Source organism: Gossypium raimondii, chromosome 5, assembly GCF_025698545.1.
Source record: "Gossypium raimondii isolate GPD5lz chromosome 5, ASM2569854v1, whole genome shotgun sequence".
Taxonomy (NCBI): domain Eukaryota; kingdom Viridiplantae; phylum Streptophyta; class Magnoliopsida; order Malvales; family Malvaceae; genus Gossypium; species Gossypium raimondii.
Genome location: NC_068569.1, coordinates 8,139,965 through 8,278,314, shown reverse-complemented (window position 1 = coordinate 8,278,314; position 138,350 = coordinate 8,139,965). Strand labels below are relative to the sequence as shown.

Here is a 138,350-nt window from a genome sequence, read left to right as displayed (position 1 = left end):
TTTTCCTTATTTTACATGCATCTTTTAAACGTTGTATCCAACTGAGTATAGTAAAATATTAGGTTTTAGGTTATTTTTTGAGTTTCTTATAATTTCTATCCTGCATTAATAATTAACAATTTATTCATAATACATTTGGTAATCCACTAATCCACAATGGAAATTAGTGGATAAAAATTTTTAAGACAATATTTCATACATTGCCAATACACCATCACGATTTATAAATAAATACTAATAACTTTATTTAAACATAATTAAATAACAATTAATTATAAATAAATATTAAAACCTTGAAACCTAAATCATAAACCCTTAAACTCAAGATCATAAATCTGAGACTTATTAATATTTCTTTATAATAGTTAGTATTAATGTTTAAATAAAATTACTAATATTTATCTATAAGTCCTCCACAAGAGCGGAAGGAGGGGGACTGGCAGTAGAGGTGATCATGGGTCGGGTTGGGTTCGGACCGGGCCCATAAAAATTTTTTAGCCCGGCCCGAAATATGGGCCTAAAATTTTGCCCAGGCCCGGCCCGGCCCATTTTTTAATAAATACCAAAAACTTATTTTAAAAATTAAAAAAAGTATTTTAAAAATATTTTAAAATTAAAAAATAATAATAAAATATTTTAAAAATATTTTAAAATTAAATAATTTAAAAAATAAATATATTTATTATATCGGGCCAGGCCCGGGCCAAAAAAGTGGTGCCTGGGGCCCGGCCCGTTTTCTAAACGGGCCTCGTTTTTTTGCCCAAGCCCATATTTCGGGCCTATATTTTTACCCAAACCCTCCCATAGTTCGGGCGGGCCGTTGGGCCGAGCCACCCGGCCCATGAGCACCTCTAACTGGCAGGGGTTCCGTCCCCCTAAAGTGTAAAATGTAATTTTTAGCTCCTTAAATTTTATATAATTTTAAGTTAATAAATAGTAAAATTACACTTTGACCCTCCAAAAATGATGAAATCTTAATTTAATCCTTTAAAAATTAGAAATGTATAAGGTCTTAAAATAGTAAAATTGTATTTTAGATCTCATAAAAAATACAATTTCATTTCGTCCCCTCCTCAATTTTTTTTGACTTTGCCCCTGGTCCTCCATAATTTTTGTTTAATTTAATAATGTATCATGTTATTATTCACTAATGGTGCATAAGATTTATACACTGACACTAAATAAAATATTATTCCGAAATTTTTTTTACAAAAAGTTTTGTTTTATTTATTTTATGATTATATTATCCTTGTAACACCCCTAACCCTTATCCGTCACCGAAATTGGGTTACGGAGCAATACTCAACTTTACAAATTAAATACGGGCATTTCCCAACCTTTGTTACACATATTAAGAATTAATCATATAACACTCATATTGCCCCCTAAAAGGACCCTCGAGGCCCAATATTCACCTTAAAAGTGAATCAGGACTAAATCAAGTACTTAGGAAATTTTTCCCAAAATCTCAAAAATTTTCTTAGAAGCAAGGGACACACGTCCGTGTGGCCGGCCGTGTGAGCCACACGGCCAAGAGAACGCCCGTGTCTTAGGCCGTGTGGGCATTTGATATGAGGCACGTGGCCGTGTCCTAGTCCATGTCCTTACCCGTGTAACTCTCTGACTTGGGTCACACGGCCAGCCACACCCCCGTGTGCTAGGCTGTGTGTAAAAACCTAGGTATTCTGTTTTGAAATTCAAGGTGCAGGGGACACACGGCCAGACTACACGCCCATGTGCCAGGCCGTGTGTCATACACGGCTGAGACACACGCCCGTGTCTCTGGCCGTGTGGACGAAAATAAGTCATTTTAAGGCCACTTTTCTCACTCATTTTGACATTAATCTACACTCAACATTCACATACACCAATATATCCCAACCAAGCAACCAATACAAGCTAAAACATGTTCTTAACATGACATAACATCACAAATATTTCATTTACTTATACCTACCTATTTAACTCATTTTATTGATTTATCAAATTCTACTACTAATTACATACATACAAACATTTAATATTCACAACCACAATTCAAACTATTTCATTGTCAAACCAACCCTATACATACCATATAAACCAAAATTTACATTGCAAAAACTACCGGAATAAACTGGATAGTGTAGCTTGATGTGTTGATCCGATCTTCCGACTACACGTTAATCTACAAAAACAGTAAACAAAACGAGTAAGCTTAATAAAGCTTAGTAAGTTCAATTGGTTAAACATTGATCTTACCGAACTTAATATAATATAATAAATTAAATTGTAAATAAATCATACATTTTTCCCTGTCAAATACAATATAATCAATAAACACACTTCCTACATATCAATATCAATAATAATCTATAAATCTTTCAATTCAATCACATAAGTCTCTTACTATTTCTTACTGAATCGAAGAACGGCTTACGGATATGAGTACACCGTTCTTTTTGTGCCATAGTCCAACTATGGTTTTACACATGCATTACCATGGCTCTGCCATTTGTAGTGTCATAACCCAGTTATGGTCTTATTATCATAATGCCATAGCCCAGCTATGGTCTTACACATGTATCTATACTGCTATGGTCCAACAATGGTCTTACGTTAAAGGTGTTATAACCCAATTATGGTCTTTTCATTAAAATGCCATAGCCCAACTATGGTCTTACATTTAAACATTGTCATGGTCCAACCATGGTCTTATCCGCCAATTCATTCTTTGCCATGGAATGATTGTACTCAATCCTGCGATCTACTCGTTTTAAACATTCAATTCAATTTTCATACTTTTACAATAATCTTTTTTCAACAACAAAATATGAATAAATATATTATATCATTCCTAAATTAACAAATAATCATGAAATTTTAACCATATGAACTTACCTGGGTTGGATTGTAAAATTGGTAGTAGTTCAGAGACTACTCGGCTAATTTCCTTTTTTCTCGTTGATCTACGAGCTCTTGATACGATGCAAAAATATGAAAAACCAGCTTAGAGGATCTTCAATGGCGTTTTTGGACTGAAAATTAGAAAAAGAGTAGCCTAGAAAAGTTTAGAATTCAATTTATTTAAGTTAATTTCATAAAATTTAAAATTCTGCCCTTTAATCACATGATTTTTGTTTTCTTTTCTGCTTATGCCGCTTCATGCCTTTATTTTAGGCATAATTTCTCCTTAAGTCCTCCTTTGTTCATTAATTAAGTCATTTAATCATTATTTCTTTAATTAGCAAGTTTTGCACCTTTTTTAATTTAGTCCTTTTAGTTAATTAACTATCAAAACGTTAAAATTTTCTAACTGAAACTTTAATACTACCTTAATGACACTCCATAAATATTTATAAAAATATTTACAGCTCGGTTTATGAAATTGAGGACTCGATACCTCGTTTTCAAAATTAATTAATCTAATAAATATTTCTAAAGCATAATTCACTAATTCATAAGCCTTCCTAAGTTCACAATCGACTCATAAACACTATATAATAAAATTTACGAGCTTACTTGTCAGATTTAGTGGTCTCGAACCACTATTTTCCGACACCACTAAAAATTAGGCTGTTACAATCCTTTATCAAACAATCTAATTGTACTCCATATTCAATTTTAAGTAATATACTAAACAACTTTTATAACCTAAAGTCAGCACTTGATTTTTTTACTATTTATTTTTCGACACATAATTTTTTAGTTTATCAAACGCCTTGGTACTCCCTTAACTAAAGGGCATAATATATCCCTTTTAGTTATGAAGTATTCAATTTAAGCTCTTTTAAACAAAAATTTAAACTTTGACCCCCCCAAATCTAAAATTTTATTTTGTCCCCCAGCAATAATGAATTGTTGGCTTTGTCCTGGCTTATTTGCTTCATAAATTCTTTGAATATTGATAGTTTCACAATTTAATCCCTCTTCCAAATATTATTGAAATCAATATACTTAATAACCTTTGTTAAGATTACAATAGTAGTCCTTATTAAATTGTAATTGTCACATTTAGTTTTGAAGTAACCGAATGAAAATGGTTTTTAAAATATTTAATAAATTAAATATTGTCTAATTACATTTTGAATAAAATTGATTGAATTTATCTCTAATCATATATATTGACAATGTAAATGTAATTTTAGTTTTTTATTTATTTTAAAATACTCAGTTATAGTTGGTTTAAACGTTTTTAAATGAATACAATTAATTATGGTAATACTAGTAGTCATATAAAGTATGTAAGATATAATGCGCATATTTTTATTTTATTTTTCTATATTGATTTATATATTATTTAAAATTCCACAATAGTTACGATAATTTTAACTTAAATATATACCTATTTAGTATTAATTTATATGGAATTACATTAAAATATTAAAATAAATACATACTTAAATATTATTATTTGTTAAATATATTATAATATCATAAATCAAGAGCTCAAATTTTAAAAATATTTTAATAGATATATACATCGGATGAGATAAAATTAGTATATATTGTGTATAACAAGATTCTCTTTATACATGGTAAGTTTCCTAACATTCTAAACTGTTTACATATGGCAAGGAAAGTAAATAAGCCGTTGTGGAGAGAAATATTGTAACACAAACTCTCTGTCTTTTATACCATTTTCATTAGTGTTTGCAAGTTATATTTTCATAATAATTTAATTTACAATTTTACATAATAAGTCATTATAAATTTTAAATCCGTTTAAAATAGGATTTTTTAAGTTTATTCCTATTTTTACTAATATAATTATTTTTCAATGTCTACATGCTAAATAATTATGCTATATTATAATTATTTTTTATATTTATATGAATGTTAAGAAATATATATTTTTATACAACTCACATTACTAGCGAAAGAGCAAATCACTACCACATTAACACAGTAGCATGCAATTTTTGCATCTCAATCCCACCACATGGGCGTAGAGACCAAATTTTTATTGTTTAATATATGTTTTAATTTTAAGGTTCTCTGTGATTTTATATGTTGACAAATGTTTAAGAATAGAAAAAGAGAGGTTTTTGTAGATTTTTTTGAGAAAAGAAATAAATTATTAACATGAAAATATGGTATGGCATTGTATTTTTTTATAAATTATATAATAACGATGTAACTTCAATTTTGATCTTTGTATTATGCTTAAATTTAAGATTTAATTTTTAACTTCAACTTTTTCAATGTCATTACGTAAGCCAAATACCTTTTTCATTTATTAAAATGCTAATATAATTTTTAAGAGTTGTTAACACAATTAATTTTATTTGTTAAATTCAAGTCTCTTGTAATGTCATTTTTGTTACATGATTACCAAGTAAATAAATTTTTTTATTTCAAAATGTCAAAAGAATTTAATGGTGACAAAAATGAACTTATTTTAAATTCAAAAAATATTAAAATGAAAATATAAAAATTAAATCCCAAAGAATACAAATCTTAAAAGTATATTATAACCTTCAAAATTTACCATATTGATTAGTTAAAAAAAGTAACCAACTCAAAGGCTGACAAGCAGAACGAAGGAGGGAATTGGGCGGGCAAGGGATTGCTTTAAATGACCTTTATTTTGGGCCTGAAAGCCCACAAAGGGAAAATATTGAAAAAGGATAATGAATTACAAAATGCATAAGGAAGTTTGACAGCATATTAAACAAAGAGCAACAAGGATTGTTGTATCGACGGCGAATATGGCCGGTCGTAACCACCTTACACCGCCGTCATCATTAACCCGCTCCATCACCGAACGCCACATCATTCATCAGCACCACCACCTCGAAGACCGAATCGCCATCCAACATCGCGAGATCCAAACCCTCCTCCTCGACAACCAACGCCTCGCCGCCGCCCATGTGGCTCTTAAGCAGGATCTTGCACTCGCCCAGCAAGAAACTCGTCATTTAACGGCAGCCTCTGCCAACGTAAAATCCGAGAGGGACGCGGAGGTGAGGGAGGTCTACGAGAGGTCATTGAAGATGGACGCCGAAGCGCGCGCCGTGGATGCTATGACCGCTGAGCTGGCTTGTGTACGGGCTGATGTGAAGAAGTTTATGGCGGATAACAAGGAGCTAACTGCGGAATTGGAGGCTGTTAATGATGAGCTAGCCAAGGCAAGAATGGAGGTGAAGCAAGTTCCCGTACGTATGGCGGATATGGAAGCTGTACGGAAAGAAATCCATAAAGGAAGGTAATGCTCTGCAAACTTTCTCCCTTTTGGACAAAAAGTTGATGGCTTTTCTCCGGATTTCGAATGGAAATTCGTGAATTATTGAATATAATTTCTTTTAAGCTCCTAATGGAAAGAATAGTGAGGAAATTGGTTTGGTAATTACAAGATTGGGAATGCAGGGGATTGGAAAGCAAGTCATCAATTTCACGTCTACTATAAATGCTATTGTAATTTGATACATGGGTCGAGAGGCTAAGTTCAAATAAAGTAAACGAACGAGTATGTTTGATCATGCACTAGTTCAAGATTGAAATCATTAGTATTAGATATACAATTGGCCCTAAAAAGTGTGTTGAGATTTGAGAATAAGGGAGTTCTAGCTCCATTTAACCCCTATCCTATGATTACGCATGGTAACGGATGAGGATGACTAGTATTACCTCAAAATGCAGTATTTGCCTTGGAGTGGATGCTCGTATACCCATTTCCTAATTTGAATTCAACCAACTGCTGACTCCCATTTATTTCAATGAAGGTGTTTAATCTGTGTCAATGAGAACCTCCATTTAAATTTAAGCACAAGATGGCAAATAAGAACTCACTGTTGAAAGATTATATCTTCCCTACATATTAAGTAGTGGTTTTTATATATGGATGTAGTTGATGCAAGAGATAATCAACTAGTAAGTTGGTAGTAACACGCCAATCGATGTTACCTTGTGAAACTATGTTTTTGTTTGTTTGTAATAGGACTGCTATTGAACTTGAAAAGAAGACACGTGCTAGTAACCTTGAACAACGTCAAATCTTGGAGAAAAATATGGTCCTTGTGGCTCGGGAATTAGAAAAACTTCAAGCACAACGTGAACTTGCTAATGCAGAGAAGAGAGCAAGGGAAGCAGCTGCACCAACAACAGCGACAGCAACAGCCAACTCAAGTAATGATCTGTTCTCGTCTTGTTCTCTCCCAAGTATAATCTTTTACTTCCTTAGATCAATCCTTGACCTTTAATATTGCTTTGCGTTTAGTCCCCACATACAATGGAAACTATGGAAATATTGATGCCAAGTATGGAGGAAGCTATTCCATGCCTCAGGTATGTTTCGTGTATACAAATACAAAAAGCCATTTCCTATTTCACATTAGACTTGCAATCGGGTACATAGGTGGAGTCGTGGAGATGGTAGACAAGATGGAATTTAAGAAAGCAACCGGACATGGATTTAATTTTATTAAAAATGTGGAAGGATGATTGATTGATTTGTACTTGTAATTTATTCGCGTTCAAGAGTCGGTAACTGAGAACTGCTTAATAATTGATTTCAGGCTGGTGTGGCATGCCCGCAATTTGCGCCTGGAGCTGGGGCGGGGACGGTGCCCCCTGTTACTTTAGAGGGTCAAGGGTCTCATACACCTAATGTCAATCAAACTGGTTTACAATCCGTGTCTAATGTTCCTTTTGAAAACCAGGTGGTTCAGCTATAGCCATTTTAAACTCGAATATAAAATTCTAGTCTTGAATTTGAAATTTTTTCCCACCCAAATGGGCTTATATTTTTTCTTTGCAACCGCAATAGGCCTGGAAAAACGCGCATTTGCCAGTGCTTTCACAACCGCAGATTGTATAATATATATAACTAGTCGTGAGATCAACTAATTCATATGTAGCATTTACAGTAATTTAAATCACCTTCTAAAATGTATGTAAATATATATAAATAATTAAGCAAAAATGAGAGGCAGATATCAAATGAAATCATTGGAACAAGGAATGGGCTTAAATGAATTATCGATCAAGAAACATTCAAGGTATTTCTTTCTTAGCATCTGCTATGGTGCTGCCTATACCATATTACCATGGGCGTTACAAATAATTATTAGCGCACCAGTCAGGATTGAATTTCAATTCACGTTTACTCCTTGGAAGAAAAACCGAAGGTGACGTTCAACTCCCAGCCACAATAAGATCATAAAGAAACAAAGCTCTTGAAACTCGCCACCCACTGTTCTGCAACTTTCTTCTCATACTTGAGGAAAGTGACAGCAGCCACGCCATGCATAAATTCATCATCATCAAATGCCGACAACTTACCGTGCCCAACCAACTATTTATTTAGTTAAAAAAAAAATAACACTACACACACCAACATACAATTGCATTCAGCATATAAAACTATTATCATTTTTACTACAATTCAAGGCCGAAACAGATACCTATTAGCCAACATTAAAGAATTGTGAACAGTATGGATATGGAGCCATACAAGGATCAGAATCAAAATTGAATTTTCTTAACTACTTGGAGACTCACTAATGGAATCTAGTTCTATGATGGGAGGCTAAATCCCATCGTCTTTAATAGCAAGCACATTTTTCAATCTAAACTCTAAAGGGTACCCATGCATGCATATAATTCACAAGATCGTTCCACCACATTAAACGATGAACAACAAAATTAAGTCCCCCGCCAAGGGGTTATTCCCAAATAAAAGGGTATAAGTTTGTGATTTGAAAGAGCAGCACCCACCTGAAATTATCAACCTACCTTGGTAGCAAGCAATTTGAAGTTGATCCACTTGCGTCTATAAAAAGATTCACATATCTAATCAATCCAACGCTTAGCATAACCCCCCCCCCCCAAGCTAATAGAAGATAAAGGAGGAAGGACAAAAGGGTATTGCCCAAATAAGTGAACAACCTACCTCTCAGTCTCCTGTTCAAGAATAACCCAGTGAATGGAACACAACTACATCCCTCAGTTCCTAATCCTTAGTACATAAAATAGTTGAAGCTGAATATCCCTCAGTATGGGCGTGAACGGTTTCCACCATAGTGATGTCTATCTGGCCCAGATCCTCCACCTCTGTAATTATCCCTGCGCCTGTCCCCATAGCCACCTTTCCTGCCTCTGATACATAACAACATTCAATAATGCAGTTTCAATCAAAACAATTTAGTTAAGCCAAGAACAATTTCACTATGAAAAAAAAAAAGTGAAGATAAGTTTGGTGATCTTTCTATTGTTTACTCCACAGTGACAAAGAAATAAGGGATCATTTGAGAACATATACTATCACATGCAAACCATACAGTAGTTGTTAAGGAAAGCTGTTAACAGTAGATAAAGGTGATCATTTGAGAATTTGGTTTCAAAAGTAAATTTAAAAAAGCAAAGCCGAAAAGAAGGAACTCAACATGGCAAAATACAATACAATAGAATGAGAAAAATGCTAGCTAAGCATCATAAGTTAATAAACTGCATGTTGAAACAAATCATCTAAATCAAATATATACATATGAACTGAAGAAAAGGCCAAGGGGACATCTGAATTACTTCCTGTCAGGAAAGTGCATCTAAATGGAACATGTTATAAGTAAGTTCATCTAAGGGTTAAAATGATACCCATGATCATATACTTTAGGTGCAGTCTTCTCTGCCATAGCCACATTAATTGTATAGCCTCTCATGACATGATCTGAGAGAAAAAATTCCACAAGGGTGAGGACAAACATTGAAGGTGAAAAACTAAATGAAGAGAAGTTCAGCTGCGTACTGTTAAAGGAACTGCCAGCAGAGTGTGCTGCTTGAGGATCTTCATATGTCAAAACTGCATCACCTTTCTGGTTTCCTTTCTCATCCTCGTATATTTTAATATTCCATGGCCACTGATCTTTATAGCCGCGCTTCTGTTTAATTCTTCCTACCTAAACAAGAAGAGACTCCATCAAAACATGGAACCAGAGAATAAAACAAATATCAAAAGAACAATTACATTAAACAAACATGATACCAGCTCCGGAAATTAAAAAAAGAAAAAAACAATACGAAGTAGATGACATAATACCCATCAGACAACACATTGATTTAAAATATAAGAAATGACCATTACTTGTCCAATGCCGCCAAAAAGGTCCCTTAATTCTTCAATAGTAATATCGGTCGGCAAATTTGATATGTAGATTCTTGTGTTGTCACAAGAATCCCCACAGGTGTCATCACACTGCTTGATCTTAAATGGTGCATCGGCAGAATGACCTCCATAACCACCTCCCTGATGACAAGGACCACCAGGCCCATACCCACTGTCATATCCACTAGCATGACCACCCCGGCCACCACTTCTCACATCACTCAAACCCTCGCCACCATAACCACCTGCAGGGCCACCATAAGACTGTGGGTATGATGTGGGTCCACCAGTATAGCTTGCAGGAGGAGGAACTGCATCCATTCCATAATTTGTATTCCCATCATATGCATTAGGAGCAGGTGGATAATTTCCACTAGCACTGCCACTATAAGCACTGGGTGATGGAGGAGGAACATGACCATACCCACCACTTCTATTATCATAATTTCCACCTCTGCCTGCATAGTTGTTATTCCTCCCACTATCATATCCACCTCTAGCCCCATCTCCTCTACCTCCACGGTTACCACCATATCCCCCAGTGCTACCTCTGTTATAACCACTACTACCACGATCACTAGAACCCACAGGAGAGGATGCACCGCATTTGTTACACTCAACTCTTCTTGTAAAGTTCAAATTCCCACAACTTCATAGACATACCAGTTTAAATTTCACAAATCCAGGCAACTAATAGTAACATTGAAATATCAACAAACTAAAATTTAGCTGTTTAAGACAAACCGTACAAGTACCCTGCCTCCTCAACTAAAAATCAAAAGCAGAGAACAGATAAATTTACCTGGGATTCGGGCAAAGCCAACCACCGTCTCTGCCTCCTCCACCACGGCCACCACCTCTTCCACTGTCTCCTCCTTGATAACCTCCAGCACCTCCTGTATAATCCGTGTACATTGTATTGAAAATAAGAACGGTGAAAACCGGATCGATCTTGTATGACCCGACAAGACAAGTGCTAGAAAATTAGGGTTAACAACACTAACCCATAAATCAACAGAATAAAATTAATAAGCACAAAGAAATTTACCGCGATTTTTAGAACTAGGACCGTATCCCCCACCTCCTCCTCGGCCGCCAACATAACCGCCATTTCCACCACCACCACCACCACCACCGTAAGGATGGGCAACTTGACCTCCGTCCTGACCGTACATAATATCCTTTAAAGATGTAAGTAGGCTTTTTGGTATTCTTAATCTTATCCCTCACGGAGCGAAACAGAACTACGGTGCAATGATATGTAGTGTGTGTGAAGTGAAAAATATATAAATAAAGGTCGTCTTCCATTTATTTCTTCCACTGCAGGCATATAAAATAGTACAATTGCATCAACTGTTTAGTTTGAAGCCCAAGGCATTGCTTTTGGGGCTTTAGGCTTGGGTATTTCTTGAAATAAAATACGGACCTCATGCTATTTGGGCTACCCCAGGCCAAGACCCAAGCCCAGGACATCCCACATGTATCCTCGATTCTCAAGTGCCTACATGCAGGGTAGCAAATCAAATAAGATGAATAGTGGGGTCTTAAGTTAATCCTTGACTAAACCTTAAAAATTTTAATGTCATAATACCTTTTAAATTCTCCCAATCATTGCCTTACTACAATAATTCTTACTAAGAAAAATATCCATATCGTCATAATTTCACCTAAAAAATAATGAGTTACCTCTACAGCACGGGTGGAATCCCATGTCAAAGGACTACGTCTACATTTGAAAGGAGATAATAAAAACAAAAAAAAAAAAGCGAGCAAAAGCTTATTATACCTACATACATTACATTACATTACATATATAGTGATGATGAATGCACCTTTGCGTTTGTTAGAGAAATCTACACCCAAGATATGCTGTCGGCAACCTTAACAACAAGTTTTTCAAAGCAGGAAAGGACCCACTCCACTCCCACCCCCACCCCCGTTTTCATCTCATTTCTACTTCCTTTTTCTTTAATTTTTTCAGTCTTTCTTGGACTTTCGCTTTATTGCTTGTCTCTCTCTCTCTCTCTCTCGCCAATTATTATGGGTCCAGTCATCATCATCCCTTCCCCTTTTCTTTTCTTTTAGAATTAATATATCTTTCTTATTTCTTATATGATTTTTTCATTTAAAAAATACAATATGATTTATCATTGTATCTAATATTTATTAATATTATACATTATGTTAAATGAATTTTTACAGTATCTAATATTTGCTTACCAAAAAAAAAGGCATTGACATGCATGCTGACAAATTTCTTTGGATCCTATCAATCATCTCTTTGATAGGCTTAAATTCTCTTCTTGTGTGTTATTAAATAGTCTTTTTGTATCGTAATTTTTACCGCTAAACGGTCATAATAGATAAAAGGTAAAAAGTCTGCCAACTCCTTATAGTATAATCAATGCAAGTAGATAATAAAAACTTTACAAGATTATGATGGTCAGGCGGAAAAAAAATTTAGATATCAAGATGAAAAATTAATATTAATTAAGTGTCAATAAATTATTATTTTTTACTATTTTCATGTAAAGTTAATACATTATATTTATCACAAGAGAAATCTATTTGGTACAAATTGTTTCAGTTAGTCCTCCCGTTGAGATTCAACTTCAAATTCATCGCCACATTTTGACAAAATTAGTGAAAAAAGGTTGATTTTGAAAAGATAAATTAAAAATAGACCAATTATTCGATTAATTAGAGAAATAGTTTGTTTTTGCTGAGTTAAAATCTATCGTGACAAAAGAACACCCTGTAAGTGTACGATTAAACTCGAAGATGTGGTGTTATAACTCGATTTTTCAATTGATGGATCAATCGTTACGAATGTGCTCAACAAGTTTAGTGGTGGTTGGATAAGAATCATATGGTTAGAAGAAAATTTCAAGCACTTCAATAAACATTCTATTGAGTTGGAAAGGCAGCAATTCGCATGAACATATATACCGAGGTTGATTAGGTTCTTCTAATGCTAAATAAATCTTGAACAAATGGCAATTTGATGTGGCTCCTACATTTAATTGACTTAAAAACAACTAACATCAACGCTCTTCTCATCAATATGCAAATTTTCTCCATAAAGTCTATTTAAACTCTGAAAAACTTTACTACCGGATATGGATTTATTCTATAACAAGCCTCTACTACCAGACATAAAACACATTTAGAAATGTTAGGAAAATAATTCAAACATTTTCTTTTGACAAATAAAATCGGACATAACTTCACAGATTTTAGAAATACTTCCTGTTGAAAATGTCTTACTGAAAAGTTATGCCCAAGATTCTAGAAATAATTGAAAAATACAACCTTTTAAAATCATCATATTCATCTAAAACTTATTCATGTGTCAATCCAACTATCCGAATTTAAAAAATTTTAAAAGTTAAATGTTTAAGATTAAAAAAAAAATGCTATAATGCACACTTTCAACTCCATAGTTATCTCATAAAAATGGGCCTACTCCATTAAATAATAACAGAAACCAGACTTAATCTTCAATTTTTCTTTTTCCAAAATCGGTATTACCACTAACTTTGTCCCACTTTTTAGTTTTGTGTAGCTAAATGGTTTAGTTTCTTCTGCTCAATCTAGTTTTTCCTGCTTTTTTCCCTTATAAATAAAAAATAAAGAAAAAGAAAGCAAGAGCGCTTTCCCACTAAAATAAAAAAAATTTATTTAGATTATTTTAAAATTTTAAATTAATAAAAGTAAAATTGTTCATTTAAACCCTTAAAAATAATAAAAAATTAATTTAACCCTTTAAAAATTATAAAGATATAGACTATTAAAATAATAAAATTATATTTTTATTATCGTAAAAATTATAATTTAATTTCAATCTCCTAAAATGAAATTTTAGCTTGGCCCTAAAAGAACATAAAAATCGCATGGGGCAGTTTCTTCATACTTAAAAACGAACTAAGTAGAGCATTATATGGTTTGTAATGGCTGCATCAGAGAGAGTGAGGTCCATGACATAAAAATAGTATGCAAGCAAGCCATTAATCCTGCAGGTGTATGCTGAAACTCAATATATATCTAATAGCTATAATAAAAATTAATTAAAGAGTAACATTATGTTTTTGAATATATTTGAAAAAAGCCTTTATATATAATATGTATTTACAAATTCCATGTGCTAGAATCTAAATGGTTTACTCCTTTCAAATGAACAAGCATGTGATTCTGATGTACTATAAGAGGTATAAAACAAATTTAAATTAACATATATTATTATACAAGACAGAAACAAAAATGACAAGAATTATTTAAATGACCACCTCGATTGGCAGCTGAAATTTCACCAGTATTCTATTTATTTTAATTTAACAACATGCCAGCATCATATATGTGTATTATTACTTAGTTAATGGATTATACCTTTTCTCAAGGTTGCTCCATCCATTTGGTGCCGACCAAGTGCCCAGTCAACTTTATCCGAGTGGCACTTGGATGTTTCACATGCATGCTTTTTCATGCCTTTATTACTCCATTACTTTGATTTCTTACATGCTTCGCTTCAAAGCATGTCAATTGCACCATATCTGGAACTCGACAAACTTATTTAACTGGAAGACAAATTCTCGCTGTCCCGAAACATTATCGTGTAACTTGTGTACAGAAATCCGGGCAAGGTTTTCAGGCTCTCTACTGTATCCCAATGCTACAGAGATGATCTGCGACGAACACACTCTCCTAGTTAGATCGCCAAACCAAAGACATGAATTGAAGAGCCGGTAACAGCAAACTGCAAAGCGCAGGAAGGGGTTCGTTGGGGCCCTCTCGAAATTTGGTCTGTCAGCTAAATCGTGATCAAGCCATTGGCATTAACCCCCCCCCCCCCATGTGTTAAGGTGTTGTCCGTTCAATTTTGTGCATATAAAACGGGGCATTCGGTTCCTTCTTTGGATGCAAATGGTGAGCCATAAAATAAATTAATTATGTATATTCCTTTCATTGATCCATTCCTCAATAATAACACTTGGCGGTGGCGGTGGCGGTAGACAAGACTAGTCGAGGCAGGTGCCTCTAGACAACCCCACGGCCCACCCACTTTCTCTCTTAAAATTAAATCAAGGACCCTAGGGCGTTGGCCCCAACCAAACTAACTATGAAAAACCCTTAGTAGCGGCAACTGAAATAAGTACTTTAGCAGAGCCATGAAGGGCTTTCCCTTTCAAACAATGAACTCGGTGACATTGCCCTTTTAGCACTTTAACTCAGAAAACTCCTATCCCACTTGGTACCCTAGTAACATGTAAGATACATAACCACAAAGGGATTTAATTGGACGTGTTTTCCAAATTCTTGGTTCAGTATATTATGTAAATCATAAGAATTTGAATTAGCTAGGAGGACGGAGCGGAGGCTAGGAGAAGAAGAAGAAAGAGGAGGCATTTAGATGATTAGATTTAAAGACAAAAGGGATCTACTAGCTTCCTTTTTGACTTCATATGTGGAACCAATAGGGTACTTAAAGTTAATACAGAAACTTATTTTGTTTTTTTTTAAAAAAAAAAAGAGATTTACTATATACAAAATAATACTACAAATAAATAGCGCTTAAGCCATGGAAAGAAAGAAATTAGAAAGTTCCCTTCAATTATTTGAAGAGGGAGGGATCAAAATGGTTGATGAAAAGAAGAAAAAGGAAAAGAGCCAAAAAGAAAAAGGATGAACAAGAACCAAAAACAAATCAACAATAGAATTCAATTTGAAATAAAGATATGATGATGAGAAAAGGGCAATAAATGTAGCAATAATCTAATTGGATAAGATGGAGTCCAGAAATGGGGTTTATGTTGGAGAGTGACTGGTGGGTCTGTCTAGGTTATTATAGCAAAGCAGAATATTATACAAATTGGGTGTGAAATCAGATATAATTAATAATAAGATGATATATGGTTAAGCAACGCAATAGGGTGGAAGAAAGAAAAAATGGTTGGCTAGAGGTCCTTTTCACACTGAGCCTGAGTGGTGGTTACCCAAATAAAATAATAAGGGCAGCAATCACTAGGATTATTTTAAATATTCATTGATGCTTTCAGCCATATATCTTTTTGTTGTTGTTATCACAGAAAGAAATGTTGTTTTCATAGGCATCAGAGAGAGAGAGAGAGAACCAGAATGTGAGAAATCGAGCTTGAGAGGACCCGAGAGAAAAACGGGTAAATCAAGAGAAAAAGAAAACAGAACTCAATGCCCACCCAAAATCTTAGATCAAGATATAAAGGCTCCAGCACCTGACACTGAAACTGAAAGTGCAAAGATGTAAATATTTCAGTGAGGAGCACGTGTGGTTTATATGTTACATTTACAACAGCACTGAAATAGGCCTTTGAGCTGGGGCTGGGCTAAGTAGAAATATTTTTGTAGCAAAAGCCTACAAGTGTTTCTGTTGTGAGTGTTACCTTCCTTCCCAACAACCCTCCTCTTCTTGCTTCCACTCTCCCGTCCCCGCACTTTGAAGTTTGCCTTTGCTACAATCCAATCTTAGCCCTACACTCGTGGTAAACCCAAACAATAAAAACATGCCCAATTATTATTTTTTTAGTTAAAAAAAAAGATACGCAATTGTTGAAGATTTAATGGTGGATTCCTTCTACATTGTGTAATGTATGGCCATAATGGGAAGGGAGAAGAATAAACCAATTCTTTTTCCTTTCAAAAATATAGATTTCTTCTATGTATTGAATTCCATACAAATGCATGCAAGTAATTGGAGCTTACTAGGAGGCATGGTAGGAATGCAAAGTTACCCATTTGCTTCATGTTGAGAGAGAAGATAGATAGATACACAGACAGAAATATAATAAAAAAGGCCTTTTCTTTTCTTTTCTTTTTCAAGGCTACTTGCAGTTCTTCCTAAATTCAACCCATCAAAACAGCTCAGACGAAACATACCAAATGGATTAGAACTTCATGTGTTGTATTTCACCTTTCATATGTATGCTTTTGTAACTAGTTGCAGAAGTAGCAAAGTTCATGCACAACAAGAAATTAAAGAAGATAAAAAGTCTTATCAAACAGGGAAATAAAATATGAGAGTATCGTTTGCAAGAGATTGAAAACTAGATTTTCAACTAAATTTGGTTCATGGGATATCAATCCAATATTCAGAGAGAACCGCCAGATATATACCTCATAATCATATATATAAAAGAGCTATTAAAAGAAGAAAAGGAAAAGAATAAAATCAGTAAAACGTAAATAAATAAAAAAACTATACGTTAGTTGTGGTAGCAGCAGCAGCAGCGGTGGTGGCAGTAGCAACATTAGCAGCAGTTCCACCGGCAATATAATCTCCGCCACCTCCGCTACCCCCACCACCATCAATAGATTGAGTGGCAGCCACCGAGAAATTGACCCCAACAGCAGTAGTGTTGACTGTAGACCTTTTTCGCTTCTTCTTCTCGTAAGGAATCCCTCTAGCTTTAGCCTGCCCTTCTCTCACCTCCCTCAAATAAATCCTCACAGCCCTCGCGGCAAAAGGATTTGATTCTGGACGTCCACCGTTTTCTTCATAAGCAGCTCTAAGCCGTCCGATCAGCGCGTCGAGGCTACCCCATGCTTGCTTGAGTGGGCAAGAGCAAGGAGCAGGTGGGTTTGGATGTCCGAAATAAGGACAACCCGTTATGTGAACCTTAGTTTTGCCAAACTGGTCAAGGTATTTCAAGAACTCAATGACGTGGGCACCACTGCAACGAGCTAGTGTTAATGGGGGCTTATGGTTCTTCAAGTACTGCAAGAAAGTGTTCCAGTCTCGACGCTTTTGTGACTCGTAGCGACTCGGTGGAGCTGGGGAAGAAGACGACTCACCAGCTCCACCTTGTTGTGGAACCGTGGGCGGCGTTGTTGAAGCTGTAACTACAGCAGATGATGGACCCTCGTTGACGCTATTCGGATCGGTTGCAGCACCCCCTACAGAAGCAGAATCCATTAACAAAACAAAAATGAAAACAAGGGTTGGTGTTTTGGTTATCTCTGTGGGATTTTCTTTTTTCAACTTGGACTTTGTTTTTGTCTGGATTTCAAGTGCCGGAGAGTAGAGACAAGGCCGAAGGGAGGGCTCTGCCTAAACTATCTAAATTCTAAGCTATCTAAATCTTTCATTGACAGATTACAATCTCTTTGTAGCCATGGCTTGTGTTTGATCAGGTAAACAGTAATAGTACTACGGTGGAAGGTGTTTAGGGTTCATCCCAAGAACTGCTGGCTCTCTTCCCCGTCCCCGGCCCTGTGAATCTTTTCACGGAAAAGATTTGCTTCTGTTTTCCTTTATTTGTGATCGTCAGAGTCGAGATAGAAGATTTTGAAGGAAGAAAAAGAACCAAAAAGACAAAGGAAAACCAAAATCAAATGGATGATGGGACGTCCAAATACAAGAAATTACACTAGGAAAAAAAGGGGGGGGGGAGTCTATTGTATTCTACTGTAGATAAAGAATTGGATTGAGAAATCTAATGTTGAGTAGAGTATTATTTGGTTTCATACAGAGAAAATGGGAATATATGATATATCACTGTGGTGGCCCGGCACTCAATGATTCACTATTCACAATTCACTTCCCGGGGCGGCCCCGCCACTCTCCTTTTTATTCATCATGGGAATGAGATTTATTTTAGACGTTCATACCATCATATGATACAAATAAATAATATATTATACGGAAAGTTGAATTTATCAACCTAAATATTATATAGTTAAAAATGTGTAACGTCGGTAATGGGGAAAAAGGGTTAATATGAATGCCAATTCCACGATACCTGACTCTACTCGTCCGTACAAACAAAACAAAAGGGGTAGCGTGTGAAGCACGAGGGGGGGGTTTGAGAGTGCGCGATGGTCGGGGTGCAGTTAATAGGTTCCCGCTGTGCGCTCACAGTTGCCGGTTTAAGGTGGCTGCTTGTTTTTTTCCACATGCTACTAGTGTAGTGCATCTGTTCTCCCTCAAAACTTTTATTTCTGAATTGCCACGTAGCTCACATATTTTACTCACAATCTGCATCTCTATCCCCTTAACTTTGTATTACACACATTTACCAGTGTATTAAAATATATTTATAAAATTACGAATATCAATGAGTTTGATTTCGGAGAAGGATCAAATAGTGAATTTGAGAAGTTAGTAATTCCGGTTCACAAACACAAGCACCATTAACATCCTTGTCTGAGCCTAGTTCCATTTTGCCCCGCCCCACTTACATATGAGTCTACAACTTTAACAACATCGAATTTCAACCGTGTAACAATGTTCAACTACTTACTGAAGATGCTTTACAATAATTTGACTTAAAACAATAGCATTTTCATATATATTAAAAGATTTGTCTGACTGACTTACGTCATTCATTTTTGTTACAAAATGTTCCAAATTCAAAATTTTAAAACCCTGAATGAATAATTGCACATCTAGTCTAGGCTGTCTCAGCTAGAGTAGAGGCATTAAAATAAACGTTGGCCGCAAGTATGAAAAACCCATTAAACAAAGGAGGTCTGGAGCATACCATATCAGGAAAGTTTGCATTGTATAATATTCCAATAAATGTCCTTTCTTTGATTGACAGATTTGACTTGATGAAATGATGACCGTAAAAAAGGTAATAGTTAATTACATGGGTGGGTTTTAAGGTAAGCGGTGCATCTATCTTATTTTTTATTTAATGTTATAAAATTATTACAATATCTAATTCTCTTGTCACTGTTTTTTCTATGCCAAATATAAATATATACATCATTTATTTAAATTCACCTTTAATTTAATTTTAATTGATTATTTATTTAAAAATTATTTCTCATATTCATCTGTTAAATAAGAAATTATGAAAACGTGAGTAAAGTAGGTATAAATTTTTGTCTGATTCTAGGTTGAATTTAAATTTAATTAAAAAAATTTCAATATTCTGAATAGAAAAACATTGAAGTGTCTCCTACTAATACTCGATTGTATTGACCAAGGTTAAATATAGAGACATTTAGTTTGCGACATAAATATAGCAAATCGGTAAATGTAAATATCAAGAGATATGTATTCGTGAAGGCCACGGCGACTGGGCTATAATATTCCCCTCCTAACGTTTGTACTTTTGGGAGCAGCAATGCTGAGAGAAACCCTTCATTGGAATGGGTGGGATATACACATTTCTTGTTTTTCCTTTTGGATTATTGGATTTCTACATTTTTAAGACAAGGTGGGTCCAATTAATAATGTTTCATTTTTTTACTGTTCTGGAGAAATGGTAGTTTTGTCTTGCTTCCCTTTGTGCAAGTTATGGACAAAATTGACCCACAATATAAACCTTGGGTCCAAAGGAAAGAGATAATTATAAAGGAATAAGACTATGAATGGCGGGTTTTTCATTCTGTGATGTGAATAAACTGTTTACAATACAGACATTTTACAACATTCTTTTGAAATAATTTGGGGGATGTGTGCACATTTCATTTCTGAAAATTACTGATGAGTTAAGGGGAAAAACATGATTCAGCAATATGAATTAATACAGGTTAGTCACAAATCAACTTCACAATAGTAATTTAAAACATGAGGTTATTTTTCTTGTCATGTATATATTTTTTAAAATTATATTTTAATTATCTTAGGAATTATATAACTTATTAATGTGTAATTTCTTCGTTCAACTAGGTGGTCATAATTAAACAAGGAGATGTGAAAATAAACTTATCAATTAATCCTAGAAAATCATATTTTAGTTCAAGTTCAACAAACAAAATTTAGTCCTCTCTTTTCTTGTAGAAGTAGGTCTTTGCCTATCTTATATAATTATTGATTATGTTAACATGTTTATTTAAATTATTCTTTAAAGTTAGTTAGTCTTTATTTATACCAATAACAATTCATTAAATATAATAATTAAAAACTTTATTCATCACATTTTTTGCTATGGTCTTTATTATTACTGATTCACAACCTGAATGGATCCAAGTCGAATTATATGCGGTTCGTATATCGAGCTCGCATAATATTGAGTGTTCAAAGGAGGGGTACTTACACCCTCCTGTGAGACCACACATGGGACCGCACAAATACGTGTTAAGCCTAAAGTAGGATACGCATATATTGAGTGTTCGTAGGAGGGGCACTTACACTCTTCTACGATATCATATGTGAGATCGCACATGGGACCGTATAAACATGTGTTAAAACTAGAGTAGGATACGTGTTGGCATACATGAAGCCTACCTATAAATATCATATCAATGAACAATATTTATATCATTTAAATGCACAACTCCACCCACCTAAAGAATACACAGAAATACTCAACATTTCTAATATATTAAGCAGAGATATAATAACAAAATCCATTATTTAATTTAATTAAAATTAATTAACTTTAACTAATTTATAATAACAAGTTGGGTGTACAAATTTATAAATAAACATATTATCATTACTACCAATTTTGATTAAGTAGCGATACTGTTTCATGACCTATAAGTTTTTTTTTAATATTTAAAAACAAGGAAAGATTGGGTTGGAGCTTGAGGAGTGAGGTGCTTAATTATTCCCGTGATTCCTTTTTTTTTTTATTTTCCCACAAAACAGAGACACAAAACACAAGTTACACAACATGAAAACCGAGAAAAGACAAAGAAACAAGTGAGCTGCTGCTTAAGTTTATCAAGTCTCGTGATACATACATAATTTACTCACGATATGGAAAACCCTACACCTCAACTAGACAAGATATAGTTGTTAATTCGTCCAAAATAAGGAAAAAATCAGCTTACGTACACTAGCTAATCCATTTGCATGTTTAAATCTTTCAAGTTAAAATCAACATTAATAATGGCTAGATAATGTAGAAGGGGTGTGATGAGGTGAAAAATGAAAGAGTGGGGGCCGGGGGTTCATTGATTGGCTGGGTAAGGGGTGGTTGCGAGGGTGGCAGTGGGATTCTAGATGTCCTGTCAGATTCAGTAGAAATAAAAATGTTATCAGAGGCAAGTTAATGTGGTGGGGAAGGCAAGGGACAAAGTCTTTTTCCCCGTTAATTTTACCGTCTTCTGTGCCTGGTCGCTTAGCTTCATTACAATTTTAAAAATTAACAAAACTTTCAGATTACTTTTTTTTATATATATCTTTATGAGAAAAATATGGTAATTCCACTGAAACACTATTGAAGGTTTCATATTCTGCGATGATGGTTTCAATGATGACATATTGGATTTTACTAATAGGATATGCTGAAGTATAACCCAATCATTAATTGTTGGTTAGCTAATCCAAAACAAAAAGAAAAAAAAATGGAAGACTTGGTTTGATGAGATCATTATGCGCTAAAAAGAGACATAAATAATAAAATATGTAAGCTTGAAATGTCATCAAGACAGTAAATAAGCAGTAGCACATGCAGCTATGAGCTATATATATCACAGAAATTTGACTCCCGAATTAACTTTGTACCGTCATGAATCGTGGCAGATATATAGTCGTCCTACACCACCACCAAGAACTCTTGTCACCATTCTCCAATCAAAAACACGTAAAAGAAAGAAAAAATTAAATGCTAATATTAAGAAAGTTACCTTATTTACCCATAAAGAAAAGAACGTATCATCTTTTCTTGCCTTTTCATTTATATATAAAATATAGAGAGAGAGCATATGTCAATTTTTTGCTTTTAATTTAATCTAAAAAATAAAAAAAGTTAATATTTAAAAGATGATGCATGAATATGAATTTTTAAATTATATGTCAACATTTGAATTTTGATTTTGATTTTTTTAAAAGAAAAAATATAAAAAAATCAATGGGAGGAAACTTTCATTCAAGTAAGCCACATTGGTTTGACACAAGAATCTGAGTATAAGCAAAGTTGAAGAAGCTACAATGCTGCTACACAGACCACATAACTCGAAAAAATAAGCTCACGTCTATAGAGGCCCTTGGCAGGCAACCCACATGGCATCCATGAATTCAAGTCTTAAAACAGGTGACAAGTAGTGAATCCCTGAAACAGGTTTTTGATTTTTTATTTGAATTTGCACTTTTTAAAAAAAATTAAAGTGTAGATGATATAAATAATAAATTTAAGGCTAAAGCAAACTACTTTCTAAAGCACTTTTTTCCCCTTCTTTTTAATGGTAAAGGGTGTTTTGGAAATTCAAGTGAAGATGATATATTATTTTATGCTAAAAAGGTAGTGGTATGTATGTGTAAATAATCAACCTTGTTTTGAAAATTTAGCTTTCCAATCATTGTAATTGTGGGGAGCTCTAGATTCTATTAATACGTAGATTGAGGCCATCAGCGCTTGTTTATAAAATTGCAATCACATTCCATCCTCAAGCAAGCTACTTAGCTACCTAATGATCTCAATCATATCCTTAAATATTAAATCCTATTCGCTACTCCTCTTGAATATATATTATCATAATTTCCACTTCTTTTATTGCCTATTCATTGCTGCTTGCGTGGTGTTGGTGCCACCTAGAATATATACCTTGTTTAAGATGCTCAGCCAATAACTGACACTAATTCATAAACTATTACTAGTTGATAATTGATATAGATTGTACATATTAGTATTTTCTTTAGTTGAACTTCTTCTGTTAGGAATTACTCCATTGTATATCAATATCCTACATAAAATTATTTCTTTGTTTCTTAGACCTACTTTCTACCCCTAAAATGCATTCTTATCTGATGAGTTTAGTTTTAATCACAACTTGGTTGCCTACGTTATCCATTTATTTTCCCTACGAAAAAAAGAAACCTGTATTATGCTTTAAACAGAATAAGAAAATAGGTATTCTAATAGTCATGCACTGAATGATGAGAAAAAAAATTATACTGCTCTACCACTCACATGGCAGACTGATTGACGCTACCAATTTTACAGGTAGTTATTATAGACCAAATCTTTTAAAGGAATCAGAATTAAATGGTATATTTTTACATTTTATAGTTTATATTTTTATAAATTTAAAAAATTAAATTAAATTATTATTATTTTTGGGAGTTAAAATGAAATTTTATTATAATTAATTTAAAATTTTATAAATTATAAAAATTTACATTTTAAGTCACCAGCTTCATCACTGGTTAATAGTAAAAGTGTTCATTAGTAAATACTGACTAGGTCCCGGTTTCATTTTTTTAGAAAAAAAAAAGAAAAGAAAATAGGTCCCCCGACCATTCAAATACCGAATTTCACTATTTAAAAAATAATGATATATTTATAATTAAATTTAAATATAGTTTCAATTCAAACTAGTGCAATAAAAAAACATTTGTTTAAATTCGATTAGAATAAGAGTGAGGCAGACAAACCTCCACTGTAGTGATCGAAAGCATTGATGGTTGAATAAATGTATGAATTTGTAATGAGAGAGAGAAGGGGGGCAAAGAGAGGCCTTGGTTTTATTTAGTATCCACCACCCACAATCATGCCTATCGTATTCCGATTCTGATGTAGGGTCTATTTTCTCCTGATGTTGACCCAAAAGTTTTTTTATTTATTTGTTTGTTTATCAAAATATTAATCCTTAAAAGGAGACAATAAAGTAAAGAAATTAATTCCAAGTTAATAAACTTGATCTTAACTTTTACCGATATAGTCCGAAATTAAAATATGGAGGATAAATAACAAATTTAGAGTAATTTATTTGAGATAAAATCACATTTATTAAAGAATGGATAATTTTATCAGTCTAATAAAAGAAAAAATTAAAATAAAATACTAAAGTAAATACAACCCAACCCCAAATCTTAAAAACTATGAGCTGAGAACAAAAACAACGATTACGAGGATCAAGAATAATATCACTCGCACGCCAAGGACAAAACCATGAAAGGGCCATAAAAAAGGGTTCAGAATACTTGACTATGACTTTTTTGGGATAAATCCTTTAGTGCATACAAAAGAAACTAACTATATTCAATCCTATCATTTATTTTTAATTATGAATCGAAAGAAACTCGGGAAGATTTTGATATGCATGACTCAAATCAAAATCTGTATATACATATGTTCTAATGACGAGAGATTGGTGAGATCATGGTTTTATCACTCTAACTCAATTTAAGTGTGTCAATCGTTATTAAAGCAATATGTTAGCACAAAAGGTAATTTTTACTATTGAATTGGTGTCGAGATGGTGGGCATTTTTTCAAGCACCAAATGACAAAACATAAGAAAATTATTTATACAGTTCGATTTTCTTATTTTTCTACATCTACAGAGCTTAGCTCAGTGAGAAATATTGCTCCCTTCAACAATTATAATAAGTGATTCTAATCTATCACACTCCGTCACAATTTTCCTCACCCTAATATATGATTCCTTGGTTCAAGGGATAAGATAAAGATAATCTTATTAAATCCAATTACCAACATATGATTCCCCAAATCATAATTTTTCATATCATCCATATAATTAGTTTAGCCCAAAAATCATTTTAATAAATTGCCAACACCTTAATATGAAAATTGTCTCCATACAAATTTGGTAGGTAAGGAGTGGATACTTCCTCTGACACTAATTTGTCAGTTTCATATTTTCATCACCATAATTCATTTATACTATGTAACCATTAAACCTAAATAAATAAAATAAAAATAAAAATTTGTTTATTAAACTTAATTATTTTTATTAAGAATGCGCTAAACAAAGCCTATTATTGCATAATCATCCATCATTGCCAAACAATTAATTCACTATATTCTTCTTCTTCTTTCTCAATAAAGTCGAAAAATTTACTTTCCTCAAGTAAGAGCTTCTACAATTAATACTCATTTCGTTGGAAAAAAAATTATTAATTACATTTGTATTACAATAATTAGATAAAAAAAAGAGAATAGTTAGATACTTGAACTTAAAAAGTGGAGTAAAATTTTTTTATAAAAAAAATCATATCTCTTCAAAATAAGCAAAAAAATTCTCTCTTTGCTAAAAATAAGTCATGGGTAGACCTATTTATGGGTCGCGCTATCCGTCCAATCCCAAAGGCTCGACCAAAATTTGATAGGGTTTCGACAAAAATATTAAGCCCCAAAAATCGGTTTGGGCAAAAAAATTAGACCTGTTTAAAATATAAGCCAAGCTTGGGCTTGAACATTTAAGGCCCGAACTCAGCTTGACCTGCTTTTAAGTTTGTCATGTTTTATATTATATTATATTATTTTTTATATATTATATAATTTATAACACATAAAAATTAAATATATAGTAACATATAATACTACTATAATGTAAAAATTAAAAAATGTTAACATAACTACATATAAATTTTTAATAAATAAACATAAAATCATTAAATATTAAATTAAAAATAATATAAATATATATTTAAAAATTTTAAAAATAATATTGGCGGGTCTAAAATTGGTTTGGGTTAGCTATTTACAAATAGGGTGAGCTTGGGCGAGATTTTAGGCTCATATATCAGATCGTGTCGGGCTTGGACAAGCATAAAGTATGTTAGTATCATGCTTAGGCCCGACTTGAACCCACAAACATTACTAGTCATGGGAATAACTAGATATTATCAATTGAATTAGTTTATTCCTAACTCGTATATTAAAACATGCATAAAAATAATTCTCCTACCATACATAACATTAAAGTATTGTTTTTGTGTGTGCTTTCGTTTCCTTGAATTTGTTTTTATTGATTTCCACATGCATCTATGTTGATTGGACCTTTTAAGTCGGTTATTTAGTATGTTTTAGTAAGTTAGAGTTTATTTAAATTTTTTAGTATTCTCTACGTTTTATGATTAATGTTTAGGATTTATAACTTTCATTCTCAATAATTTTGTCTCTAATGTTTCAAACCTATATCTCCTGTTAAAAAAACAATGTGGGCTTATCATTATACCCAACACTTGCTGATTAGGATTTATTTCATGGTTTCAAAGCTTTTTTCGTTTCTCTTCATCATGTTTATTTGTGAATGATGTGTGTTAAATAAATTTTCATGATTATCAAAGATGAGGATGAGTTGGATAAAAACATGTTGCCGAAGGGTAATAGAGAACTTGAACTTGAAATGTTGGACTTTGAGTGTAATACCCCGAAAATTTTTACAGTAAGATATTATCTTTGATATAGTAAGGAAATAAAGTGACAAAAAGGAGAATGTTGAGTTATGACAACATTGGGAAGTATATTATGACATATTAATTAAAGAAATGATTAAATTGCAAAAGTGAGAAAAGTTTTATTATCCAAGAGTAAATACTCAAAATTTGAGGGGTTAAAGTGTAAATATAAAAATTGAAGGACCAATAGTGTAAATATTTTAAGGGTGGAATAATCTAGAAACTAAGGAAAATGGATGAATTGGGACCAAATTGAATAGATGAAGAATTATGAGGGACTAAATCGTAATTTTACCAAATTAAGTGATGACTTAAGGATGAAATTTTAAAAGATCTAAAGGAAAAATGGTCAATTAGAAAAAGATAAATCTAGAAAATAATGAAGATGTTGGAGATATTTTAGATTAAATAAATAAATAAATATTAGTTTATTAATATTTTAATTTGATTTTTAAATGACATTTTATCATTTTATTATTATTTTATTTAGTATATATATATGTGGAAGAAAAGATGAAGAATCATCTTCCTTTCCCATGCATTTCACGTTAGAAGAGAAGAGAAGAAAGAAAGTTTTGCTTTCTTTACAATTTGGTCCTTCCACCAAAAATTTACCATTTTCACCTAGAAATCAAAAGAATTTCCATAGCTACCAAGAGAGAAAAATGTTAAGGAGACTATGTGGAGCTAGAATATCAAGTTAGATTCGAGAAATAGAAGCTGGGGGAGAGAGAAAATCAAGTTAAAGATTGAAATCAATAGAGCAAGGTAAAAACATCAAGGTTTCAATATATTTTTAAGTTTGATATTATTGAAAAAGTATGAAATTGATGTTAATGTCGGGTTTTATTATATAAGGTTCTATGTTCTTGATATGTTAGTGAAGGGAAACAAGAGGAATTGATAGAAAATATTGTAGAGAAAGGAAAGGAGGGTGTTATAAATTTGATTATCAATATCTTGCACTAAAACAGTTTTGGACAACAGCAGTAGGTTAACTTTGAAAAATCACCATAAATCTTGGAAATTGAATTAGAGGATGGAAAAAAATATTGAATTAAATCTTATTGAGTCTAGTTTCTCATAGAAGAAACGATGTAATTAATGGAATTGTAAATCATGAGATATAATGAATTTTGTTAGATAATGTCAGAATGAATTTGGGTTCCCCTGTTCGACTTGGAAAAATCATTAAAAATTGTATAAAAATAATTATGGGTTATAATTTATATATTTAAAATTCTTAATGAGTCTATTTTCAATAGAAATAAACGGAGACATCATCTGAATTCTATAGAAAGAGATAATTAATTTTGTAGTGAAAAGGGGTCGGAAGTATCGAATAGTGAAATATGAGAAACTTTAAAGAATAAAATATACTTATTGGCTGAACCAAAAATTCTGAAAATTTTATGGTAAGAAGATATGTGAGTCTAGTTTCAGGGAAAATTAACGGATCTTAATTTGGAGCTCTGTAGCTCGAGATATAAATAAATTAGTGACTCTGACTCAGACAGACAACTTGAATTAACATACAGGAAAATAATGATAGTATGAATAATGTTGTTTAAATGTGTTATTTGGAGCTCTGTAGCTCGAGATATAAATAAATTAGTGACTTTGACTCAGACAGTTTGAATTGACATAGAGGAAAATAGTGATAGTATGGATAATGTTGTTTAAATGTGTTATACACATTTAGGATGTGGAATGGAGAGGAGGAGGAGGAAAATTGGGAAATATATGAATGATTTGTGTATAATTGGTCATTTGCTTAATTATAATTGATAAACGATGAAATAGAAATGATGCTTATATTTGTGCATTATTGGTCATGGTCTAAGCTCATGTGTGAAAATAAAGTTTCATAGAATGTGTGTATCGTATATTCGGTTTATGATTTGGCATGAAGTAATGTCATGAATGGTTTATGAATTAACATATGTTCGTAAGTGTGATACATGAATAAATGTTGTGCTCATCCATGCTTATAATGTTTATGCTATATGTGTATTTGGCGTACATGCGTAGGCTTTGGCCAAGTAGTGGTTGAAATGGTAACATATTTAGTTGTGATCATGTAATCTCTAGTGAAATGGTTTATCATGTGGTTAGTTCCAAAAAGAGTTATGTTTAAATACACTAGCTTGCGACTATGGTTGAATGATATGTTTATATCTTGTGTGATGTGCATAGGAAACGAGTGTGGAAAGATAATGAAATAGTAAGTTCATATGGCTGAAATTTAAAGATTACATGTTAATTTCATGAATTATATAATGTATGATGACATATATTTGTTAATGAATTGAGAATAAAATAACAATACGAAAACCGAATAAATGATCAAATTGAGCAGAACGTCGGATTTGAGTACTTCTGATCAGTGACAAGTGATAAGTGGTAGCTTTAGCTGCACTTATCTGATCAGTGACAAGTAACAAGTGATAAGTGGTAGCTTTAGCTACACTTAACTGATCGGTGACAAGTGACAAGTGATAAATGTGATCCGTGTAAGACCATGGCAGGACTATGGGTTCAAAAAGTGCTAAGTGATCATACGCAAAACCATAGTTATACTATGGCAAAATGGAAGTGAAGTACTCAATTTTTCGTAACCTTTCCCTAATTTTATTAAGGATGGTAAGTGACAAATGGGCCCAAAAGAATTATAGTAAATGGATAAGTGGTAGTGAATTTATACCAGGATGATGAGTTGAATTGATGTTATTATATAAGCTAAAGTGATATTTTCATTGCAAAAATTGAGAATTTCATAAATGTGCTAATGAATGGTATAATCAATAAACGTTGAGTTAAATGATAAATACGTATTAGTATTGAACTTAATGATTTGAATTGTGAACATTAGAAATTTGTGAATTGAATGAAATGGAAATGAAGCATTGAATTGTTAAGATTTGTGAATTGCATGAATATGTATTGGGTCTCGTAGGTCCTATTTATTATGAATATAATATTTTGAGGATATATTATGAAAAATTATAAAATCATGTTAATAATTTGAAAGTTTTAATTTAGATGAAGTTTTATAACTCGGTTAAATACGTTTACAAGTGTATGTGTTCTAGTAATGCCTCGTACCCTATTCCGGTGTCGAATACGGGTAAGGGGTGTTACAATGTGACATCGCTAGATTCGGTCATAACGTTTAGACCGGGTTTGGGGTGTTACATTGAGACTTATGTTGTTATCAATGAAAGATTATGTGAATTTTCCTTAACGGGGAATGTTACTTTCGTTAAGGTAATTTATTTCAGCCTTCTTTATGCCATTGTTAAAAGAGCATAGCCAATTGAAAAAGAGCTCGAAAGTGCACAATTTTCACGGATGAGAAGTATAAGATAGATGTCCTTAGCAACTCTTCATGGTCAATAGTGATTTGTCACCTTATGTTAAAAAACAATCACTTAATGGGAATTCAGAGGACATCGATTTTATTATATAAATTTTGGGTCCAAGTCTATAACATGTTAATCTATCAAAGAACAAATGAGAATATGTTGAAAATTGCTAAAAAGCCCATCATTATTGATTCAGTAGGGAAAAAAATGACAATATAAGCTGGGGTGGGGGCGGGGAGTTATCAGACTTAAAGTCATTGTGAGAGTGGAGAATCCTTCGCCATGAGGGTTGAAACTCAAAGGGTTTGGCTCCCATCCACATCCACTATTTTTTTTTATGTACGATTATATTTAATCACCATTCAAAAATTGAGATCCTAGACATTTGTATTTTGATTATTTATGTATTAAATCATGATATAAACTTAAAAAACATGAGAAAAGGCCAATTATTGTGGTGTTGAAGGATGAACAGTTGCCAGATTTATGTTATGCGATCACGGAAGCTTAGGGCAGACTATGGCGAACTATTGGGCCATAAGGGAGAAAAATCAACATCCGATCTGTGACAATTGGATATACGCTACACCGTTTAATAGAAGCTAAAAGCAAGAGAGCGGACAAATACTAATAGAAAAAAGGAACGAATCCCAAATATGGTTGAGGAAAACATTAATGAAGAATAAAAGGATGGAAATGATGATTGATGTAAGGGTTGTCAGTGAAGAAAAAGGTAAACTTAGAAATTTATATTTAATTACAACTTAAATTTGGAAATAGTTAAAGAAATCGTCAAAATCACTAAACTTGAAAATGGTTATACATAATTAGCAATGTAAAAGTTAAGGATGTTAACCTACTTATTAAAAATACCAACATGTGAAATTAAACTAAAATCACTATTTTCTTAAAAGAAAAACCCTTCTTCCTAATGACAAAGCAGGAGAAGATAAATAGAATCTACAGTGCTATACCCTAGATAGAAGAAAATTCCATCTTAATAAAAAAAATTCTTGGATGGGAGACTAGGCTTTTTTGACAAAAATACGAATAAACAAATAAAACGATTGTGTAACTCGCATGCTTTGCAGGGTAAAGGAAAAGAGACATGACAAGCTATCCAATCCATTCCAAATGTTTGCCATCGTTACTGCATTTTCAAGCTGTTTCATCAACCAATGAATCCTAGGCACCCAACCCAAACCTGAAATCCTGACCATTCCAGTAAAAACTATCCTCAAACCAATCTGGGTTATTTTATCCCAACAGTTTTTAAAAATTATCAAACTAATATATATTTTTCAATAATTACCAAATTAATACCAATTTTGTTGGAGGAATTTTTTTAATTCAATAAAAAAATAGATTTTTTGATGAATGTGATAGATGGACTAACTGATGGATATGTCCAATTTTTTTTTCCCTTTTTCACCCAATAGCTTTTTAATATTTTTATAAATAACTTATAATTTATAACATTATGTATTTAAGACAATATAATTTAATTCAATAATATTATAAAATTTAAAATTATAAATTTAGAATATTAAATTTACTTAAGTAAGTTATAAATGCTACAACAATATTATGAACAAAGATATCGTTATAAATAAAAATCTTAAATATTTTGAATAACTAAAACATGATAAGAAAATACGAACTTACATGAATTAATTGCTCGTAAATCGTAGCCACGGTTGTTATATGTTTTTTTTGTTTAAATTAAGATACTATAAACAAAATATAGACGTTTAATATTATAATTTTATAAATTGAAGTATGCTTTTTTTGTTTAAAATGACATCCTTTTATAATATTATTTCATGTTAGTTTATATTTACTTATCATGTTTTAGTTATTTTAAAATATTTAAAATATTGATTTATAATGATATTTTCGTTCATAATATTATTGAAGTATGTTTTATTTTTAATTATTTAAGTAAATTTAATATTCTAAATTTATAATTTTAAATTTTGTAATATTATTGAATTAAATTATATTGTCTTAAATACATAACGTTATAAATTATAAGTTATTTATAGATAATATTATAATATTAGAAATAATAGTTTTATAAAAATATTAAAAAGCTTTTGTAAAAAAGAAAAAATTGGACACATCCATCAATCAGTCTATCTATCACATTCATAAAAGATCTATTTTTATTGAATTAAAAAGGTCAAAATCGGTTTGACCAAACCGATTTCTCTCTCCTCCAACAAAATTTATACTAATTTGGTAAGTATTGTAAAACATATATTAGTTTGGTAAATATTTTTGTATTATTGGGATAAAATAACCACCAATTTGCCATAAAAAAATATAAAGGAAAAATCATGTAGACCATATGCACAAGTGTATACAGTTGGCAAAGCTAAAGAATAGTCCTGACCTGACATCCTCAAATGGACTTTTCCAAGGAATAGTCCAAGGCTTTGGTTCATAAATACCCAGAGGAAAAGGGGTTGAATGCTTACAGAATGAATCATGGAAGTTGAGCGAATGGACTAGATTTACCCGCAAGTGCCAATGGCTGGCTGAATTGCCTCCAAACCAAAATCATCATGACTTGTGATGTTGGAAATTACTTCAAGTGTGTTAAGAAAGCCCATTTCGTATCTGCTTAAAATTTGGGTCAGGCCTTCCATCGTCTTGGTCTTTTGCTAATTATTTATGCTTGCCTATTAGGAAACTGTAAAAAATTGTCATCACAAATTCAATTTCACGTGAAACAGGAAGGGTCAGAGCTTGAAAGGTAGTTGGGTATTCTTTTGGTCCAGGGTCTCTTTTAGAAGGTAAACAAAAAGGATGATGCCTCCGACTCTACTCATAAGCCAACACCTAGGACTAGAAGCAGCATTCAAGTTTAAGTAATTAATGTTATTATGGTCCACCATTCAGACCATGCTACAAGCCCTTTGCAAATGTATGCTACTCCCTCAGCACCTCCTCCCTAACATAAACAAAAACATCATTCTTAGTTTTTGTACGGTGGAATGTCAGTTTCTTGCCTCGTTTAAGTGTCCTCCACAGTGGGTGGTGCACCAAATGCTTCTTAAAGGGTATTTTGCCTTTAAATTTCCAAATTACATCTCATAAAGTAACCATTTTAAAACCTCTTTTTAGTACTAACCAGAGTATTAAAGAAACATTCCAAATCTTAGAACAAACAAAGCTAAAAAACCTAACAAAAAAAATCAATTTCCTGATTTGGTTTTCTTACTGCATTTAGCATTTATCATAGTCGAACTCGAAACTAAACTGCTGTTTAGTGGTAAAATGATTTTTAAAGCTCAAATACTAAGTTGACGTTCTGGTTCAAACTTGACCGTATAGAAAGAAACAAAATTGCTACAGCCCAAGTAGCTGCTTTTTTTTTTTTTTCAAATTCCAAACAAAATGTAGAGACGAAGGGTAAGAAGCATGCTTGTGATCTATGATCTCCTCATCATTATCAAACAAATTAAAAGTTACAATCATCATCAGAAGAAAAGCACGTTAATGACAATCGCAAAAGTAAAACTTAGCCTCAGAAAAATCAAATTTCATCTTCATAGAAGCTTAAACATCATTTTCTGTCTCTCATCTTTCATACTAGGAAGACAATACCCCTTCACGCCCCTTGGAACTTGGCTTCAAAGTCATGTTCTCCACACTCCAATCACTACTCCTATCATGGTGCATTAAATTAGTGTTTCACATGTGCATATCTAACTGTTTACTACTCTTTTTCATCTAATATCTTGGGAGTTGACTACTTTATTTGATCTATCTGGCAATATATATACAAGTGGGGTATAAATATATTGTATACATAAATATTATATGGTGACACACCACCTTGCAATACTTGAGGAACTTTTGGTTGAATTATTGATTTTTATATTATGTTCGAACGGTTTGTGCTGTGCAGGCCGGATATTGAAATTTGAAATGGTGTTACGCTTGTAATGAAAATGACCATGTCAACAGCTGACAGACACGATGAAAACTGATCCATTAAGGTTGGCCCTTTTTGTACCACCAGTCCTAAGATCAGGGTGAATGAAGTTGGTTCAGATTTCAGACAGCAGCGCAGACAGAGGAGGAGATCATGGTTTCTAACCTTTCCTGAATTTTATGGCTGTCAATTCTTTTCTTGTCTCAGTATCAATATCTTTCAGAGACTTGTAAGTTATAAAACAAACCACAAGAAGGTTTAGGTGTAGGAGTAAGAAAAGGAAAAAAGAAGAATATTGAGCATGTGTGAAGCACATGGCACATGGGAAGATTAAGGTTTCGTAGGACGGCGTTATAAATATAGAACGCATGGAGAGTCAATCCACCAACAAGACGACAATTCAGTGAATTCCAAACTTCCATTTTCTTTCTTCTTTTTTTCTCTCTCGCTGTTAGAACCGTGACTTTGATCTCCATAAATTGTTCTTCTCTTCTTTCTTTTCATGTACGTGGGGGAAAATTAACAAAAATTGATGTCGGTTTTAACTTACAAAAACTACTTGCCCGGCTTTAATAAAATTTATTAATTGATCACCGCTATGTATGTATACGCGCTTTCTTCTGTTCTTGTCCAAATTTGCTAGCAGCCAGCAGACTCCAAGAAGCCCTCTTATCTTATGTCTTATATTCCTTTTTCCCTGTCAAAGATTGATAGAAAAAGCTCGAAGAATCTTTTGGACATGGACGGACAGTGGGGGTTTAAGAGGCTCAAGTTCAGGATGATGTTCATGCTGGTTTTATCACTGTTTGATCAGAATATGAGCGTTTCCTCGTCTTTGAACGGTGAAGGTATATATTTATATATAGAGAATATATCCCATGGCTAGAGCTTTGCCTGTAAGCACAGTTTCTTAAAGCCTTAAACAGAGTTTCATCTGTATACTAATTTGTAGGCCTGGCTCTGCTGAGGTTGAGAGAGAGAGTGGTGAGCGACCCTTTTGGCGCTTTATCAAACTGGAAGGAAAATGATGGAGAAATTGATCCGTGTTCTTGGTTCGGGGTGAAGTGCTCCCATGGAAAAGTAGTTATTTTGTGAGTTAATCAGTTATTCTCTTCTCTCTCACATTTCCTCACTCTTTGTTTTCGTTTGTTCGAAGTGTTGTGCTCTGCAAATCCAGAAAGCAATAGGTTCACATTTGTCATATAATCACAAATGAGAGGGCTCTTTCTTTGTCTCCCTTGTTAATGTTCTGGATAATTGTCACCACTGAAATTTGTAAACTATGAATGATTTCTGTCCTGAACTCGGATATATGCTTCTTGCAGAAATTTGAAAGATCTTTGCCTTGTTGGGAGCCTGGGACCCGAAGTTGGGAAGCTTGTGTACTTAAAATCTATGTAAGCCTCCCTCGTTGATCAATATATAGTTGGATAAATCACCTGTATCACGCTCATTTTCTTAGTTCTACTTTCTATTGCAGTATATTGCGCAACAATTCTTTCTCTGGAAGCATTCCTAAAGAAGTTGGGGAATTGAAGGAGCTGGAGGTGTTGGATTTAGGATGCAATAACTTCAGTGGACCATTTCCACGTGATTTTTGCAATAACCTTTCCTTGGGAACACTGTAAGATCCTCTTTTCGGATTGTTTCCATTCAGATTTTATTTATTGGAGCTTTTATTTACTCCTCATTTCTCCAATTTCTTGCAGCTTACTCGACAACAATGAGTTTCTTGGCAGCCTGGCAGCTGAGGTTAAGATGCTTTCTAAATTTGAAGTAGATGAGAACCAGCTAATTAATAATGCAGCTGCTAGACCGTCTTGTGAAAGCAGAGATTTTCCTCATCGGTGAGCAATTAAACATTGACATGAAATTTTCCATTTCCTTTAAGCGTGTGATGCATCACCATCCATCTTAAAACTTTGTAAGAGAAACAAGTTATTAGTGTTCTAAATAAGTGCAACTATTCAGAAGCTTAGAGATCTAACTCAAGAAAATTATTTTCAAACGACATTGCATCTTTAATAACCTTTGGAAGAAAATTACCTTGGGTCTTGTCTAGACTTGTCTCATTCTTTTTACAAGGTAAAAAACAACAGGTATCCAGGCAAAGAATGCTTTCCTGAAAAATTGCGTATTTATAAAAATATCCCTTCATCCGTGGAACTATTCAAAGCTAACCATAATTCATTTTACATGGTACATGAAAACAATCAATCTCCATTAAGATTCTCTAGTTTTGAAGAACTATATGCAGAGAAAGAAGTCTAAGAGTTTTTGAGGCTTATAGGATCTGTCTCTTTGTATTTCTTTATATCTTTCATGGCTCCAATTCTCAAGTTTAAGCAAACTCTCATTTCCTTATTTATTATTACCCATTTGCTTCATGATATCTTCTCATTCTTTGTATTTCTTTATATCTTTCATGGCTCCAATTCTCAAGTTTAAGCAAACTCTCATTTCCTTATTTATTATTACCCATTTGCTTCATGATATCTTCTCATTCTTAGGAACATCGCCCAGCCAAGACATGTAGCTCTCTGGAGGCGGCTGCAGCAGTTGCTAGATCCCTCCAAGGCACACAAGGCCAACAAAAGAGGTTCCCAGCCGTCTGTGCCACCTTCACTTGCACATAATCACGTCTCTTTGCCTTCAACGTCCCCTTCACCATTACCATTGTCTCCATTTCTATCTCCTTTGGGGGCACCATTTTTACCTCCATCAGCATCACCCTCCAGTGACTTTATTACTCCACCTTCACCTTCACCTTCACCATCAGTCTCACCTGCAGTAGCACCGGCTCCAGCTTTACCACTTCCAGCAGAACCACCAGTATTTATCTCAGAACCACCACAATCACACAGTGCCCCAGCCAATTCCCCTGCTTCAACTCCAAGCCAAATAGAAGATGAGAGGTCTGATTCAGAACATCATATGGTTATAATGTTGATTGCAAGCATTGGGGGATCCTTGTTTGTTTTGGTTTTGTTCCTTGGCATATTCCTCTTCCGAAGCAGTAAGGTGGTTACTGTCAAACCTTGGGCCACAGGATTGAGTGGTCAGCTGCGGAAGGCATTTGTCACAGGTATCTTTCCTTTTTAGCAGACTACTCTCCATGCATTTCTTTTTTCTTTCTTCTATAATCTCTCTCCATGCTTTCTAAGTGTCTGAGGACCTAGTAAAAATTGCTGAAACTTTCTGTAGATCAACATAGCATTCTTGTAAGCAATTTATATTGAAATCTTATGCAAAAAGAAACTACTATTTTCACCTTTTGGTACAAAATTTTGGATTGGACTTCTCCTTTGGTGAAACAAGGTTGGAGTTTTCCAACATCTCTCTATCAGCATAGTCTATAGATCTGCATTTCTCTTGTATTAACGTCTGTATTTCAGGTGTGCCGAAACTGAAGCGATCAGAACTTGAAGCAGCTTGTGAGGATTTTAGCAATATAATTGGTACCTTTTCTGACGGTACAGTCTACAAGGGGACTTTATCAAGTGGGGTTGAAGTAGCCGTAACATCGACAGCAGTTGCATCTCGTGAAGATTGGTCAAAGAATTTAGAAACAGACTTTAGAAACAAGGTACTGCAGTATTGTTAGTCACTCTAGTGTTGAACATCTTTTAGATCATTTCGGAATGTCAAATTCATTTTCATTCTTTCAGATAGACGCTTTGTCTAAAGTGAACCACAAGAATTTTGTGAACCTCATAGGCTATTGCGAAGAAAATGTGCCTTTCACAAGGATGATGGTTTTTGAATATGCTCCTAGTGGAACACTCTTTGAGCATCTACACAGTAAGTACTTTTAACTTAAATCTATATCATAAGACGAGTATGCTCCAAATGAGGTATGGCCAGGATGATGCTGAATTTTGGATTTCATGCAGTACAAGAAGCCGAGCACTTGGACTGGGGAATGCGACTAAGAATAGCCATGGGAATAGCATACTGCCTCGAGCACATGCATCAGCTAACTCCTCCTATTGCCCATAGAAACCTGCAGTCTGGCTCTGTGTATCTGACTGAAGACTATGCTGCCAAAATATCTGATTTCAGCTTCTTGAGTAATGCTACCGCAGCCAAGGCGGGATTGACTACCATGGAGCTCTTAGAATCCCAATCAGCAGATGCAGAAAGCAACATTTACAGCTTTGGGGTAATATTGTTTGAAATGATAACCGGTAGGATCCCATATTCAGTAGACAATGGCTGTGTTGCAGATTGGGCCTCAGACTACTTGAAAAGGGATAAACCCTTGAAAGAAATGGTGGATCTAACTCTTAAATATTTCCAGGAAGATGAGGTGGAGAAATTGTTTGAAGTGATTAAAACTTGTGTTAATCCTGATCCAAAAGAGAGACCAACAATGAGAGAAATCGCAGCTAATTTAAAAGAGATAACAGCAGTGGGACCTGAGGGAGCAACGCCAAAACTATCTCCCCTTTGGTGGGCTGAGCTTGAAATCCTGTCGACAGAAGCAAGTTGAAACCTGAATAAAGTTAATTTTTCCCCTTCCCTTTTAGTTGTTGGGCTTCGAAGCAGTGGAGTTTCGGGTAGGTTCGAGTTTCGGGTAGGTTCAAGTTTCTCTAACCCAATGCCTGGTAAGAGAGATGATTTTTTTTTTCCTTGTATATAATTGAGAGAGATGAAGACTTGCGAGTGAGCCTTGGCTTGTTGCTACTTCCCCATTCTTTTTGTTCTTTCGTTTTCCTCATTGGTTCATTCATATGCTAAAGTGGGTTGTATAATTTCCAGTAGCAACTTGGGAGATGAATAAAGGTTGATTCTCTACCTCTCTACCCTCTGTCTCCTGTATTCCCAATCTGAGATATCTGCATCAATCCTGAACTGTTAAATTAAGATGTTATAGGAACCTTGGCATAGAACTTGTTAAGTTCTGTAGAGGAAAGCCTGAAACCAAACCTCCCCTCTTAGCAACATGGTTGATAAATTCCAAAGTGAAGCCACACGATGATGTTACCAGTTCAATGTTTTACTGTAATTTCAGTCATCGCTGTCTCTGGCTAACACCCGCCAACCAGTTGTCTGGTTGATTCAGTCTAATCTTCCGAAGACAAAAATTAGTAAATCCACAACTCTAGATTCCAGAACTGCTCGTACGGTAAAAAAAAAGGATCTCATAGGCCAAAGATAGAAAGAGTAACATATTCATGTAGGTGAGCCACACTGTCAATAATCCTGAACAACCCCACTTATTGCATCGCTTAAGTTGGAGCTTAGCTGACGGCAAATTTCACGCCACAGCAGTAATCTCTACTAGAAGAACATTTAATAACCAAACAAAGCATTATTAAGTAAATAACGAGAAGCTCCCGAGGGCGTGGTTGTGGTAAAATAGTTCCATTAGAATGCTATGGACGTAGCTGTTTTAACGTGAAACACAGCTTGTTCTAGCAAGAGCTGTAACAACTACCAAAGAATTAAGGTAAAGATAAAATGGTTAGACTACAACAGAACAGATCATAAGCTGATGATAAATAACATGTAGGGTAATGTAATAGCGAATATGTACGTGTACATTCAAGGGATAAAAGGAAGAAGCTTAATACAAGAACATACTTGTAGCACTAGGCGGTCTCATTACTTACATTAAGAGGAAATAATTCATTACGCATACAGTAGGCACAATCTATACAAGTATTTAAATGACCCAAAGAACAAAATGCTCACCATGTATTTCTAGTGTTCAAAGTTGGTCTGCATATCTGAGCACCCTTATACTGCTATCTAAAATTCAGGTTCATAAAACTCCTATGCTTTTCCAGTAAATACATGACACTCAAAAGTATAATAAAAATTCCATTCCTCAGCTTTCAAAGCATTCTTATGACCCAAAGCTTATATTTCTTTATATACAGATATAGAAGGCAAGGTCCAATCAAACTCGCATCATATAGTCGTTTGCTGAGATTAATATAAGTTACAATGTTTCCAGGCAGGTGGATCCTTTTCCTCAGTTCCTGCAGAACAGCTACCCTGTCTAAATACTCTGGATATAAACCCAAATCAAGCATTTTAACCAATGTTTCTGCAGCATCGCCAATGTGCCCTCCTTTAATATAACCTCTTAATAACCAGGATAAAATTTTCCTCCTACGTGGAGAGCTTGAAACTTCCATTCTAGTAAGCAACCGCGATATCGCGCTAGTCTCCTTTTGGGAAGCGCAGATAGCTAAAACAATGTCATAAAGGTCCCCATCAGCTTCTTTACCAACAAGCTTCATTTCCCACAGCTGTCTTTCGGCTTCAAGTCCACGACCGGCGCAAATATACATAGCAAGAAGCCTCTCATGAATCAACCCATTAATTGAAGAACTTCCTTCTTGAATTGCCCAATTAGACAATTTTATTCCATCAGCAAGAAGATCAGATTGATACTTTTCTATAAGCTCTATATTTTCCACATCAAGTTCAGCAACCAAGCCAGACCTTGCAAAACCCTTCAACTTCCGCAGGGCTTTTGCGAATTCATTAAGCTCTTTGACTATTGCTGTCATTGCAATGAGGTAGCTGTAAACCTCAGGCTTTAACCCAGATTCTCTAAGGTTGATCACCAATTTGATGGCATCCACGTAGTTACCCTCAACCTGGCAGAACAGAGGTAAATTGATTATTGACATAGAATCCAAAAAAAATCCTACAGTAAGAGATACATATGGAATAGCAAAAAACTGTGAGAAATTAAGAATTTTCTTTCAGTGCAGGGTAAAATGAAGAACGATGGTGCCCAATTAAGAAACCACAACATTCAGCTGTATGGTTTCAGCACACAAAAAGAATAATGCCCCGACCAAAGAACATGGTGGTTAAAGTATAGTTTTGCTTTCCAACCCGATTGTAAACCATACATACAGGCAACCAACAAGAACTAGAAATACTAACAAATGGTTAAGCATAAACAGCCGTGACCATTATTTACAAGAATAAGAAGGGAAAATAAACAAGCTAACAACAATAGTAGCAACGAAGAAAAACAATTCAATCAGCAAATAACAAGCAAATTTGATTCAATCATTTGCCTATTACACTAAAGGAACAGCAAATTCAATCTCTAACTTACAAACTAGTATAACTATATACTAATAATCAAAGCTTAAGATAGCATACCATCATCTTCCAAGCAAGATAACCAGCCGGCCCTCCCTTCTGTCCTTCACCATCATCATCTTCATATGAAATTCCCCGTTTCAAAACTTCCTCCACAAACACAACAGCCCCCTCCCTTTTATCCATCTCCCAGTACATCGAAATCACCTTCTCAATCATACTAAAACCCGGTTTCAACCCCACGCAGTCCATGTCCACAAGGAGATCAACCACATCATCCACATCACCCTCTCCTTCAATCAGCTTCTTGACCCAACTGCACATAATTGAAACCATGAGTTCCATTGTTTCATTATCAACCTTATTCTCCTTTTTGAGCCACTCAAATACTTCAAGTGCACACCAAGAATCTCTCCCTTCTTGAGAAAAGTAAACTAGAACTAACTGCAACTCTCTCGACGACAACTTATCATTCATTTCTTCAAGAATATCAGAGGGCTCCCTTGTCATCCTCTCTAATTCTTCAATTGCCTCAAAGAAGCCTTCACTCATTTCATCTTCATCATCACTCGTTACATATTGGTCCAACTCCACCGACGTGAAATTCCTAAATTTTGGTTTTCTTTTTCTAAGAACAAAGTTCGGGTTTTGGTGGTTACAGATCCTAGTTGAAATTCTTCCAAGACTATGTTTAGAAAAGAAAGTTTGATAAAACTGAGGAGGCAGAAAACGGTGCCGATGAAAAGGTAGAGATAATTCAGTCAACGAGGTGAACCCACGAGCAAAAGCCATCGGTGGGGTATGCGAAGCGTCAGGTTGCGTAGATAATTGAATTGAAGAAAGTGGTAGAGACACAAAACTTTTCAAACTGCCGGAGCCAAAAGATTCCTCTTTTCTTATATTTTCCTACGCTTTCTCGGCATCCATGCAGAAACCCAGGGTAGTTACAGACGGAGAAGCTGAAGGGAAAACGAAAACCAAAGAGGAATCCATGAAAGGGGAAAAGACGGTGTGGAGCTCAATTGAAGGGGGAAATAAATTGCGATGAAGAGAAGAGGTGTGGGGATTGGGTGGTGTTGGTGTATGAAAAGGGCAATAGTGTTTTTCTTTTTCAAGGCCGCAACTCGACTCACCAACTCCAGCAGAGAAGGGCAGAACGCTACAAAGGAAGTGACTTTGGTCGAATTTTTTAGTGTTTACAGCGGGAGACGTGTCCCAACTCCGAACATCGACTTATCAGCGAATTTTGTAATCATCACTTCAATTTTCAATTTTTATGGATTTGCCTCTAGGTTTGGATTAGAGGCCAATAGTCCTTTTCGCTTTTTTATCTCTTCTAGCCTGATTTTTTTGGGTCACTTGTTAGGCTGATTTTGACTCCCCCCTCACATAAATGGATTTTGGGTCTTTGCATGCTACCCGTTGGACAGGATTTACAAAGCAAAAAAACTTGAGCTGGGTATTTAAAGCATTTTAGGCTGGGTCCAGCAAATAATTTGTGCATTAATCATGGTCATGGTTGCATGCATGGGAAGGTGATGGGTAGAGAAAAGACAAACACACTCATCCCATGAAATTGGTTTGATCCACATAAAAAGAGTTATGTATTCCCATGTAGTATATTATGTGTACTGTAGCTGACATCCTGCCTGCCATGCCCCATGGATTAAAATAAGGGGAGAGATCAGTAGGAGCTGACCGTTGCTTACTACAGTTCCGCTGATCTAAGCTTCTCAATCTCAATAAGCACATCAAACTATGATTTCTGGCTTGTCCTTTTTTGATCTTCACATGCAGGTCTGGAGACCTCCATTTGTCTCCCCACCCCCTAAAAACAGACCCTCTCAACTTTGAACGTTTTCTGGAATTTTTTTTTAATCCAAGCAAAATATCTTTCATTTCTTATCTATGGATATATATATATATATATATATATATATGCATCATTTGCAATAATATTTTTTTGCATAACTTTATGCAATTTCATTTATATATATATATATTTTTAGTATAGTTGCTCATCGAATCATAGTCAGCTTCCAGTTGGTTATCTTGTCTCCTCCGGTATCTGTTGGCCATTATGCCATGTGAAAACTTTTGAAGAAGAATCTCCTCAAAAATCAGAATTCTTCATGGAAGAAGTTAAAAAGAAAAAAGAGAAACAGAATCGTCACATAAAAACCATCAAAAGTTTCGTGGTGGTCATAGAAGAGCGATCATGGAAGCTGTGATGTCCTCCAATACAATTGATAAGAACATTGAAAAGCATTGAGTCCAATGTAGAGCGAAAACCATCATATATCATATACTACAAATTATTATCTTCTAGGAAAGACTAAAGAATCTCTGGAGAAGACAAAAATATAAAAAAATACAAACTTAATTTGTTCTTATTAGGAGCGGTCATTGGTAAGGGACAAACACAGATCCGTGACCACCGACAGCAAGAATCGACAGCACAGTCTTCCTTAACACCCTTACCATTTCTAGTCTCTGTACAGGGTTCTTTTAGCTTGGGTAAAGAGGTTTTATTAAAGATAAAAGAGGGCTGTTACTACAAAGCTAAGAAACACCAAATTACAGTGCCTAAATCTGTCACAAAAACAAAGCTTTACCTTTCATCAAGGAATTGTAAAAATAAAGCAAAAATATATGTAGCTTATCTTGCATTTACTAGTTACTATATAATTACTTCATGAATATTTTTCTTCTTGTTTGCCTGATTTTAAAAACTTTTTCTTTACCCCCATATAATTTCATCTAGCTAGTAGCCTAGTACTACTCTCGGTCATGACCGCATCCATGGATATGCATGACATGACATGCATATATGGGTCATAATCATCCAGAGAATAAGATATGGGTCCACTGTGTATATAGAAAAATACATTTCCACCAAGGCTGAGTGTTAGGGTTTGTACTTTCTATTTGGATGAGTTTGGAAAACCAGCTCTACACTCTTCAACGCTATGGAACCTTCTTTTTCAGAATACGGCCGTTTGGAGACGAAACAAGTGGAGGAATTACTAAAACCTGTTTGATCACTTGTACTTGAATTGTCTTAGTATTTCTTTCACAAGGCATCCATCTTGAAAGATCAATCATGCACAAGATTAATCCACTAAACTTGGATGAAGATGAGGAAGCTGATGATGGAATAAGTAAGACTATAAATAGTACTGCAAGCCCAAGCAACAGCAGTGAGAAGAAGGCAAGTGCTTCAAGTGGGGTGCGGCCATATGTAAGATCAAAGACGCCTAGGCTGCGATGGACCCCTGAACTTCATCTTTGTTTTGTTCGAGCCGTGGAGAGACTTGGCGGTCAAGAGAGTAAGATCATTGAATTTCTCTGTTTATCTTTTCCGGGGGGGGGGAGTTGGGGGAGATTGATTTCATACCTTTAGTTAAGATCCTACTTACCCATTAATTATTTTGATATGATCTTTGGTGTAGGAGCAACTCCAAAACTGGTCTTGCAACTAATGAACATCGAGGGTCTTAGTATTGCTCATGTCAAGAGTCATTTGCAGGTATGTGTTAAAACATAAAACATTAAATTCATTAACAGAAGATAGTAAATAATTCTAACTGTTCTACAATTTTGGTGACTGAGCATATAGATGTATCGGAGCAAGAAGATTGATGATAAGGGTCAAGGTACAAGTCTTGGTCATACAAAATGCAAAATTTATATTTTGGGTTAATTTCTTCAATTTCTAATACTTGACCTATCTTCCATTGTATGTATGAGTATGACAGTTGTAAACAACAGGCATCTTTTGGGAAGTGTAAATTACTGTTCTCAAAATCTTCGGTACCAGTCCATGCTTCAAGATCAAAGAGTGATCAGGTATAGAATGTATTAAATTACCTGACTAGTGTTGCTTCGAGAGATTGAGCTTTTAGCTCTTTTTTAAGCCTAATGGCTAACATCTCTGTCATTAATATCTATATATAGTGATATTTCATGGAGTGCATTTGCTGGAAATCGCATAAATTGTAGAAGGAGAGCCGGTTTCTGCCGTTCAGACATGACTAAAGAAGTTGGTTCAAAAGCAAGGAATGAGGTTTTCTACATGAATAATAACCCCATCTTCAGTCAGCAACCTGTTAGGGAAATAGAAGGGTTTCAAGATATAATTGATGATTGTGCAGAAGTGCAGCCAATACTGATTCTTCCCTCTTTTCCAAACAAATGGCCCGGAAGAGGAGCAGAAAGACAAGTTAGGGTAGCCAAAAGAAAAGCAGTCGATGATGAGGACCTTGATTTGAGCCTGTCACTGAGCACAAAGATGGGGCAAGAAGTTAGGAGAAAGACTTGCAATGAGGAAGAAGCTGCAAATAGCAATTTGTCTTTGTCTTTATCTTCTCCTTCAAAGACTGAAATGTATTCTTTGAATGTAAACATGGTCTCAAAGAGGAGCAACTTGAAGGAAGGTCATGATTCTACAAGGTATCTTAAACTGGCGAGTACCCTTGATCTGACTATATGAACTCCAGAGAATTCTAGTCAGATCTTGTTGGTACTTGTACAGGAAAATATTTTATCTTCTTCTTAGCTCCCTTTTATCAACAATTAATATGTGTGAATGTTTTTAGTGGAGTTTTTGAGTGTTTGGACTTCTTATTACCGATTAGTAATTCAATTGAGTCTAGGTTGAATTTTACACCGTTCACATTTTAAGTTTGTGCAGTGCTATGAGTTCACGTACTCGCATCCTTTTATGAGACTATATGATATGGATAGACGAACTCACATTGTATAAATACGTATTAAATCTAAAATAAAGTACTTGTCAACATACATAAAGCTTACTTACGATATCACATCTATGAGCAATAACCATATCATATATATATATATAGTTTCATCCATCTAAACGACACAAAAACACTCAACAAGGCACGTTCGGCAACTCCAATTTTCTACTGGAATGAAAAAGAAACTACCCCAGTCAAAACTGTTTTTATTTTTATTTTACCAATTTTAATCTTTTATTTTGTGTTGATGATATATACACATGTAAGACATGGATTGTTCTTTATTATTATTATAAAGTAGGAGTTATATATATTTTATGATTATAAAATCAATATTGATTAATTAAAAATAAATATTTTAATAAACATGGTAAATAATTTTAATATTTTATTAAATAAATTTATACATAATTTCGTAAAAATAAATTAATTTTAAAAATTTCTATTTATTTTTTGTTCTGACCGAAAAAAAAACACACTGCATATCTAAATTAAGGCTTAGATTGGTGTCTGACAGTAAGAGTAAGAAGTAAGGCGAAAGGTTAATATAATATTCATGATTTATGCAGTCTATTTTCCACGCTCATTAAAATTTTGCAATAAAATTTGAATTGCCTTTACTCGGAGGCCAAGTTTTGTCTAAGTATTTTATTGTTCTCTGTTTTCCATGATACTCTTCAGCACCATCAGTCTTTGTTTTTTCCCAGCTATATTGGGAGGAAAAAACCAACACATTTACTCGTCTAGCTAGTAACCTTTTGGTTATTTAGTAAATTATGGCTTGAATCAGATATATAAAAGTAAACCCAGAATGGTCGTATAATACAGATTGGAAGGAACACAATTATAGGAAGGAAATAACATCAATAAAATAATCATTAATTTTTAAAACTTATACAATTAGTCATATTTAACGGACAATATTTAATATATTTCTCTAATTCAATTTAATTTTATTAAAACAAGTAATCCAAATTATTTTAAAAATTTGAATGTATTGAAGAAAAAGGCATTAGCAGTACTTCTTTTCACTTTTGGTTTCTTGATAAATTTCTTCTCCCAACCTATCAAAACATTGATTCCTTTTTTGGAAAAAACTAAAACGAATCTATTAAAATTGAAAAGAAGAAACTAGTGGTAAAATGGCTACTAAGAGCTTCAGTTTCTTCTTTTCAATTTCGATAGGTTAGGTTTTTTTTAATTTTAAATTTGGGAAAAAATTATAAAATAGATCAAGAAACTTAAAATAAAACACATACAACATTATTTTTAATAATTTGAATTATTTGTTTTAACTAAAATTAAATTGGATTGGAGAATATATTAAATATAGGTGAGTGAATAATACTAATTTTATATCTTTGAAAAATTAATGAGGTATCATTATTTATTGATATCTAAAAGTTAAAATTTTTAAAATCATCTTAATATAAGTTATTCTCTAGAGTAAATATTAAATAAATAAATAAACCCTAGACTCTAAAATTTTAACCCCAAACTCCAAATTTAGAGTTTAGGATTCGAGTTCAAGGTTCAAAATTTAAGGGTTTAGGTTTAGAATTTGAGGTTTAAAGGAAAAAATTATCGAAATTTTATGTCAATGACATGAAAAAAATTACTGAAATGTCAATAAATAATTGGAAAGGAATCATAAATGATGTGATAAGAAAAGTTTACAAAATATATACATCCTACATTCACATTCAAGATTAATACTTATGGCATCCATAGAAGCAAAATTTAAAGGAAATCAACGATGATATAGGTATTCACTATTAAAATCATATAAAAGTTCATGAGATTCTTTTTCCTAACAAAACAAAAATTGAAATAAAGAAAAACAGACAGACATGCAACAGGAAATTAACGAAAGGATTGAGGAGAAAAGGGCTGGCATGCAATTGAAAGAAGCATGAGTTCACAAGAGGCCATTGCGAGGATCGAAGTTGAGGATCTGCTCTATCTCTTCTATGTCCGAGTCATAGCTTCCATCCTGCTGTGGGTTTGGTTCACAGAGGGATGGATTTTGCAGCTCTCCCACTCCATATTGGTCCAACCCCACATTTGGGAGCTGTCCTCCGCTGGTTTGCCGATCAGGCATCATAACATCCCCAGGATTTTTCTGATGCAAGCTAAGTTGGTTCAGCCTGTTGATCTCCATCCCCATGTAGTCTCCGTCTCCACCACCACCTGCACAACAAATATATATACATACATACATACATATTTGTTCATGTTAAAATATAGCCCTCCATTTGCATGTATATATTTTCCTTCTCATTACAAAAATGAACAGGTTAACTTATTTTCATATTAGATAAATTATATTAAATAGGTATGATTATTTGTGTATGTCAAAATGATGATATATAAAAATTATGTTAATAATTCATGAAAATTAAATTAAATTAAAACGTTGTATATAAAATTATATAAGATCATTTGGAATGAATCCTAAAACTATAATCAAAAGTTAAGTATGATTATACAATTAAATATGAAAATGTGTTGATAAAGTGGAGAGAAAACAATTATTGATTCTACATGAAATTTAGGGATGAAAAATTGATATAAAGTATGAAAGTAAAATTATAATTGACAGAGATAATTATTTAGATGGTATATATGATAAAAATAATTTGTGAAAATGACTGATTCAAGATAAATAAACGATCTTAATATCTTAAATTTTATGTGAATTAGGCAGATAGGAATTGAGATGAAATGTAAATTAAAAATTAAAGGGAAAAAAGAGCAGGAATAATTTGCAGAGAAACAAACAAAACGGAGGTAACTGCATGGAAAGATATATCAATCATTTCCTCTGACAAATACCTCCAAGCATGCGTGACACTTTGACTCCTCAAATGTTTACGATGCTAATATATTGGCCAGCGATGCTTTTAAGGTTTTCATTTCGCCTTCGGTTTTTTTTTTTGTGATTTTTTTATTAACCATTTTAAATTTTATTTTTTTTAATATATTGATGGTGAAAATAATACGTGGGTTTATATTATCAGCCGAATTCTTTTTTACCTTGATTTGAATTAGCATACACGGCTTGTCCGAATCCGGAGTTATTCGGACAAGGATTCATCTTCTGCTCAGTCGGCAGTCCTTGTTCCCAAACAGGCCTTGTCTGCACCTGCATTTGTTGTTGTTGTGGAGTGAACTGCGGTTGCCTCAGGCTTTCTACTTCCGCTCTTCTCTTTTCGATTCGAGCTGCATTCCCCCCCAAAAAAAAAAAACCAATACTTATATCAGATGCATATAAGAGTGATTTTTATATGTAGGAAGACAGATCCAATTACACCAACATAAAATCAATTTAGCTTCATATTATACAATTGTATACGATTTATATTTATTTAATTTAATCATTGTCGTCAATTATTATTTCTTTAACAATTGATGTTGTTCCATCTTTTTTAGTTGAAGACAAAAGTTTTGACAGTGAAATGAGGAGACTTGAAATGCTTTACCATCCACCATAGTTTCGCGGTTAGCGAAAGCTTCAATTCGTTCCCGCAATTCTCGTTGCTCGATTCGCAGCAAGAAATGCTTGTCTTTTTCTCGTTGAACTTTAGAGGAGAGCACAGCAACTAGTGTCTGAAAATGTTTAAGATGTTGATGGATGGAAGAAAATAATTAGATATGGAGGGAAGGTAGAGAGAGATGAAGTTTACCTCTAAAGACTGCACCTTCTTTTCCATGTCACAGAGACGCTGAATCTTCCTGATTCTTGATCTCTGAGCAGAGAGACGATTTGAAATGACCCTATACAACAAAACAAAAGAGTAGTAGTAAATGCTTGTTCGACAAAAATTAGAGTAAAAGGAAGTATATAGGTAGGTTAAAGAAAAGAACTGACCGTTTAAGCTTTTTGGGGTCCATGTTTTGTTCCGGGTGATGACCCCCACGAACCTGAGCAACATCCACATTGGCCGCCTCAGTTCTGGCAGAGTTCTCCACTGGAGGCATTGGGGGTTTATCTGTGTTGGTTTTTTCACCTCCCACGGCAAAGGAATGGCACCCTTGGATGAAACTGGTCTTAGTTGCACTGCTACTTGCCCCAGCACTGGAACCGGCACCACCAACCTGATTCATGGAATAGGGTTTTGGGTTCACACCGTTAAATGAAGTAGGGCAGATAGGAAGATTTGCTGGCTTCATGAAGCTGAAACGGGTAGGAATAGCACTGGCACCGATGGAATATTTTGGCCATGCTGAGGCTGAGCTTGAGCCAGAGCCAGACCCAGCAGCAGGTTTTTGCTGTTCAATCATTTTGTTCTTTCCGTTCATGCTTTCAACACACTAAGGTTACTATCCACCTGCAAAACAAAAAACCATCAGTTTATTAGTGGGGAATTGAAACCTTACAGGAAGACTTGCACTAATACCTACTCAAACTAACCCTGTAATGATTTAACTTGTGTGTGATTAAGAGGCTTCCTTAGCTGTCTATTTATACTGAAAAACCATGTTAATTACCATATATGGAGTTCTCATTGATGTTCCTGCCGTTACTGGCTTTTTGGTAGTTTTAAGCAAAACTCAAGTTTAATATGCCCTTTGCCGAACCTTAACCCACTGAAAACACCAAATTACCCTCATAAAACCAGTCGACTATTGGATAATTTGGTAATTCTAAAAAACTTTCAATTCATGAAGTTGAGTCATTCATATCTCTAAAAAAGGTAAATAATACCTTTCTAATTTAATGTAATAAAGGCACAGTCCATAAATGGAAAAACAATGTTCTGTCACTTGAAACTCCTCAAACCCTAATAATTAAAGCAATTAGTTACCTAAATCATGCCACGGATACTTCCATATAAGCTATACTTAATTTTTTATTGAATAATTTGAAGTTATATTGTTGTTTGGATTTAGAAATGTATCAAAATATATATTTTTATTTTTAAATATTAAAAATACTTAGAAAATGCGGGTTTTAAATATGGATAATAATAATAGCTGTGCATAGTTGAAAAAAATAACTGAATATCATTGTGAATTTATTTAAACAATCGGTCGATAAAAATATATGTTAGTTTTAGTGATCAATGATAATTACGGTTTTAACGGTCAATTAAAATATTATTATAGATTTTGTTGTAAATAGTTATGGATAAAAATTTTTTATTGAAAATAATAATGATTTTAATGTTCATTAAAATATCATAATGCATTTTCAATTAAAATATAATTGTGAACTTATTTAAACAATTTATCGATAAAAATATGTGTTTATTTTAGTGATAGATAGTAATAACGGTTTTAACGGTCAACTAAAATATTCTTATATATTTTGTTGTAGATATATATTATTTTTAGTGATAGATAATAATAATGATTTTAATGATTGTTAAAATGTCATTATGCATTTATCTTATAAATCTAATTTGTTTTAACGGTTAATTAAAATATAATTGTGAATTTATTTAAACAATTTATCGATCAAAATATGTGTTTATTTTAGTGAGTGAGAGTAATAAAGGTTTTAACGGCCAACTAAAATATCCTTACTATATTTTGTTATAGATGATTTTAATTATTGTGGCCAAATATATATTATTTTTAGTGATAGATAATAATGATGATTTTAATGGTTGTTAAAATATCGTTATGCATTTATATTGTAAATCTAATTTATTTTAATGATCAATTAAAATATAATTGTGAATTTATTCAAACAATTTATCGATCAAGATATGCGTTTATTATAGTGAGTGAGAGTGATAACGGTTTTAACGGCCAACTAAAATATCCTTATATATTTTGTTGTAGATAATTTTAATTACCATGGTCAAATATATATATTTTTAGTGATCGATAATAATAATAATAATAATGATTGTAATGATTATTAAAATATGCTTATGCATTTATATCATAAATCTAATTTTATTTAGGCATTTCTCGGTTTACAGTTTTTTAATTATATTTTTTGGTATTTTATGTTGAGAATATTTTATTATTCCTCCCAAAATTGTGATCTTCAAAGTAATCTATTACCAAAATACTGCATGAATATTATGGAATTATAGGAAATGATTTTTTTTTTGAAAATGGGAAATGAATTTTATTAAGTTGCTACGCCATGAAATTCATTTGTTTATAAGCTTGAGATGATTTTTTTTTCTCAGCCTAGTTCAAATTTATTAAACCAAAAAGAAAACCTAACCAGAAGGTCAGTCAAACAAAAAGGAAATGCACAACGTCGCCTAAAAACGACTTCTACTAACAAACCCAACAATACAAAACACCAAAACAAGAGTTTTGCATTCCTTTATACAGAATAGAAGGAGCTCCTTCTAAATACCAACAATGAAGAAGCATCAATTCCCTTCTTCACCACTGAACCAAAGCACCAACAGAGTAGTGAAGGGACATTAACACTAGGAATGGAATCACACGTGCACCTGCAGGTGACAGCCCAAACTTTTAGCCACAAGCAGGATTTCAATTTTTCTTATACAACTTTAATATTATTATAATTATTTATTAAAATTTTAATACATTTTTTGAAGTAATTATAATAGACATTTTTTATTGATTAAAAATCCAGTTAAAAACAACAGGAAATCATCAATTTTTATTAAATAAAATAATAAAATTTTATCTATGTTTAAATTTAAAATTTAGTATCCTTTCTTTAATGTAATATAAATATAATTCACCGACTTTTATAAGATCATTATTTATTCAAAATGGTCAAACTCTTAGTAACTCTAGTTAAAATGTAGAGGCGGAATTTTTCTTCATATATCCGTGCCAACTTAGTATGTTAAAATAGATTTTCTTTAATGCATTAGAAAGGTGTATTTAAGAAAATTCACATTTATATTTTGATCGAAATAGTTAAGAATATCAACTTTTTTATTCTAAGCGAGACCAATTTTGTTAAAAAATATATTAATCTATTGAATTAAATATACATATTAAATCCCAGATGTAAGCATAGCAAGGGATCAAAGTATGAAATTAAAATATAGTATCATTAGTTGATGCTAGTGAAGTACATGGCAGTTAAAGTCTGTTCTTTAGGGGAAGCAAAGGTTGAAAATGAGGTGTCTGCTAACGATACCTGGTTACTGACATAATGGAGGATGACCAATCAGCATAATGATTCTTTATCTATTTTTTTATCCATGTATATGTTTTTGTTTTGAAATTGCCAAGGAGAGATTAGTCCTAAACTTGGGAGAATTTTGAAGAATCTTTTGTTGTCTAATAAGCCCATTGCGGGTACTTTGTTGGAAAGCTTTGACAATTCATTTAGAGTAGAGACTTAAGAATTCCAGTGAAATTTAGGTATTATGGAATATTGACGTAGAAATTAAGATACTCGATGTTGCAAGTTAATATGTGCATATGTTCATTATAGAATCACAAGAAATATTATGATTGTTCTCGATAAACCAAATGCTGTCAAATTAAACAATTCTGGGATCAACTCAATAATTGAGCTATGTGACTGTAAGGGGGTGCTCGAAATACAAATGGAGTAAGTCCCCCACCCTTTTAGGTTTACTGCTGCTTGGCAAAATCACCCAATGTTTGTTGAGTTACTTAAATCTATTTGAGAGGCAGATAGGGATGTTGCTACCAAAAGGTTTCAAACAAAGATGTTTTCGATCATATAAGGAAAAAGAAAAGGGTATTTGACATGTGGTCATTGAAACGCCAAACAATATGAGATGCATGCTTCATTTTCTCAAAGAAATTGGAATTTGATGTGTTAAAGCGAATGAAATTGTGCTTGTGAAATCATGAAGGGTGGTGAACTTTATGGCACTACTGATCCTTTATGGAAAACATTGATGAATATTTTGAAGTTATATTTTGGATTCAAAAATGGATCAAAATATATATATTTTTATTTTTAAAATATTAAAAATACTTGAAAATGCTGGTTTTAATTACGGATAATAATAGTACTTGTTAACTATTGTTATTTAAAGATGTACATTTTGTTATTGAAAAAAAAACTATTTTAACGGTCAAGTAGAATATCATTGTGAATCTATTTAAACAATCGATTAATCAAAATATATATTAGTTTTAGTGATCGACGATAATAACAGTTTTAATGGTTAATTAATTTATCACAGTACATTTTGTTGTAAATAACTTTAGTTATTGATAAAAAACATTTTTTAAATATGATTATACATTTATATTATTAATTTAATTTGATTTAACGGTCAATTAAAATATCATTGTAAATTTATTTAAACAATTGGTTAATCTAAATATATAAGTTTCAATGATCGATAATAATAACGATTTTAACAACCAACATCCTAAGAATAAATGGTAAAATAGAATGTATATGCTATTAACAAATGAGTTGACATTCAATATCATATATTTAAAAAAGGTAAAAACATTGATTTATCAAGTAAAATAATATTTTAAAAAATTTTAATTCATTAATAAACAAGTATCTAACAAATCCTTAAATTTAAGAAATTATCATCAATATTACATTTATAAATAATTTACTACTACACTATTTTTAAAATTCAAATCTAAACTCTAAAAAACAAGTTTCCAAATAAGGTCCTGTTATCCGACCGTCTGAAAAGGGAATTTGTGTACCATTCTAGACAACATAAGATAGGCGGTTTTGGAACAAGGCAGGGCAGGGGTAGAATTATATTGTAATGAAGTGTTTTTGGATTTTATCATTTTCTTTTCTGGTTGTCTGAAATTAAAGGTGCTGGAGACGAACATTCCAGTTACTTGTTGTAAACAGGGGCATGGGCATGGGAGAGGCGAGTTTCAGGAGAATTGTTTATTTAAGGGGCAGCCAAAGTTACCATAAACAAATGTTATAATTCAGTGTAACACGATATGCTTGGGATGCAGGCAATGATGAAACTGATTTAAAGTGGTGTTTATAATGGCAACAGCGTTACATCCTTGGGTGTCATTCTTATCCACTAATGTTTTGGCTTGCCTTTTGCGGTAAACTGTCGTTCTCGAGGTCGTAATTGCTTAGAAATCAGTGGTTGCAGTGAAGACTTTTGTCTTTTGTGTCATACGGTCGTCCGGAAACATATTTGAAAGTAATAAGTCAACATGAATGGCCTCAATTGGTGGACAGGGTGCTTCATGTTTTTGCCTTACATGGTGACACACTCTACCTTCCATTCCGTATGAGATCGGTTAGGTTGTGTGCAGACTCTACTTTCACAATATTGTTGCAAAAATTCTAATTTCTTATCTCATAGGCACTTCCACTTATTTCATTATCAAGTTCTAAATATCTCATAGCCACTCCTACTTAGGCATAAAAGTGTTTTTAAGCTTATTTTTAACTTGGGAAAATTACTTTTTTCCTAAAAAGAATTTTGTTTAGAAATATTTTTTTTATTTTAAAAGTGTTTCGTAAAAACAATACTAAACAAAGCTTTATTTCACAATGCGTAACATTAAAAAAAAATTTGTTAAATTCTAGACACTCAAATCCTACCTTTTTCTCCTCCACATTGACATTCATTTGGTAGGTTAGAACTGGTACTGATTCACCAGTTCAATTGGTTCAATTATATCATTAAAAACTTTATAAAAATAAAAAATATATATTCAAAATCTGATTAACCTCCAATTTAACCATTTTTTATCAACTTCAATTCAATACGCTAATCAATTCCCAATCCAATCCTCTGCGATTGACCAAGTAGAATCACATATCTATTAATAATCTTCTACTAATAAGTTCTAAATTCTTACCTCAGAGAATATTAAAAAATGTGTTAAATTTCTTAATTATAGTAAGCGAGACTATATGTTAGTATTAGATAGAGTATATTTTACATGGGGAAAATACCAGAAGAAATTGATTAATAGGACAAAGAAAGAAAGCAAGGAGGAACTCACATCACAGCCACAAGTTAGCAATCCTCTTCAAAACTCGTCAACAGCGAACACGTTGGTTACAACGGAAATTTGTGGTTGATTCGATTCGAGTATTGTTGCTCTTGATCTGCTTCATCGTCATCGAATCTCCTCGGCTTCCTGGAAGACGTCAAAGGACAGTTCCTCCTCCGTGTAATGTTATCATCAGAATCTGAAGCTTGTGACTCCGAGCTTCTTCGACCCAATCTAAAGCGAGGAAGAAAAACGACGAACGCAAAGAAGAGAGCAAAAATAAGAACGACCGTGACTAACCATATTTCGCCATGCAAAGCAAAGTGGGTGTCGTGCAAGAAATTAAGCTCAGCTGGTGGTGGTAAGCTTGAAGGCTCCATTGATGGTGAAATCGACTCCATCTGGCTCCATGATTTTACATCTTCCTTCATCGTATCAAACAGATGCCTTTAATTGCATAATGTGAACCAAAAACTCTTAAACTCTACACTGCTATTCCTTTTGTGTTCTTTTTTTACTGCCAAATTTTTTAGCAAGCCTAGAAAACAATTCTTCCATGGGCCTGACTTTACCATTTGTTAGAAGACTTGTTCCTTTTGTATTTGACCAACAACTTTCGAGAAATAATATTATGTCTGCCATCAGTCTTAAAAGTAAAATGAAAAAGTAGGCCTTCAATGGCCTACTAAACAGACAATCTCTTTCTTCATACAGCCCACTCCCTTTGGGCTGTGATTGTAAATATTCGGGTATCAAAAACTGATTTCCTCCACGCGGATGCGCACAAAAGTAAAAAGTTGCACTGGTCACTGGATTCTAACCTCTTCACTAAGGGGCTCTCGATTCCCATGAAAAAAATAACCTCTCTTCCGAGTAGAATCGATTTCCATCAGGTAAGCGCTCTCTCTCTCTCTCTCTCTCAAATATTAAGCGGAGAATTTTCATTCATGATTAAGCGCAAATACTTTAATCTGCGAATTAATGTGATTTTGTACTGTGGATTGGTCGAAGTAATTATTTAGTAAAATTAATCTGAATATGCTTGAATAGTTTCGAATTCAATCTGCATTTATCAAGCTTGGAGAGATTATATTTGTGATAAATAATCGGCGGATGAACTTTGATGAATGATTGCCGATGATTTATTAAGTTTAACTATCAATGTCGCTTGATGATTCTCTTTTTATGATTTTGTGTTTATGTCGATTCATTTTAATTATAGCAATTGATATAGTATATTTGATATTCCTTTATTTATGAAATTTGTCATTAATTTTATCACTTCATTTTTCACTAATTCATGTATGATATCTGTTTGCAGTGTGACCAACTGGTCAAGCTAGAACTGGAAGCTATTATTGAGCTGAAGTTATCTTTTATAAGTGATTCATGTCTGGACCAAATGAAGAGAGTACTCAGGTGCCTCCGTTCACTCAGTTAACTCTTTTCCTCTTTTAAACGAAGAACTGAAGAACCTATCCGTAAAAAGTCGTTAATTCATGATTTTATTTATCACAATTAACAGGAGATGAACAAGACTTATGGAATGTATTTTTTTCTATTCCCTGAGTTCAATTAGAAGATTGAGGATGCTTGATTATAGTCCAACTTAGTTTGGATGAATCGTGTTTGCAGCTTTCATTGCTTATTTTTGGGGATCTCCTGGATTCTATAATTGTTGATGTTGCATCTGAGTCTCACCGGATAGCAAAGTTGGGCCTTGATCCTAAATTGGAGGAAGAGGAGGAAGAAGTCAATTTGTCAGCACAAGCATGAGTGAGTTTAGCCGATCCTAGTAACAGTGGAGAAACAAATAACAAGTATGTTGTGGACATATTTGGATAGAGTCACCCTTCTGTAGCCAGTGTGATATTTGACTGCATGAACTGTGGGAGATCAATTGCTGCTGGCAGGTTTGCTCCTCACTCAGAGAAATGCATGGGAAAGGTGATTGTTATCCTAAATATCCTGCCCTATGGATCTTTCTTTAATATAATCTGATTTTCTGGCCTTATCCATGAGGATAAGTTCTGATGGCGATTAGTGCAGGGATCTTTTATGTACCATTCCATTAACCTCGTTAATGTTCCTTATATATATTCTGCAACAGGGTAGAAAGGCTCGTTGACAGGTTACTAGGAGTAGCACAGCTATGCCAAACCGGTATTCATGAGGCAGCCCTGTTTCCACGTATTCTTCATTTTTGAATTCTACCAGCATGAATCAGTTACCAAATGGTACAGGTGGTGTAGGAGGTGAGGAATATTCAAATGGAACAAAGGAGGAGCCATGTAACAAACTTGAGCAAAGGCAGTAAACATGTCATGGACCTCAGCATGAGCAACCTGTATTTTTCGCTTGGTTAAAATAGGTTTCTAGCTTTCTCCACATCAGTTTCAGAATGGGATGGGAATATTTTAACATTGTCTAGGTGAACTGGGTCGTTAAATTGGGATACGGATAGTCCATACTTGAGTGGAAATCAGAGGCCAGAATGTAAGAAGAAATAGTTACGAGACGGGGGAAGTGAGGCCTGAATGTAAGAAGAAATAACGACGGGAGGCTGAAGGAAAAAAATAGCTTTTAATTTCGGGGGAGAGCCGAATATCCTAACCATCTAGACTACAACAAAATTGACATTGTTGATGAAAATTACCATTTATGACAGATTTTAAAAATTAAAACTTAGTCCTATATTTTAAAATTTTAAATTCAGAATATGAAAATTAGTCTGTTTTAAAGATTTTAGTCCAATCATAGTTTTTATCAAAATTTGATAATATAATATGTTTATTTTCTGTTAATTATATGTAACTTTATATGATGGAGCTGACAAATTTTGATGGACAATATTTATAATTTTAATTACTAGATTGAGATTTTTAAATAATAAAATAAATTTTAATTTTTATCTTAAATTTCAAATTTTGTCAAAATATAAAATATAAAAACAATATATTTTAACAAATTACATTTTATATTCTAACTTAATTTAAATTTTGGAAAATCGAAGAGTGTTGGATTATGTATGGATTTGGTTGCCCCAAGCTTTTGAATGAGCTAAGATCTTAATTTTAGTTTGATGTCATACTTAGTACATCCAAATACCAAGTGTTGATGATAAATAACAAAAGTAAATTTTAATTTTTATGTTTTTAAGTATAATGATTAAATCTCAAGTTTTATCAAAATATAAAACTAACAACATATTTTAACAAATTACCTTTCATATTCTAACTTTGTTTAAATATTAAAAAGTCAGAGTGTTGGATTATATATGGAATTTTGTTGCCCCATGCTTTTGAAGGAGCTAGGAACTTAATTTTAGTTTTGTATCATACCTAGCACATCTAAATACCAAGTGCTAATGATATGTTATGTAGAGGTTGTCATTGAGAGTTCTGAGGATAATGTGGCGAGTCTTGAAGTTGAAATGTATGCAGAGGTTGTCATTGAGAGTTCTTAGGACAATATGGCGAGCCTTGAAGCTGTCATCCACCCATTCATCATGATGGACAACATCATCTGAGTTGTTGTGATTTAGTGTTACTTGACTTCGTTTTTTCTAGAAAATATTTATATTAATCTTTCAGATGTGGAAATTGGTGCTTGAGTTATTTAACTTGAAAACAGTTTTGAGTTTTTGACAAATGGGTTGAGAGTAAATTGTTGATTGTTTATCTTTTTACCATCATAGAAAACTAGTATGTATGTATGCATGCATACTTCTAAAACATAGTAAAATTAGGTTTCTTCCACTTCCACGGTTATCATTAGATAGTTTTACTGCTTATATCTTACGATAATTTATATATATTCATGTACATACGATTGCTTTTTTTCAAAAAAAAAATTAAGGGGAAAAGGTTGTAGTTAATGGAGTTGTGCATTTCCTTGTGGTAGAAGGTTCCAAAATGTTAACAATAACAAAGAAAAAAGACACTTGCAAAGTTCTGATCGTGTATGCATATCTTGCTTCACCTAACGCTTTGATTACAGATGCCAGCCAACAATGAAGCAAAATGAAGTAAGATTCCATTTGACTGCAACTCAGAACCAGCAAAATGAACGGTTCCCTATTAGAAGTTTCAATCCGACAACAGCAGAGCAGACAGGCTTTGTTGTAAACTACTAGTCTAGTACATTACCTAGCGATAGATGTGAAGTTGAGCTTAATCAAATACCTCCCAATCTTGAGTTATTCTTGTAGATGATAACTCAAATGCCTCCCATTTGGTACTCGTTGGCACTGCATTGCAACTACTGCTGAAGGGATTGGAGTTTCTAGCCTTCAAGTGGTCTAGGGTGTCCACTAGACCTTGAACTCGACGAACCTGTGCACCATACCCATATTTCAAAATCCAATCTTTTTTATTATCATTCTAGTAACCACATTATACTCCTAACATAAAACACATCTGAGATCTCTCCTGTAATTCAAGCAGAAGAATGGTTGAAAGCAACCAGATGGATCAATGATAAGTTCCACCTGTTTTTTCGCTACTTTAATTACTTACTTTGCCCCTTCTTTTCTTGTTACTATCAGGTCGGGTCTAATACAAGGAGGTGCGCATGTGACATAATTAACCAACTGTTTCCATTTCCAAGAAAAATGGGTTCTCTTTTTTCATCTCAAGCACCTCCAGAATTAACACCACCATGCTGAGGACAGCGCACTCCACTTCTTTTCTTAAGCAGAAAGCCACCAAATATGTAATCAACAGGACCAAGCACAATTATTTGTACCAAAAGAGAAAGGGTATATAATTAGAGCATAGAAGGATCAAGAATCCATCTTTGCGCACAACTCACTGAAAATTTCCAGGTCACCGATGGCTGGTGTGGGCTCCAACTCATATATGCATGTCATTGATGTCAAGTTCTCAATCATTTCAAACAAAAAGGATCTCACTTTCCAGCAACATTTTGTTGGTATGCAACTTAAAACGTACAGTAGCTAAGTTGAACTTTTGCAACACGTAGAAAGCAAACAATCTCCTCTAAGCCAACAGAAACTTCCTAACTTAGTAAGTAGAAAAATCATAGAAAAGAATTTGAGCATACTCATGTCCAACACACAGTAATATATTTACAAAAGTCTAGTAAGAAAGCAAGCATAACCAAATAATCACTAACCTCAACCCGCCTCTGGACTTTGGCTTCACCATCAGCCTCAATTGTATCTAATTGGAGCAATTGCACCATAAGTAACTCCGTCAAGACAAGGAATTCGTTTTCTGCAACCTTGGTACCTGCTCGAACATTTGCCTCCACAGCAATAACCTACAAAATTTTTGTAGGTTGAAAATTGTTCACGTGGTCACATGAAAAATGAATTTTAAATTCTGTTTTGAGTGGATGCTAACCTTCTCAGAGAGTTTATCAACCTCTGACCTGACCTTAGCAACCTCTTCACAGGCTTTTAGCACACTTTGGTTGCTATTCATCTCCACAAGCTTCCTCTCTTTGCTAGCTGGGTCCTCTAAAAGTACCACCTTTGACAAGTCTTTTACTCCTACCATATGCAAACATTCTTCATCATCCTTCTCTTTCCCTTGGAACAATAGTCTCTGCTCCTTTGGCTCCAAACCGGTTTCTTGTGCAAGAACCCTTTTCAAATCCCCTTCAATTTGAACCAAACTCGGTCACTTATTACCGATTGCATATCGGACAACAATGTAACCATATCAGACTTTGTAAATTCCAGTTGCCACCAAAACAGTTACCTATGTACAATAATCCAGGGAAGAACCAAAGCATACACGAGATAGAAAGAGGAAATATAGAAACACAGACACATAATGACAGAGCAGTAACTGTGCTTCAACACTAAATATGACATCCAGTGAATCATATGATGAACTGCGAATGTCAAGGCCAAAAAGTATATGTACGGGAACAAAGATGAAAACTTATCCTCAAATTAATATACCACTTTATAACGAAGGAATTAAATTTCAGAAACCGACGCAATGGAGTGGAGATGACAATAATCCACTTTAATGAAATACTGAAAATGGAAATCAAATGTTGCTAAAAACAGAAAAGTAACATGCAAACTGCTGATATTTAACCCTTCGCAAAACAAAAACCAATTACTAATCTTCCACAAAATTTCAACTAAGATAGGCATCAGGCAGGAAAAATATATTGAAATGGTTACCAAAAGTGGATTGAGCAGGCACAGCTATATCACGGTGATAAGAACCATGAGAAACTTTGATCTTAATCATAGGAGCAGAAGCAGCATCCGCCATGTTCCTTTTCTGAACAAGCATTCCACCAGGCCTAAGCTCCCACTCTATGTCCCCTTTAACCTCATTGCTCACGACCCTTTTTGAAGATGATAATCTTTTCATAGTCAGAAAATGAACTCACTACACACACAAAAAAAAAAAAAGAAAAGAAAAGGAAAAGGTGAAGTTGGTTGAGAGAGAGGTATAAGTTTGAGCTAACTGTTATGGCTAAGGCTAAACTAAAGAGGATTGAGTAAGCAAACAAAAAATGCTTTGAGACAAAGACCCTCCAACATAACTTTTTTCTTTAAGAGTTACCGGTTGGCCAACTTCAAGCTCGTGTGCGTGTCCTGCGTACTGTGTTTTTTTGTTTGTTTACATGTAAAAATCATGATTTTTACCAAAGAAACTAAGATCATAACAGAATCGTGATGTTGGCAAAAATCCCAAAGCAGATGGAGCCTATATGTGGCAGCTGGGGGTCCACCGGATGAGAATAATATTTTAGGATCCAACGGCCCATATTGGTAGCAAAAAAGCATATCACATGATGTAACTGATGAGAGTGGAGGGTCCAATGCTTTTAACTTCAGAGTTCAGGGCATTGGTACTAGTTGAACCCTTCTTCTTGCAGTTGAGGATATTTCTTCAGAGAGTTTAAAGGCATTGGAAACTGAATGTGGTGACTGTTGTGACTCCCAAATCTATCTAAAGTGAAAGATAACATACATATATTGTGTACAAGACATGTTCTAAATTTCACTCACTCCTTGGATTTGATGGACAAAAATGGTAAATCAGTGAATTTTGAATGTGTTTAGATTCTAATAATGAAGTATTGTGCCTTTATATTACCATGTCATATCACTAATTATTAATCAAAATGACATTTACACAAAAGAATAGAATTAACATATAATTAAAGTATTGTATGGTTAAATATTTTTTAAAAATAAAAAAAACCACCAATTTCGGTGCGTAATTTAGTTCTGCCTGTAAACAATTTTAACCAAATCATTTAATACTGCCTTGAACCATTGATGCGAGGAAAAAGGATAAAACTATATTATGCCTTAATCATACCATAGTTTAAGAGAATGGTACATTTAAGACTTATTTTTAAAGACCTCTCGTAATTGGCTTAATAATTAAGGGCTGTTCAATCATAAAATTCATCCGAGTTCGAGCCTTCAAAGAAAGTGAAAAACTTTTATTTAGATAGTTCCCCTTGGACGTGGCACAAATATACCCTACCATGTGTAAGTAAAAAAAGGCTTGTTTCTAAAGAATAGTTTATTATATTATTCTTCAATTATTTTTTAATCTATAGTGGGGAATTAAGATAGCAAAGAAAAATAAATACTAGGGATATATTCTGGTCAAATAGTATGGAACAAGAACTAACACAAGTCTTGGGTCCAAACTGATGAACGATGACATACACATTTACGCATTTAGATTATTATCTATGTATACAACAGAAATAAATGGAGAATCAAGCCGAAATTTCTGTATGAAAAAATAGACATCATTTGGTAAAACATGTTTAGCAGTCCCAACAATTTCCGGAAACAACAGGAAAATACATATCCCTGTAGATGCTAAGTGATGGTGGATGGAATACTACACCAATGAAAATTAACTCTCTCACCACTCTATATATATATTATTCAATTAATTATTTTGACTCAGCACATAATACGAGCAGCAGTATACAACAACAAAGTGAAACTTAAGCCAACACATACCATTCAAACTCGACAGTAGGGGGCGCATAAACAAGACAAGGTAGCACACTCACGTCAACAGAATTACAGACAAACAGGATGAAACTGAGACCAAGGACTACCAAGACTAACCGACTTATTCCTCTTCAACCATTCATCAACGAAACCACAGGGGTATAAGTTTGAGCATGGCAAGCGAGGAGCAGATTGATTGACCGGGAAGTCTCAAAGCATATTGGACAACCAAATGTTAAAATGCAAAACTGTCATATTCTCTGTCTAAAATGCACCTGGATCCCAACATTCCAAGCGCATCATCTTGGCGCTAGTATTTGTGAGCAAAACTATCATATTCTGTCTAAAATGCAACTTCTGTTTTCTGTATTCTCATTAAACAAGCAGGAGATGACAAAGCCACCTGCAGGGACTACTGAGATAATATGGGGACTCAACACAAAATATCCAAGCAACCAAGTAAAAGGAGACATTATGTAGCATCGCATATTCATGTAGTCAAAACTGGAACTCTCTTTTGCCCCATAAATGCTTGCCGAAGCCAATGATACCCATCTCGGTAATGATCCAGGGAGAAGCAAAGCTGCCTTATAGCTTCTCGTTTCTCTTCTGCTCCCTCCAGTATCATGATTCTTTGCCTCTCAATCACATCCTCTAGCTCCTTAGCTTTTGATTGGAGTTCATCCACCGATTTATGAGCTTCTTCAGCACTAGCAATTAGCTTCACATGCTCCATATGTAAGTCCTGGAGATGCTTGTCCATTTGAACAATCTGATTATCCCTACAACTAATATCTGCTTTGAGTGAATTGATTTTGATCTTATGCTCATCCCTTTCCGATTTTAATGTCTCAAGGTTCTCATTTAAAACTTTAATGCAATCACTTCTCTCAGCAATCTCCAACCTCAAATGCTCAATTTCACTATGAAGCCTCTCCTCTGATTCTCTTTTTTCATTCACAGCTTTTCTGATCTCCTCCTCCAAGGACCGGCCACGTGCTTCCCAGTCCCTGAGCTGTTGTTCCAAAAAAATTCGTCCTTCCAACAATTTTGATATTTCAGCTTTGATATGAGCTTTTTCAGGAAAAATCTTCTGCTCAGCATCAGATACAGCTATCTTTAAATCCCGGATCTCATGATCCCTGTCTGATAAACTATTCTTCAACATTGCAATTCTTTCCTGCAGCTTGGAGACCTCTCTTCTCTCTGTATTCAGTTTGGATTTCCATGTGATTATCTCTCTTTGAGCCGTATCAAGCTGACCCTGCAACTTTTGAATTTTTTCAGAAGATTGCTTCTTCTCAAACTTCAAACTAGCAATTTCTTTCTCAGAAGCCTGGAGCATTTCTTTGGTAATACTTAATTCTTCCACCAGTGCCTGCATCTTGCCATCTGCATGTTCATTTTCTTTCTCCATTATACCAATCTTGTTTTGAAGATCCAATGCCTGATTTACCTCAATCTGCTCAGTCTTGTGCATTTTGACACTTTCTTCTTCAGAAGATTCCAGGTCAGCTGCCTCTAGTGGTTTATATTTTTGGAGCTCGGTCCTCAACCAGGTGATTTTTTCTTCAGAGAGCTGTATTCTTCTGTTGGAAAATTCGAGTTTTTCCTCATACTCCCTAATTCTAGCAAGAAGTTCGGAATTATTACTTTTTGCTCCTCTTACTGAACCATCTGTATTTTCTTCCTCCAGCATCCGTAGCTTCTGTTTCATTTCATGAAGTTCAAGCTCCAACTCAACCATTTTCCTGCTAACCCCTTGATCACTCCCATTCCCTGACAAAACTGAGTAATTATTGACTGAAGAATCATCAGATTCTGATTCATAATCTGTTCGAGTAGATGACTCATCCTCTTCTTTCTGGTACATATCAGAGCCACTCCCACCAGAACCAAGGAAGACACTGAAGCCAGCAGCTCGGGGGCCAGATTTACGACGACTCAGCCTTTGGTCTGAGGATGGCCAAATAGGGGGTAGATCAGAGGCAATGTCAGAGACGTCGGAACCCTGAGATTGGAGGTCTGATGGAATATTCTTCCTCAATTCTCCTGTCAGGTGATCATAACGCTCTGCCAAAGAACGATACACACGGTAGAACTCCTCAACATGAGATACAAGTTCTGGCCTCTTCTGATAATACATCTCAGCCTTTTTCATAAATGACTCTCCATCTTCTTCAATGAGCTTCAGCATGTGCTTGACGCTACGATCCATTTCTGCAGTCAACAATCTTAATGTTATTTTCTTGTTTGACATTTTAAGAATTTAAATGATTTCAGAAACAAAATTCTTGATTCAGTAAAGATGCAATAGAGAAGAAGTCGAGTCCCCTCTTAGAAGCTAGACAGGTAGGGTTCGGTAATATCTATGGCACCAGAAGTGTGATAAGAGGAACGGCAGCAGAAGCAGCTAATAGTATACTACCCTGCTTTCTCATGCATTACTTTTGCTTCTTCTAGAATGTAAGCATGCCACTTCAATCAAAAGAGAGATCAAGTCCCAAAACCTTGTAACAAGCCATTCAGCTCGACAAGACGTATACTGTTAGGACATATAGCTTTTATGTGCATACAAGAAAGGAAAGGAAACACCACTTGGCAAACACAGGAGAAAAATAAGATTTGAACCACCTATAGCATCACATCTGATTTCATATGCAACAAACTAAACAAGAAAAGGCATGTTGAAAGTATGTTCTTTGATCAAAATCCTTTGTAAGTGGAGAGAGAGAGAAAGCTTACCCTCGAGATTTTCTGCTAGCCATCTTGAATTCTTGGGACTGATGTGGCTATCCCACCACCATGAATGTGACTTTCTGGATTCTAGTCTCTTCACACTTTTAGTTAATTGACCCTAAAATGAGAAGAAAGCAAAATTAAGAAATATAGATCTTCACTGCACAACTGATAATGCTATAACATAAGCTGGTAGAATGAAGTCGGTAGTTCATCAATATAAATATATTTGGTTGAATGAGTGTTAACCATGAAAGTAGTTTTGTTCACTGTGCTCTATTTCAATAGTTATTCAAACAAAAAAACTCCAGAAAAATCTCTCTACTGCTTCAGATATAGACTGTAGTCCATCTTTGATAAACAAAAATGAATTCATTGGTCACTTCAGAATGCAATGCAAGCACATTTTGTATTATTGATTCCTACAACAATGCTTGACTAGATACATAACATGAATTAAGTAGATACTTAAATTGATTTTGGGTTATTAGCCTAAAAGCACAGGAAAGTATACACAGTGTAACTAGAAATTTCAGTAGTGGAAAAAGCTTGAAATCAAACAAAGGGTAAAAGAACGTAGACATATATAGTTGTGAATATAGTAGTGTAAGCTAATGAAAGAAGTATGTTTAGATAAAGGAACGGGCTAATTTCTTACTGAAGAATTTGCCATCTTGGAAGCTTGTTGAAGAAAGTTGATCAGGATCAGGTATAAAAAGCTGGGTTCAGAGAAACAGTGCAAATCAGTAGCATAACCTCAGCATATTCAACCTACATAACAATATAACTGTACTTGTACATATGCATATATAGCAGGTAAAATGAAAGGTTCAATCGATTTGTTCCATTACACTCTAGCAATAGCCCATACTATATGAGAAGGTGAGGCAACTGGAATTATTAGCATGACCTAAGCTGTACCCGGACTTCAAAGACAAAACTAACACTGTTACTATTAATAATTCCATTATTAATACAACTTGCAGAACCAGACATCCAGCTATTCTGACGCGTTTCGTCATTCTAAGACTAACTTACTCGCAAAAAACCAAAAAAACTTTACACGCAAAGAAAGACAATTTTTTGGAACAGAAATGGGTAACCAGAAGAAACCCAAAATCAAATAGAAATAGTTCCATCCAAAACGTATTGATTTTATACCTTTAATCAAAGAAGTCGATAGAAATAATAGAATAGAAGAAAATCTGATAGATTTCTAAATCATAATATAATGAAGGAGCACAAATCTCTAAATCATTAGACCAAAAATGCGGGTAGAAATTTAATAATAATAATAATAATAATAAAAAAGAGGCCGACCTCAAATCCCAAAACCCAGAAAATTATTCCAAATCGGTAATCGAATCTTTGAGGAACAAAAATACTAGTAGCAGAAGTTAAAAGAAGAAGATTTGCAGGAAAAAGAAAGGATACAACTTACAGAGAAAAAGGGCAGAGAGCTTTGGACAACTCCCTGAATCTCTTTTATGTGTTTGTCGCTTAATTTTCCATGAAAGAGAATGAGAGAGAGAGAGACTGCGGAGCTGTCGAGAGACCTGGGAATGGAATGGGCAAAGCAGGTGTTTTTAATATCCATCAATGTTCACATGGTCATGCAACAAAGTCAAAACTCACATCCTTCTTCTTACCTCATTATTAATGTATTATTCTTAATTAATTATTATTGAATTTACGATCACCATTTTTTAATCAAAATTAAAAAAAAGAATAATATTTTTAAATAAAAAATTGACCCCAATTAATGGGAAGCCTATATATAATAGGGGACATTTTCAAACTGTATTATATTGCATGATAAATTGAGATTAAAATTGAACAAATGAGTTAAAAATAATAATCAAGGAGGCGTTGAATTATGTGCCGGATGACTATGGCAGTGCCATCTAACCAGACAAATGGCATGTATTAGCCAAAAACTAATGCCGTCGAGAAACTGCAATGAAAAAGAGTCAAAACATGAGAAACAGCAGAAACATAAGGTTTGTAGTAGCTTTCTAACTTACCATGGCGGTGCGGCTTGAATTAGTTGATGGATGATGGTTTTTTAAATAAATTATTATGATTCACAATTTGGAAAAACATAAATATCGACAACCCTCATTTTTTATTCGTACTGGGATTTGCTAAGCTCAACGACCACCCTTTTGCTTCTCCCTTCCCCCATTTTATGCATTGCAAACCATTAGAGAAATTACTTGTATGTTTATGATTCAGCCCGTGCCAACTAGATATCATTTTAATTAATTAGACTACTCACCCAACAAGTCACCGTATATATATATTCTGTGGCCCGAAATTCTATCTATTATATTTAGAGTTTGAATTATAAAAAAAAAAAGTAGCTTTAAGTTGTGATCAATATTGTATACCTTTATGAAATAGCTTTTATCATTTCTGTCGCCACATCTTTGGGTTGAAAAAGATATTTCCAACTATTGCCTTCCCCTGGCCACGCGACTAACATGATCACAGCAAACTTGTGCCGTATATAGTGAAGTCACTTCCCATGCCCAACAAATAAGTGAGATGCGGTGGAAGCTGATCAATTCAAAAATAACCCTTTCCATTTCACCTTCTTCCACCATTCTCTGTAACTTCAACCCTTCACCCTTCTTCATTTTGCTTTTTAATCGGTCCCATCATTTACTTGCCCAGTTTTTGGCCATTGTTTCTAATTGGTTTCTCTACCACTGTATTTCCAGTTTTTCCCAAAAGGTCCTCTAGTGTTGGGATATGTTTCGACAGAAGCATGTGTCATATTTTATTTAATAAAAATATCAATTATTAGTTGAAGGCAGATTTTTGGTTTATTAGCGTACATATAGTCAAGGACAAACTCAAGAAATTTGTTTAGGGCCAAAAGGAATACTGTAAACCAAAGTGTAATTTTAATATTATATTAACTTCTGACTTCTTCAAAACTAAAAAAATTATTTAAACAATCTTTTTTTCAAGGGTCAAGGGCACTCCTTGCCCCCTGCATATAGTTTTATCCTTGCTATGAATACGTATTAGAATCAATATCTTTTATGGATTGCTTATATAAGACACAAACTTTTAAACCTAATCATATACGGAATAAACTTTTTGAGAGAGCTTAAATCTAAGATTTTCCAAAATTTTATGTTTTATTTTTAAAAATAGTATCGTATTTACTATGTATTTTATTTCAAAACTTAAACATCCATGTGATTTTATACTACGAAATAAAATAAAATGCATCAACACATTAAAAAAGTTGCTTTTATATAAGCAATATTGAAATTTTTACTTTAATTTAGACATTTAGACAAGCGCATACAAGAAAAATTAAATAGAAAAGATGGGTATTTTTTTTTTTTGTAGCATAAATATTCAAAATCAGATATATTTTTAACTTTTCGTTTTCTTCCTCTCCTTTTCAACCATGTCAAGGAGTGAATGAGAAAACAAATAAAAATTTCATTCAATCTTTTCATCTTTCCTGACAACACACCAAACGAGAACTCATTTTTTACTTTCTAATTTCTTACGCCTTCAATTTTTTTTCCGACCTCTTTCCATCTAACCAAGCTTAATGTGAGTGTGATGTGGCAGATTTCGCAGATTCTTAAGGAATCATGTGTACAAAATCATCATACTCAAAAATTAAAATCAATTTGATAATGAAGTCGAAGCAATTCTCATTTGGAAATTGGAAACAGCCTCAATGAACTATCTAAAAGGAGTAAATACCAAATGCATGAAATAATCAACCGGATGGATTCTTTTATCAATCTCGGGGTAAAATGGAACAAAAGAAGATACATATTTAAAGACCGTGGAATAAAGTCGCGATGAGAAGGTTTTCACAAGAATATGTCCATCTATTACTTGTTATTGAAACTAAAATTTGCACAAAATCTGTAAATCTCGGGGTTTATGTTATTTTCTTAGTTTACCTGTCATTCCCTCCCTTCACCCGAATATTTAAATTGCAATCTCTCACCTTGTTTCCAAATGCACGGGCATTTGCTCCCAGAAATGCGCCATGCTTTCCCTGCTTTTCCCTCGCCTTGCCTTTATGATGTTGCCACGTCTACACATGGCATGCGATTTTCTAACAACGTATAAGCCAAGTCCCTTACCGACATCGCTTTTACAAGCATCAACGATCATACCACATAAAACAGATAATTGCTTTCATTAAAAATTTTGCCTTTATGGAATCATTTCTTACTACCATAGAAATAGAATGGGCGCTCAGTTAAAACTAGCATATCTGAATTATATAGCCAAATCTGGCAAAACCAACTTCCTTTTCACCCAAACCTTCTTCCCTTGAAACATAAAGATACCAAATACAAAAAAATTTAAACCCCAAGTAAAAAAAAAAAAAAAGCTTGTCTATAACAAGAACTCTTTCAATGCATGGGCTGAGCAGCAAGATAACTTCAACACAGTGGTTACTGCCAGGAAAAACGCAATCAAATGAACCATGTCTGACACTACTCAAATCCCAAACGCAACTCTAACCATGCAAACATAACTGACATGACTCGGGGTAGACCAACCCTTGACAAACACCCAAACCTAAGGGCACAAACGACCTCGACCATTCCAACCCATAGACTACCCATCTAATTTCACCCGTAGAAATATCCTAGACATGGGTGAGGAGGTTGATCAGCTGACTAATCTCACCATATTCGCCAAAAGCCAATGGCATGAAGAACAGAGCCAAACTCTTTTCAAGTGGAGGAAGCTGGCTCCCCATCTTTCTTCTCTGTATCTGCTTTTTCTGTATCCACTTTTGTTTCCTTCTCTTCCTGCTTAGCAACAGCCTTCTCCTCTCCAGCTTTCTCTTGAAAGCTCAACTTCTCAAGTTGTCCAGCAGCATCAGATGCATCCTTGTTTTCCTCTTTTGGTTTTTGTGATTCAGCAACTTCTTGGAACATTTGCATAAAGGTTTTGCAATCTATTTTTTTTAAATGTAAAATCAGTAAAAACCAGAAAACTTTATTCCCTCATAAAACAAAAAAGAAGCCAGATTAAAAAACCATCGCAAGTCATATATATATAACCACAATCTAAACCCATCTCTTTTAACTGTAACTGATATTCTCTGAACACTTTCCACACAAAAGAACCAATAAAAGACAATTCTAACATTTCCAACCAAACATTTTTCATGGCATATCACAAACTCTCAAGCCTAGTTATTACATTAAAGAAACAAATAATACATAAAACTAATTTTAACATGACTAAAAGACTTATATATTCGGCTCAAGCATTCAATCATGCAGAATTACAGCAAGAGTTCAAGAGTTCAAAAAAATCATCCAAAGCATATCACTCATACACAAGCAACAGTTAAATTTTAAATTTATTCAATTGGACATCCTAGAGAATATATCTTATTCAAATGACAATTGTCAGCAATATGAATTTATATTTAACCTCATAACATCTTATTTGTTCTCCAAGAATGGAAATATCGAACCCAAGAAAAACACTGAAGTTAACATGTTTCCTTCAAAGTCAACATGGGCTACCCAAGCAGGGTGAAAAGAAAAAAACTGAAGTCAACTGCAAATTTTAGGGCGTGCTTGGTTGGGTGAAAAAGTGGAAAGAAAATAAATTTTGAGTGTGCTTGGTTGGGAAGAAAAGTGAGAGGAAAGAAGATAGAGGGTGATCATTTTCCATCCTAATGGATAAAAACCAATCCTTCCAAATTGGAATGAGAGGAGAGAAAATGGGAAATAAGTGTATGTTAGTTCAAATTATATATTTTTCAATTGTTTTCTTTTCTTTCCTTTCACTTTTCAACTCTACTAAGCAATGGAGGGAATGAAAATTGCTTTTTCTTCTATTTTCCCATCTTTCCTACCAAGCACACCTATGGAAAGAAATTTTATATTTTCCATCCTTCTAGTTTTCCACCCCTCAATTGCAAAGCCTTAAGGAAAGAGGACTATAGCCATACTCAACATTTAAGTGCGGAAGTTGTTTGCCACTTCATGCTATAATTTAGTAAATATAATCATTTTTAACCTAACACTTATTTGAAACTGATAGTAGCTCGTACAGAATGACAAAAATTGAAATTTCAGTTCAAACAGTTCCTAGCAGAAGAAAATTTAAGTAAAATGTCAGAACTAGAAAATGAAATGCTAGTCCCTAACTACTTAAAGAAAATACCAATGCTCGACTAGTCCACTCTATGAAATTCTGTTTAGATACTAAGCCCTAATGTGCCGGTCCAGATCGCAGTTTAAATAAAGAATTGAAATAACATTGATTCAATTTCATATAGAGAAGTAGCAAAGTTATCGAGAGTAAAATATACTTACTTTCCACTGATGCAAAACGAATGCAGAAAAGTTCATCTTTCAATTCACCATCTGCATAATCAGAGGCGTGCCATAAGCAAGATTTATCATTCCCAGCGTGCTCTTGCACCGTCATTGTCGGCAACACTGCAGAAACATATATATAATTTACAGATTATGAAATCAGAAATTAAAATAAGTAAGCATAAATGGAACTGAGGAGAAAAAGAAAGAATGGAATATACCTAGATGATTGGCGCAGATCTTGAGAGTCTTAGATTGCCTCATAACAAGGCGAACTTTTCCAGTCTCTTTGTGCTTCAACAGCTTCACAGTACCAGCACCTCTCTCTTTCCATTGATTCCCTTCTTTATCAAATCGATACAGCTTCGACTTCCTAGTAAATAAAATTATACATATTCGTATCATTCGGATATCTAGATAAAACAACGAATATTTGAATCGGAAATAATAGAAAAAAATAGAATACTTACAGATCAAGGATCGGATCTTCGTTTTCCTCGCCTGTACTGACAGCGACTTCCTCTAACTTGACAATAGGGGCGACTTGAGCTCCAGTGTCTTCATCCTCGGCGGCAGGAGCTTCTTGATCTTCTCTGTGCTCGTGTTCGGGTTCTTTGCTTGCCATAACTGTTTTTTTCTTAAGAGTGAGGCGTTTGGGGTTTTTCGTTGTAAGAGATAAATATCAGGCGGTTTAGGGTTTTTATAAAACGAGGAGTACGGAAGAGCGAGTGTGAGGGAAGTAGTGCTTGTTTTATCTGTTGGAGGCGTGAGGTTTACGCAGAATGTATATTAGTCAGGGTTTTTACGACTACTTAATTTATAAATTTACATGATTAAATAATAATTAATTTAATTTGAAAATAGTTGAAAGAAAAAATAGCATTTTAAAATTATTGAAAGAAATCGAGAAACAACATAAATAAATTATAAATAAATGATTCAATTGAATTCATCAATAAAAATTAAAAAAACCGAGGAAAAATATATTTTTAAAAATTTATATTTGTTTTGTTATACTCATTGTCACCTTCTTTTCAAATCATACACAAATTATTATGACAGCATACATATAAATATGGTAAATGTATATAATTTTAATAATTAATACAAACTTTACTAGCTTTCGTAAGTTATTTTGAGTCCATGGATATATCAAAACATGTATTTCAATGGTTGATATAGGAAAGAATAGTTTTAGCTAACCTAATGAAAATAAACTATAGATTTTATATTGGAATTTAATTTGGTTCAAATATTTAAAATATATATTATTAATAAATATTTTAATTAAGTTGGTGTCACGAGTTAATCAAGTATTCATTTGGTTAGAAAAATTATAAAATATCTTTCGTAATTAGAATAAATTACATTATTCGAGGGTATTTTAGTTTTATTTCTTTTACTTTTAAAAATATTATTAAAAACATGCCTAAAGTGAAATTTGAACACACTCTAATTATTATATTGACGATATCTTAATTTTAGTACTCAACGAAAAATTCATTTTAATTTGTTTTCTATATTATTTCATGTGTTGTTATGATTAATTAGTTTTAAACTATACGTTTTATTATTTTTTGTATGTTATTTTTAGAATAATATTATATGTTATTTTAAACACACATTTGATTTCTAAATCCGTAATTTTTACGAGCACACAAATGTGATAAGAATTTCTGGTATTCATAATTTTCCCAAATATATGAATACTTAATATACTATTTAAACAAATCAGTTCCCAATTTAAATGAGGAGGAAATTTTTGGGGCTACTTGCAAGAGTGAAATTTACAAATGCGGACATATATATTAGTTTTATTAGGAATAATAATATTAGATTATTATTTAATATTATATTTTTCTCCTTTCCCCTTCCATCTTCCATCCTTTCATGTTCACTTCTCTCTTTATTCGCATAAGTAAAAATAGAAGTGGAGGGGATTTAGAGTAAATGTAAAAATAGAAAAAAAAATAACAAAATAAAATTTGTTGCTGAAGGAGAATGTGAAAAACCTTGAATTTGATGAAAAAGAAAAGAAGAATATGAAAATTTGGGGGAAGAGGGTAGAAATGAAAAAAGACATGTGCGTTTGAAGAAGAGTGATGGAGAGAGAGAACGAAAATAAAAAATAATTTAATTTTAATATATATTTCTAATTTCATGTAAATGATTATATCGAAAAAAATTACACGTGGGGAGTTCTGATTGAAGTGTTTTTTTAACAAAGATAACAGTAGGGTCATATTGGTTACAAAATTATAGATTAAGTATATGGTTTGACAAAAATAAATCTAAATACTTAATTAGAAAAATTGTATAGTTTGAGGGTTGGTTATTAAATTAAGCCAAATAATAACAACATATAGTCCCCACAGTTTGATTGCCTTGATGAAAATAAGTTAATCGGACTTACAGAACAATATGGACCGAATTGGGCTTTTGTAAAATAGGCTTCCCTAACAGTATTAGATGGCTCTCTAGATTTTGTGTAATCTGCCTCGTATTTAATGGATCTTATTCCATTGTGAATTTAAAGAATTAGGTCTCATTAAATATTTTGGATAATTTTTTAGGTTAAAAGATGTTTTAAATTTTGAAATTTAGCTTCATTATTTTTATTCTAAGGATTTAGTCTTCAAATTTTAGCACCATTAAAATTAATTATTCTGTTAAATTCAGATTTATTATAATGTTATTTTTTGTTACATAATTACTAAGTGAGGATTTTCTTTTTATTTTTAAAATGTCACATCAATAAATTTAAGTATCTAGCAAAAAATCTTAATGATATCAACAATTGAACATGAATTTGAAATCTTAAAATAGATAGACTAAATTATTAAAAATAAAAGAAAAGAACTAAATCTCAACTGTACAAAGAATACAAAAACTTGAAGCATATTTTATCCTCTTTGTATCATAATAGACGAAAGCTCTTACCACTGCTCTAATCAAATTTTAGCATAATAGTGTGACTAATTTTAACTAGATTAATTATTAATGAGTTACATTAGATTTAGGGTATGATATTAACAAATTTTATGATTATGGTTGAAGTTTTTCTTCAAATGTTTTGACCATTAAACTCTTTGATCGATGGATTATACTCGGTCATCCCTAAAAATATTATTCTAAGAATGAAAACGAAATATATATTAGGAAAATTTCATGTCAATAATAAATAATAAAAAAGCATGTTTCACATTAATGATGATTAAACTTATAACATTTCTTTTAATGTGAATGCGATAGTATACTTGTTATAAAATAAACAAATAATCCAAAATTTCATGCTTAAAGAACCTTCTTTATCTTTTATCAACATAAAGAATTTTATTTGGGTCTTACGCTCATGCACTAACACCTTCTTCAATTCTGCGCGTTCCTTTTCCTTTTTAACCGCTTAAAATATGTGTAATTATATTCATGATTTTAATACAGAGTTTATCCTATTTAATTTAGTCACTTTAAATAAAATAATTATGTGAATTAATTATGGATATCAAAATTTTCATTTATTTTAACGAATTATTGATATAGCATATATTAGCATATTTACATGATATTTTTATTGACTTTTGACTAAAGTTTAGAACCTCTTTATAATTACTCAAAACTTTCAATCCCTAAACTTTAGTCAATAGTCAACAAAAAATGTCACATACTAATCAGTGAATGGGCTTTGATTCATTTACTTTAAAATTTAAAAATTAAATACTTTTACATTTTTTCGATTTAAAATCTTAGTTTAATCATTATTTTCATTGATAATTTCTGTAAAATTTATCAATTTAGCATGTTCATTCTTTGTCAAGTCAACAAATTTTAACCTTTTAATTATTATATTTTAATTCATAACTTTGACCCTTGTTGCAGAAACACTAATATTTTTTTTATGAGGGTAAATTTGGTGATATATATATAATTGAAATATCGATTTCTCAGGAATATCAATTATTAAACTGATTATTTTCAAAATAATACTTTAATGAAAAAGTTTAACAATATTATTTAATTCAACTAACATTTTTAATTTTCATAAAATATTAAAAAAAATGTTGGATGCCAACAAAACATCAGAACAAGAAAGGAAAAGAATCAAACATGGTACGATAATAAACTAGTTGCCATTTCATATCTGGAAGTTCCCTTGTTGTTTGTTGACAAAGTATAATATTGGAGTCCGAAAACTACCCAAAGACTTGACAGGTACTATGAACCCAGATTCATGATCGAGAAGACAAATTTGTTTTTTGGAAGAATAAAAGATAAATTATTATTTAAAAAAAATCAAAATGTAAATATCATTGTAAGTCTAAAATTTTATAACTTTTAATTTATAAATAATTGAATTTTAAAGGAGGAGTTAAAACATAAAATTTTCATTTTACCGGGAAGAGCAGGGAATCAGGCTCTTTCATTTCTTAATCGACTAATAGGTCTTAATTATATATGGTTTCTATAAATCTCTGTTTCCCGTCATCTAAGCATATATAACTTAAAAGGATAAGAAGTGTAGATTGAGGTTAAATAGAAAGTTTATCCATTCCCACACTCACACAGCAACTTGTGCGTTGAACCGACCCAATCTTGTGGTGTGCCTTTTCCCTACGGCCAATGGTCAACAAATCAGCACCATAATAGTTAATACTAGGAGACAAGTAGAAGAGGGAGAGGACTTGGATGCCCCTTTCGGTGCAAAAAAGATAATAGTCTCCAACAATATCCTCAAATTGCTACCGTATTATACTTATCCTTTCCAAAAGCAAAATAGTACTAGTATATTTCTATTTCTTGATAAACAAAGTCCCAATGAAAGTAGAAATTGAGACTAAAATTTCAAGCTTCCAACACCCTTAATGTTGTTCAAAGAATGTGTGGCATCAATGATATTAGTGGCCTATGACAAAGCTTTTCCATTTTGTGCAATGCCTTTCTTTGTGATGACTGACCGAGAAATTTTAGAATAACTTTTTACTTTCAAACAAGGTTTGATGTGAGGGTGAAAAAGAAACGATGGGGATCGCATGACCAAAAAAAATTTGAGGCTGAGAATGAAATGTAAAGAATATAGTAGCGAAGGAGTAATTAGAAAACATCCTTATGCTGTATCTGAATATTCTTAAAATACACAAGAATAGTTGTAATAATAAATTACAAAATCTGTGGACTCTCAACTTTTCCTTCTCCGCCGTTAACTCCACCTTTTCTGACGTATCCCGACAGCACGAACCAGCCAAAGAATCGCAACATGGTGCACTACTTGACGACCATTTTAGCCCTTTCACACTCTCGTAATTACTACTTTGCCACACAACGGTGTTATCAAAACAATCGAACAATACCAAACCCGTGCTTCCAATTCCTTGAGTAATCCCCATCGAACCCGAATATACCGAACTAGTCTCTTCCGTTTCCTTCTCTGTTCTCATCGAGTCCGGATATTCCGTGATTGTCCCTTCATCACAGATTGCACCTGATTCAGGAGGGTAACCCCTTATCGCCACCCATCGATCTGATTCCCAAATTGCCCCTCCTTCCGTCGCTAATTCACCAATCCTTTCCCTCGCCGAAGCTTCAAAACTCTCCGTATCTTCGGCCTTTTCGAAATGGGTGCTGGTGAAATCGAGCACACAGCGGGGAGATGATTCCCCGATCATAATAGGCGCTGAAGCTGATGCTACAAATGGATGCTGCAGCAGCTGATCGCAACTCCACCTTTGATTCTGATCCCTTCTCAAACACTTCTCCACGAAATCCTTACCTAGTTCAGATAGCTGAGCTGGAAATTCTGGCAATTCCTCTGAATTAGCAATTCGATTTAGTGAATCGAAGCCTTGATCCTTCCAAGCTGGCTTCCCGGTGACCATCTCGATGATGGTGCAGCCTAAAGACCAAACATCACTCTCCTGTCCTTGATACTCACCGCGAATCACCTCCGGAGCCATCCAGAGAGGGCTTCCACGTGGCCATATCTCGGACCTACACCTGTCACCCGAGCTTTCATTTTTAATCTCAACCATTGCTGAGCCGAAATCCGCGAGCTTTACGGATGTTAAATCATGGCCCACCAGAACATTTTTCCCTTTTACATCGCAGTGAACAATGCCTTCACTGTGTACGTACTTCAAAGCCGAAACTAAGCACCGCGTGTGCCACCGCAAAATCTTCTCCTCCACGTCAGCCAACCGGGACTTAACAATCGCTTCGTCCGCAACGGTACCACCTGCCATGTACTCCATGTGAAGATTCCGGTAAGACGTCGTCGGGGACTCATTCCTGGTCACATCATCGCCGAGATACTCAACGACATATGGAGAGGAAAGCGAACGGAGGATCCTAATTTCGTTCTCCAAAGACTCCAACTGGCTAGGAAGACACGTTGCCAAATCGACGGACTTAACCGCGAAAACGGCACCGTTGGATTCATTGGTTGCCAATGTTGCAGTTCCAAAAGAGCCTTTGCCTAAACACTTCCCTCTAGTCCAAGAAACTTTCTGGTTATTTCTCTTTCTCTCCATCTCTGAAACTCAAAGCTCTCTCTCTTTTTCTTTATTTTTTCTTTCTTCCGTTTATGTTCCTTTTTGGCTTGTGTTTCTTGAGGGTCCAAATGGGTATTTATATACGTCTTATATTTAGTCTTACGTGGATATTGTCAATGGATAATTCGGAAAACGGTTTGATAATGGCACGATTTATTTTTTAGAGCTAGAAACAAGAAAGGCATGCCATTTGACGTAAAAGAAAAAGAGGGAAGAATGGAGGCGTGGAGGAAGATCCTGGGTTTTATGCTTAACCTCGGCCACGTGGAGTTGATGAAAACCGTTGATCTGATTGGGAATGGGTTTTTTACTTGCAAGATTGGTTCTTGCCAATGCCATTTGATTGGTCGTGCTGTCGGGGTTTGGTGTTTTTTGACATGTGGTTGTCATGGTTATAGCTTACACGGTTCATGGAGAGCAAAATTGTAGGTGAGCAATAGAATATTTCCAAACCCAAAATCACTCACTTAAAACGTGTCCCTAGTATTTATGTCCAAGTATTTTGTATTTGAAAGTGTTGGTTAACAAAATCCACAAACATCAACGTAATGGATTTACAAATTGTAATAAGAAACTTCAGCATACCATTCAATTTGCCTAAAACAGGGGACTATTGCCACTACATTATCTCTACCTAAGAAATCGAGTAGCTAAGCTAAAAAAGATGGAAGATTATGGACCAAGTTAGACGTGGTTGAGAAGTAAGGGAGTAGAATTTAGAAGGGTAAAAAACCATGGAATTATTTTTTAGAGAGGTGCCAACTGCCAAGTTGGTGGCCAGAAGGTACACGTCACAGTCAGAAAGAACTTTGAGGCTGTTGTGTTGCAGGGAGAGTTTGAGTAGAATTATGTTGACTTGACGTGCGTGCGTAAACCAGCAGCCTCCAATAAATGAATCAATTGGATAAATAAAGGATCAAGTGGGATAGGATAAGATTTTATGACCATATCATTATCATTATTACAATAAAAGGGATAACCTTTATGTCTAGGCAATGAAGCTCAACTCTTTCTTTCTACTAATACTGATTCGGGTCATTTTAGTAGACAATCACGCTCAAAATTGCGGATACGCGTTGTCTTCCCACTAATTAGATGGTTTAGTAAAGTCTTAGCTTTCAGACTATTTTTCATGGTAGTGAGAAGCGATCTCATCGGTAGATCATGCTTGTGCCCTGCAGTGTTGATTTCATGTTTCCAAGTGTATGTAAATGAATAGCATCTGCCAGCCATCAAGGGAGGTGCCTCTTCCTTTTTCTTTTTGATTCTCTTGACTTAATTGTCAAAGTCAGTGGGCCTGAGGATATGCCATGTCTTCTGATGCTTGTTAGTAAATTAACAGTTTATATCTGTCATCAATCATCGCATACAAAAAGGCTGCACAGTAATATTGCACTATAATCCGGCTATAAACGAGGGCATCGAATTTTGGATAAGCTAGAACAATTTCCTTACTTGAAGGGAAAAAGCCAGCAATTGTTGTCCACGTAAATCTGAATCTACAAAAAAACTCAAGGAATGGAAGAAAGAAAGGGTTGCCCACCATTATCCCCCTAAAAAAAAAAGAACAATATTTACAACAGGGCCTTTAATTTTGTGGTTCAATGGTGTATTGGGAGAACTAGATAGCATCCTGTATCTTCATCATTCATGTTCATAATATTACCAAAACTTCTTTTAAATTTGCAACATTTTGGGTAAACTTTTATTTCTACTTACTGACTCTAATCCTAAGTTAGACACCCCTTATTAATCAATCAAAGTCGTGAGAACCTGTACTCCAATTAATACAACGTCACTGTTTACCAGGTAGCAATGAAATATCTAATGTTAAATTCAATTGATGAAAAGTTGAATGTCTGCAGCACTACTTATGAAACAAATAGCCGACTAAGTTTGTTGTCTAGTCAGAAAAGGCGCGGGGTTTGTTGCAAGGCTGTTAATATTTGTCGTGACAAAGCAAGACAAAAAAAGAAAAAAAGGGCAAAACTTATATCGGGTGGTCGACAGTCTCGACGTGAATGAACACCTAACTCTTCCATTCTGTGCGACCAACTTGCAAATCTCATTTCCCCCCAATTTGATGTCGCCTCGCCTCTCTTTTTCCTTGAGATTCATGCATAACCAAATACAAATTCCAATCGCCAGTTGTTACACATCACATAAACAGATACTTTCCTTCATGTTCATATTCATTGTTAAGCTTCTCATGCGATTGGGGGAGTTTGGTTAATTTGTGGTGCTCACTGTTGTAATGCGAGCTTGTTTCTAGTTCTACCAAAGTCAAAGCAGTAATGGATTTTGTTATCCTTTGATCCTTAGGATTTAGCTACTTTGGTCGACCATGAGCAGAGATTAAGAATCCTCGAGGACAAGGAGAAAAATGTAGCAGAACTGGTCAAACACATTGCATGTGATTTGGCGTAGAAACACATCAATATGTTTTGAAGGCTCAAAACAAAGAACATGGATACATGATGCAAGCCAACAAACAAACAACCCAAGTTGCGCGAAAGACTGCGAACATGCGTGGTGTATGAAAATTGAAAAAGTAACAAAAGCAATTGTACATATGGTCTTTTTCTCATGTGCTCTTTGTGGGTCAGATTTAGGGAAAGGTGGTCCTATTTAGACAGCTGATTGCAAAACATGAAAATATGATTCTTTCTCCAACGCCAACCAACTAAAGTGGGGGAAATAATTAGTAAATTTCTGTATGGCATCAGGACATTTGCTTTCCGTTTTGTGATGAAGATTTGGTCATCGTGTAGTGGGGTTTTTTGGCATGTTAAATTTTCTGATGCTTCATGATTGCGGTTCTGAATATGAATTCAACGCGTAAAAGCATAATAGAATACAGTTGGTTGACAAATGATTTAGTTTTTGACTTTCTACCCTTAACTCCCCAACCAACCTTCATTATTACTACTTCATCAGCAACAGTACGTTATACTCGAATCTATAACCCGTAAGAAATTGGCTATCAAGCATGCCATCCAAGCTAATATCCCCCACTAGGCAAGTTTTGAGTTAGCTCAATCTCCAACTTTATCTACTATTGCTTCACTAATATAAAAATAGATGATGCTCTTCTTCGAAATGCTTAGTATTTTCACCTTCGGTGTCAGATCTTCAAAACAGGCCAGGAAGAAGGCAATGTAGATTATAAGTTAATCTCAGAATCAAGCTTGGCAACAACTAATTACCCAGAATCATTCCAACTAATGAACTAGTTCTTACTCAATAGATACAAACAAGTTCAAATAACATTAGAAGGAACAATTATCAGAGAATTGTTTATAAAGTATATCCTGAATTTACAACTCAAGGTCAACAAATATCACACATATAAACAAGTTACAACACAGTCACTGCCGTGGGTACAAAAATCCCCACAAAGAATGGTCAGTAAAGTCTAAATCATACCAAAAAATATCCCAACTTCCACCTTGACTGCATCTGGTATCGCTTTTGAGTCTCAAAACACCTCCAATAACTAGCTCTAAACGAATAGCTCTTGTATTGAGAAACCGTCTTCTCCTCCCATCCTAAAACGATCAGTAAACTAGGAGGCAGAGTCAATTCTATGAGTTAATTTAATTGGTTGCCCACCATTTAGATACTAGCAAAATCAAAACTGCCCCAGCTGAACCAGCATCACACTAATATCATCAGATGAGCCTCGTGAAACAGAAAGGTTGACAAGCTTTTTACATGCAGACAATGGATTTTGCTTATTGATGCCAACACATGAAGGACGAGCAATGTCAACTGCTTCTTGATTACTAACCTGGAAAAGGAAAAGGAAAAGGAAGAAGCTGTTTAAATTAACATGAATAACCATCCAGCTTAAAGACAGTAAAGATATGAAGTATATTAAAGAAAGATGCATAAAGTAAAATTCAATAGCTACCTTATCCCACAAGCCGTCAGAGGCTAATATTAAGAACTCGTATTCAGGTTTGATAGTAATGATCTTTGTCTCTGGCTCAGCTATTACCCACTGTTTAAGGTGATGGTCTCCAATCCCTCTGGAGACGGCTAGGCAACTCTGAATCCTCCAAACACCGCGGCATAAGTCCACATAGCCACCCTGAAAAAACACACATCACATAATACATCAGTCACAGTCCCAATATACACCAAGAAAAGATCAAGAGTGATTTATTTGAGAAACCACTCACCAAAGTCTCAATTCTGTTTCTTTCATCCTCCCTTGAAGGTCGGTGATCAGAGGTGAGAGCTTCAGCAGCACCATCCCTGCTCAAAACAGCGCGACAATCACCAGCATTTGATACAACAAGGCTTCCATTTTGGATCAAAGCTGTCACACAGCATGCTCCACCGGTGACATCTTCCTTTAGAAACTCAGCATCTGTCTTCAAATAACCTGCTTTGACAGCTTCCTCTACCATGGTTTCGTCTTTTCTCCCAACAACTTCATCTAAAATGTTCTTCTCCAATTTCAGGGCTGCAAATTCAGCAGCTTTAGCACCTCCATGTCCATCAAAAACACCAAAAAATGCCTGCAATTATCATATAAAACCAAATAAATCAATTACACTATCCATCTTCCTTCTTTTTCATTATTTAAAACCTTATTATACTAAGGGAACATTCGTACCAATCAAGTAGAATAAACAAACATGAGGATTTTTTCCTTCGAACTATTCTCAGCCCTCCCCCTCTCTAAAAAGAGAACCGCTTTTCTTTTTATTCTAATAAATTCTCCCCAAGCTTAAGTTTCTTCGCAAAATTTCGAATTCTCAAACTGTGCTATATATCGTTTCTTTCATCCAAACATAAAACAACTCTAACGTCCTAAAATTTAAATATGAACCGAATCAAGAACCATAAGATTACCTGTTTGCAATCTCCTTGAAGTTTAACAGAAGCTGAAAACCTATCTTCCATAACCTCTCTCCTTCCCCTTTTACAATAAACAGAATATCCACATCCCTCTCTCTCCACCTCTCTCATCACTGCACACGGCGTCGCCGGAACCCCAAAATGCAACGCCGTCGTGGCCATTGGTATATCCAGCCTCGTTGGCCTCTTCCTCTTCAATATTGCCGACGCCGGTCGTGGACCAAGACCCGCAGTTGAACCCGAATCCGATGAAGACGCTGACGTTGAAACAGAAGAAGATAATAGAGACCCGGACGGAGGCTTTTGAAGGCGAAGCCTAAAAGGCGAACAAGGGGAAGAAGGAGACGACGAAGGTTTGAGGTGAGTCAACGATAAATTCAAAGCTTCGGGCGACGGAGAGATGATCGGAGAATTGTCACGGAAAAGAGACATGGGCGGAGAAAGCGCCGGAGAGTTGGCAAGGGCAAGGGAGCAGGACATGGCGTTTATGTCTTGCAGCTTATATTTCCTACTTTCTTTGTACAACGCTGGGATCGAATTTCTTTGTTTTTCTTCTTTTTTTGCTAAGGTTTGGCTGTGCCTGCGAGAGAGGAGGAGGGAATATAAAGGGCTTCTGGTATTAACTTTAGAAATTTTGACCGCAGACTTTGACTCATTGTGGCAGTCCTTTAATGTGTTGAAAGTCAAGGTTACCCCCATTCTCCCGCAGCTACATTTGGAGATTTTGGTTTTGTTTAGAATATTCTGTTAAATTAGACTAAATATAATTATTTTACGTCCAAGAATAAATTCATCTTAAAAAAAGAAGCTTGTTGAATAGTAAGAATAAAAATGGAACGCTATATTTGACTACTTAATGAATTATTGGATGAATAAACAATATAATTAATGACCTTATATGAGATGAAATACTCTCATCCCCCATTTTTGACATCTGAATGCTAAATAATATGTTTGAATAAGAGCCAGAAGGGCAAAAAAGGAGTTGGAGTGACCAAAAAGCCATACAAAGAAGAAACACGTAAACAGATATACATTACGTATTACATGCCATACAGTGTTTAAAGAGTGTTTGGGTTTCACTTGTCCACTCTACACGGACTCATCAGTTTAGAAGCTCAGCTGCAACTGCTGTTCCTTGTTGTTATTGTTAAAATAAAGAGGGGCGTATCTCTCCGATTACCACGTTTTGTTGGTGAAGGAGAAGATGAGATTCCAGAGCATGCGATGCGAGCTTCATCACCTCGTCTGAGCGGGTGAAGAACAAATAAGTTGTCCCATAAAGCCACTCACATCATTTATGAACACAACCCGGGTAGTATATGGGTGAGCCGGTGTACCTCTGACTGTACGTATATTGGGGAAAAAATTAAACCAAGAGAAGCAAATTATTGGCATGGTGGTGGCGATGATTGAGGAATTCTGGTTATGGGTGTGAGTACTTTTCCTTGGTGAATAACATTAATGCCAAATGTGAAGAGGACTGATGTCTAACTCAGTCGGATGGCCTCATTTGTGCGTCAATTTCTCAACTAAAAAGCTGACAAATGATTCGTGCAAATTGCTTGCTGCCTGCCTATACCATTGAAAATCAGGAAAGGAATTGATGCTTTAAATTGTTTATTAAGTTTGCTTTTGATTTTTGTTTTTCAGGGAAGGGAAGCAGTGCACTAATTTCTTCAGCAGCTGAAAATTGTGTACTGGATGTGGAATCATTGCGTACTAATTATCAAATTTCTGGGGCACGAGTCTTGACCCAAAATTGACACGCAACAGAAAATCTAGAGACTTGTACTACTTATTCTTGGGCTGTGAATGTGATAACCTTTTATAGCCTCTACCCTACAACTGTGTGGTAGTCCATATATAGAAGTAGAACAGGAAGCAAAGAATCTGAGTCAAAGCAAAGTGCGACTCATTGAAGGTGGGAAGAAGGTCTTTGGTCAAGTAAAACTGCTAGCTTTGTTCAGTTCCTAGCCAGTACTGCCGTGTGGACTGCAACACCTTCCTCACTGCCGCCTGGTCGCAGGAATATATTGCCCTAAAAAATCATGGCTTCTCCTGTTTGTTCTGCTCTCACGGATTTAACAACTGAAATGTATCGTTATCTGCCTCTGTTTTAGGCCTCGTCAGTAGTGATTGTAACACATAAAAAACCAATCTGCTTCTAGTAGTTTGCTTTGCTAAGTTCAGTGTTGATGATTTCTCTGAAGTTATCCATCCAGAATTTGAGCTGCTTTAATTTACCTGTTGATTTGTCAAGCTAGATTAGGAACAATTCCATTGCTTATGCGGGGGCTTAATCGATTAAATCCACCCATCCAGCTTCTAGAAACCATTTTTTTAATATTTTTATAATTACAATTTAAAAATAGTAAATACATTATTATGACCAATTTCTTGTTTTAATTATGCCAACCCCAGTGGACTTGACTTCACTCATGTGAACATGACATTTTCAACTAATCACGAGTTGATGGACCTGAGCAGAGTTTTGAATTTTATAATTGGGCTTTGAGGCCCGCTAAAATGATTTCTGGTGAATTTGCCATTTAATTTAGAGCAGAAGGGTCATTCAGGTTGCTTTTTTAACAAGTGATAGCGAATGGAAAATGTTTCCCAGATCCTTGCAATGTGGAGGGGCTTGGAAAGGGACAAAACCATCATTAGTTTTGCTTTTAGATGAAATAGCAATAAACAAGTTTAAGTGGGAGCAGATAGATAAATAAAAGAAGCTTTAATGAATATATTAGCAATTGGAATAGAAATATATATATCGAGAGAGAGAGAGAGAGAGAGAAACGAAACATAAGATGTAAACAATAATAATGATGATGCTTCCCTCAACCAAAAAAGAAAAAAAGAGTAATATAAATATGATCACACATCATTACACAAGTAGCAGATCCTGATTCTGATTTCGTGGGATCCACTCATCCGACAAGCAAGCCCCTTAAACCTTCTTGGTTGTTGGCCATACCCATCTTCCCCATTTCAACAACTCCACACACCCAATCCCTTGTGCTTAAAAATCCTTCTATTTTTTAATCTAATCTCTTCCTTTCTCAAACACTCCACACTAAACAAACCAGCACAGCACACTTCTTAGTTAAGACTATATTATAGAAGCTAAAGTTATAACACTAGTACTGAATTTTCACATGCCACAACAATTGCTATTTTGGACAAATCAATTTCAAAGCTCCCTTTCACATCATGGAGCAAAAACCACATGTGAAGAAATCAAGGAAAATAATAAAGGGAGGGAAACAGGAGAGAAACAAAATTCTTCACCCTAAAAACATTGGCAAAAAGCCAAGAAACAAAGCTTTTCTTTTTGCTCTCTCCAAAGAGTTAAACTAGAAGTTGGATGATTGCTTCTGTGAAGCAAACCACTGTACAAAAATGCTGATATCAGTCATCTTTCCCTGATAGGCTGATTTTCTTCACCCTCACTAACCCTATAATTAAGAAGCTTAAAAATGGTAAATTTTATGGAATTAGTAGGCACCATTCAGACTATCTTGTTTGTAGTCGCAGTCAATCGAGAACTAATCGTTGGTACTTGGTTTCTGCAGGAGAATCAGGGCCATCATAGAGACCCCTTTTCCTGTTTACTTTACCACAGGTGTTTAGAGAGTTGCAAGCGTTAATGCTGGGGAAGGAGTCTTGGTGGAGGAGTTGTGGGGGTGGTGGTGGTGAAGGAATGGTCACAGGTGGGATCTCAAATGACTCCAGTGGTGGTGGTGGGTGTCGCCATTGAGGCAGTGGTCCAGCTAAAAGAAGGGTTTGCAAGAGCGGGCCAGCTTTCATCACTGCCTGTAAAAGCTTTCCCTTTTCGGGCAATGGCTTATCAGGCACGAGCTCCATGGTTGTTTGTGGCATGGATTGAGGTGGTGGTCCTTGTGGTGGCAGTTGGGGTGGTTGAGTTGGGTCAAGAACAGGGGATGAAACGATGCTTCCCTCACAGTCAGATGATGAGAAGCCATTGTTAGAGTCTATTCCTTTTATGCGTTCATCCTCAACGCCAGAAACTCCAGAGAGAGGAGAAACTTGCTGTTTTTGTTGTTGTTGCTGCTGCAGTTGATGAAGCAGGAGTTTCTCAAGAAAAAGTCTTTGGCATTTCTCCTGTGCTTCATCCCTCTCTCTTATTGCCTTGCTTAGCAACTCCTTGAGTTGAATTAATTGATCATCTCTCTTTCTTAGCTCTTCCTGAACTGCCATCCTTGTCTGTTCCAGCTCCATAGTCGTATAGAAAAGAGAATACCTAAGCTCTTCCATTGTCTGCGTAGTTAGAACACCCAATTTAGCCCAAAAGTCCCTTTTTTTTTCTTGAAAATAAAAGAGAGAGCCCATTTTGTATAATCAAGTGGAAGAAAATTTCAAACAAAACCAAATGAAGCTGATGGAAAGAAACAAGAAATGTGTGTGTTACCTACCTTTCCTTGACAGAAGTAAGCCCAGCTAAGAAGAGGACCTCTCTGACTCTCCATGTCCTCAGAGATGGAAACCTCAGTAGAACTGAACTGAAAGTGAAAGTGATTTCTTTTGCTGTTCAAGTGTAAGAATTGAGAATAACAAGAGAATAAGAGAGGATAAACAAAGGTGGGGTTTATGAGTGGTTTCTCCCAGTCTTATAAGAAGGGGCAGCAACAGCAACTGCTGTTTTCTTTTTCTTGCTGCCCCTTTTGCGGTTGCTTTTTATTTATTTATTAATTTTAATAACTAGGGGTTGGACAAAAGCAGAAAAGGCCAAAAGCCTACCAATTACCCAATTCTAATATCCTCTCCCATTGTTGGTCAGTTCTTTTGAAGTCACTCCAGTCCAGTTAAACCATGGCATGCACCCAACGCCAAGTAGCGTGAACAATCATATATCCCCATCATATACGAGAAAAGCCAGTCCCCTCTTCCTCTCTATGCTTTTTACTGACAACTTGCCATTTTTAACTTTAACCAATAACACTTCAGATATCTTTTGGTTCTATCACCATTTCCATTTCGCTTTTACTCTTTTAGCAACCTTACCTAGATGAATTTACCTTGGGGGGGGGGGGGAATCCACCGAATTTGTTACCTTAAAAATTGTATGAACGAAAGATTTGTTAATTTATCTTTACTTTTGAACCTTGATTTGACAAATCAGATTGAGAGCATGGGAGATTCTCTGTTTGGGGCTTCTGCCTTCCTTGATAAATTAAAAAAGGTTTGAGATAATACACACACTCTTGTACTAGACTAGTACATGGTCATGGAAAAATGCAATTTTGAATGTAGAGATTAAATGTAAAATATTGTTCCCTTAATTTGGGTGATAAAGTTGAGTTTTTTGAAATGATGAAGTAAATTATATGTTTTCTTGATTAGATTTTGAAAACCAAGAGTAAAGTCAATAAAAATCATTCTTTTTACCATGAGGGTAATTGTTTGACACGTGTAGAGGTTATAAAATCTACCAAAGGTCAGAAGCAGTTGAATATAGTTAGAATAAGATGTAATGGCCCTTTGTTTAACATTACTCTTTTTGGTGTTTTGTTTTCAATTATATGTTTATAAATTCATTTATTTTATTAGTAAGTCATGGTAAATTAAATTTAGGAAATTGGAATGGATTTTTGTTCTGAGTTGAGTTGGTAGCCAAGAAACTTTTTTTATTTTTGTAAATTCTAATCATATAGGCGAGTTATAGAAAGAAAAAAGAAACAAAAATCAGTGTGGCTTTATTAACAAACAAAGGAAAATGTTACAACTCCATGGAACTCGTTTTTGACTTAAACAATATTTGCATGTGCATATTTTCTTTTGGGGGGGAATAGATTACAATTTTTGGAAGACTATAAATGTAGACAATTCCTATCTTAAAATTTCTCTTTCTTCCTGTGTCTTTGTCCCTCAATCATGTTCATATACTTGGAGTCAATGGTTCATTGTTTCAATGGTCTATAAAAGGAGCTGGTAACCAAACTTTCTCACCAATATTTTCCCGAGAAAGCTAATGGACCCAATTTTGAACGATAAAAGTCGTCATTGTTGTAAAGTGGAAAGCCTTCCATTTGACTAATTCATGACCCTTTTGCCAGGAAACAAATTTAATTTTTTTTTACAAAAAAAAAAAAAAGAAAGGAAGTTGTAAGCTAGGGATAAGATAAGTTGTAGGTATTAGCATTTGAATTTCTTATAAACATGCCACTTGATAATGAGTTATTAATTGCAAAAACCAGTCGTAATCGGAGACACATGTTGGGTACAAAGTCTTAAAAGAGGATGCAACGTAAAGTAGTAAAAACAAGCCTTAAAATGGTTTTGCATTAAGTAAATAATTGAAGGAGGAGAAAAAAGAATGGTGAAAGAGAAAATCCAAGGGAGTAAAATCCAAATGAGAAGGGGTTAGGGAATAAAACGAGCGCCGCGGCTGCCTTTATGTCCCATCTAATGATCTAAAGGTGAGTGATTCTCTTTATGAATGGGCATTATTGGATGGTTTTTAACTTTATGAAAATCAACCTGCATATGTGGGCTTGCCCTAGGAAACGGCAAACTCAAGCATCAGACACAACAACACAATTCACGTACCACCTTTGCCTCCTTTGACACACAAATACTGTGTTTTTTGTGTGTGAATCATTACCCTTATTTCTTTTATTTCTCACTGATTCTGTCTTCCATTTTCTTAATTTTGGCCCTTAAGATTTACTTATTAATTATACGCTGATCAACTTGTATAGGATAGTAATTGATGATTTTTATTTTTTATTTTAAGAAAGAGAACTGGACTTATATAGTTATCTCTCTCTCTCTCTATGTATGTATACATTTTTAATTATTACAATATACTGTGTGTTACATTGGCTCAATACTCGATACATATACCTTAACTTTCAATCATGCATTGGCAAATATATAATTAATAAGTTGACTCCATATGCATGTAAAGTAGCTGGAAATTGATTATTTAATGCTCCAACAGTTTTAACTTCTAACTGTACCCTTTTGGATGTGTCTAACAAAGGCTGATTCCAGAAAATGTCTTAGTTGCGTATTTGATTTGTATAGATTTAACACTAGACTTGATTGTAACTTCATTTAAAAAAAAATTGGATCAATAAAGTCAGCTAGCCCATTATTATTTTAACCTTTTTGTAAGGTAAACAACAATCACTGGGTTAAACTGGTATAGCTAGCCTTTGAGGTTTTCTTTAATATAGGAATCTATGATTTGCATTATTCTGATTTCATTTCAGCATTCAAGCGAACAATGTTTAGTGGGGTTTAGATAGAAATCAAGTGGAGTTGAAAATGGAGCTTGTTTCTTGTGATGATTCATTATGCAAAAGGGAATCCCCTAAACACACACCAATTGCATAAATGTCTTCCCAAGTATCATTTTGCTTATGGCATGTGCTTTGTTATGAGATACCAATAATCATGATTGTCATAATTATTGTTTTAATAAACCGAATAAATTTGAAAGATATGGTTATATATCCTTAAATAAACCCTACCCCTTTAGTTGCTCCTAGGATATGTAAAAAAAGAGGTCTTACTCAAATACACAAAGAGGAGACCAGATTTATCATTATAGGATCACCTTTACCAACAGAATATGATGCTTTATACCATTATTAATTTTCATACACAATACTTACCATGTAATCTAATCCGGGGGACCCATTTTTTTACACCATATATATGCCATTCGCCCCCACAATATCGTCTTTGTTGTAGTGCCTAAACCAAAGCAGAAACATTTGGTCTGCCAAATTAGGGTTTCATTATCGATAATAATAAACTAAACCCGTATCATTGTATATAATAGCAAAACAAAGAAGCGTGCATTTCACACAACCAAGGTGAGTATAAAGCTATAATGAACTCATCAAGGCCAGTTTGAAAAATGAATAACGAATTCCTTTTGGGACAGTTGAAGGAATCAATTATACGGAAAGTTAAGTTGTTAAAATATACGCTATTCCTTTGACCATCACTTTGTTAATCATCTTGTAAGTAACAAAAGGTTACTCATGTTTCTTTGACTGTCACTTTTTCAGGCATGTTTTTTGTACAACAAAATAGAACCTTCATCTTGGATTGTTCCAAGAGTGTGCAATAAGTTCCATCCCTTGTCATGCTGTGTTTTTTCATTTCAATTACTATTTACGTATGCTGGAGTTTCCAAGTATATTTGCAGATGCCCTGATTTATTGTTTTGGAAGTGTGACAACCAAAGTTCTGTTTACGTATGAAGCTGTTCGGCCTCAACCACCAAATCCAGTTGCTATATCTATCTTCCTACTAAAGCTCTGTATATTTGCATGTGACACTAGATTTTCTTCCATGCCAAAATATATGGAGAATTTCTAATGAGTGCCATGGATAACTATGATTTAACATATTACCTACATTTTATTTTCATATCGAATCAATTTGATAGTATTTCACTGTAGCAACACCAACAAAAGAAAACTTGGAAATTTATATTTTAGAACCAAGATATTCGTCAACTCTTTTTTTCGATAATTTTATTTTTAAGTTTTAATTTTAAAAAAATGTAATCTACATGACTTATTACTTTAAAGTATATATTACTAACACAAAATAAAGAGAGGAGAGTTTGATTACATCAAAAGGTGTGGAATATTAATGTATAGTCATAAATTGATACTCTTATTAATTTTTAATTTTTAAATATCTTTGGTTTTTTAATGTGAGTTATGAAATTAAAAAAATTCCACCTATCAATGTATAAAAGAACCATCCTTCCTGTGAATAGTCTGAAATGGATGATGGTGGTATACCGAAGTGGGGTCTCAACGGCTACTACCTGTCGGGTGGGAGCCACAGGGGACATCATGGTTGCCAACCCTTTTGATTAAAACGTGTGGGGTCCCATTAGCCAAACAGGAAGATTGTAAATGAAACATGAATATAATAATATATAGGGGGATTGCATTTGCGATTTGCCCCTTTAATCTTTAGGTGGGTCGTCAATTCCATCTCAAATCATATCATTGCTCTGCATATTTGGAATCCCAAGTGGTCGTTATGCAAAAGCTATAAAGTAAAACCACCTCTCTAACCCAAGTTTATGTTGTTGTAATTATTATGCCTATTTTACTCTCCTTTTACTTTTACTGTCAGTATAATTGCATTTTAACCAATTTTATTCAATCAAGTTGTTAAACAAATTTGAAATATAACACCTATTTCTTTTAGTAGAATTAAACAACTCTTTGGGCCTAATTTACGGTTTGAATTTTTATTTTTTTTAAACTTATTTTCTTAATAAAATTACCGTTAAAATTTGAACTTGAATTTTTTTTTTAATTTATGACTACTTGAACTCCGCGTGTTGGCTTGATGATCAAGGTATTCATCGCTTTAAATGTGATCTGAGTTCGAGTCGAGCTAAATCACGTTACTATTAGGGCTTTGCCCATCTGTTATAATTTACAAAAACAAAAAAATATGACTATTTCTCTCAATAATATTATCTCTAAAATTTAAACTTTAATTTTTTTATTTAGACATAAAATGTGAATTGCCACCCCATCAAAGGTAATAACTCATATTTTAATACGCTACCTGAATTATTGAGTAAACTTACTATATTTTCCTACATAAATATTAAGAATTTTCCAAAAGTTATCTAGCTTCTGTTTTGTGTCAAGAAACATGTCTCCTTTTTCGTTTTGTGTTATATTTTATGGAACATGCTTAATTTCATTATTTCATATTTTGACTCTTGAGGAACATTTTCTTTAAAAGAAGGAGAAATTTGCTAGCAATACATTATTTTAATCATAATAAAGAAACCTTAAAATATTTAACTTTTTATTTCAAATTTGATATCAACTTCCTTCACTTATATCTTAATTTGTTAGTTGTTGACTTGCTTGGCTTGAGGTGAAAAAATTGTATGTTTGTAAATTTCATTGTGTAAGTCACATCGCTTTTATTTTGATTATTTTAAATTTTTGTTAATTTAGTTTTTTAATTAATATAATTTTTAAATTAGTCACTATCGTTAAACACATGCTATAAACCCTTTTCACCTTTGAAAACCGAAAGTAAAATAAAATAAAATTTATCCTTAACATAGTTGATTGAAAATTTTTGCTTGAAAATCGAAAATTTTATAATCACTAACCATAAGTACAAAGTTGAATATGATAACTTAAAACCGGATTCGTGCATCATTGAAAATTAATAATACATAGTTGTGATTGATGAGGAGTTTAGCGTTGACATGATATTTAAAGATTAATTTGAGATTTTTCAGAAGATGTGATTTTAAATTTAAAACTCAGTAAAGATTGTCATGTTAATTTATGAATCAATTAAATATATTCATTTTATTCGCACAGAGAGGATCTTCAAAAAGAACAAGAGATGGTGTTTTGGGAATTATCTAGGGTATTGTCAATTGTGAGATTTCTATAAAATTGTAAAATCAATCTATGTCTATTTAACACCTATCCGACCATGGTGTACTTGGGGGTTAGGCTGGGAGGATTGTATTCAGAAAAAAAAATTGCAACCATTCTTCAAAAATAAAAAAAAACTACAAAATAAAAAAAAATAACAACTTATTAGAAAAACAAACTTAAATCAAAGTTTTGATATTTCACAAACTTATAAGGCTAGAATATCGGTGGTTTTATATTATAAATAAAAAAATATTTTGGATTAATTATAGAAAAGTCTTAGCCTTAATCAAAAGTAAAAAAAAAAAATCACATTAGCAATCTATTAGTGGATTAACATAATTTTTAACTATAATGATTAATTTGAGCAATTATATTAATAAGAGTGACTAAATTGATAAAAAAAGTTAGAGGGCCAAAAAAATAACGCTATTTTAGAGTGATCTGTGATGTAAATTTGTAACATTCCACAGTAGGGTCTAGAAGTTTAGGCTTGGCGAACCTAGTTTTGGCGAGCTAGTGTACACCTGTAAGGTTGGCGAGTTGAAGTTCCCCACGAGACATGGTGAGTTGGTGTTTGGTAGAAGGCTGGACGAGCTGGTATTCGTCAGAAGACTAAGCAAACTGTAATCACCAGTAGACCTGACGAGCTGGGGGTTCGCCAGTGCGCCTGGTGAGCGGTAGCCACTGTGTTGGGCTGAAAGTCAAAAGTAAGAGTAGCCTAGTAGAGTTATACCAGAATTAGGAAGTCAACTCATATTACAACACCATTCATGCACGTAACTATATCCTACTTCATATATTTGTTATTCTCTTGAATTCTTCATCGAAATCAATTGAAACCAAATTAGAGATTTAAACCTAAATGATTGAGTTTTAGCTCGATTGGCATTGATATTGTTGCCAGTGTAGGACGTGGGTTTAAGTGCATTGAAACACATTATCCTCCTATTTAAGGTTTAGGGAGGGGCTATTAGTAGTTCGTTCTACTTCTAGTATAAAAAATAATAAATATAATAACAATCTATAATGAGATTAATATTTAAAAAAATTAAATCTAAATAACCTCCTCCCTTGTATAAAAAAAAAAGATAGAGAATTATTTAAAATTCCACTTATACTAGTTGATTCGTATTATCAAACAATGACAAGTGAAAATTAAGTCACGTAAGGTATTAAATATATCAATTTCCAAAACAAGAGAAGTTGCACAAATAACTTTTTGAGGATTTATTTAAATTGATAGTATAATTTTTAATTTCACAAGTAAATTTTAAAAATTATTATGTGTTTTATATATTTATTTTCAGTGTTAATATTTGATACATTAATCACGTATTTTATTTTATTCTTAAGTAGTTTTAAAAGAGTTGATGCATTTTTTATTTTTATATTTTACTATAACTTGTCAATCTCTACCCTATTTGTGAACTCTAAAAACTTTAGAAGTAAGCTTATAAAATTATCATGCATCTGTTTAAAAAAAAGTATTTTAATAAAATCTAAAAACTACGTATCCATGTTTTATTGGACACTTTCTCAAAATTCTATTCACAACATATTAAATATTTTTTGATATTTTATTTCAATGTTATTGAAATATTAAAAACAAGTCCGAACGGTCGGGTGAGGTGACGCGGTTTGGGTCTCAAAAGTCTAATTAAAACGACGGCCCATTTTGTCCCCTTACCTGAATGTCATTTCAAAGTAGCCTTAATTAAGTAATATAATCATGAGGGTATGCTACTTTTATTTATTTTTTCAATTAATCTATGTTTAATTTCCACGGTTATATTGAATGGTAACATGGGGTTGCGTTCCATCGACAAAATTGGGATCCATCATACCTTTAAATACAATAGAAAAATGTTTAAAAAAAGAGGGAGAAAGGTGTGGGTCCCACACGGTTTTGTTATTATTCTATAATATCGTATCAAGTATTAGTTACGAATTTGGTAAATACCCACTTATAAATGATATGGTCACGAATTTAATATAAAGTAGAACAACAAACATATACAAATATTTAATATTTTATATGGTGTCTGTCCCATGTATAAACATATGGATTAGTTAATTTTATAAAGCATCATCCCTATTTTAGTATTTTATATAATTTATAAAGAAGCTAAACCATTTTATTCTAAAATTTCACTAATTTTAAAACAATTACACACTCCCACCTTATAAATAACTAAAATAATCATTCCTTATATTTTTTTTATTCCACAATCACCTTTAAAATATTGTTATATATCTTTTCTCTAAAATATTTATTTTTTTAATATTTTATTATACCTAATTATTACTTGCTAAAAAAAATTCTAACATATTAAAGAATAAAGATTGAAGTAAAACCAAATCTCATTTGAACTGGATCTGATATAGAAAATGAAATAGATTGGAGCCAGAAGCATTTGAACAGAAGCCCAATGGAGAATGGGGAATGCAAAGGCCTAGGTTTCGAACTGGGCCAATCAAATCCAAAAATGGAAAAACACAAACAAATCCCAAATGGAGTGAAAAAGGATTGTCGGATCCTTGGAGAAATTGATTACAAAAACTTGCTTCAAAATGCCACATTTTGTTTCTTTTACAATCCTGCAGTCAACTAGATGTTTGGAATCAACAACAGCTTGTAGGGATAGATACATAGGTTACAAGTATTAAATCAGATGGATGAAGCGGTTGGTTGTTGATGTTCACTCATTTCTCCGCATTTTGATATTAAGTGGAACTTCCTTGTATGACTGCACTTTCTCGACTGCTTTGCGTAATGGTAATGGCCTTGCAGCGATCGAACTTCTGTTTTCAGCTCTTGGGTTACTACAAGCTTCTTCCATGCTGAGAGATGAAGCTGCTAATTCATGCATCGGAGTATCAGGTTGAGCGCCCACATAGTCGAGGTCATCAATCTCAAATAGATTCTCTGCCTCTTGGGATTTAAACCTAGCAGTTCGACGTCTCAAACAACGCCTACATCGTATGAAGTAGAAAATGAGATTGATTAAGCAAAACTTGGTTTTCTATGTTTGAAGTAGGAACCTAATCCATCATGTGAATACTATTAGCTGACCTTTTATTTTCAGCCTTCTCTTTATCTCCACTTCTTCTGCTTGTGGTTAAAGGGCCCATAGCTACAATCCGACAGATTTTAGATTAAAATTAAAAATGCAAGTATTGGGAAATTTCAAGCCGATCGATCATCTAAGAATGCTAAAAGATTACATTGACTTCTAGCATTGCGCCTTCTGTTGCGGGTACAAGCCTTGTCATCGTCCTCAGCTGCGTGGTCAGTATTTTGACCGTTGATATCCGCTTTCCCCTGCTCTCACAAAAGGGTAAATTTCGTTAGAGCCTAAAATGGCTCAAATTCTAACAAATAATAGCAAGATTAAATTTCACCTTTCTTTCCAGGTTCTTAGCTTTAAGTAAAGCATCCTTGCATACAAGCTCATGTTGTAGCGCTTTCACCTGAAAAAGATTGAAACCCAATTATCCAGATTGAAATGAATAGGTTCAATACAGGAGCAAGTCATAAAGCAGTTTTTTTTCCCAACAAATGTACCCGATCTCTCCCTAAATTAAGCTCCTGAAAAACCAGAAAAAGGAAATCAATACTAATAATATAGCAAGTAAACACTTGATAAATGAAATCATACTTGGAAAAATCAAGAGAGGCAACAGACCGCTAATATTTGACTATTGGATTGAGCAAGGTTCCAATTCTGTAGCTGTAATTTTTGCAAACTAGTTCTCAGATTCTGCAACTCAGTTCCACTTAGCTCAATAATCTTACTGTTAAATTAAAATGAAGGAAAACAAATGTTTTCTACCAATCATTTAATGTCAGAAGACTGGGGAAAAAAACTTTAGGACTTGGTGGAACATAAAAAAGGATACTTTCTCTCCTCAACGAGTTCAATCAATGTCATCTTTTCCTGGTTCAAATGTAAACAACTCCATTAAAGAAAAAATAAAAGAGTAACCCAAAGTTAAACGAACGTTACACAATGAGTAAAAAGAAGATAAAAAAGTAAACAAGACCCGGATAAGAAAATACCTTAATTAACTGATTAATGTAGTCTTCAGCAGCAGGAGGAATTTGTTGAGGCTTTTCCTCTTGGTTTGAAGGCTTTGGCTGTGACTGTGTATTGGTGATATCAGACAATCTCTTCCTCATTAAGCTCCCTAAAGATGATCTTTTCGCCATTCTTTCGCCCCCCATCCTGCAACCCAGAAACCCCTAAAACTCGCTATGTTAAACAAGACCAATTTAACGAAAAAAGGGGGTTTTAACCAGGAAGCGGGCCAACTTTATTCTCTAGAATGAAGAATAAAGAAGCAAAATTTGAAGTCTAGTTTGAATGTGAGACAAAAGATTGGATTCCCAGAGAATAAGGGAAAGATTAAATGAAACGAACGGAGAGGGAAATAAAGAGAAAAAACAAAAGAAAAAGCAAAGAAGTAAAGGCAAAGTGGTTAAGTAAAAGAAGATAAGATAGGCGGCATGAGAAATCTAACGGCTTCCCAAAGCAAAGCGCCAAAAAGCCTAGAAAGGCTGTTTAGTGGCTCCCCATTCCTCCGAACCTAATTTTAAATTTCCGAACCTTATTCTCTTGCCTACTTTTCCACGAACAAAGACTTGAATCGAATGGCAATCAGGAGCACTGATGTTCTAAGTTTCTACGAGGTTAAATCAGAAGTTAATTATTTAATTTAATATTTATAATAATTAATTTTGGTTGTAGTTTAAGATTTGAAACATGGGTTAGTAGTTAAAAAATTGTCATTTTTTTATAAATTTATTTTACTCTAATCCACATTTGTTATCATCCTAATTGTTGTGTATGTGGGGATCTAAATTTACTCTGTATTCCGTATTTTTCATTTTCATAATTAATCTATATTCAAGATTGATGGTCACTAAACTAAATATAATTACGACAAAAGCAATCGCACCTATCGAACAATAGTATAGCTATGGTGAGTAAGGAATATCGTATCCACGAGGACTAAAAGTACTAGTAATTACTATTTTTCTATTATTTAGCCGATAAATTGATATGATTTTTTTAATCTAAATTTACTAATCTAAATTAACTAAGAACGCGACAGAAAATGAAATAGGAAATAATCGAAGATACCAAAGAAAAAGACAATACCAAGGAAAGAATCCACCTAGACTTCATTTATTATTCTGAATCTGAATTAAACGATTTATTCACTTGTGTCTTAATCCGTAGAAATTCCTAAATTATGTTAATATCTCTTTCGAGAGTAAGAACAACTGACACTAGGTTGGTTAATTGAAATCTCTTTCTAATTAAAAACCCCTATTGTCGCATTAACTCGATCTATGGATTCCCCTATTAGATTTGACTCTAATCCGGTAGATTTATTTCATCCTATATTTCTAAGATTGCATGCAACTCCACTCAATTATCCAAGCTCATTAGAGTAATTGTCATTGCAGGGGATTTAGTCTGGACTGGTAATCCAGCTGTAAAGATGAGATTCGTGGGAGTGTGCTCTCTGAAATGGAAATGTGCTCACATGAATATGAATTAACGGACCAGGACTTGTACACAAAAGTGTACCTCTGAAAATCCATCGAAATTTATGAGAAATTCAACGGGATAAATATGAAAAATAATAAGGGTAGTAGAAAACATGGAATTGAATTATTATTGGAAATATATTATCGAATTTAATACCCAGTTTGGATTGAACACGGGATTGAGTACAATCGTTCTGTGCCAAAGGATGAATTGACGGATAAGACCATAACTGGGTTATGGCATTACAAATGTAAAGGATGAATTGACGGCAAATTACCCAAGTAAACCGAGGTTCAGAATTTATTGCTGACTTTCGTGTTTACTATCTGTTTAGCTCTTATGAGCTTAAGTTCAGCCTTCGGGCTTCTGAAAATGATGTACTCATATCCGTAAGTTGTTCTTCGAAAGGTAAAATACCGGGAGTTGTCTTGAATGGTAATATAATTATTTATATGATGCATTGAATTTGTAAGTATTTAAGTGAAAATATGCTACTGCTCATGAAAAAGTATTAAGGTTTAAATTAAGTAATTTTCTTATGAAATGACTTATCATGTGATCAGTTCGGGAAAGGCTTTGGGTAAATGCACTAGCTTGTGACCATGGTTGAATGATATGTTTATGACTTGTGTGACATGCATATGGAACAAGCGTGGAAAGTAAAGAAATGCAAATGAAAATAAAGAAATTATCAAGAGTTAAAGTTATATAAAATCCTACTAAGCTTGGGATAATATGTTTAAGTGATACTGTGGATTTATTTACCTTGTAAGTTGATGAATATAGCTTCATGGGTATTGTGGTATCAATATTGGGTTATCCTTGATTTGTATAGATTTCATATTTTAAAAGAACTAATATGATTAAAGACTACACGAGCTTACTAAGTATTCATTGCTTACGTATTTTTTTTTTTTATTTACCTTACAGATTATCGGAAGCTCAATTGGGTTGGAAACTTGTCGGAGATATATCACACTATCCATTGGTTTTATCGGTAATTTTGGATGATTTGATTCTAGTTATAATGGCATGTATAAGTTAATTTAGCCAACGTTGGGTCATTAATATTTTGATTTTGGTTGGTTTCAAATATGAATGCTAGATGAAATGAAATGTCTGGAAATAAATTTGTAAATTTCGGTAATGCTTCGTAACCCTGTTCTGGCGACGGATTCAGGTTAGGGGTGTTACATCCATGCTAGGACCGAAGGGTAAATATTCTGAATTATTTATTTCACCTCTATTAGCGTCGCATTGTATCACCGAATGTACCTGCACAGAAACACATAAACCATCAGTTTTTTATTTAAAACTTCTACCTAATTCGATAACATGGTGACCGCATCTAAGTTAAAAACACTGGCTGCTTTTGTCAGCTTCGTCCTCATGACTTGCCATTGATAATTATTTAGTGACATCTCCTTTTATAAACTCATAAGCATCTTCAGGTGTTTTATTGTTCAGAGTACCACCGACTGCTACATCGATTAACTGCCTAGTTGTGGGATTTAAACTGTTGTAGAAGGTTTGAACTTGTAGCCATAGAGGTAACCCATGGTGAGGGCACTTTCTCAATAAATCCTTATACCTCTCTCAAGCATCATATAGGGTCTCTAAGTCCATTTGTACGAAGGAAGAGATATCATTCCTCAACTTAGCTGTCATAGCCAGTGGAAAGTAGATATGTCCATGGGCTGGGCGGCCCGGCTTGGCCCGAAATATGCGAGGGTTCTAGTAAAAATATAGGCCCGAAATATGGGCTTGGGTAGAAATGAGGCCCGTTTTCGGGCCTCGGGGAAATTTTTTTTGGCCACCACCGAATCACTGATCCACCTCCACCGTTAAGACCTCCACCGATCCACCTCCGATCCTCTACCCAATTCCAGAATCAAACATTTAAGGGTTTGTTTATTCTCGAATCCCAACAAATTCGTATTTAAGGTAAACCGTTTGTTTATTCGTTAATGTTCAATTGTTCATAACTTTATATGAATTTTTATGTTAATTATTTTAATTTTTGGGTAATAATGTTTTCAAAGTTATGAATGGCCTAATCTCTGTAGGTCTAAACAAGGCTGTTACTGTCAAAAGTATGACTGAATACCCATAAAGTGTTGTGCATTATAGTGGGAAGAAATTGAAAGTTGGGTTGCTTTCTGGTTTCTTCCATTTGTGTTAGGGTGATTTAACTGTATAATAAACTGCATGTACATTGGTGGTGCTGTGCTATATTTGTATGCACCCAATATCTGTATGTAACTTACAAACCTTGAAATTGAACAAGGATTTATTTAGTAACGAAAGTGGACAAAACGAGATGTGTCTGAACTCCTGTTCTGATGCATTTGAAACATGTGGTGAACACAGTTCGTTGTAGCAATATGAATAACGTGTCTGAGGCTCATTCTTTTCTAGCTTGCTTTCAAGATGTTGGAAACATGATATGTTTGCTTGCCTGTAATATCACGAGAAAACATCATTTGCAAATAATTCTTTGGATGATGGTAGAATGCATATGGCCTTGTTTGATTCCTGAGGTGGTTTTATTTGCAGGATATCAGTTTGACTTTGTGTATGACTGGACCATACTCAAGTATCCACAGCTCACTGGTAGCTCCAGACAACGGGTCAGTGCTACGCAACCTTGAGGTGTACATTTCTCCTATTAGGATTATTCTTAATCACTTTCTTGTGTATTTTCAGCTGTGTAGTGGAAAAGCAGCCTTAAATTTCGGAGCGTCTGCTGAAAGAACAAATAAGCTATCAGGTGTGCTCTGTTCTCTAGAGAGGCTTTTGGGAGGGGGATAATTTTTTTTGTGATTAAAATGTTTGAATTTTTTAAGAAGTCATTAACAATGGATCCCTTCCATTTTTTGTCTGTTTGTTTCTGGTTAATCCGGGTAACTTCATTTCCTTATTCTTCTTCTTCTTTTATGAAATGAAATTTGTCAATTAGCTTTCTGTTAATATATGATTCAAACAAATAATTAAGCGGTAAACATTTGTTTATATGTTTATATCTGGAAATGAAGTTCTCAGAATTTTGAAATTGCATGGGATTCGAGTTTAATGAATTTATTATAATGTTTACTGAGATCACAAGCTTAGTTTCTTCATTTAATCTCATCTTTTTTGTTTTTGCTTTGTTTTATTACAAAAACAATCGACATTGAAATCAATTTGGCTTACCTTAGCTTCCTTTCCCATAAGCTTTCATTTACATTTTCTTTTTAAAATTTACTTTAATTTAATTTTCCTTTATTTTACTTTGTACAACATTTTGCAGATTAGCAGATTTTCCGTAAGCTAAAATTACTTATCTACTAGTAGGAAAATAATGGGATTGAGAAATAGAGATGCTTCTATTTATGATTTTGGATTGGATTTATGCAGTTTGAATTTCATTAATTTCCTTTTGGTACATATGTAATTTAGCTTATAGAATAAGTATGACTATCTCAATTGTTTAAAAGCAAAGGATGTTTTCTAGTTTAGGTTTATATTATATATTTAATAATCGCCTATTGTTTATATATAAATTTGAAATCTAATAAATGTTTTTGTTCCATTCAATTCTTATTCCTTTTTTGTTTGCATTTTAATTTTGTTTGCGTTTTCCTCCACATAACGGTAACGGACTTTCAAAGTTAAACTATTTTATCTAGTTTTCATTTGTAGACCATGATTTCTTTTTAAAATTAATTCAAAATTTTTTTATACAAGGTAATTTTATGTAACACCCCCTAGCCCCAAACCGTCACTGGAACAGGGTTATAGAGTATTACCGGACATATCGGATAACTTATAACTAATTCACAAATAAATAACAGACATAGCATACTTTAATCAAATATGTCATATTAGTTCCATTTCATACTTATAATCAATTTAAACATCGTTCTAAAACCACAATCACAAAACTCTTATACTTAACCTATATATCACTTAGGTACATGCCACATTATCAAAACAAAAGTACATCACCAAAATTTATCTCGAGGTCGGGATTACTCGGATGTTGGACCGAGCACCAAGCTTCCTACTAACTCGCAAGACGGAAACAATCAGACTGCTGAGTATGGGAATACTCATGGTATTACCATAATTCAAATTAATAACATTAATGGATAAATTATATACATTTAATTTATGTCTACAATTATTCATTAATTATCCCATACTTTAAATCAACTTGATCATTAATAACAATAAGCAATATTTCAGTCTTATATTTAAGTGTATTCGAACTTATTTCACTATAAAAAATTTATTAGATTTTTCCACATCTCATTCTAATAACTCATTCCAGTTCATACAAATCCAATCAATTTATCAACTCATTCATTATCATTTCTATTTATATTCAATTTATACTTTTAATCTTTTAATAAACATTTAATATATTAAATCAACTTGTTTCAACAACAATAATAATAATAACAACTATTTTTCAGTTCGATTCGTTCATTTATAATCAATTTACACTTATAATCTTCTAACACTCAATTTATACATTAAATCCATAAATAAATTTCAATAACTTGTATTCAATTAAATTCACATATTATTTCACTATTTCAAATCATTTTTTTCATTTTTTATTTCTCATTTCTCAACAATGGCTATTTCAGTTTGCTTCTCTTTGCTTATATTTTTACATCATCTCGTACTACCAAAACTATTTCATGAACTATAACATTATCTATTTCTTGAACCCATGGTTCATACATTTCATTTCAATACCTCAATTTAATGTCTTATTTCAATTCATATTCAAGATCATGCAATAAAATTTATATTATCAAAATTATTCATTTACCCCTATTAACTTGACTCGGACTTTGACGGATACACGGATTCCAACCAATCACACCAATACGGCACATAGTGCCTAATACTATACATAGTACCGATCAAGAACGATAGAACGGTAGCGATAAAGAATAAGAATAAAGATTCAACACACAAAGTGTTGAATCATAATGAGAATAAGAATAATATTCGACACACAAAGTATCGAATCGAATAATGATATGATAAGATGAGTCGGCACATAAGTGCTCGATCGATAGTTCGGCAATAACCCGTACTCTTCCATATCCTATGGCATGCCAACTATATCCGACTAGCCCGACTAGTTAATAGAGTATTTAATTTACTTTCCAGTAAAATTTCCATATTAGTTCAGTATCAATTATAAATTCATTATTCCAATCAGTTTCACAGTATTGCAGTAATTCATTGCTTCAAGATTTTCACAGTTCAATGCAAGACACATAACAATATTAAGTATTCCATAATTGATTCAATGTCGTTTCACATATCAATCTCCACATTCTCAATTTCAATTCTAATAAAATCCATATCAATCACCAATTTCAATATTCCAGTTCAATTCAATAATTCAATTCAAACCATTTCAATTTCTATTCAATAATCACATTTCAATTCAAATTTACTTTCCACTTTCTAATCTACCAATAGATATTCCCGACATTCACATGTAATCATACTTGATTCATGTATTCACACTTTTCATATTTTAATTCACTTTTATTCAATTCATATTTTATATTTTATTTATTTATTTATTTAATGAAATTCAAATCACTAATTACTTTTCAATCAACATACAATTCAATATCGCATTAATTCTTTTAATTCAAATCATATCACTAGTAATTTCCATTCAATTCACATACAATTCAATATCAATATTCACCTTATTTTTATTTACTAAACATATTATTCAAAATTCAACAATTGCTATTTATAATTTCAATACCAATACGTATTTTTCATTTAATTCATTCATGATTCTTACCTCAATTTGCTTATCATGTATATTAATTTAAATTTTAACAATTAATAATTAAATTTGAATTATAGTAATACTAACGAAATTTCTCTCGAGTCAATCCTTGTCCACCTTCTCCTTTCATTTCTCGGACAATGACTCTTGCACGACATTAGCTACGTAATTAAACAATTAAAATTATTAATACACAATTCCATTAAAATATTTCCATTTATACCTAAACTTTACATAAACTCTAATTTAATCCCTTATCAATACTAATTTTATTTTTCCTAATTTAACTCCATATTCTCTCTTAATTCTCACTATATACTCATTTTAATTCTTCATTTTCATCATAAATCCCTAATTTCGAAATTCTCTCAATTTAGTCCCTATTAATTCAAAACTTATGTTTTATTTTACAAATCAACCTTCTACTAACTTCTAACTTAAAATTCAATCATTTTAACCTCTAATTCATCAATTAATTCAACATGAACAACATCTAAAATTTACTAACTTCCAAAATTTCAACTTAAATCAAGTAGTATTTTGTTCTAGGATACCAAAAATATCAAAACCATAAGAAAAAGGGATTAAATTGACTTACCAATTGAATTTAGAAATTTTGAAACCCCTGAACCGTCGCTCTCTTTCTTTTTCTTCTTTCTCCCTTCTCTGTTTCGTTTTGCTCTCTGTTTCTTTCTTTCTCATTTCTATTCTTTCTTTTGATATATATATATATATATATAATATAATATAATATATTAAAAATAATATAATATAAAAACATAATCATTACTATAATATAATAATATTTTTTAACATAAAATCTCAGATTTTTATACTTATGCCGCCTCAACTTTGGAAAAAGGCATAATTGCCTATTTGGTCCTTTTAACTTTTCTTTAATCTATAATTAAACTTTTATTCCTATTGCAATTTAATCCTTTTTCATAATTAACTATCGAAACGTTAAAATTTCTTAACGAAACTTTAATATTATCCTATTGACACTCTGTAAATATTTATAAAAATATTTACGGCTCAGTTTATGATATCGAGGTCTCGATACCTCGTTTTTGACCCAATTTACCTAATAATTTCTTTTAAATCACAAAATTCACTGATTCAAAAATATTTCTAACTTTTTCATCGAATTTAGTGATCTCAAATCATTGTTCTGACACTACTGAAAATTGGGCTGTTACATTTTAAAGATAAGTGATTGTAGCTTAAAATTATTTCAAAAGTTAGTATGAATTTTATTAAAAAACATTTAATAACAACTTATATATTTATAATTTTTAAAAGATTAAATTAATTTTATTATTTTAAAGAGTTCAAATAACAAATTAAAGAGTTATTAATTTAAAATTCAATATATTATAAAAGTATGCATCTAAGTGTTTTTTTGTTAATATAACAACAAGTTAATTAGTAGTTTAAAGAGTTATTAATTTAAAATTCTATATATTATAAAAGCAAGCATTTAAAGAGTTCAAAGTATGCATCTAAGCTTCTGTTGGTGATTTCCTATAAAGCAAGCAAATAAAATATTATGCTCAACCTTTTAAAATTATAAATGGAACATTAGCCTATTGTTTATATAATGGTAATAATGATTCTTAATATGAAGTAAATGAAAAAAAATCATTGCCCTAAATAAAATGCAGGTACATTAATTAGAGTAGCTGCATCATCCTATTTGTTTTAACCTATTTGTTTGGTATAATGACATTGTTGTGCTCGAAATTTCACATTATTACCTTGCTCTCCTTCATGCTTGGCTGCTCAATCGTGGCTGTTATACAATATTTATGTTCAGTTATTTAATAAAATATTTGTATATATATATATTCAGTAATCGAGTTATAAATATGATTATTTTTGGATTTCAGGACTTAAATTTTTATGACTATGGCTAGTTCGAACACTCCTATACCTGTGGACGATGGGTTTAATGAGTACGAAAGCGCTGTCAAACGTCAAAAGTCTACCACTTCAAAGGTGTGGGATGAAATGACAAAGCTTGAATGCGAGAACAAAAATGAATTGAAGGCACAATGTAATCACGGTAAAAAATTGAATGATTTCAACAAATTAAGGATTGTTTTAGTTATTGAAGGGGAAATTAAGGATCCATGAAACATGTTATAACTATTTTGATTAAATACAATGATAATAAAAGAAATAACATAATGACTATGAAAAGACTGCAACCATTTGTTTCATAAGGTATCAGCATTTTCTCTAAACTTCTGGTAAATATCGCTTTGGTAGAACTTTCGGGTTCTCATCACCAGAATTAGAGAACACAAGGCTCCAAAGCAGCTAACAGAAGCCAGTATTATAAACGACAGTCTGTAACAATGACTGCCAATGCATGTCAATTGTTTCGCTGCTAAGCCTTTGGCTGCAACATCCTTCAATGCTTCTGTGTCGTAGATGGCCCCCGTAACCTTCACTTTAAATATATATGACCCAAGAGGACTTGCAATTTGGGCACAGTTAAACAATGTAGCATAGTACTTCAAGCCAAACAGCTCAGATATAATGGCAAATATTAATGGTAGTTGTGCCCCGAACGTGATTCCAATTATAACTGATGCTATATACAGTGCACCTGGGAATGGAAAGGCAATCAAGAGATAGCCAATGCATGAAAAAAGAAGCACCATCGTCATCATGAGTGGCCGTGGAAGCTTGTACTTTACCATCAGAATTTCGGAAACAAATCCAGAAAAAACTCTCCCGAAAAAATTCCAGATGCTAATAATTGATACAAAAGTAGTCACTGTTCTATTGTCATATCCAAGCGACTCACCAATTTGACCCAAATTGTCTACTGCAGTTAAGCTTGCCCCAAGTCCGAAAATTGTGGTAACAAGGAGAATTAACATATCAATGCTGGTGAGTGCTTGCAAAATTGTGTAATCCGTTCCTCTCTCCGGCTGATCGAAAACGGTAAGGAAACATGATTTATCTATCTTTTCATCAACCTGTTCTGAAGAAGTAGGCTTCGTTGAAGTTTCTTCACTTGATTCAACTACTTGTGATTTAGACTGCTCAATTGTTATGGCAGTTGGAGGCTGTTTCTTGATGTTCCAAACTACTAACGCTTCTCTAATGGAAATATAAAGAGAGGCAAAGAGAAGTAAACAGAGCACTGTGGTAATGACAGCATTTGTTCCTTTAGAGAATGTGATTTTTCTCTCTATTAAAGTTTTTACCATAAGAAGAAGTGCTAAAACAATTGAGAGAAGCAGGAATTGGTTGAAGACTCGATGTTCATTGGGATGCTTAACGGGCCCCATTGTCCGAATTGTGTATATAAATATTAGTGAAAGTGCAGTGGGAAGACATGCAATAAGAAAGATGAGAGACTTTGAATCGTTACCGTATACAGCCAAGTAGACCTGTGTTATAATAGCACCACTTAACCCTGCGTAGCCCTTCAAGAGACCTATCAAAGAACCCCTGCTTTCAGGGAAGTTCTTGACAGCGGTAACGACGCCTACTGTATTGGCAAAATTCTGGGAATTGGCTCCAATAGCCATGTAAACGCACATTTGCCAAACCATGGGTTTGGCTATTTTTCCTGTCACGGCTAACCATATCATGAAATAGCCGCCAAAGTTGAGTGCGGCCCCAAGTAGTAGCACAAACCAAGTGGGTGTGGTCTCGGCAATAAGGCCAGTAAGAATCCCAACATTAGCACCAACATCCTTGGAGAAGCCTAAAAGATTGATGGTTGTCTGATCATAACCAAGAGTGGTTTTGATCTCGTTGGAGTAGGTTCCGAATAAATAGACTGAACCAGAACTCGCCATGATTAGAAAAGAGGCAAAAAGTGCAAACCATCGACCACGGAGGAATTCTAATGTAAAAGGTAATATTTCGTTGCGTCTGAGTCCTCTTTTTGTAGAGATGCTTTCTTTTGCTTCTTCAGTCATACCTACTTGTCGATGCTTTCTTAGAGAAAATTATGAGTGAAGAAAAATTCATAAAGCAAAGAGAAAATTATAAAGGGAGAGGAAGTCACAAATTAAAGTTTTAGTTCATAAGAATTTTATATAAAGCAAAGTTCAATTTCTTATTAAACAGTTTGTTTATGAGAAAGTGATTTGATGACAAACTTCAAATGTTTTATATTAGATTAATTATGGTTTAAGAGATTTTTGTAAAATTGCGATATGTTTAAATTGGTGTTTATCCTTTCATTCAAAAATTGATAATATTAAACCTTTTAAATCAATTTATATCTACATCCATCCATGTTTAAAATAATTTAGTAAGCATTATATAATCACATGCGCCATATTTTTTTAATTAATATTGGATTTTGATAATATATATATATATGAATACAAATAATATGGTATTAAACATATTTTTATCCCATACATTACTAGATAGCATAGTCAATATGTCGAAACTATTTTTTTGAAAAATAAAATATTTTAGGTTGTCGACTTAAAAAAGGAAAATTGGGAGTCGCCACCAATCTTTTAGTAAGGTGTGATTGGATCACCTAAAACGGCTTTGGTCTACGAATTCTTTTTTTAAAAAAAACGGGTCCGGAAGTCGGTTACGTATGAGGAAGGATTAGCACCCCCATTACGCCCAAAAATTGGTACCTAGTTAATTAATTAATGTCTTAAGGTCGAAAATTTTAAAATAATCTTTTAAAAAACTAAAACGTTGCATATTAATACCCTTTTCAATTCAGAGAAGCAAAAATGCCACACCCAATACGTTAGGGCACAACATTCTAATTTTCCCCAAAATGAATTAGGTCAGAATAAAAGAACATCCACTCATCCAAGATTTAAGAAATCACACCCAATACGTTAGGGCACGATCCTTTAGAATCCCAAACTCGAATATTTCCTTTACTATTTTTAAAAATCTTCATTTCGAGAAATCAATGCGTCACATCCAATACGTTAGGACACAACGTGTTGAATTCCCAATAATGAGTTATTGTTTTTGATTAAAGAAAAATGCTCGATCGTTGGATTTAACGAAGAAAATCGGAACCCAATACGTTAGGGCTCAATTTCCTTGAAAATCCTTAATACGAGCATTATCTCAATCTTAGAGATTTTCTAATTTTAAATTTGAGTAAAAGATGATGTAACGTTATATTATACATACAAATGCTATAATAATAAATACAACGATAATAAATACATTAATGGCATAAAAATAATATAAACAAATAAATAAACGAAATAAAAAATAATAATCCATGACATGCAAAACATTAAATGTAAACACAATTATACCTCGAATGAGGAAAGCAAACAAAATAAATAAAAATCGAAGACATATAATACACACGTGGAAATTATGAAGATATAGACTATAAGATTCATACAAAATATAATGCATTTATAAAAGAAATATATAAATATATATTATAAAATTTGTGTAAAAAAATAAATAGGTAGTTAAACATTTTCAAAAATAAATAAATAAAAATAGATATATACGTGTATATATATAAATATAAAAGAACATTCATTAGAAAAAAATAATATGTATACATGTACATATAAAATATCTATAGATTAAAAATAATTAAATAATATCTACATTATCAAAATTGAATAAAATAAATAAATATATGTATATATATATGAGAAAATATTAATTGAAAAAAATATAATATGTACATATATATATAAAAATAATTATATACATATATAGATTATAAAACGATAATTACATATATACAAAAAAATGATAATAATTAAATTAATTAATTTAAAAAATATTAAAAAAACTATGAAGAAAACATGTACAAGTATACGTGTACATATTTACAAAAGTAAAAACAAGTTTTTGAAATTAAAAATATAAAAGTATATATATTATAAAAAATGTTTGTATGTACATAAAAATAATAATTAAATAATAATAATAGTAATAATGATGAGGAAGATGAGAAAATAAAATTAAAAAAACGAATTGCAAAAAACAAATAGTTAAAAAAAACTAAAATAACAAGAAATAAATGAAATTTAAGCAAAATAATGGGCGAAATCGCGACACGCGAATTACATGGAGGGCCAAATCGAAAATAATCCGCCTCCCCAAAACGGTGTCGTTTCGCTAGCATGATTTAAAACAGTTTTTTTTTAGAAAAAAAACATTGTTTGCAGCATAGAAAAAAAAGAAAACAAAAAAAAACAAAGGCTCTCTACTAGGGTTTTTAACCCCAGCCCCCTGACGCCACCGTTCACTCTTGCCGATGCTCCGATTGCGACGGAGACGGCACAAATCCGGTGATTCCAACTTTGAGGAGTAAGCCCTTTCCTCCTTTCTTTATATTTTAAGCAAAAATAAATAAAGAGATAAATAAACTAAAAATATATATACATCTATGTATAAATGAAAAATAAAATAACGATAATCCTCAAGGTAATATAGAGAGAAAAAAACCTTTGTATTCAAAAAGAAAATTTTCCTTCTATCTCTTTTCAGTCCCCTCCCTTTTTACAATGTTTCAATGGCTTTATATAGCCATAATAATAAAAAATATATAGAAATAAAATCTTGTTTACATTGATTTTATTCTCAATCTTTTGATTTCTTTCCATTACATTTATTTGATTCTCAATCCTTTGATTCCTTTCCATTATTGTTTTGCTTCCTTTTTTTTGTGCTGATTTGCTATGCAGGTGAAGATTCAGCTGAAATTCGGAGAGCAAGGCTAGGTGGCTGCGGCGCAAGACTCATCCCAGAAACCCTAGGGCTTCTGATATTGTGTTGGGCCATTGCTTATTACACAATATTTATAGGTTCGAAATGAAACTAAAATTAGATAAATTGGATAAATATTTTTATAATATAAAATATTTAAAGTTTGGATAAATATTTTGTTTCAAAAGATTTTTTTTTTAAACTTACTTACAAATTCAATAAATTATGTCACCTACATATTTTTACGTATTACTCTACAAAATTCTTGTCCCAAATATTAACTGAGCTATAATTAAGATTTGTGTCCCAAATATTGCATAAACAGAAGGCATGCATGTCAATGTCAATCTCCTCGTCAGAAATATTTGTAGCTTAAGCATATTACATGCAATGTTATACTATATGCTAGTTTGAGATTTCTACCATTCATAAGCTAATTTTATTTATTTATTTATGTAATACGAATTTTAATATAATTTAGTACATAAGTGATGACTTTATTTTTATTATTAGCATGCTAATAAATTTTAAAAAAATAACACTTTATTATAATAATATTTTTAAAGATAAATTTATAATATCAAGAAGGGTAAACTACACATATAATCACTCAACTATAAAATAATTCTCATTTTAGATTTTTAAAATAAAAATTTTACAATTTGAGCACCCACATTACATGTTTATTTTGGTCACTACCATTAAAACTCTAAGAAAATTTGACATGGCATATTTTTAATATATGGACTAATTATTAGATGCCGCATGACAAATTTATCACATCATACGTGTTTTTTTTTTTTGAATTGAACCACATCATAAGTGTTGCGTGCTACTTTAAAGGATTAAAATATAATTGGCCTAATACTAATTATTAATCAAAATAAAAAATAATTAAATAGTTGAAAACCCCCATAAATTCAAATGCCATCTCCTCCCTCAAATATTAACTTACAACTTAAAAAAAGCACCAAATTAAGAAGAACGGTAGGATGAACCAACAAATAGTGATCTCAAACATGACCTTCATCCACAACAAGCTATGTAGAAATTAGATCAGCCCAAAAGAAGCATTCATTTTTTTTTTCCCTTCAATTTTTCTTGATTCGTTTTTTTCTATCAATTTTTGTTTTTGCTTTAAATTTAAAGAAAAAAAATACCCATTAGAGACTTGCAATTGAAATTTTAGGCCTATTTTTGTAAGAATTCAATTTCAATTCTCTAAACCTATTTTTTTTCTCCAACAACAAATGTTTAAAGAAACAAACCAAAAGAAAACCTAGAGTTTTATTTTTAAAAAAACAATCTTTTGCAGACAAAAATAACACTTTATTTTAAGAGAAATTTTTTCAAAAAGTTTACGAATCAAACAAGACTGAAACTTGAAAGGGAGAAAAAATGAATCAATAGTATTAGCTAAGTAGATTAAAACAGATCACAAAAGAGAAATCTATAGATTTGAGTTTTTTTTTCTTGGTGATGGAAAATTGGGAATGTGATTTTTTTTAAAAAAAAATTAAGGCTAAACCTCATTTATATTTTTTCTTGGTTGTCTAAGGTATCCACTGGAGCGAGCCCAATGACTAACCTTTTGCGTTCGGAAAGCTCATTAAGCGATAGACATTAGACATGAGTTTTAATGTTACTCTATACTCAGGGTGAGGATCGAACCCTCGTTTATATTAAAAGATTGAGAATTAAAATGATAATTTTTTATTTTAAGAAAATCAAAATTTAAGAAATATTTTCACTTTAAATTTCTGTTAGATTTTTTAAGAGGAATGACCAAAATGAACATATTATGTAACGTAGGTGTCTAAATCACAATTTTTTTTTATTTTAAATACCTAAAATAAGATTTTTTTTATAATTGAATAACTATTTATGTAATATACCCTATATATCGGTAGTAACACTACTTTCAAAAAAATGGTAGTAACTCTAATTTAGTGTTATATATATAGAAATGGTTTTGTGTTTGATTTGGTGCACGAATAATATCCGATAAATTAGTGCTTAAAAATATAAATAAAATTATTATGTAGGTTGGTACGAGGAAAAGAAAAAGTCTGGGTCCAAAAATTGAGGGTTGATATATACAAGGGCAGTTGATTTTGCAATTGTGCAATACAAAGAATGATTTAATTACGTACGTGATGGATGGATTTGAAATGGGTTGCTTGTTGTTTGAGCAACACGAGCAATTCTTCTTGGAAAAATCAATAGAATGAAAAAATATTCAAAATATATTAATATTACATGAGATGATGGGTTGATTTTTTATAATTGAAATAAAAACTTCGCTAAAACCAGAGAACTCAAGGCACCAATGAATGTAACAGAAGTCAAAATTATAAAAGGTAGCCTGTAACACCAAGGACCAATGCAAGTTAACTCTTTCGCTTGCGACCGTGTTAGACCTTTTGCTGTAAGATCTTTCATTGCCTCTCTATCGTATAGAGGCCCTGTAAGTTTCACATTCAGTATGTATGATCCAAGGGGACTAGCCATTTGCTCACAATTGAACAATGTAGAGAAGAACTTGAGGCCAAAAAGTTCAGAAATAATGGCGAAAATTAATGGCAGCTGTGCACCAAACGAGAATCCAATTATGATGGATGCTACATAGAGTGTACCTGGGGCTGGAAAGGCAACCAATAGGTAGCCAACGCATGAAATTAGAAACACTATCGCCATCATGAGTGGGCGTGGAAGCTTGTATTTCACAATCAGGATTTCGGAAACAAATCCAGAAAAAACCCTCCCAAGGAAATTCCAGATGCAAACAAGCGACACAAAGCTAGTTACTGTTTTATTTGGATATCCAAGCGACTCACCAATTTGGCCCAGGTTGTCTACCGCAGTTAAGCTTGAGCCGGGTCCACAAAATGTTGCAAAAAACAGAATGCACATGTCTATGCTTGTTAGTGCTTGCAAAATTGTGTAGTCCTCTCCTTTCTTGGGCTTATCACACAAGGTAAGGAAACAGGATTTATCATCAAACATAGCCTCTTGTTTTGATTTATCTACTTCTCCTTTTGGCGTATTAATTGTTGTCTTGGTTGGTGGCGGAATGATTGGTTGTTTCTTAAGCTTCCAAACCAGTAGTTCTTCTCTAATTGCAATAAAGAGAGGAGCGAAGAGAAGAACACAAGCCACGGTGGTAATGCCAGCATAAGCTGCTTTGGAGAAAGTAATGACTTTCTCAGTCAAAGTGATTGCCATGAGAAAAACTGCTAGAACAATTGAGATTAGGAGGAAATGGTGAAACACTCGCCCTTCATTGGGGTGCTTAACAGGCCTCAATGGTCGAATTGTGTACACAAATACTAGTGCTGGCAACCATCCTATAAGAAGTATGAGAGATTTGGAATCATTTCCATATACAGCCAAGTAAATTTGTGTCACAATAGCTCCGCTTAAGCCTGCATGGCCCTTTAACAGACCTATCAATGAACCCCTGCTTTCAGGGAAGTTCTTAACACTGACAACGAGTGCTCCTGTGTTGGCAAAGTTTTGAGAATTAGCTCCTATAATGATGTAAATGCACATTTGCTAAACCTTGGGCTTGGGGATTTTTTCTGTCACAGCTAACCGTATCATGAAATAGCCTCCAAAGTTGAGGGCAGCTCCAAGTAGGAGCACAAACCAGGTGGGTGTTACCTCCGCAACAAGCCCGGAAAGAACCCCGATATTACCACCAAGATCCTTGGAGAAGCCTAACAGATTGATTGTTGTCTGATCATAACCAAGAGTAGTCTTGATCTCGCTGGAGTAGGTGCCAAATAAGTACGTTGCACCAGCTCCAGCCATGATTAGAAAAGAAGCAAAAAGTTGAAACCATCGGGCTCTCAGGAACTGTACCGTAAAAGGCAGCAATTCATTGCCTTCGGGCCCTTGACTGTTCGACATGCTCCCCTTATCGTCATCCATATTTTCCAATTTATGTATTTGTTGAGGCTATGGTTATGGAAATTGATATATATATACATACAGAGGGTTTTTTTTTTTTTTGTATAGAAAAGGAATACAAATAAGAAAATGTCTGTTGTGTGCTGCAATAATATTTGGAAGGCCGCATTCTGTAAAATTGACATGGGTAGAAACTTTTTCCATTCCGAGTTCCTATCATTTGATTTCGGTTCAGTTTCAGACGGATGCCCTATTCTTATGGATATTTACTTCAGTCTATGCTTTTGTTTTTATTTTTGTAAAGACATGTAACAAACTATATGTCTCTCTCTCTCTCTCTATTTCTAAAAAGATGTTATAATAGAATAAAAGGTTTGAGTTATGATGTTACCTTAATATCCAATCCTAGATTTTAAGGATTGAACTTCTCTTTTCCTGCGATTGAAATTCAAGTATTATAATAATAAAGCATAAGATGGCACATTATTTTTAATAATGCTCACTCCTACTCTCTTTTATATATGTATATGTTTACTTGAGATTATCAGAAATTAATTTTTTCTTTTCTTTTTGGTATGACATAGTAGTCAAAAAGACTAAGAAAGAAATTTAGTCAAGTCCATTTCTATCAACTGTGATTCCTGCTGAATCACATAAAAGGATTTTAGCAATTCCAGTAGGTCATGGGTATGTATGAGCTAAGGAGGAAGGTGGTCCATTAATTAGTTGTGTAGAAAGGTGCAAAGGTCCATAAAATTGAGCCCTTCATTTCAATTCATACCGACTCTAATAAAGATTCGTGGTTTAATGGATGTTGGTAAAGGAGTTGGCTTTGTTCTATTCTCCCGGCCTTTCAGCACGGTCTGTTGGGCCTATGAATAAATACCAGACTGGCAGACGACCCACTCATACTCATTCATCAAAGTCGCGAAGGAAAAGAATGGCAAACATAACAAACGATTGGGCCATGGATGGATGATCAAGTTCCTTGTTTCATTTAAATTTTCAAGCCTTACTGTTACCTAACACGAGCACAGGAAACATGATAATATGCTTATAATTTTCCCCCGTTACCAATAGTTTACCACATTCCTTTTTCAGTTTCCCATACAAACATTTGGCCTAGCATGTGCATGGACAACTCACACTTCAAAGCTTAGGATTCATGGTCAGTGCCCACAAAAATGTTTCAGCTCTTTATATTCATGGTCTTCCAATGGGGACCCTTTCAAGCCTCTTTCTCCAATGCCTTGATAACTTTTAGGGCAGGGAGCAGCCCTGCATTTGACAGGTTATTATTGGCTAGCTATTTCAAGCTGTTTGATGGATGCAAGTTGTAGAGTATTCGACAAAGGAATATGATCCAAATAAACAGTAGAGGGGGCCTCCATGTTTCCACCTTTTTTTTAAGGTTAATTAATAGCAATGGTCCCAAGATGGGTTCAGTGAGAGCAATAATATGAAAAGATCCAAGCTTAGAACTGCTCTATCTGCCTTGATATTACAGTTTGGTTCATACAAATATACTATGACGGCTTTTAGCCCTTCACGCTTCAGAAGGTAATTCATCTGTTTCATAATTTTCTTTTATTTTCTGTTGCACAAATATATAATATATTTACATATATACCAGAAGCTCCATTCATCTCTGTTCTAACTCCATCATGTCAGAGCAAAAGACTGAAATCTACAACAATCCATCTATCTCATCATGTAAGATAGGGAAATTTTGTTTATATTATGAATATAGAATAAACTACCATTTCCACGTTGTGCTAGCTGTAGGTCAATTAAGCTTTGTTGAGGTGTATCAACTTCTGTTTAAGAATAATTTTTTGAATGCAAAATCTTCAACTTTAGAAGTGTCATCACTAATTACTTTAAAAAGTGTCATCACTGGCTTTACAAGTTCACAACGACCACTCGTCGCAATGCAACCTCTTGTTCCATGTCTGCATTTTCTCCTGGATCGAATCACCTTAAGCTTTGGTCTTTCTTCTTTCTTTCCTTTTCACTGCTTCATATTGTGCTTATCATCTTCAAATGGTTTATTGTAATGTGACTAATGTTTGAAAATAGATGGTTAAGAATTTAATACTATAATATTATCAAAACAAAAATAAAACTCATTGAGAATCCATTCTTTTGTAGTTTACTTTCAAAGACCTTTATATATGCCAGCAAAATGTAACTCAAGACCACCACAATGATAATGATATGTCTAAATCAAAAGCTCCATAATTACACTCTTGATGATGAAATGAAACTGATAAATTGGCATAACTTCATCAAGACTGAATCTATTTGGGGGTGGGGGAGGGGTCAGGGCATTATTTAGGTGGTATGCTAAAGTAATTCCTTGACTTCTATTCGGAATCTCAACTTTCAAGTTGAAGTGACTGCTTCCTACCTCCAGGGTTCATTGAATTGTTTTTGATATCACACACCCTTAAAAATGTATATATGTTTGGCATACTGCTTCCCGATTATTGGTTGTGGAGTTATACTATTCAAATCTTTATTATATACCCAACAACTATATGCTATGTTAGTTGAATGTATAATTTTTAATTCCAAGGTTTAAGATTCCAATTCTCGATATTTCTTCTTTTGTGACAGAAGAAAGTATGGGTGCCAGCTTCTTTAATTAAAAAAGAAATATGAAAAAGTAAAGGAAGGCGTTGTGAAATATGGACATCGGGCATTGGTTTGGCAGCAAGAGATAGAAAAGAGACAATATGATCCTGATTACTCCTCACTTGAGCGTGGAGATAAGGAATGGTTGACTAACATTAAGAAACGCAATCTGAAAACATTTTGGGTCCCCCAAGTTCCAGTTTATACAGCTGCAGAATCGCCAACCCATTTGTGGAAGAACTTGCTTTGGCCACTCCCACAATTAAATTACCATTTCTTTTTATTCAACGTCAATTAGGGAATTTGTATGACTTGTTTCGGTCAAATTCAGTTCACAACCATCTGCTTTAACTAAAACTTATAGAATCAATTTGTGGGATACAAAATTTAAAGTTAGATGCCACACCTAGAGCAAGACTATTGAAACTAATGCATTAATTACCATTTACTTTGGTTATAAAATTAAAAAGAAGAATGATAATAATTATGAATGTTAGTTAAGTTGATAAGGTAGGATCTTCATTTTTGTCAACTAGTCTTTGTTTGTATATTTTAAAAAGGGGGAAAAAAGAAAATTAAAGCCGCCCCATTCTCATTGTCTTCCTGTGGAGGAAGTATTTGGTTGATCATCATGATTTCTTAGTATAGGTTACTAAGAAAAAACAAAGGACCCGCAGACTATGAAGAAGCACAAGTCAGGCCGCGGGCGCTGCCCATAATATAAGGTAAAATAGTGTGTGGACAATTTCTGCAAGCTTAATCTTATCCACATTTTCTCACTTTTGCTGAATTTTTCTACACTGTTCAAACTCAACAAAGTTCTCTTTTCTTGCATCTAATCCTCGAGAGGGACCAATTCCCTCCCCTGTATATATATGTCAAAGCATAGGCTAATTATGTAATTATGAAAGTAGTATTTTGTTAAATAAAAAACCTTTCAAAACGAAGATGAGAAAAAAGAAAATAAGAATATTTAAAACTTCCCCAGTGGCATTGGTCATGCTGCTGAACTTTATGCCCAAAATATTTAGGTATGATATGATGAAACATTATATTAACATTTGGTAAAGAGCAAAAACTTAAGCTTCAAACAAGCAGTAGGTAAGATGGCATATATTGTGGACTCTCGCATTTGTAACTGGTGAAGAATTGATGAAGCTTAAGATCTCGTCTTTTGAATGCTTTGGGATTTGTGATTCAAGTTTTAATGGTTAGTTCTAAAGGTTCTCTTTCTTTGAATAGTTGGTTATAAGCATACCTGTGCTTGTATTCACTGGATACAAGTGAGATTTTTAACATATTTTCTATAAGTTCAAATCATATAAAACCCCTTCTCCTTAATTTTAAATATACTTGAAGAATAAAGAGATAAAAATTAATAAGTTTTGGGTCGTTTGGGATACCGATAAGACAAATTGTATGACTACTATAATTCCCAAATTTAAGAACCTAATAAATACCACAAAGCCGTCCCTCTCCAACTTGGCAGTGGCAACCTTGAGTAAAAAACATCACAACCGTTGATCAAAAACAAAATCTAACACCACAGAACTTGACCATACCTAATCTAGCATTTCATCAAAACCAAGCAGCCAGAGGTTTAATTTTCTTCTCAAGGTCACCATTTTGTTTTACCAAAAAACTGGCCCAACATGCTACTTTCATTCTAGCTGACCAAGGCCATTCATGTCATTAAACACGTCAAAATCCTCACGGGGCCAAAAACAGAGCATAGCGGAGTTCCATACTTCTTCACCGCCATGTGATCTTTTCCTGTGTGTGTGTGTGTAAAAGTTTTTGTTTTTCTCCATTTCTCTAAAATTTTCCAGTGATAAAAACTGAACTAACCAGATTGTTATTTATTAAGATAAACAACAAAGTCGTTCAATTGTTTTTGGTGCAAAAGCGAAGTGTGAACCAACCTGTATGCATCTATCTTCTAACAGAAAATCTTAAATTCCACTTCCTAGTCAAAACCAGAAACTGAGAACCCCATCTCAACTGCTTTAGTTTTGGACCAAGCTAAGTCCTTTGATCTTTATCAGGGAAAAAAAAAACACTTCTGCTTGCAGCTTCTGGTTTCTTCGATGTATTTCAAATGAGATGATGGCTTCAGAACTGCAAAAACCCATCAAGAAAAACAGAGGATTCTATGTTAAGATGAGGATATTACACAAAGGCAGACAACCCGAGAAAAGCCTCTTTTTTAGATACTACCAATGGATTCTTTGGTTTTCTTTTACCCTCTATTTTCTCACCTCTTTCTTCATTACTAACAAGCCAATCACTTTGTCTAAACCTCGTGCTTCTGGTTCCAAATTATCCTTACCTTCTCGTGTCCTGTTTGAATCTGTTAACAAAACTAGTCAACAACCTTATCTCAAAAACCCAGGTTTTTCTTTGCCTCTTTCATCAAGCTTTTCTTTTTTTCTTTTGAAAACCAATGTTATTAATGGTTTATTTTCTCTCTCTGGCAGCGATGTTCAAAGATTTGAAGATATTCATCTATGAGTTACCATCGGAATACAATGAAAACTGGCTTTCCAACAAGCGATGCAGCAACCATTTGTTTGCCTCGGAAGTGGCCATTCATAGAGCCTTGTTGAACGCCGACGACTTTAGAACATTTGACCCTAACGAAGCTGATTTATTTTTCGTGCCTGTTTATGTCTCCTGCAACTTCAGTACCGTTAATGGTTTCCCTACCATTGTCCATGCTCGCTCTCTTTTATTCTCGGCTATCCAATTTATCACCAAAAACTACCCATTCTGGAACCGCTCCCAAGGTTTTGACCACATCTTCGTTGCTTCCCATGATTATGGAGCCTGCTTTCACGCCATGGTAAGCAAAAATTGTTCCTCCAAAAAAAAAAAATCCTTATTAATATCTCTAACCTGTCTTGTATTATATTTTGTTTCTTTTTGTAGGAGGATAGAGCTATCGATAACGGGATTCCGGAGTTTTTGATGAACTCGATACTATTACAAACATTCGGGGTTAATTACAAGCACCCTTGTCAGGACGTTGAAAATGTTCTTATACCGCCTTATATATCGCCGGAAAGTATACGGAAGACCCTCGAGAAGGCTCCGTTGACTGGGAATCGAGACATCATGGTCTTTTTCAGGGGAAAAATGGAAGTCCACCCCAAAAACGTTAGTGGAAAATTTTATAGCAAGTAAGCTCCAAAATCAAAGTTCATTGCATGTAGAATTACGTGTTTATTCATGTTTAATGTCATTTTGTTTTGCTTTTAGGAGGGTGAGGACGGAAATTTGGCGAAGGTATAAAGGAGATAGGAGGTTTTACTTGCAAAGACATAGATTTACCGGTTACCAGTCAGAAATTACACGGTCTGTTTTTTGCTTGTGTCCACTTGGATGGGCCCCCTGGAGTCCAAGGCTTGTTGAGTCCGTGGCTTTGGGCTGTGTACCGGTGATCATAGCAGACGGTATCAGGTTGCCGTTCTCCTCCGCTGTGAAGTGGTCAGAGATTTCCCTCACGGTGGCGGAAAGGGAGGTTGGGAAGTTGGGGCAGATCCTGGAGCACGTAGCCGCGACCAATTTGTCTACCATTCAGAAGAACTTGTGGGATCCCGCTGTCAGGCGAGCCCTACTGTTCAATGATCACATGCAAAGAGGGGATGCTACGTGGCAGATTTTAACTTCGCTCTATAAAAAACTGAACCGGTCGTACAGGAGGTCAAGGGCTCCAAGCCAATAGAAAGAAGACAGGTCGGATGAGTAGCCAGCTATACAGGTAAAATTGGCAACGTGGATGTGGGTGCATCCGTGCATGAATGGAGGACAGCTGGCTGTGGAGGTTGCTTGGATCGCCGGTGTCATATAATGAAAGCTTGATGAAATTATATCCTATACGGTGGGTCATTGGACCTACATGAAAGCATGAGGAATTTTTTTGTTCATTTTTTAAATATTTGCCCAAACTAATGTGGTTAATACAAGATGACCTAACGTAACGGAGAAAGAGAAACAAATATTCGTGATAAATAACACACACATGGAATAATTTTTGGTTAAGGCAATCTGTATGACCATTTACTTGGTATTCTGTACTTTTCTTTTTTTGAGAAAGTGATTTAAATTTGAATCCATGTTCAAGTTTTGAGCTGCTCAAATCCTGTAATGTTTGGAAATTAAAAAAGAGAGTATATATACCTTGAATCGAAGAACATGATTGAAAACGTCATGGGGAAAAGAAGGGGGTAGATAGCAGAATTTGTTGGAGAGGGAACTAAAATGGAATAATGAGGGGATGGGGAGTCAGAGGTGAGGGTGGTGTCACTAAAACAATCCAACAGAACCATGGAGGGGTTAGTGGGGCCAACACCCCGTTGTTAGCACTTAGCAGCAGATGAGTTTTTGAATTTCGGATTTCTTTCTTCGCGGCTTTCCATATCAGCTGCAACGGTTCCTCTTTCACTTGTTGAGTGAACGACGGGCATTGGACTCCAATCACGTTACCTCCTACCATATTTGGTGGCAAAAATACAGTGTGTGTCATTCATATTGGAAATACTGGGAGCGGTGATGATGCAGCCAAATCCTATTTGGCAATTGGAGAATGTTAAAAGATTCTTTTCAGAGCAAGTGTGGGGGAAAAAAGGTTTCCGACCTACCGGACTCGAACCAGTGACCTAAGGATGATCAGCTGGGTATAGCCCACTACAGTCCTCCGCTCTACCAACTGAGCTAAGGTCGGTTCTGAGACGGATCGTTGAGTTTTCTATTTATGATCTAGGCAGCTGCTGACTCCCATGCTGGGGTTTGTTGAAAAAGCATCGAAGGACTTTGCTTAGTTTGAAACATGCATGGAACCCAAGTAGCTCTTCACTCTCAAGCCTGAGAATTTTAATTGTCTTGTTAAGAAAATGTTTCTCAAACAGTTCATGAATATGAAGAGGGAGGGAAATGGTTAGTAAATTGTTGTTAAAATTTTTAAAAAAAATCTCTCAAATAATGTAATAAAATTTTGGCTGAGTTAGTAAATTTAAGGTTTTACCGTTACAACCAATATGGATTTAAATCTTGCCATATATATTATTAATATTTTTAAAATAAAAAGATCAAAATTCCATAAAATGACATATTAATCCTTTCGTAATTGAATTAGTACTCGATTAATAGTATATATAAGGAAGGATTAGCATTTAACTTGTATATAACGGCCCAAACAGAAATGAGTGGGCTGTGAACTCTTTCAAAGAAAAGAGTAGGCTGTAAACTTGTAAGTTCAGACAAACAAAAGCCACTTTATTTATTATATTTCAAATTACAAAAAGCTTTTTATTTTGTTGACCGACTCAAAAGGAAACTAATAAAAATTTGTGTTCAAGTTCTTAATTAAAATATTCTTACCCAAAACTCTTATTTTGGTAACCTTCACTTCTTTCAATTTTATTGATATCTTAGATTTCAAAATATTCCTTTTCATTTCAAATATTTTTTATTAATAACATATTTGTGTTTTAATTTAATTTTTCACCTAATCTTATATTGTTTTTGTGTACTTGATTATTTGAATAAAAAATTTTACATCTCAATTTTCACCTAATAGTTCAAATATCATATTGAACATTTTAAAATACCAAATATCACATTATCCCATTAAAATTACTTAAAAAGATAAAATCCAAAGTACACAAACTATTATCCTCACTGTTTCAGATTTGGCAAAAAGGGGTAATAAATTCACATTCTTTCTATACTAAAAAAAAAAACGGCCCTTGCCATTGCCATTAAGAGTAGCAAACTTATAGGTGAAAAACTCAGTAGCAAACTTAATACAAACAACATTCATTCATTGAAGGCCCCATTTGGCCTTTTTTTTGTTCTTTTAATATCAATCTCAATTTCTCCCACGCACTTTTCTTTCCTAATATAAAATTAAAAAGCACATTTTTTTATCATTTTAATCCAACAAACAATGCAAACAATAGAAATTAACAACACAACCAGAGAAGCAAATCATAGAGGCTTCAGCCGCTAAGCAGGGCCCATCTGAAGAACCTCCCCCAATTCGTGGACTAGTTTATGGCAATCTTAACTAGCACTCAGGCGTCTGAGTATGATCCCTCTTAGGGTCATGGCAATAGTCATACACCAAATAGTTCCTTTGCACCCAATTCATGGCCGACACTTGCTGTCGACTGAGGCTGCCGGAGCCAGATGGAGAGGCAGAGGGCGGGCGGCATGAGGCTGGGCTATTGGCGGTGCAACCACTTATTTTGAAGTTTGTATACCTACCAACAAAAGGTTGGTAGCTATAATCCGCTTTGTATCTTCCATTCTCGGTGGCCCATGATGAAGCATCCCATACTGATCCGTACACCCACATTGGTCTCGTCGGAAACGTGGCGTCACTCTTCCTTGTGTACCTCCTAATGGGCACATCATCTACCAAAAATCTGTTCATTGTGTCATAAACCATATAAAACTTCATGAAACGATTTGCAGGGTATAACCAAAATTACAAGTTTGTTCCAAATGTTTATAGGCAGTGTTAGTGGGTTACGTTATTAGGATATATTTTTATTAGGGAAACTTACAAAATGTGGACATCGCTTTTCATAATTATACAAATGCATAAGCAACAGTAACATAAATAATAACCCATCAAGGTAATAAGTTGCGACCCAACTATCTAAAGCACATAATTTAGAAATAGCAATTTTGCTCATAAGCTTATAAACACTACAATTTTTTTTTATCATTACAAAATATGAATCTACGTTAAAATTTTAATTTTTATATAATCGAAATTATCAAAAAATATATATATCTTCAATCTTTTGCACCAAACTGCCAATGAAGAAGCTAATGAAAAGCTAGAAGGAAAAAAAAAGTGTTTTTTCTTCTTTTTTTTTTGCGTGTGTGTAAATAATGGAAATTTACCGCTAAAGTGTTGAGAAGAATATCGAAAATTAGGTGATACACTTACATAATCTCACTTGGTGTCCACAAAATTGCATAGTTATGGTAGTCTTTTGTAGGATCAAACCATAGATGAAACTTCATTTCCCTCCCAATTAAATTTCCATCCCCAGTTCCTCTGATATACACATTGGTCTGCAGAGTATAGGGCTTATCTGGTGTTGTTCCAAGGAACTCTATATCAATTTCATCATGGTTTCCAGGATGATCTTCATTGTTTGAAAGCTGCGAATTTTTCAAAATTTAGAACATCATATTTAATTAGTTAAATCAATTTTTAGCTCATTAATTTTAGAACATCATACATAGAGAGATGTAATAACTCCTGCTGTATAACCGGGTTGGAGCTTCATGGCAGCGCCAAAGTAACCAGATTGATACGGCTCAAGTGACTTGAATCCACTTCCTGTTTTCACCATGAATGCAAAGAATAAGCACATAATTCTAATGAGTGATCATGTCCAGGACCATGAGAAGAACATCATGAAAAAGAAGATAAGAAGGACAATGGAGTGTGGCAGACAAACCTGAGGTTTTATCAAGCCAGATTGTTAATGATCCCTGGTCTACTCTCTGATGCTGAGGACCCCATAGATTTCTAAACCCTTGGTTAAAGGTCACAGAACTAATCCTGGAGCTGGGGGAGTATCCAGGGGAAGGTGGACCCTGAGCATTGCCTGAGGCAATCATGAAAAAAGCTAAAAGCAGACAGAAAACTGGAGCCATAAAGGGGAGACAGAAAAGAGATGGCATTGAGTACCAGTCTATACCAGTAATGAAACAGAAAGGACTGTATGGTTAAATGCAGATTGGGACCAAAAGTTGATGGTTTTGAAATTAGGTTTGTGTATGGAAAAATGTGGCTATAATGTGGGTATAAATAAGCAGATTGAAGGACCCAACATAGAGGTAAGGTGACAAGTCGGTTGATGCCTGATGGGGAAGTTATACATGGTGAAAATAAAAGGGGGGAGAGGGGAGCTGATGATAAAATATGAGGAAATTAAGATGCGTCGTTGATCTTGTGACATCGTACTTTTTGCTTTTCTGAGAAAATTTGCTACGTCTGTTTGCTCAGGTAGAAAGTAAAATAAACAAAAAATGCAGAGGATGTATGATCAATGAATTCTTGGATTATATTACGAATACAATCGAATTTGAACGTTTCGCTTGTAGTGTTATCTGTAACTGTTGTAGAATTGTTGGCATGATGAGGTTGATTCTCTGATTATTCATGTTATATTACTTATGTTAAAGGAGTGATTCAATTACCGAATTCTTGTAATATTATATAATCATGTTGGTGTGAAGCTGACTTAAGTAACTTTTTATGGCCTACAAGAAAGAGCAAATCTGTTCATTCGAAAAACAGAGCGATTAACTTTTGATAATTAAATAAAGAATTATCCTACGCAGTGGAAAACTTTGTATAATATAAATTTGCGATGACCAACATTTTCACTCATGAAAAGTAGAATTTTATTTATTAAGATGAAGCAACAAAGCACGTTGGAGTTATATTAAATCTTTGCTTTGTAATTTGAAGCTTGATACATAAATAGTCAACATTTTAGTGCAAAATTGAAGGGTTGGATAGGTTTTCATCAAACTCCCTTATCTGCTACAGCCCTATGTATCATATTTTCCCACCCTTTGTCTGATTTGTTGGCTAATTTTTAGATTAATTATGGCTTCAACTTTCCATTGGCAAGAAGATTGACTTGGCCGCATCCTAATTTTCTATCACATATCGGTTGATCAAAAAGTCCCGTACCGACACTAGGTGTTATCAGTGAGGAAAAACCCCGTCAATTTAAGTTTTGGGGTTGCTGAAGCAGAAGTCGAGAGTTTGTGATGCAAGTGGAGGTTCATTGAAATTAAGAAAAATAAGTGGAGGTGGACTTTGTGGGGGGACAGATCGGGGGACAAAGTGGTTGTCAATATTTCGATGTAAAAAATTCAAACTTGTTGAACTACATGTGTGAATGGCTAGGCGGTCTTGATTATTCCTACAGGGGTATTATTTTCGTACTTAATTATATACAGAGAGATGTAAGTAATTAGAGTACCTAACCTACCCTATAAAAACGGCAGTGTCAAGTTTGACAGATAAACGGAATATGATGAGTACACCAGGGGATCGATGTTACCCGAAAAGACGGGTTGGACGGCGAAAGCAAAACCATAACCATGGTTGCTTGGAAGCATCAACCACTCAAAAACATATAATCAGAGGAAATAAACACCGATTATAACAAAACACCTAATAAATTTAAAACTCAGGTCTCCTTCCCAAGGCTAGGGGAATAAAAGTAACAGCACCCTCGACGATGTATGGATATCTCCATTCTCTTTTTCTAGTTTTAACTTGGGTTTCCAATGGAGCAAAAACTATATATGCTTTGGTATGGGTAATCCATTTCCATCACCCCTGTCCCCTCATCTATATATAAAACGAAGCTACTTTCTTCTTTCTTACACGTGGCAGATCAATATGGTTAAATTTTAGATTTGATCCCTCTAATATGCTTAATTTAAAATTTCTAACACAATTTGGTCTTTATAATTTTATAATATTATTAATTAGCCCAAATAGTTAATATTATTAACTTTTCGATTAAAACATTATGTGGTTATATGTATTTTGAATATCCTAAGTCTTAGGGACTAACACGTGGCTTTCCATTTCTTTTACATTTGCATTGCTTTTCAATGTAATTTTCTTTTGTCACATGGTTACCAAATGATTTAGTAAATGTCACGCTAGATGATTTAGTAAAAGAATTTGTGGTATTAATTAGATCTAAATTTTAAATCTAAAAATAAAAGATTATATTCCAAATATAAAAGTAGGAACTAAATTCTAAATATACAAAGTGTATAGAGACTTGAAGCATACCTTAATATTTAAATTATTTACTTCGTAATTTGACATAAACATATAATTAACGTAACGTGAAACCATACTAATTATAATATATATATAGGTTTTGTGATGAAAGGAAAAGGGTAATAATTAAAGGCGAAGATATAGTAGTTAAAATTTCCCAGGAATCAATAAATTGACAGTGTTCTACATCATTCAAAATCAAAATGAAAGTTACATGAAACTTTCAATACAAGCATTTACATTTTGTGCAGTAAACTCTACGACTGTTTTAATTGATACATCATATCAATTTCATACATTAATTTGGGTATCTAATAATTTTCGGCACGTATATGAGATTGCCTCTTTCTTAGACTATAATACCATGAAGAAGTTGACAAAACTGTCTAGTTCGAGTGCTTGGACGGCTGTGGCCTACTTCCATCGCCGACAAACCAACAACCTAATCTAAACCCTAAAACGTTTGAAATTTATGTATGCTGAACAAATCCAGCACCTTAATACAGGATTTGGCTTCAAAACCAAATCAACCCTGCTCCAAACTTCCAATCCCAACTTGTTATTGCTGAAGTAGATAAGGTAGTGTTTGAAAATTAAGATTTTAAAAATATAACATAATATATACATTTTATTCTTATCATGTACATGATAGTTTACAATCTACTTACTTCTCTGTTTTGGTATCAGTGAAAAAGAAGACGGGGAAAATTTGATCTTTTTTTGTTGTTGGTAAAAAGGGAAGGTAAGTTCATTTTCTTTGATTGTGTTTGTATGGAGGAAGTGAAAGGGGTTGGGGACATAATTCGCGATTCAAGTGAAAGGGGTTCAGTTCTGGGAAAACAACTTGGATGATAAAAGGAAGCACAAACTGTAGGTTAAGTCATGATTAGCTCGTAATGCGCTGCTGCTGCTTTAACCTCTTTCTAAAGTTTTCATTTCTATTGAACTTATATAAAGCCCAATAAAGCAAGAACTTTCGGTTATCGTTTTAAGTGTTTGAAGCCCAAAAAGGAAGATTCCACTTTTTAATAAAAACATGTGAGGAAAGGATAAATCGTCAAGTAATGCCAATATTTGGTCGAATTTCTGCATATATATTTTTTGCATTTTGGGCCACAAAAAGTAAAACATTTCCTTCAAGCTATATCGTTTAATCAAGATTTTCATGATTTCACCAGTCTTTTCAAGCTGCGTCTGTATACGCAATCCAAGGTCATGTACCCAAAAAGAATAAAACGTAAGCTTATTTCAAGTCTTTAAAAAAACGAATTTCATCATTGTCTACCATGCTTTGTTTACAAATTTTGAATGGTTGAATGTCAGATTCTTAGTATTAACTATTCCTTTTATTTTCAACCTACAAACTTCTGGGATGAAATAAAAAGAAAAGAAGAGTAAATTAAGAAGATTTAGGTGCATTTCTTATATAGATTAATAACTAGTATACATGTTAATTTATAATTGTTTTCAACTTACGTGCATTACAATGTTGAATTTCTTATTAAATAAAATTATTTTAAAAAAGTTATGAATGACTCATAGTATATTTATAATTTTAACATTTTGCAATTAATATTTGACAAATTAGTAATGGCAATTTTTAACATCCCCTTGGGTAATAAATGATATTCCTTCAAATGAATTAAGATTTACGGTATAAAAAGTGTCTTGAACTCCAAACAAAAAATTCCATTTACAAAATCTTAAAAACTTTGACCACATTGTCGTCATTAAATTTGATTATGAAGACAATATCTGAGATATGCACTCTTTCGTATAGGGCATACTAAATATGGAACTTCTAGAAGCGAAGAGGGCAACGGTGCCAAAGTTGAATATGATTAAATGTAAAAATTAAAGTCAATAACTAGTTCATAATATTGGTGATAGTAACCAAATTATTATAATAAAGAAGCAGGTAAAGCATGCAAAATTTTCTACCATAGTTTGCCAACCGTTGAGAAAGGCAAGAAAAACGAGAGTGATCTTTTCCAAGAGTCAATGCTGATGATGAGTGGATGACACTCCACATTTTTTAGGGTTTATTTTATTCGATGCTTACTTTTAACTAACCCAATCATATATTGATTTGACTAATTAACCATCTCTTTTAAATTGATTACTAACATTTTACAGTTTCTTAAACAAATTCAAAGATTCCATTGACAACAAGAGACAAAGCTAAAAGGACTACTCCTTTTCTAGACAATTCATTTGAGATCGATTAGAATCTTGTTACAAGTAAGATTTCAATCATATGCTTTTTCCTTATCTGCATGCATATACGCTTATACATACAAACAAACATAACAGTACACGTTGCAATGTGAAGGCACTAAGTATGTTGTATAGTAATAAAAAATTGAAAGTATGAATGCAAACATAATAAGACAAGATTATCATGTTAAAGCATATATTCGACCACAATTATTAACTCGTAAGTTATTAAAGAAACAATGTTTCAGCCATTTTAAACATTTTTAAAAATGTAATTATCATTCTAGGATGGTTTTAGAACCTCCCCAAGGAAGTCTAATTACCGCACTACACAATTGGAAAATTAAGTTGAATTTTTATTATGACATACAAAATATCGAGTTGCAGGGTCATCATTAACTCCCAGGGGGAAGGGCTCTATTCCAACCAAGATGGGCTAACTAGTTTGGAAATCAGTAGTCTTGGCCCTACTTTTATCTACTTTCTCGGCTATAGCAATAGCTTATGATGCTTCAATAGTTGGAAAGGTAGCATCGATGAATCAGTCGGAGACACCTGATCAGATGAGATGAAATTCCGGACAATTAATCTGATCCATGGGGACCCTTCGTTTCACTGTTGTGCTCATTATCAACTCCTCAACTCCTCATTTTGGTCAAATTTTTCAACTCTAAGTCACTGGGCATATGTGAATGGATTTAATGAACCTCCCACAAACAGGTTTCATTTTGTAGTTTGATGGGTTACATTGATAAGATTTGCAGCAATAAACATGATTTCAACCAGAAGGTATTGGATTTAATAAATGAATAAAACAATTAAGAGAAGGTAATTAATGATAATAACCCCACTTGTATCAAATCAAATTAAGAAGGTCTAATTACTTATCCTAGTTTTTATTCTTTTATCTGGTCTGATTTCAAGGAAAGAATGTGAATGATTGACGTATGTAGTCGAAGTTTAATACTATATATGCTCCACTGCTAATAGTTAGCCTTAATACTAAACCTTTTATTTCATGGGATTTGCATTATACTTTGAGGAAAAGAAGGAAAAGCAATACTTTTTTAAAAAATAAAGAAAGTTCTAACTTATTGGGAACCAAAAATTTGAGATTGAAAGTTGTATTAACTTAGCTAATTAAAAGGTGCCTATCATTTTGACTTTAGATGTACCCCTCAATAACTTAATCATTTATATATATATATTTTCTACTGTAACCAGTCTTTGTTATTAAAAGGCAGCAGGCACCACACCAGATCTCCCATGCACCAAAATTTACTTAGAAAGAGAGATCCTTTGGTTTCTTAAAGAGGTCAGCGTATATATCCAAGAGATCGTGTTGGAGAGAGATAAGGAAGACTGAAAGAGAGAGAGAGAGAGAGAGAGAGAGATGGGGAGAGCTCCTTGCTGCGACAAGGCAAACGTGAAGAAAGGGCCATGGTCCACTGAAGAAGACTCAAAGCTCAGGGAGTACATAGAGAAATATGGAACTGGTGGGAATTGGATTGCTCTCCCACAGAAAGCTGGTAACTATATATATAGAATCACAAACACAGATCTATACGCCTCTTTCTCTCTTTCTTGTAGTTTCTTATTAGTTAATTTTGTTGTCTTTAAATTAGGTCTGAAAAGATGTGGGAAGAGCTGCAGACTGAGATGGTTAAACTATCTCAGGCCCAACATTAAACATGGTGAATTCACTGACGAGGAAGATAGGATTATCTGCAGCCTGTTTGCCAGCATTGGAAGCAGGTAGGTTTTCCTTAACTTGTCATGATATCAAAGGAAAATATTTTAAGTACTATAGAAACACTCCAAATTTGTAAGGGTGTTTATTCATTTCCTTTTAACCAAAACTATCAGCTGCCTTGATGAGCGATGATTTATGAAATTTACCTAAAAGGGTAACAAATAAAAGAAAGAGATTTTTTGAAAGGGTTTTTATAGGAAAAAACTTAAACTGAAGAACCATTTTACATCAAGAATTTGCCATTTGCAGATAATTTTTTATTCTTTTGCTTGCATGCCAAGTTCGGATTCAACACCATCATCTACTTACAACTGTAGCAAAAAAGCATGGATTCTATTTACTTCTTATGGAACTTTTTCTTTTCTAACATGCAACTTGCAGATGGTCAATAATAGCTGCTCAGTTACCAGGAAGGACAGACAACGATATCAAAAACTACTGGAACACCAAGCTTAAGAAGAAACTCATGGCCATGAGCATGACTTCTCAACCCCATAGAAAACCACCACCATTCCCATCTTCTCATCACACTCCATCTGTTTCATTTTCATCTTTATCATCTCTGTACAAAGACTGCACTACTTATCAGGATCCAACCAGATCTTTCACAGCCTTTGAACCAATGTCATCGGTTCAATCTGACCTATTGAGCAATAACAACACTACCTTGGCTACCAATTCTTCTCTTATTCACACCCCGGAGGCTTTGGTGAATTACATGCAGTATTATCCGGTGAAAGAAAATTTTCTCATGTTTGGGAGCGAATCAAGCTGCACCTCGTCTGATGGTAGCTCCGGCCACATCAGCTTTGGCAGAGAGATGAAGCAAGAAAACATGAGTTATTTTCAGGGTTTTTGTGCCACTAATGGGTATGAAGATAATCACAACTTCATGCTGAATCCTGGCACCAATAATGGAGGTAAAAATGTTAACCAATGGGCTGAGAAGCCAAGGGAGTACAATTTAGAAAATGATCTTGAAGATTTCAAGAGACTGATTAGCTCTAGCAGTAATAATTGCTGCAACAACAACTTCATTGATGAAAACAAGACACAAGAGAAAATCATGTACTTCTACTACTGAATGGACTGACGGCAGGTGTAAAATCAGAAAGATTTTGATGGGGTAAGGGGCAAAGCTGAGGGAGATGGATTGACAGTGTAGAGATTCAGATTTAAGACTTTCAGTTTCTGGGGTTTTGTGTTCTGATGAAATGAAACATTTCTACTTTTGACAGTACATGGTAAAGCACTAAGCTTTTTTATTTTGTGCAATTTTCTTTTAGACACGCGATGGTGATGATGTTAATGTTGTACGGTCAGTGGAACCCCCAATTGAAAATCAATGTTTATGAAAGCTAGAAAAGTAAGCATCATCGTTGAAGCACACAAAATCTCTGATATCAAGATAAACCCAAGCATGCACTGTTTTGTGTTTTCTGCTTTTAATTTATTCAATGTTTTTAGTGGATTTTCAAGACATTAGCCAGTGATTTAATTATCCTTGAACAAGAAAATAATTGTATCCTTCCAACGAAGGGCAGTAGGATCTTTTTAGGTTCTCTGCTGGCACTGTTTGTCCAAAGTATTGAAAGCCCAAGAACCTTATTTTATTGAACCAAGTCAGACTTTAAAGCTGGAAACTTGTTTCCCATGTATTTAAAAACATAAAAAGGTGATGGTGGACGTTTTGGAATTTTATGGAGGAAGCGAAGCTTTTAAAAATGACTTGCAGCATCCCTCCCAATTTTTTTTACACAATCCTATTTATGAATCTACCTATCTTAAAGAGTTGAACAGGCACATGTGTTCATTGTGATAACAATAAACAATTGAAATGTTTGTTTGGAATTAGTTGGTTTGATCAATCAGCATTTGAAAAACTAAACATGATTTGAGTTTTTATTGATTGGTAGCAGTTTGGATTCGAGACAGGACATAAGCCTGACAATTGCTATAAGGATACATACATATCACAAGTATGTTACACCTCATTTAATTTCTCATTACCATAGTAGTCTTCTAATTTTCAAGGAGACTTAATTAACGGGAAGAAGTGATAGTAGACTCTCTCTTTTTTTGAGAATTTACATTGAATCTGATTTTTAGAGTAATTGTTGTTACGAGAAATTCACTTAATACCACCTTCATCAACAAAATTTGAATATTAATTATGAAGGTTTGAAGTCCCTTATGTGGTTGACTAACAGGAGCGTAGTTAGGGGGTTGGCAAGGCCCCGGCCCCCCTGAAATGAATTTTTTTTTATTTGAGCCCTTCAATTTTTTTGTTTATGGATTTATTTGTTTATAGCAATCATAATGTGGCATACCTTAATCTTGAGTGGATGATGGACATTGTATGCATGATGTGTATACTTTTATGCAAGTAAAAACCTGATTCAAATAGATAATGAACTAAAAGTTGGTGCGTTGGGCATATGACATCTGTAGTATGTAGCATAATTTACAATAGTGGAATTCATAACCCAACTAATGGGTAAATCATACTCTATAATTGGCATTATATGATAGATGAAAACTAAATGTGGTCATTGGTTGTTTGTCTTTGTGATAAATGACTTGATTACTATTTGATAGTAATTGACTTTCGTAATGGTGTGTAATTAGGGAGGGCTCAATCACGATACTATAGTGGAATGACTTCGTGACTAAATATGTTTATAACTTATAGGCAAAAATCTAAAACTTAATTATAATTTATTTGAGCCCTAATTATATATGTTTAATCGGTTCATCTGCTAGCTCGTTGAAACCATAAATAAATTACATGTAAACCTATATGAACAAAAATGAATGGAAATTATGAAGTTAGATAAATAAGGTCATTCAGTTGAAAACCGAGAATGATACACATTCGTCTTATGCGAAACACAGGTACTTTTTGAAAAAAAAAAAAGAGTTATATACTGTAAATACTATGAGCCGACTTGATTTTCAAAATTTTAAATTTTTGTAAAATATTTCTAAACCGAATTTTTCAATATCTTTATATAATGTATCTATCTTCTTCTTTTTTCAATTATATTTTATAGTTAATATATATTGCAATAAGTTGGTGGTGGTTAACACTTGTCTTCAATTGTCTCAGCAAAGACAAAATTACTCCGAATCCATCAATTCTTAGTTCAATAAAAAGAAATCATTTGACAAACATCAATTAATGTTACAAAAATTTTGGATGGAAAATTGAAAAGGTATGAAATCAAGAAAGATTGAAGTTTATAGATATATAGAGAGAGAGTTTTAAACATGGCAAGTGATTGACACCGAATCCCCATTGGGAAACACTCCACAGGGCTCCAAAATTGCATGATCACAAGATCTCCGTCAGGCTGCATCACTGTTTTCTGATAAGCCTGATATTTGGGGAAAAAAAAACTACATATATGAATAATTGGGTTGCCTCTTATTTTGCTTAATGATTTGGTATTAGTTTAGTTTAGTTTTAAAGGTCGAACGAGTCTGATACCTACTGACAAACAGCAATACTTTCTTAAAATAATTAATGAAAACGTCAACATGTATATATTTGTTGCCTTGAAAGAGTGGTTTGTAAATTACAACCCACTTTTAGGAGATATTTAAATATCAAAGGAGGGAAATAGGAGCAAAACCAATTCCAATTTTGATGGCTTAACAACTAAGTTTGTCTGTTTAACTGGGTGGAATAATTTTTTGAATGCAAAAGAACCAACTCTGGTTGAAAAATGTTACTGACTTGAAAGCACCCTTCCATTCTCTCGATATTTGTAAATCATCTTTCATTACTAATCTTCATCACCCTTCCTTATCCACGATTCAATCCTACCTTTATGTTTTCATCTCTACTTTCCCCACTTTTTATTTACTTAATGCATTGACTTGGAAATCACTTTACCTTCAATTTTTTCTGTATCAGAATTGCTGCCATTCTCATTTCGTTCAAAAAATTCTAGAAGACCTCCAGAGATTGGCCAAAGCTTTAGCTTAATAGCGTTTGTAAATTCATACAAAATGGCCAAAATGATCATCGGTTCCAGTAAACGACCAACACAATACATTATTATTATGGCACATGGGTGAAAATATGTATGTAATATACCTCATCATGGGTTGAACTTCGGGCCTGAGTGGGTGGTTCAGCCCATGATCCAGCTTACTATACAAATGGTTCTGGGTGGGTGGTTCAGCCCATAATCCAGCTTACTATACAAATGGTCATCTAATTATGTCAATCTTCCTATTTTGGTTATCTAACGTTAAAAATTTTAAATTTAGACATTAATGTCTAAATTTGTTCTTGTTCTGGTCACCCATGTTAAATTGATAACGGAAAGTTTTTTTTTAACTAGTATAATAACACATTTAGTCCTCAATACTTAAATGTTCTAACAATTTAATTCTGATTCTAAATAATATTTTAAATTTAATCCTTCACATTTACAAATTTTATCAATTTGATCCTTAAACTTCCTAACCAAAGCTTTCAAGTTTTAAAACAGAGGCATTCCACGTCTATTAATTGTTCTATTTATGGTTGAAATTATCCAATTCGGTACATAACTTTTTTATTTATATTTTAAAAATTCAGTATTAGAAATTACCTAAACACCATTAAAATAATAGAAAATAAAAATTTAAAAATATAACATACAAGAAAATTATATAAATAATTTAATATTTATAAAACAATTTTTAACTCTTACTAGCATAATTTTCGTTTTAATTAAATTAGTAAATAATTTGACACTAAATCATATTATTAGTGACGCAAATTACTTATTGTGGATTTAAATTTTAAAACAAATGATTTAAAATAAATAGAGAACATAATAATCTAT

At 33.7% G+C, this 138,350-nt stretch overlaps 21 protein-coding genes, 2 non-coding genes and 2 pseudogenes across 29 annotated transcripts in view; 7 read left to right on the top strand and 18 right to left on the bottom strand.

The window, feature by feature from the left end:
- LOC105768609 (LOB domain-containing protein 12) overlaps nucleotides 1-843 on the bottom strand; it is a 1,690-nt gene extending 847 nt beyond the window's left edge. The window contains exon 1 of the mRNA XM_012588627.2: nucleotides 810-843. Coding sequence (XP_012444081.2) covers nucleotides 810-843 — 34 coding nt within the window. The remainder of the gene's footprint in view (nucleotides 1-809) is intronic.
- Nucleotides 844-5,619: 4,776 nt separating this feature from the next.
- On the top strand, nucleotides 5,620-7,698 carry LOC105768607 (protein FLC EXPRESSOR). The gene is made up of 4 exons (XM_012588625.2): nucleotides 5,620-6,187; nucleotides 6,920-7,107; nucleotides 7,199-7,266; nucleotides 7,497-7,698. Exons 1-4 carry the CDS (start codon nucleotides 5,691-5,693, stop codon nucleotides 7,653-7,655), a joined length of 912 nt encoding a protein of 303 aa, XP_012444079.1. The 5' UTR covers nucleotides 5,620-5,690; the 3' UTR covers nucleotides 7,656-7,698.
- A 231-nt stretch (nucleotides 7,699-7,929) lies between these two features.
- Nucleotides 7,930-11,388, bottom strand: LOC105768605 (transcription initiation factor TFIID subunit 15b). 3 transcript variants are annotated; one of them, XR_008196106.1, is made up of 7 exons: nucleotides 11,130-11,387; nucleotides 10,884-10,977; nucleotides 10,061-10,730; nucleotides 9,725-9,875; nucleotides 9,574-9,646; nucleotides 8,873-9,078; nucleotides 7,930-8,752 (listed from the first exon to the last, which is right to left on the bottom strand). XR_008196106.1 is itself a non-coding variant. In XM_052631225.1 (6 exons), exons 1-6 carry the CDS (start codon nucleotides 11,254-11,256, stop codon nucleotides 8,973-8,975), a joined length of 1,221 nt encoding a protein of 406 aa, XP_052487185.1. In that variant the 5' UTR covers nucleotides 11,257-11,388; the 3' UTR covers nucleotides 7,930-8,972. The 3 variants fall into 3 exon arrangements, 1 of the variants encoding a protein (XP_052487185.1); XR_008196107.1 differs by having other exon boundaries at nucleotides 10,884-11,032; nucleotides 11,130-11,354; XM_052631225.1 differs by having other exon boundaries at nucleotides 7,930-9,078; nucleotides 11,130-11,388.
- Nucleotides 11,389-16,216: 4,828 nt separating this feature from the next.
- LOC105768608 (protein LIGHT-DEPENDENT SHORT HYPOCOTYLS 6) lies at nucleotides 16,217-18,555 on the bottom strand. Of its 2 annotated transcripts, none has more exons than XR_008196300.1 (2): nucleotides 16,991-18,555; nucleotides 16,217-16,585 (listed from the first exon to the last, which is right to left on the bottom strand). XR_008196300.1 is itself a non-coding variant. In XM_012588626.2 (2 exons), exons 1-2 carry the CDS (start codon nucleotides 18,024-18,026, stop codon nucleotides 16,580-16,582), a joined length of 717 nt encoding a protein of 238 aa, XP_012444080.1. In that variant the 5' UTR covers nucleotides 18,027-18,554; the 3' UTR covers nucleotides 16,217-16,579. The 2 variants fall into 2 exon arrangements, 1 of the variants encoding a protein (XP_012444080.1); XM_012588626.2 differs by having other exon boundaries at nucleotides 17,316-18,554.
- Nucleotides 18,556-34,444: 15,889 nt separating this feature from the next.
- Nucleotides 34,445-39,270, top strand: LOC105769212 (inactive receptor-like serine/threonine-protein kinase At2g40270). Its single transcript, XM_012589690.2, has 9 exons — nucleotides 34,445-35,313; nucleotides 35,418-35,556; nucleotides 35,791-35,862; nucleotides 35,946-36,089; nucleotides 36,175-36,312; nucleotides 36,976-37,550; nucleotides 37,861-38,051; nucleotides 38,134-38,266; nucleotides 38,359-39,270. The coding sequence occupies exons 1-9, from the start codon at nucleotides 35,142-35,144 to the stop codon at nucleotides 38,955-38,957; spliced, it is 2,163 nt and encodes a 720-aa protein (XP_012445144.1). The 5' UTR covers nucleotides 34,445-35,141; the 3' UTR covers nucleotides 38,958-39,270.
- A 690-nt stretch (nucleotides 39,271-39,960) lies between these two features.
- Nucleotides 39,961-42,803, bottom strand: LOC105769214 (pentatricopeptide repeat-containing protein At2g30100, chloroplastic). Its single transcript, XM_012589693.2, has 2 exons — nucleotides 41,600-42,803; nucleotides 39,961-41,079 (listed from the first exon to the last, which is right to left on the bottom strand). The coding sequence occupies exons 1-2, from the start codon at nucleotides 42,329-42,331 to the stop codon at nucleotides 40,306-40,308; spliced, it is 1,506 nt and encodes a 501-aa protein (XP_012445147.1). The 5' UTR covers nucleotides 42,332-42,803; the 3' UTR covers nucleotides 39,961-40,305.
- A 1,516-nt stretch (nucleotides 42,804-44,319) lies between these two features.
- LOC105767492 (uncharacterized) lies at nucleotides 44,320-46,205 on the top strand. Its single transcript, XM_012587043.2, has 5 exons — nucleotides 44,320-44,868; nucleotides 44,992-45,068; nucleotides 45,159-45,195; nucleotides 45,298-45,388; nucleotides 45,497-46,205. Exons 1-5 carry the CDS (start codon nucleotides 44,643-44,645, stop codon nucleotides 46,029-46,031), a joined length of 966 nt encoding a protein of 321 aa, XP_012442497.1. The 5' UTR covers nucleotides 44,320-44,642; the 3' UTR covers nucleotides 46,032-46,205.
- A 1,903-nt stretch (nucleotides 46,206-48,108) lies between these two features.
- Nucleotides 48,109-49,431, bottom strand: LOC105767597 (uncharacterized). The gene is made up of 2 exons (XM_012587171.2): nucleotides 49,336-49,431; nucleotides 48,109-48,489 (listed from the first exon to the last, which is right to left on the bottom strand). The coding sequence occupies exons 1-2, from the start codon at nucleotides 49,394-49,396 to the stop codon at nucleotides 48,218-48,220; spliced, it is 333 nt and encodes a 110-aa protein (XP_012442625.2). The 5' UTR covers nucleotides 49,397-49,431; the 3' UTR covers nucleotides 48,109-48,217.
- LOC128031927 (basic leucine zipper 34-like) lies at nucleotides 49,404-50,601 on the bottom strand. Its single transcript, XM_052631582.1, has 4 exons — nucleotides 50,171-50,601; nucleotides 49,986-50,076; nucleotides 49,706-49,908; nucleotides 49,404-49,521 (listed from the first exon to the last, which is right to left on the bottom strand). The coding sequence occupies exons 1-4, from the start codon at nucleotides 50,599-50,601 to the stop codon at nucleotides 49,404-49,406; spliced, it is 843 nt and encodes a 280-aa protein (XP_052487542.1).
- A 5,376-nt stretch (nucleotides 50,602-55,977) lies between these two features.
- Nucleotides 55,978-56,612, bottom strand: LOC105770877 (uncharacterized). Its single transcript, XM_012592238.2, has one exon. It carries the CDS (start codon nucleotides 56,610-56,612, stop codon nucleotides 56,247-56,249), a length of 366 nt encoding a protein of 121 aa, XP_012447692.1. The 3' UTR covers nucleotides 55,978-56,246.
- A 125-nt stretch (nucleotides 56,613-56,737) lies between these two features.
- Nucleotides 56,738-58,935, top strand: LOC105770876 (SAGA-associated factor 11-like; annotated as a pseudogene).
- Nucleotides 58,936-60,048: 1,113 nt separating this feature from the next.
- On the bottom strand, nucleotides 60,049-62,603 carry LOC105767800 (BAG family molecular chaperone regulator 4). Of its 2 annotated transcripts, XM_012587368.2 has the most exons (5): nucleotides 62,345-62,603; nucleotides 61,548-61,804; nucleotides 61,318-61,464; nucleotides 60,330-60,515; nucleotides 60,049-60,224 (listed from the first exon to the last, which is right to left on the bottom strand). In XM_012587368.2, exons 1-4 carry the CDS (start codon nucleotides 62,538-62,540, stop codon nucleotides 60,354-60,356), a joined length of 762 nt encoding a protein of 253 aa, XP_012442822.1. In that variant the 5' UTR covers nucleotides 62,541-62,603; the 3' UTR covers nucleotides 60,049-60,224; nucleotides 60,330-60,353. The 2 variants fall into 2 exon arrangements, with proteins under 2 accessions (XP_012442822.1, XP_052487504.1); XM_052631544.1 differs by having other exon boundaries at nucleotides 60,049-60,515.
- Nucleotides 62,604-64,049: 1,446 nt separating this feature from the next.
- LOC105767799 (protein NETWORKED 4A) lies at nucleotides 64,050-68,499 on the bottom strand. Of its 2 annotated transcripts, none has more exons than XM_012587365.2 (4): nucleotides 68,340-68,499; nucleotides 67,557-67,617; nucleotides 66,905-67,016; nucleotides 64,050-66,379 (listed from the first exon to the last, which is right to left on the bottom strand). In XM_012587365.2, exons 2-4 carry the CDS (start codon nucleotides 67,569-67,571, stop codon nucleotides 64,650-64,652), a joined length of 1,857 nt encoding a protein of 618 aa, XP_012442819.1. In that variant the 5' UTR covers nucleotides 67,572-67,617; nucleotides 68,340-68,499; the 3' UTR covers nucleotides 64,050-64,649. The 2 variants fall into 2 exon arrangements, with proteins under 2 accessions (XP_012442819.1, XP_012442821.1); XM_012587367.2 differs by lacking the exon at nucleotides 68,340-68,499 and adding an exon at nucleotides 68,219-68,315.
- A 2,645-nt stretch (nucleotides 68,500-71,144) lies between these two features.
- On the bottom strand, nucleotides 71,145-73,968 carry LOC105767801 (ran-binding protein 1 homolog a). The gene is made up of 4 exons (XM_012587370.2): nucleotides 73,707-73,968; nucleotides 73,458-73,609; nucleotides 73,234-73,359; nucleotides 71,145-71,855 (listed from the first exon to the last, which is right to left on the bottom strand). Exons 1-4 carry the CDS (start codon nucleotides 73,859-73,861, stop codon nucleotides 71,629-71,631), a joined length of 660 nt encoding a protein of 219 aa, XP_012442824.1. The 5' UTR covers nucleotides 73,862-73,968; the 3' UTR covers nucleotides 71,145-71,628.
- Nucleotides 73,969-77,540: 3,572 nt separating this feature from the next.
- On the bottom strand, nucleotides 77,541-80,330 carry LOC105767795 (mitogen-activated protein kinase kinase kinase 18). The gene has a single exon (XM_012587359.2). The coding sequence runs from the start codon at nucleotides 79,755-79,757 to the stop codon at nucleotides 78,198-78,200; it is 1,560 nt and encodes a 519-aa protein (XP_012442813.1). The 5' UTR covers nucleotides 79,758-80,330; the 3' UTR covers nucleotides 77,541-78,197.
- Nucleotides 80,331-83,047: 2,717 nt separating this feature from the next.
- On the bottom strand, nucleotides 83,048-85,361 carry LOC105767796 (probable protein phosphatase 2C 25). Its single transcript, XM_012587360.2, has 4 exons — nucleotides 84,642-85,361; nucleotides 83,963-84,304; nucleotides 83,692-83,871; nucleotides 83,048-83,568 (listed from the first exon to the last, which is right to left on the bottom strand). The coding sequence occupies exons 1-4, from the start codon at nucleotides 85,344-85,346 to the stop codon at nucleotides 83,410-83,412; spliced, it is 1,386 nt and encodes a 461-aa protein (XP_012442814.2). The 5' UTR covers nucleotides 85,347-85,361; the 3' UTR covers nucleotides 83,048-83,409.
- Nucleotides 85,362-87,369: 2,008 nt separating this feature from the next.
- On the bottom strand, nucleotides 87,370-89,260 carry LOC105767797 (uncharacterized). 2 transcript variants are annotated; one of them, XM_012587361.2, is made up of 2 exons: nucleotides 89,087-89,260; nucleotides 87,370-88,931 (listed from the first exon to the last, which is right to left on the bottom strand). In XM_012587361.2, the coding sequence occupies exons 1-2, from the start codon at nucleotides 89,138-89,140 to the stop codon at nucleotides 88,188-88,190; spliced, it is 798 nt and encodes a 265-aa protein (XP_012442815.1). In that variant the 5' UTR covers nucleotides 89,141-89,260; the 3' UTR covers nucleotides 87,370-88,187. The 2 variants fall into 2 exon arrangements, with proteins under 2 accessions (XP_012442815.1, XP_012442816.1); XM_012587362.2 differs by having other exon boundaries at nucleotides 89,083-89,228.
- Nucleotides 89,261-97,586: 8,326 nt separating this feature from the next.
- LOC105770985 (SHUGOSHIN 2) lies at nucleotides 97,587-99,548 on the bottom strand. The gene is made up of 8 exons (XM_012592370.2): nucleotides 99,135-99,548; nucleotides 98,975-99,012; nucleotides 98,761-98,869; nucleotides 98,640-98,663; nucleotides 98,477-98,545; nucleotides 98,300-98,396; nucleotides 98,148-98,208; nucleotides 97,587-98,047 (listed from the first exon to the last, which is right to left on the bottom strand). Exons 1-8 carry the CDS (start codon nucleotides 99,297-99,299, stop codon nucleotides 97,774-97,776), a joined length of 837 nt encoding a protein of 278 aa, XP_012447824.1. The 5' UTR covers nucleotides 99,300-99,548; the 3' UTR covers nucleotides 97,587-97,773.
- A 2,636-nt stretch (nucleotides 99,549-102,184) lies between these two features.
- On the top strand, nucleotides 102,185-102,291 carry LOC128041542 (small nucleolar RNA R71). Its single transcript, XR_008196552.1, has one exon. It is a non-coding gene; the product is annotated as a small nucleolar RNA R71 (small nucleolar RNA).
- Nucleotides 102,292-108,659: 6,368 nt separating this feature from the next.
- On the bottom strand, nucleotides 108,660-110,391 carry LOC105765850 (uncharacterized). Its single transcript, XM_012585121.2, has one exon. It carries the CDS (start codon nucleotides 110,389-110,391, stop codon nucleotides 108,667-108,669), a length of 1,725 nt encoding a protein of 574 aa, XP_012440575.1. The 3' UTR covers nucleotides 108,660-108,666.
- A 5,035-nt stretch (nucleotides 110,392-115,426) lies between these two features.
- Nucleotides 115,427-117,079, bottom strand: LOC105766777 (protein NUCLEAR FUSION DEFECTIVE 4-like; annotated as a pseudogene).
- A 4,249-nt stretch (nucleotides 117,080-121,328) lies between these two features.
- LOC105770695 (probable glucuronoxylan glucuronosyltransferase IRX7) lies at nucleotides 121,329-123,810 on the top strand. Its single transcript, XM_012592007.2, has 4 exons — nucleotides 121,329-122,087; nucleotides 122,173-122,537; nucleotides 122,624-122,874; nucleotides 122,954-123,810. The coding sequence occupies exons 1-4, from the start codon at nucleotides 121,799-121,801 to the stop codon at nucleotides 123,417-123,419; spliced, it is 1,371 nt and encodes a 456-aa protein (XP_012447461.1). The 5' UTR covers nucleotides 121,329-121,798; the 3' UTR covers nucleotides 123,420-123,810.
- A 515-nt stretch (nucleotides 123,811-124,325) lies between these two features.
- TRNAY-GUA (transfer RNA tyrosine (anticodon GUA)) lies at nucleotides 124,326-124,418 on the bottom strand. Its single transcript has 2 exons — nucleotides 124,382-124,418; nucleotides 124,326-124,361 (listed from the first exon to the last, which is right to left on the bottom strand). It is a non-coding gene; the product is annotated as a tRNA-Tyr (tRNA).
- Nucleotides 124,419-125,448: 1,030 nt separating this feature from the next.
- LOC105771419 (xyloglucan endotransglucosylase/hydrolase protein 31) lies at nucleotides 125,449-127,509 on the bottom strand. The gene is made up of 4 exons (XM_012592883.2): nucleotides 127,177-127,509; nucleotides 126,955-127,055; nucleotides 126,657-126,874; nucleotides 125,449-126,123 (listed from the first exon to the last, which is right to left on the bottom strand). Exons 1-4 carry the CDS (start codon nucleotides 127,400-127,402, stop codon nucleotides 125,763-125,765), a joined length of 906 nt encoding a protein of 301 aa, XP_012448337.1. The 5' UTR covers nucleotides 127,403-127,509; the 3' UTR covers nucleotides 125,449-125,762.
- A 5,497-nt stretch (nucleotides 127,510-133,006) lies between these two features.
- On the top strand, nucleotides 133,007-134,991 carry LOC105767570 (transcription factor RAX2). Its single transcript, XM_012587137.2, has 3 exons — nucleotides 133,007-133,285; nucleotides 133,382-133,511; nucleotides 133,891-134,991. Exons 1-3 carry the CDS (start codon nucleotides 133,150-133,152, stop codon nucleotides 134,591-134,593), a joined length of 969 nt encoding a protein of 322 aa, XP_012442591.1. The 5' UTR covers nucleotides 133,007-133,149; the 3' UTR covers nucleotides 134,594-134,991.
- Nucleotides 134,992-138,350: the final 3,359 nt, after the last annotated feature.

What these genes read in the sequence shown, in the direction of transcription:
- LOC105768607 (XM_012588625.2), top strand. Translation starts at nt 5,691, where the DNA reads ATGGCCGGTCGTAACCACCTTACACCGCCGTCATCATTAACCCGCTCC. An exon ending in GACAGCAACAGCCAACTCAA is followed by an intron (nt 7,108 to 7,198) that starts GTAATGATCTGT and finishes CTTTGCGTTTAG; the next exon opens with TCCCCACATACAATGGAAAC. An exon ending in GAAGCTATTCCATGCCTCAG is followed by an intron (nt 7,267 to 7,496) that starts GTATGTTTCGTG and finishes AATTGATTTCAG; the next exon opens with GCTGGTGTGGCATGCCCGCA.
- LOC105768605 (XM_052631225.1), bottom strand. Translation starts at nt 11,256, where the DNA reads ATGTACGGTCAGGACGGAGGTCAAGTTGCCCATCCTTACGGTGGTGGT. An exon ending in TTTTTGGCGGCATTGGACAA is followed by an intron (nt 9,876 to 10,060) that starts GTAATGGTCATT and finishes CTTCTTGTTTAG; the next exon opens with GTAGGAAGAATTAAACAGAA. An exon ending in TGCTGGCAGTTCCTTTAACA is followed by an intron (nt 9,647 to 9,724) that starts GTACGCAGCTGA and finishes TTTTTCTCTCAG; the next exon opens with ATCATGTCATGAGAGGCTAT.
- LOC105768608 (XM_012588626.2), bottom strand. Translation starts at nt 18,026, where the DNA reads ATGGATTCTGCTTCTGTAGGGGGTGCTGCAACCGATCCGAATAGCGTC.
- LOC105769212 (XM_012589690.2), top strand. Translation starts at nt 35,142, where the DNA reads ATGTCTTATATTCCTTTTTCCCTGTCAAAGATTGATAGAAAAAGCTCG. An exon ending in CTCGTCTTTGAACGGTGAAG is followed by an intron (nt 35,314 to 35,417) that starts GTATATATTTAT and finishes ACTAATTTGTAG; the next exon opens with GCCTGGCTCTGCTGAGGTTG. An exon ending in GCGGAAGGCATTTGTCACAG is followed by an intron (nt 37,551 to 37,860) that starts GTATCTTTCCTT and finishes TCTGTATTTCAG; the next exon opens with GTGTGCCGAAACTGAAGCGA.
- LOC105769214 (XM_012589693.2), bottom strand. Translation starts at nt 42,331, where the DNA reads ATGGCTTTTGCTCGTGGGTTCACCTCGTTGACTGAATTATCTCTACCT. An exon ending in ATCTTGCTTGGAAGATGATG is followed by an intron (nt 41,080 to 41,599) that starts GTATGCTATCTT and finishes CTGTTCTGCCAG; the next exon opens with GTTGAGGGTAACTACGTGGA.
- LOC105767492 (XM_012587043.2), top strand. Translation starts at nt 44,643, where the DNA reads ATGCACAAGATTAATCCACTAAACTTGGATGAAGATGAGGAAGCTGAT. An exon ending in ATGTCAAGAGTCATTTGCAG is followed by an intron (nt 45,069 to 45,158) that starts GTATGTGTTAAA and finishes CTGAGCATATAG; the next exon opens with ATGTATCGGAGCAAGAAGAT. An exon ending in CAAGATCAAAGAGTGATCAG is followed by an intron (nt 45,389 to 45,496) that starts GTATAGAATGTA and finishes ATCTATATATAG; the next exon opens with TGATATTTCATGGAGTGCAT.
- LOC105767597 (XM_012587171.2), bottom strand. Translation starts at nt 49,396, where the DNA reads ATGAATCCTTGTCCGAATAACTCCGGATTCGGACAAGCCGTGTATGCT. An exon ending in GTATGCTAATTCAAATCAAG is followed by an intron (nt 48,490 to 49,335) that starts GTAAAAAAGAAT and finishes TTTGTTGTGCAG; the next exon opens with GTGGTGGTGGAGACGGAGAC.
- LOC128031927 (XM_052631582.1), bottom strand. Translation starts at nt 50,601, where the DNA reads ATGAACGGAAAGAACAAAATGATTGAACAGCAAAAACCTGCTGCTGGG. An exon ending in GACCCCAAAAAGCTTAAACG is followed by an intron (nt 50,077 to 50,170) that starts GTCAGTTCTTTT and finishes TTTGTTGTATAG; the next exon opens with GGTCATTTCAAATCGTCTCT. An exon ending in AAGATGGAACAACATCAATT is followed by an intron (nt 49,522 to 49,705) that starts GTTAAAGAAATA and finishes GGGGGAATGCAG; the next exon opens with CTCGAATCGAAAAGAGAAGA.
- LOC105770877 (XM_012592238.2), bottom strand. Translation starts at nt 56,612, where the DNA reads ATGAAGGAAGATGTAAAATCATGGAGCCAGATGGAGTCGATTTCACCA.
- LOC105767800 (XM_052631544.1), bottom strand. Translation starts at nt 62,540, where the DNA reads ATGAAAAGATTATCATCTTCAAAAAGGGTCGTGAGCAATGAGGTTAAA. An exon ending in GCCTGCTCAATCCACTTTTG is followed by an intron (nt 61,805 to 62,344) that starts GTAACCATTTCA and finishes TTCAAATTGAAG; the next exon opens with GGGATTTGAAAAGGGTTCTT. An exon ending in AAGTCCAGAGGCGGGTTGAG is followed by an intron (nt 60,516 to 61,317) that starts GTTAGTGATTAT and finishes TATGGTGCACAG; the next exon opens with GTTCGTCGAGTTCAAGGTCT.
- LOC105767799 (XM_012587365.2), bottom strand. An exon ending in GCTAGCAGAAAATCTCGAGG is followed by an intron (nt 66,380 to 66,904) that starts GTAAGCTTTCTC and finishes TGTTGACTGCAG; the next exon opens with AAATGGATCGTAGCGTCAAG.
- LOC105767801 (XM_012587370.2), bottom strand. Translation starts at nt 73,861, where the DNA reads ATGGCAAGCAAAGAACCCGAACACGAGCACAGAGAAGATCAAGAAGCT. An exon ending in GAAGATCCGATCCTTGATCT is followed by an intron (nt 73,610 to 73,706) that starts GTAAGTATTCTA and finishes TTTATTTACTAG; the next exon opens with GAAGTCGAAGCTGTATCGAT. An exon ending in TCGTTTTGCATCAGTGGAAA is followed by an intron (nt 71,856 to 73,233) that starts GTAAGTATATTT and finishes TAAAAAAAATAG; the next exon opens with ATTGCAAAACCTTTATGCAA.
- LOC105767795 (XM_012587359.2), bottom strand. Translation starts at nt 79,757, where the DNA reads ATGGAGAGAAAGAGAAATAACCAGAAAGTTTCTTGGACTAGAGGGAAG.
- LOC105767796 (XM_012587360.2), bottom strand. Translation starts at nt 85,346, where the DNA reads ATGGGGGTAACCTTGACTTTCAACACATTAAAGGACTGCCACAATGAG. An exon ending in TTCAAGGAGATTGCAAACAG is followed by an intron (nt 84,305 to 84,641) that starts GTAATCTTATGG and finishes TGATAATTGCAG; the next exon opens with GCATTTTTTGGTGTTTTTGA. An exon ending in CTGACGGCTTGTGGGATAAG is followed by an intron (nt 83,569 to 83,691) that starts GTAGCTATTGAA and finishes TTCCTTTTCCAG; the next exon opens with GTTAGTAATCAAGAAGCAGT.
- LOC105767797 (XM_012587361.2), bottom strand. Translation starts at nt 89,140, where the DNA reads ATGGAGAGTCAGAGAGGTCCTCTTCTTAGCTGGGCTTACTTCTGTCAA. An exon ending in CTTACTTCTGTCAAGGAAAG is followed by an intron (nt 88,932 to 89,086) that starts GTAGGTAACACA and finishes CTAACTACGCAG; the next exon opens with ACAATGGAAGAGCTTAGGTA.
- LOC105770985 (XM_012592370.2), bottom strand. Translation starts at nt 99,299, where the DNA reads ATGGGGGGCGAAAGAATGGCGAAAAGATCATCTTTAGGGAGCTTAATG. An exon ending in GAACTCGTTGAGGAGAGAAA is followed by an intron (nt 98,870 to 98,974) that starts GTATCCTTTTTT and finishes TTAATTTAACAG; the next exon opens with TAAGATTATTGAGCTAAGTG. An exon ending in TTAATTTAGGGAGAGATCGG is followed by an intron (nt 98,546 to 98,639) that starts GTACATTTGTTG and finishes AATCTTTTTCAG; the next exon opens with GTGAAAGCGCTACAACATGA.
- LOC105765850 (XM_012585121.2), bottom strand. Translation starts at nt 110,391, where the DNA reads ATGACTGAAGAAGCAAAAGAAAGCATCTCTACAAAAAGAGGACTCAGA.
- LOC105770695 (XM_012592007.2), top strand. Translation starts at nt 121,799, where the DNA reads ATGATGGCTTCAGAACTGCAAAAACCCATCAAGAAAAACAGAGGATTC. An exon ending in ACCTTATCTCAAAAACCCAG is followed by an intron (nt 122,088 to 122,172) that starts GTTTTTCTTTGC and finishes TCTCTCTGGCAG; the next exon opens with CGATGTTCAAAGATTTGAAG. An exon ending in GAGCCTGCTTTCACGCCATG is followed by an intron (nt 122,538 to 122,623) that starts GTAAGCAAAAAT and finishes TTCTTTTTGTAG; the next exon opens with GAGGATAGAGCTATCGATAA.
- LOC105771419 (XM_012592883.2), bottom strand. Translation starts at nt 127,402, where the DNA reads ATGCCATCTCTTTTCTGTCTCCCCTTTATGGCTCCAGTTTTCTGTCTG. An exon ending in CTGGCTTGATAAAACCTCAG is followed by an intron (nt 127,056 to 127,176) that starts GTTTGTCTGCCA and finishes TGGTGAAAACAG; the next exon opens with GAAGTGGATTCAAGTCACTT. An exon ending in TGGACACCAAGTGAGATTAT is followed by an intron (nt 126,124 to 126,656) that starts GTAAGTGTATCA and finishes CACAATGAACAG; the next exon opens with ATTTTTGGTAGATGATGTGC.
- LOC105767570 (XM_012587137.2), top strand. Translation starts at nt 133,150, where the DNA reads ATGGGGAGAGCTCCTTGCTGCGACAAGGCAAACGTGAAGAAAGGGCCA. An exon ending in TGCTCTCCCACAGAAAGCTG is followed by an intron (nt 133,286 to 133,381) that starts GTAACTATATAT and finishes TCTTTAAATTAG; the next exon opens with GTCTGAAAAGATGTGGGAAG. An exon ending in TTTGCCAGCATTGGAAGCAG is followed by an intron (nt 133,512 to 133,890) that starts GTAGGTTTTCCT and finishes TGCAACTTGCAG; the next exon opens with ATGGTCAATAATAGCTGCTC.